Source organism: Sciurus carolinensis, chromosome 15 (genome assembly GCF_902686445.1).
Source record: "Sciurus carolinensis chromosome 15, mSciCar1.2, whole genome shotgun sequence".
NCBI lineage: Eukaryota > Metazoa > Chordata > Mammalia > Rodentia > Sciuridae > Sciurus > Sciurus carolinensis.
The window spans coordinates 15,408,154-15,552,332 of NC_062227.1; the positions used below are offsets into that span (position 1 = coordinate 15,408,154).

General features: G+C 39.7%; 2 protein-coding genes, 2 long non-coding RNA genes and 4 pseudogenes across 5 annotated transcripts; 4 read left to right on the forward strand and 4 right to left on the reverse strand.

Moving 5' to 3' along the window:
* Window positions 1–16,323: 16,323 nt before the first annotated feature.
* Window positions 16,324–20,637, reverse strand: LOC124965608 (uncharacterized). The gene is made up of 3 exons (XR_007105207.1): window positions 20,559–20,637; window positions 18,099–18,206; window positions 16,324–16,561 (listed from the first exon to the last, which is right to left on the reverse strand). It is a non-coding gene; the product is annotated as an uncharacterized LOC124965608 (long non-coding RNA).
* Window positions 20,638–20,657: 20 nt separating this feature from the next.
* On the reverse strand, window positions 20,658–64,382 carry LOC124965785 (60S ribosomal protein L7a-like; annotated as a pseudogene).
* Window positions 64,383–66,205: 1,823 nt separating this feature from the next.
* Window positions 66,206–66,450, reverse strand: LOC124965659 (small integral membrane protein 14-like; annotated as a pseudogene).
* Window positions 66,451–70,537: 4,087 nt separating this feature from the next.
* On the forward strand, window positions 70,538–77,140 carry LOC124965660 (uncharacterized). The gene is made up of 3 exons (XR_007105218.1): window positions 70,538–70,631; window positions 75,716–75,820; window positions 76,883–77,140. It is a non-coding gene; the product is annotated as an uncharacterized LOC124965660 (long non-coding RNA).
* On the reverse strand, window positions 76,399–76,983 carry LOC124965658 (SREBP regulating gene protein-like). Of its 2 annotated transcripts, none has more exons than XM_047526752.1 (2): window positions 76,861–76,983; window positions 76,399–76,449 (listed from the first exon to the last, which is right to left on the reverse strand). In XM_047526752.1, the coding sequence occupies exons 1-2, from the start codon at window positions 76,981–76,983 to the stop codon at window positions 76,399–76,401; spliced, it is 174 nt and encodes a 57-aa protein (XP_047382708.1). The 2 variants fall into 2 exon arrangements, with proteins under 2 accessions (XP_047382708.1, XP_047382707.1); XM_047526751.1 differs by having other exon boundaries at window positions 76,399–76,563.
* A 21,295-nt stretch (window positions 77,141–98,435) lies between the features above and the next one.
* Window positions 98,436–103,690, forward strand: LOC124965786 (deleted in azoospermia-like; annotated as a pseudogene).
* A 21,826-nt stretch (window positions 103,691–125,516) lies between these two features.
* On the forward strand, window positions 125,517–125,954 carry LOC124965278 (28S ribosomal protein S6, mitochondrial-like; annotated as a pseudogene).
* A 10,935-nt stretch (window positions 125,955–136,889) lies between these two features.
* LOC124965307 (cyclin-Y-like protein 1) lies at window positions 136,890–140,060 on the forward strand. Its single transcript, XM_047526207.1, is given in 4 exon segments — window positions 136,890–136,907; window positions 138,733–139,193; window positions 139,195–139,646; window positions 139,649–140,060. Coding segments are annotated over 4 exon segments (1,326 nt in total). The 3' UTR covers window positions 140,044–140,060.
* Window positions 140,061–144,179: the final 4,119 nt, after the last annotated feature.

A 144,179-nucleotide genomic window follows, 5' to 3' on the forward strand; every position in this document is an offset into this window, starting at 1 on the left:
AAGAACATTCCCCGAAGGCAGAAAACTCTGACTCTCACCCACCCTCATTCAAAGTTCTTGAGCTTTGCTTAACAGGGTTCTGGTACTTATAGTAGTGCCTGTGTTATGTCTCTAAAGCTCTGAATATCTGACAGTACTTTTGAGAGTCCTTGAGGAAAAAGAGGTTTGCGGTCTAATTATGTAATGAATGCTTGGGAGGATGTCGGTCTGAAAAATGGTCTTCCAAGAGCAACACCTGCACAGCTCAGGCACTAATTAAATCATTCTGATAAAATGGCCAGTTCACAAGAATCATGACAGCTACTACTCAAGCAATTTGGGAGGGAAAACTATTGGAAAGAGTCACATGGGAAAAGTGCCGAAAAATCAATCATTTATTTTATGGGAACACTGAAGTCAAATATAGACTAAAAAAAAAACACTAAAGTTATCAGACCAATGCAGTAGTCATAGCTAAAACACAAACACATAAATATAAAAAGTTTTTATTTCAGAATATATCCACTTCCTTGTTCAGAGCAGCCTACCCAGAACCCTTTAAAATGCTTAGGAGGTCAATAATATTAATGAGATCTGTGCCAACCTATAAACAAGAAACCCACCATGGAAATTAAACATCAAAATCTAAACAAAGTAAAAGCCACCAAAAACTCCATGAAATATTTACTTTCCACCAACAAAGCATGAAAAAGCATGGAAAGGAATAATTCCAGTCAGTTCTAACTACAGGCATAAGCACAAACCCACTCATTGCTCTTGAGCACAGTAACAATGGTTTTGAGCATACGGGGAGCAGGTCAGCTGCCATCCTCTGCAGAAGAGCTGCAGGATGGAGATGAAAACATTATTATACTGCCTCTGCCAGCCAGCAGTGCCATTCGCAGGAAAAATGAGCAAATTCTATGGTACTTTTTGGCAAAGAACTGTTCTATTTTCTTCAGATTATCTGTCCAGCTTCATTGTCTCTTCCTTTCTGCTCATGTTGCTTCTAAATTCTGGCTATCTGGAATTGCACATGTAACTATTTTTTTTTTTTTTTGTGGTGCTGGGTATTGAACCCAGAGCCTTGTGCATGCTAGGTAAGCACTCTACCAACTGAGCTATATTGCCAGCCATATAAATGTAACTCTTAAAAGACACGTAGGAATCCTTGGTATATGTGTCTTTATACCTAGTATTAAATTGAATTAATTCTAGATTTTTAAACTTAATTATGTGTGTTAACATTTCTATAGTGACTAGTAAAAGAAAATAGAGTACATAATCTCCAAAGCAGTAGAGTGACAAACAGAATGAGAAAAGCAAAACTCAGCCAGTAACTAGGCTAAGTGGAGGGAGAAGCATAATAAAACATAGAGCAAACACAAAATATAATAGTGTGATGGAAATGTATTCAGATACGTCAGGAATCCCCACAAACTGTACTGTAAGACTCCACTGAAATACCAGTCCAGCTACAGTAGCCCCCCCCCCCACCTCTTTACTGTGGTTTTCCTTTCTGCAGTTTCAATTATCAGCAGTCATCTGGGTCTGGAAACATTAAATGGAAAATTTCAGAAAGAGATCACACTCACCTAAATTTTATTACAGGCAATTGTTACAATTGTTATACTTCATTGTGTCATTGTTATTAATTCTTTATTGTATCTAGTTTATACAATAAATTCTATACATAAGTGTGTATGTCTAGAAAAAGCAGTTATGCATGGTGTTAGGTACTCTGTGGTTTCAGGCATCCCCTCAGGGTCTTGTACTACTCTATACACTATTTATTAGAGAAACAAGTTATAGCTAGGTTGAAAATAAAATCCATAGAAATAATAATTAGAAGGAAATTGGAAAAGTTATATTGAAATTAGACAAACTGTAAAAAAAATTACTAAAGAGTGTTATCACTATTCAATGACAAAATGTTCAATTCATTCAGAAGAGATAATGATTCTAAACTTGTATTTACCTAACAATTTAGATTCAAAATATGACTTAAGACAGCTCTTTTAGTAACTGATGGATTAAATACACAAAAGTCAGTAAGTGTACAGAAAATTTACACAAAATATTTAAGAAAACTGAGCATATAAAAAGTTCTAAATAGTGTCCATGTATTTTAATGAATATTCTATGATTATAATTCAATCAAGTTGGAAACAATAGACAAAAAAGATAGAAAAATCCTTCCCATGTTTCTAAACCATCCATGAGTCAAAGAACAGATCACAGTAAAAAAATTAATGATAATAGAAATACTGTTTATCTAAACTCTCTGGGGGTAGGATGGCTGCTACTTGGAGAAAAAAATTAATACTCATAAATACATATATTAGAAAAAATAATGAATGAAAATTAGTGTTTAGCACTGCATTTAAACATAGGAAAAGAACAAACTCAAACAACATAAAAGAAAATTAATAAAGAGCAGAAATAAAAGAAATTTTTAAAAATGAGAGATTTCACTCCATTTATATATGATCTAACAAAATGCATAAATGCATTCTATAGTCATGTACAGCTAAATAGAACAAAAAAATAAAAATTATAATAGCAAAGACAATGTCTAATAAACTGACAAACTGCTAAAAGGAATATTTAAGGAAAAAGAAGGCACAAATAAATGATATTAATGATTAAAAAGGGGAAAAGGAACATGAGTACAGACAAATTAAGAAGACCAGAAGATTATTAACAAATCCATGCTTTTAAATAAAAAAGACAAAATATACAGATTACTATGAAAATATTAACTGTGAATATAAACCCAAGAAAAACTAGAAATCAAGAATAGTACTGAAAAAATTAGTAATGAATATATTAGCAAAAGGAAAATACCACATCTAGTGAATTTTAGAAGTGACTTCTTGCATAAATTCTTTTAGAAGAATAGAAAAAATATAGAATGCAAATTCATTCATTTTAAGCAAATATTTTTATTCTAAAACTGGAAAGTGAAAATTTAAGAATGTTAATAGTTATTGTTTAGATATTAGGTGTCCCCCAAAAGCTCATGTGTGAGACAATGCAAGAATATTCAGAGAACTGATTTGATTATGAGAACCTTAACCCAATCAATGAATTAATCCCCTAATGGGAATTAACTGTGTGGTAACTGTAGGCAGGTGGAATGTGGATGAGAAGGTGGGTCATTGGGGGTATATATTTGTTGAGCTGAACTTAGTCTCTCTCTTCTTTCTGATCATCATGTGAGCTGCTTCCCTCTATCACACTCTCTGCCATAATGTTCTGCCTCACCTCCAGCCCGAGGAATGGAACTGGCTGTCTATGGACTAAGAACTCTGAAACTGCAAGTCCCCAAATAAACTTTTCCTCCTCTAAAATTTTCCTTGTCAGGTCTTTAGTCACAGCACCAAAAGTTGACTAAAACAATAATGAACAGACTAGACCCAAAAATGAACTTGAATAAAAATCATTGGCAAAATGCATTTGGCAAAGTTTTATGTAGATCATGATCATTAAATATATATATATATATATATATATATATATATATATATATATTTCTCTGAATAATTAACTCATCATGCTGAAATATTAAAGAGGATAAAACAAATAATGATTTTGTGTCTTAATAAATGCTGAAAAAGAATTCTGTGAAACACAATATCTATCCATGGTGAAAAATGTGAATAAATCAGGAATGGAAGGGAATTTTTTTACCCTAATCATAACTGATAGTTAATCAATTAAAGCCTTTCTGTTCTTAAAATCAGGACCTAGTCAAGGGTGCTTGTAAACCTAAGTATTTGGGGATGGGTTTGGTGCTGGGAATGTAACTGAAGACCTCACATGTGCTGAGCATGCACTCTGCCAATGAGATGTACCCTGAGTATTTTATTTCATACACATGCATGAACTCACCACCATGGTCAGGTTGGCTAACACATATATCACTGCAGTTATCATTGGGGGAGTAATTTAAGATCTACTCAAGTTTTAGAAAATTTTAAGCATAAAATACATATTAATAACTACAGTCATTTAATATCTCTGAGCTTTGGCTTTCTCCTCTTTCCAAACCCAGGACATTGGTTTACTTCATCTCTTAAAGTTGTGTCAGTGTCACATATATTTTTTACTCATTGGGGACCCACAGGTAGCAACTGTTGGTTCACTTCTCCAGAGGCTAGCAGTTTAGGTGGGAGGCCAAGAAGTGATCTGGTCTCCTCTAGTAGGGATGAGGGCTGAGACCAGAGCCCTGAGCAGGGGTGGCCAATACAGAGGAGAGTCAGATTTAGGCTTTGGAAAGGAGGTAACTCAGCCAAAAAACTGAATCTTGACATAGATATTGTCCGGGGAATGCATGTGATATGGGATGTGTGTGATTTGTTGTCAGGGAGGTCAGTTATGTGATAGGGAATTACAAGGAGAGGGACTGATGTTCCAAGAGGATAGCTGAGGACTGAGTAGGTGGACCTGACTTGGAAATGAGAAATGTTTCTTAATCAGAGAGGAGAGGATGGAAAAAGAGGAAAGGAAGATTGAGCTACTCTGGATGACCTTGAACTCCATACTGGTGAGTGACCTTAGGAAGGATTTGGTAAGAAGGACTACAGTCACATAGAAGAGTCTGAGAGGGCGTGGGTCACTGGGAAAGTCAATGTGGGATAGTGGCAGGAGGACAGGATTGAGGAAAAGATCCTCTTCCTTCAATTCAGTTATGATACTGCTAAACTTCAGGGCATGAAGGAGAGGGGTCTTGTACACGACATGTGATGATTTTCATTAGAAATAGGATTTACAGAAATCAAAAACAGTCCTTTATAGAAGAAGAACAGAGTTCATAGTGACTAATCAAAGCAATTAATGACAATAACAGTTTAAATTCTCATTAAAGAAAATTATAGAATACTACAAATTGAAAAATGAATTTAGCATGGAGAGACTCTGACAATTTATTAGAAATATCTAATTATATGATTTTAAATCTGTTTTCATAAGCCATACAAATGTGTGGCTTTATTAATCCCTCTTCTTCAGAAGAAGCTTCTGGATCTTTCTCTTTTCTTCTCTCTGCCTTCCCTGCACTATGTCACTCTCACCCCTTCACCCAGAGCCTATGCTGGCCACTTGTGAGATTGTTATATGTTTGGGGGTGTCTGCAGTGCCTGCCGAATGGATGTAGATAATATCTTTGTTTACTGAAACCAGAGTATGAAATGCTTCTCTGAGCTTGGAAAGGAAGGCCAGAAGTCTGCTTAGTGGGTGACTGTGGCTAATTCTTGCCTGGAGCCAGGGAAGACCCAAGTTTTTAATCATTCTGCTTTAAGTTCCTGCTATCCCCAGTGGAACCCATGTTTGTCTCTGAAAAGATAAGTGTCTGAGGTTGGAGCTACAGATTACATGAAAGCCCTTAAGTGTCATTTATAGTGGTATCTACATAAATTATCATGGCTTACTCTCCAGGGAGGGTGGGGTCAGGTCCTGCATTCCCCTCACACTGACCCAAATGCCCAGAAGCCATTCCTCAGGATGGAGGGAAAAAGACTTAAAAGTTGGTCGCATTTTCCATTGGCCCTCCTGGAGGTTACAGGCTGATTCTTCCCCCATGTGTCTGTACCTTTTCTAAATGGTAACAATGGAAGAAATTAGAAGTAGCTTCAATTATAAACCCAGAGCACTGGGACAATGTATCATCTTAGTTATGAATCTTAGAACCGCTTACAGTATTGGCTCTTGGGAACTACTGGTTCTTAATCACAACTGTTGTTTTCAAGAAGTTGAAGGGAGGCATTTCTAGGACTGTTCCAATAAGCCAGAGAGCCTTTGGGAGAGATTATCTTGGAAATTTTGACAAAGACTAAATGGCTTGGCTATATATGCCTCACTTTCATTTTTTAAAGTGTCAAAATATATGCGAGTGAAGAGTCCAAGTTTGTAGAGACTGATAAAATCATAGGGGACAGATAGTGACAGTTAGTGTGATATCCTAGACTTGCAGATCTACAGTGATCCATAGGCACACCCTGCTTTCCACTTGTCATGGTGTTCCTGGATCCTGTTTTCATTTTAGGGGAGGGGACTTAGCTATGTAATGAACTCTGCTTTTTATCATTTGCAGAGCATTTCCTCAACCAGCTCTTACAAATATATGCACCATGTAATTATTTATTATGAGAACACTAAAGTATTCTAAAATATGTCTTCAGTTTTATCCAAAACTGTTATTTTCTTATGCTTGCAATGCTTACCTGCATTGGGATTTCATCTACTTAATTAAATTAATATTCAGTTCTTCCACCTGTTAGATAGTACAGAGACTGGAAGAGGTGTTATTTTTTCCCCATATCTTCATGGGCTCTTTTGTGTTGTCCTCAGCTATATGTCCAGTTCTTACACTTCTTTATTTTTACCTACTGTTTCCTGTTCAGTATTAACAAATTTTTTGCTCAGTAAGACATAGTAACAGCTCTTTCCAATTACCAGTGTCTAGTTAAAATCCTTGCCCTTAACAATATTGGGAAATGTTACAGGAAATTTTAGGGTTGACAGCTGGCTATTGTTCACTTATTCATTCATAACAGGTGTCTTTAGATCACCAATTATACTCAAGTCTTTGTGCTAGGACTGTGACAAATGTTGTCTAGAAATGTCCAGGGTACTCTACAAACCTGTGCCAGGAGGGACTTTCTGCAAGGGAACCAGGTTTGTCTTCCTGAGAATGTGATATGGAATCTAAGACCTGAAAGAGAAGTCAGAAATGATGGGCTTCTCAGAGTCCACTAGTACCAAATGGTTTTATAATAAGATAATGTCTCCAGGCCTCAAGGACAGAGGAGTTGCAGAGTGTTTCTCAGTCATTCAAACAGAGGGCTTTATTGTCCTGAAGAGTGTGCTCACTCAAGGACTTATGCTCCTCTGTACTTTGACTTGGCCTGAACATCTAAATGAAACCACACATGAGGTGGGACTACTGTATACATGTAGTACTGAGAATATGCTGGAACCAGTTGTTGTGACACATGCCTGAAATCCCATCATATTGGAAAGATGAGGCAGGAGGATCCCAAGTTTGAGGTCAGCCTTGGAAATTTAGTGAGACCTTGTCTCAAAATGAAAAAATAAAAAGAGCTTGTGTAGCTCAGTGGTAGAGCACCCCTGGATCAATCCTCAGTATTGAAAAAAAAATGCTGGGTTCCTCCAAGTCATTTTATTTATTTTGTATTTTGTGTTTCCTAATGGAATCTTCCCTTTTCTCTTTCCTCTTCTTTCCTGCCTCCTGCCCCCAACACAGGCATACCTATACTCTCCCTACTTCTATCTGTCTCTCTCTCACTCGTTCACTTCCACCACACTCCATCATCTGGTCGAGATGACTGCTTCCTTGGGCCTTCCCTGTGCTCGCAGCCTGTCAATGCCCTCCCTGAACGCAGCTCACTTAACACACTGCTCAGTGATGTCGGCCGCACTGAGTCCTCAGCCCCTTTAGGACAAGGACTGTCCTCTGTGATTTTACTTCTGTATTTCCAATCCTGGTTCTCTGCCAAGACCTCAATAAGTACTTTTTGTTTGTTTTTATTCTTCATAAATACAATAAAACTCTAGAAGAATATTTAATGGGGAAAAATAGGACTTGATTTGCACATGAGGTAGATCACTGAGGATGAGACCCAGTAGATGGGTCTTTGTGGCTTAATTCTTAGGAGCAGTATTTTCTTTGTTATTTTTAAGTTATATTTGTTTCAAGCCAAGTACCATCACAAACCTCCTCAGTGTTTAGGCACTAATTTTGAGAACTTAGGTTAGACAAAATTGTTTCAAAGAATTGGATTATTTTAATCAAACTTTTCAGTCCTTCATTGTTGGCATTGATCTTCCTTTTCCTTCGGCCATTTTTAATTGTCCTCAGAGGATCAAGAAAGGAAGTACCAGTTCTTCTGAGATGCTTTTAAGTAGATTTTTAGCTAGTGCTTTTTATTGAAGAAATGTGCCCCATTGGAGCATCTTAAACCATTTGGCTTAAATACTCTTCTGTCTCACTTAGGAATCCTTGCTAAAATGTTCTAACCCTTGGTGAAATTGTTTCAGGAAAGGAACTCTTGACTTCGCACCTAGTTTTTTCTTTTTGCGTTGAGATATACATAGTCACAAAGATTAAAATGCCATTCAATGGTAAAACTTTAGTTTTTATATTTGGCATTACCTAGATTTATTATTACTATGGCTGAGTTTCTCCAGTGTGTATTAACAGAAAGTGCTAATTCCCCCTGACCACCTCATCTTCCACCACTTGCTTTTAGGTAAGTTTTATTGTATTAAAAAAGTAAGACACTGCATTCTTTTACTTTCAGGAAACAAAGATCATTTTCATTAATGTTGCTTCTTGAATGACAGTGTCAGTCATCTCTTTGAAAATTCATTTTGGAAAGGGAGTTTCTTCCTCAAGCACCCTTAGAAAGAAGCTGTAAAAAATGGCAGAGGAAATATAATAATAATACAGTATTTATAATAAGGCTAGAGTATTTATACAAGGAAACTTAATTTAACATTCCTTAAGCTCCATTTCAAACTTGCCTTTGTGAATGAAAATATGCTGCATTACTTTCCTTCCCCTATTTCTCAAATTTTCTTTCTTTTTTTATTGTTTTTTTATTGTAAACAAATGGGACACGTTGTTTCTGTTTCTACATGAAGTAAAGGCATACCATTTGTGTAATCATACATCTACATAGGGTAATGGTGTTTGATTCATTCTGTTATTTTTCCTTCCCCCCACCACTCCCACTCCTCTTATTCTTCTCTACAGTCCCTCCTTCCTCCATTCTTGCCCTCCCACCCCCCATTATGGGTCATCATCCGCTTATCAGCGAGATCCTTTGTCCTTTGGTTTTTTGATATTGGCTTATCTCACTTAGCATGATATTCTCCAATTTCATCCATTTGCCTACAAATGCCATAATTTTATTATTCTTTATAGCTGAGTAATATTCCATTGTATATATATACCACAGTTTATTTATCCATTCATCAATTGAAGGACATCTAGGTTGGTTCCACAATCTGACTATTGTGAATTGAGCAGCTATGAACATTGATGTGGCTGCATCTCTGTAGTATGCTGATTTTAAGTCCTTTGGGTATAGGCCAAGGAGTCGGATAGCTGGGTCAAATGGTGGTTCCATTCCAAGCTTTCTGAGGAATCTCCACACTGCTTTCCAGAGTGACTGCACTAATTTGCAACTCCACCAGCAATGTATGAGTGTGCCTTTTCCCCCACATCCTCGCCAACACCTATCGTTTATTGTATTCTTGATAATCACCATTCTAATTGGGGTGAGATGGAATCTTAGGGTACTTTTGATTTGCATTTCTCTTATTACTAGAGATGTTGAACATTTTTTCATATATGTTTATTGCTTGTAGATCTTCTTTTGTGAAGTGTCTGTTCATTTCCTTAGCCCATTTGTTGATTGGATTATTTGTATTCTTGGTGTAGAGTTTTTTGAGTTCTTTATATATTCTGGAAATTAGTGCTCTATCTGAAGTATGAGTGGCAAAGATTTTCTCCCACTCTGTAGGCTCTCTCTTCACATTGCTGACACTTTCCTTTGCTGAGAGAAAGCTTTTTAGTTTGAATCTATCCCAGTTATTGATTCTTGCTTTTATTTCCTGTGCTATGGGAGTACTGTTAAGGAAGTCTGATCCTAAACCGACATGTTGAAGATTTGGACCTACTTTTACTTCTGTAAGATGAAGGGTCTCTGGTCTGATTTCAAGGTCTTGATCCATTTTGAGTTGATTTTTGTGCAGGGTGAGAGACAGGGGTTTAGTTTCATTCTGCTGCATATGGATTTTCAGTTTTCCCAGCAACATTTGTTGAAGAGGCTCTTTTCTCCATTGCATATTTTTGGCACCTTTGTCTAGTATGAGAAAATTGTATTCATCTGGGTTTGTGTCCATGTCCTCTATTCTGTACCATTGATCTACCTGTCTATTTTGGTACCAATACCATGCTGTTATTCTTAATATTGCTTTGTAGTATAGTTGAAGTTCTGGTATTGCGATACCCCCTGTTTCACTCTTCCTGTTAAGGATTCCTTTAGCTATTCTGGGTTTCTTATTTTTCCAGATGAATTTCATGATTGCTTGCTCTATTTCTGTAAGGTAGGTCATTGGGATTTTAAGTGGAATTGCACTGAATCTGTATAGCACTTTTGGTAGTATGGCCATTTTGACAATATTAATTCTGCCTATCCAAGAACATGGGAGACCTTTCCATCTTCTAAGGTCTTCCTCAATTTCTTTTTTCAATGTTTTGTAGTTTTCATTGTAGAGACCTTTACCTCTTTGGTTGGACAGATTCCCAAGAATTTTTTTTTTTTTTGAGGCTATTGCAAATGGGGTTGTTTTCCTCATTTCCCTTTCAGATGTTTCATTGCTTGCATATAAAAATGCTTTAGATTTATGCGTGTTGATTTTACAGCCTGCTATTTTGCTGAATTCATTGATGAGGTCTAGAAGTTTTCTGGAGGAGTTTTTTGGATCCTCTAAATATAGAATCATGTCATCAGCAAATAGTGATAGCTTAAGTTCCTCTTTTCCTATTTGTATCCCTTTAATTTCTTTAGTCTGCCTAATTGCTCTGGCTAGAGTTTTGAGGACAATGTTGAATAGAAGTGGTGAAAGAGGACATCCCTGTTTTGCTCCCGTTTTTAAAGGGAATGGCTTCAGTTTTTCCCCATTAAGAATGATGTTGGCCATGGGCTTAGCATAAATAGCTTTTACAATGTTCAGGTATGTTCCTACAATCCCTATTTTTCCTAGTGTTTTGAGCATGAAAGGGTGTTGTATTTTCTCAAATGCTTTTTCTGCGTCAATTGAAATAACTGTATGATTCTTATCCTTAAGTCTATTGACATGATGGATTACATTTATTGATTTACGTATGTTAAGCCATCCTTGCATTCCAGGGATGAACCCCACTTGATCGTGGTGCACAATTTTCTTAATATGTTTTTGGATATGGTTTGCCAGTATTTTGTTAAGGATCTTTCCATCTATATTCATCAAGGATATTGGTCTAAAATTTTCTTTCCTTGATGTGTCTTTGCCTGGTTTGGGTAGGAAGGTGATATTAGCTTCATAGAATGAGTTTGGTAGGGTACCCTCCTTTTCTATTTCCTGGAATACTTTGAGAAGTATTGGAATGGGTTCTTCTCTGAAGGTCTTGTAGAACTCGGCTCAGAATCCGTCTGGTCCTGGGCTTTTCTTGGCTGGTAGGTTTCTAATGGCTTCTTCTATTTCATTGCTTGATATTGATCTGTTCAAATTGTGTATGTCCTCCTGGTTCAGTTTGGGAGGAGCATACGTCTCTAGAAATTTGTCAATGTCTTCGGTAGTTTCTATTTTGTTGGAATACAGATTTTCAAAGTAGCTTCTCATTATGTTCTGTATCTCAGTGGTGTCTGTCATGATATTTCCTTTTTCATCATGAATTTTAGTAATTTGAGTTCTTTCTCCTTCTCTTTGCTAGTGTGGCTAAGGGTTTGTCTATTTTGTTTACTTTCTCAACCAACTTTTTGTTTTGTCAATTTTTTGAATTGTTTCTTTTGTTTCAATTTCATTGATTTCAGCTCTGATTCTAATTATTTCCTGTCTCCTACTACTTTTGCTGTTATTCTGTTCTTCTTTCTCCAAGACTTTGAGCTGTAATATTAGGTCATTTAGTTGTTGACTTTTCATTCTTTTCTTGAATGCACTCCATGCAATGAGTTTTCCTCTTAGTACTGCTTTCATAGTGTCCCAGAGATTTTGATATGTTGTATCATTGTTCTCACTAAGAATTTTTTTTATCTCTTCCTTGATGTTTTCTGTTATCCATGTTTCATTCAATAGCATATTATTTAGTCTCCAAGTGTTGGAGAAATTTGTTTTTTATTTTGTCATTGATTTCTACTCTCAGTCCATTATGATCTGATAGAACACAAGGCAGTATCTCTATTTTTTTGCATTTCCTAAGGGCTGCTTTGTGGCATAACATATGGTCTATTTTTGAGAAGGTTCCATGTGCTGCTGAGAAGAAAATGAATTCGCTCATTGATGGATGGAATATTCTATATATGTCTATTAAGTCTAGGTTATTGATTGCGTTATTGAGTTCTATGGTTTCTTTATTTGGTTTTTGTTTGGAAGATCTATCCATTGGTGATAGCGGTGTGTTAAAGCCACCCAGAATTTTTGTGTTGTGGTCTATTTGATTCCTGAAATTGAAAAGGATTTGTTTAATGTACAGGGATGCACCATTGTTTGGGGCATAAATATTTACTATCGTTATGTCTTCCTGATTTACGGTTCCCTTAAGCAGTGTGAGATGTCCTTCTTTATCCCTTCTGACTATCTTTGGCTTGATGTCCACTTTATCTGATATAAGGATGGAAACCCCCGCTATTTTACTGAGTCCATTTGCATGGTAGGTTTTCTCCCATCCTTTCACCTTTAGTCTGTGGATATATTTTTCTGTGAGATGAGTCTCTTGCAGGCAGCATATTTTTGGGTCTTTCTTTTTAATCCATTCTGTCAGTCTATGTCTTTCAATTGATGAGTTTAGGCCATTAACGTTCAGAGTTATTATTGAGATATGATTTGTATTCCTATTCATTTGGGCTTATTTTCGGTTTTTAACTTGGCTTGGTTTCTCCTTTGAGTGGGTTTTTCTCTAAGGTAGTTCCTCCCTTTGCTGACCTACATTGTTGTTTTTTATCTCCTCCTCATGGAATATTTTGTTGAGAACATTCTGTAGTGCAGGCTTTCTACTTGTAAATTCTTTTAATTTTTGTTTATCATGGAAGGATTTTATTTCATCTTCAAATCTGAAGGTTCTTTTTGCTGGGTATAGGATTCTTGGTTGGCAACCATGTTCTTTCAGAGCTTGAAATATGTTGTTCCAGGCCCTTCTAGCTTTTAGAGTTTGGGTTGAGAAGTCGGCTGTTATCCATATTGGTCTCCCCCTATATGTAATCTGATGCTTTTCTCTCATGGCCTTCAAAATCCTATTTTTATTTTGAATGTTAGGCATTTTCATTATAATGTGCCTTGGTGTGGACCTGTTGTAATTTTGTGCATTTGGTGTTCTGTAAGCCTCTTGTATTTGATTTTCCATTTCATTCTTCAGGTTTGGGAAATTTTCTGATATTATTTCATTGAATAGGTTGTTCATTCCTTTGGTTTGTATCTCTGTGCCTTCCTCAATCCCAATAATTCTTAAATTTGGTCTTTTCATGATATCCCATAGTTCTTGTAGATTCTGTTCATGATTTCTTACCATCTTCTCTGTTTCTGTAACTTTATTTTCAAAATTAAATATTTTGTCTTCATTGTCTGAGGTTCTGTCTTCCAAGTGGTCTAGTCTTTTGGTGAGCTTTCCATTGAGTTTCTTATTTGGTTTATTGTTTCCTTCATTTCAAGGATTTCCATTTGTTTTTTGTTTGTTTGTTTGTTTGTTTTTGAGGATCTCTATCTCTTTGTTGAAATGATCTTTTGCTTCCTGCAGTTGCTCTTTCAAATGCTTATTGGTATTATCATTCATTGTCTGCATTTGCTCTCTTATCTCATCCTTTGCTTCATGAATCATCTTAATCATGTATAATCTGAAGTCCTTTTCTGACATTTCTTCTACCATACTGTCAATGAATTCTATTAATATAGAATCTAGATTTGTTTGGATCATTTTCTTCCCTTGTCTTTTCATGTTGCTCATGTATCTTCCCCTCTAGCAGTGCAGATCTGGGGTATTGCAGATTTCCCCATATAGGCTTATAGTGGCCCTATAGGTTTCCAAAACCTTTTCTTTAAGGGTAGATCAATATTAGCAGTGCCCACTTCAGACACTATGCAATCCTAGACCAAATAGCCCCTATGAGGACAATAATAATATTGTCATAATAAACAAAATGAGTTCAAATATCTTCAGTATAACAAACAGATTTGCAATAAGTTCTGCAGTTTCTAATGGAGAACAAAGAGGATGCAGAGGGATGTAGGATGTAGCTGTTAATGGGAAAAGAAAAGAATATACATAAGTTCTAGATAACAAAAAGGGTGAGAGTATAATCAAAAGAAATTGGATGTTAGCATGCAATATGGGAGAAAGAGACTCTGAGGGAACAGGTATACAAAAGGAAAAGACAGCAAGAAAAGTAAAGAAATAAAAACTTAAAAATTGTTCAATAAGGAGAAAAAGGAAAATCTACACTATAACAGTCATATAGTATTCAAACCTCCCAGTCTCCAGTAGCCTGATGCATAAGAGGTACCTGATAATGAGCTTCAGGTCTCCAGCAGGTGTCTCAGGATGGGATTTGCCCCACTTAAAGATTGGAGCTACGACTTCCAGGATTATCCAAGATGGCCGCTCTGGCTTCCAAATGTGTTGGCAAATGGGGAGCTGCAGCTCGGGGTGTGGACGTGGTCGGTTGGATTTCCTGGAGGTGGGGTGTGGTTGATCAGGCAGGGGTCCTGGAGGTCGGGTGTATTTGGTGTGGTTGTGGGATTCTGGAGGCCAGGTGCAATCAGTCGGTCTGGTGTCCCAGTGATAGGGCACAGTCAGTCGGTCTGGGGGGTCCTGGTGGCAGGGAGCAGTCAGTCAATGTGTGGGCCCCAGAGGCAGGGAGTGATCGGTCGGGCTGAGGGATCCTGGAGACGGGGCTCAGTCAGTCTGGCCAGGGGTCCTACTGGGCCTGGCTGTTGTCTCAAAATGGCAGCAGTCACGTGTAAGCAAACCTGCAGGTACTGTGACAGAGAACTTCCAGGCAACAGCAAGCAGCTGGTGCTCCACTGGTGGTTGGCGATCAGTTTGCTGACTGTTGTTGGATGATCGGGAGGTGAACCTCCCGAGGTGGGTGATGGATAATTGTAAGGCAGGCGATGGACAGGCGAGAGGCAGGCAAATAGCGGATGATAGGCACCTGACAGTGAGCAATCTGTACTCAAAAAAGGCTTTGATATGCTGGCAGACTGCAGGTAGTCACAGTACACAAGTGGGGTAAACAGCAGGGGATCGATAAGCAGCAAAAACTGCCTCGCCAAGAAACAGATATCCTCTGCTTGAAACCAGAGTTATGGAGCGACGTGGAAGGTTCATTCTTTTTTTTTTTTCTTCAGTCTCCTCTGAAGGGTTCTATGCATTAGATCAGAGATCCAGTCTTATTACCAGAGCTTCCTGGGCAGGCACACTGGTGAGCCCAGGTCCCTCCCATACTGGGGTCAGCAGTACAGGCCTCCTGAGGGAGAGGTAGGATGATAGTCTTTCTGGAAGCCCCCCTATATTAATTTTGGGGCCAAATTCTTCCACCCCTACCCTCAATCCCAAATCAGTAAAACACTAATATAATATTTTGAGTTGTCCTTAATAATGAAAACTGATATGCAATGAAATACCAGAATTGAGGAATTATGGATCTTGTAACCTGAGGAGTGATTACAGAGATAGAAAGAGTAGTTACAAATTGTCCTACAATCATTTAGAGAAAGGAACAGACACGAAGACCATCCAAAACCATTAAACTTATTTCCCTATCTACCCCAAATACCTCCATGCCTGTATTTCACCTCAGGCCCATGGGTGGCTTTGGGAGACAGGACTGTTCTTTAAGGAAATTGAGGGAGGAAAATGCTTAAACTCTTAGGATTATTCAGGGTAAGTCAGGGTGGGGGACTCTCAGGGAATGTCTCCAGCAGGGCCCAGCCATTACCTTCCATCTGCTGTGCTACTGACAAAGGGCTCTTGCAAGTGATTGGAGTGAAGGGTATTTGTTGGAAATCTGAATCTGAAGGCACTAGCTTTTGTTTGTTGCCATGGTGTTTGGGTTTTCCGTTTTTTGAGATAAGCATCTTCCTATGGTTGCCCAAGCTGGTCTTGAACTCCTGGACTCAAGCAGTCCTCCTGCCTCCACCTCCTGAGTTGCTGGGAATGCACCTATGCTTCATAGTGCCCTCCTATGTTGTGTTTTGTTTTCAATTTGAGAACACTGGTGACATGTGCAGTACAGAATCAGCCTCCAGGTGTTATCAGCCTGTGACAGCAATTGGGCACTAGGTCCCAACCAGAAGCCCTCAGTGCAGTAGATGCTGTGGAGATTTTGATGTAGATCGTCACTCCCTGTGGGTCCTGTAACTTTGTGTTTGTACACACCCTTCCCAGCTCCTTGTCACAACTGTTCTTCATTGGTCTGAGCTATTTCTAACACCCTTCCAATGGGCTCCTCAAGGACAGAGGCAGGCTGTGCCTGATTCTTCCCCTGTGCCTGACACAAGGCCTGATATGTGATGGATACCTTGGAAATACATAATGGAAAAAAGAAGAAGAAAATTATTTTATTCTCATTTATCGATCTCACATTTGCCCCATCTTATACTGGGAGTCATACAGTAAAAAGAGCTTGGAAGACCCTCCATGCCAGCTGATGATTCATTGGCATCTCTGGCACCTGACACCTCTGGATGGTGACTCTCACTTCAGTGTTTCCTCAGTGGCATTCCTATAGGGTGCACCTGTTCCTTTGATGGTCACATCTGTTTTCTATCTCACCTGAACTGCAGCAGTAAAGCTTTTCTGCAATGGATGGAAAGCAAGCATACAAGAACAAAGATACAAATTGATACCTAATGAGGAGTGGGATAACTGGGTCAAACGGTAGTTCCATTCCTAGTTTTTTGAGGAATTTCCATAATGCTTTCCAGGGTGGTTGCACCAAATCTGTAGTCCCACCAGCCATGTATGAGTGTACCCTATTCCCCACATCCTTGCCAACATTTATTATTACTTGTATTCTTGATAATTGCCATTTTGACTACAATGAGGTGTAATCAGACAAAGGGAAATGAAGGGAAGAAAGAGCAGATAGGATAGGAAAGACAGTGGAATGAATCTGAAATAATTTTCCTATGTACGTATATAAACACACCATAGTGAATCTTAAACTATCATTGTACATCGTTTAAGAATGGGGTCCTAACTAGACTGACATACATTCCATGCTTGCACAATTATATCAAAATTATGTATAACTAAAAAGAACTGAAAAAACAATACAAGATGAATATCCCATAGCCAAAACATTTATCACCCAAAACATTTCAGGTTTTGTTACTTTGTATTTGTATAGCCTTTGCCAGGTGAGCATCCCTAACCCAAAAATCCAAAATATTCTACAATCTAGAACTTTCTGAAAAGATTCTTGGATTAAGGATGTCCTCAATCTTTATTTGATTTGGTTTTGATTATATTCTATTTCTATTTTATTCCAATCACTAGGGCTTTTAAAGGGAACATACTTTCATATTAGTAATTGATCTTGAACTGTAATTTTTATAAATGTGTTTGTTATGAATATATATGGTTAAATTATGACAAAAAGGTGAAATAGGAAGTGCAAAGGAAAATGTCTTCATTGTCCAAAGCAGAAGAAATCCCCCTTAAAGATATTCTATCTAGGATTAATTTACTTAAAATGCGGTGCCTGTTGTGAAGATTAATGACAGGTGGCCTTTTGCAGAACTTCTCATCCTGAGTCTAATATGCTAGATTTTTTTTTTCATTCCAAATCTCCATAACTAAAGGATTTTTTCACCCTGCCCTTTGTCCACAATATGGGGCTGTAACTGAGTTTATATTTCTCATCCAACCTTTTTAGCTGTAATTAATATTTTATTATAGCAGATTTTATCACTAACTTGCAGACCACCAGAGTATTAAACTACATGCTTGCATGTGTACACATGCACATACACACACACACACACACACATCCAGAGCAATAGTAACTTACTGATGCCAGGAAAGCTCTTTGTTATGAGATAGGGCTGAGAGAACATAAAACATGCTTGTGGTGGTCTGAAAGTCTTCCACAGGAATTTATGACCAGTCTTAAGATCACAGCAGGACAAAGAGAAAGTTGCTAACACAGACTTCAACCCCACAGGTCTGTTCATGCTGGAAGTGTGCTACCAATGTCTGTGTAACACTAGTTACCAGTCTTCATTCATAATTTAATGACCATGGCAATGTTAGGTCAGCTGCTCTCAGCACCAATGCTTCATGCAGAACTCTAAGGGATGCTAAACACAATGACAGTATGTTGAATTCTCACCTGATTTTAAACTGTTGATGTACTTCTTAAAACTTAGTTAAATCTTACCAGGTTGTTTGGTGTATTTGGTATCATTTCAGTAAGTGTTGATTTAGGAAAGGGCTACACCTGAACAAAAAACAGGGGAAGCAGAAATTGTATGGTTACATGGTGATATACAATGTTTATTTTGCATGTAATTAACACCTTGATTTTCTCACATCTACAAATTATTCTTCAGAAAGATTATCAATACTCATTTCTCTTCTTTTTAATACATTATAGGTCCTTTTTAAAATTATTTATTACATATCTTTTAAAAACTCTGTATGTTTAATTATCTTTAAAAAACTCCTGAGGCTGGGTTGTTGCTCAGTGGTAGAGTGCCTACCTAGCATGTGTGAGGCACTGGGTTAGATTCTCAGCACCACATAAAAATAAATGAATAAAGGTAATGTATACATCTACAACTATTTAAAAAAAGAAAAATAAAAACTAAAAACTCATATATTATTGTTGTTGTTATTACTATTATCCAATTGTAAGAAAATAATTTATGAGATGCTGACCAGTCCATGGCTTGGTAAAGATTTTAGAGTTAAGACTTGAGAAAAATATAGGCTTTGGGATTAGAACTAGGCTCAGATCCCAATCTCAGCTTGCTCTGTTCATGTGACCTAGAGTAAATGAAGCTGTTTCCTTGTTAAAATATATGAACAAAATTGTTGTAAGGAGTAGAAATAACACAAGAAAAAGTGCCTGGTTCATAAAAAGTACCTAAAAAAAATTGGTCATTACTTAAGACAGTATAACAGTGTAATGAGCACAAAATTTGACATCAAAACCCCTGCCTAGACTCACTTTTACTGATAACTTTATCAAAAACCCTCTCTGAGTTTGTTCTTTTTGTGTTATATGGGCATAACAGCTATATTATCTAGCTCAAAATATTAGAGCATCTAATGAGGTACAGTGTTTAAAATGCATTGTGAATTATAAAAATGTATCACAATTTAAATACCAATGAATTTTACTGTGTTTTTCATGGACATCTTTAAAAAAATTGCTACCTTCTTTCTTTCCTTATTGCATATAACCTTATCTTGAGGGTTCAAGATCATACTTGTCTGTGATTATCTTTTCCGTTTTTAGTTACCTAGCCAAAGACTGCTGTTTTTTTTCTTTTTATAAGAAAAAAAAAACAAAACAGGTTTTAAGTTGTTTATCGGGGTAAGATAAACATAAAATTAAGCATTTTGACCAACTTTAAGTGTCCAATTTAGTGGCATTAGTACATTTGCTCTGCTATGTAACCATCACCATCCATCTCTAGAATTTTTAAATTACCCCTTAAACACTCCCTATTACCTGATGATTGCTTTTTCCCCTATTTCTTCTGTTTTGTTGCTTCACTCATTTTAGCAGCAAAAAGTTCATTTCTTCTCCTACCATTACATTAACAAAGTATATTTCCAAAATAAATCACTCTAATTTGGTCTCAGTTCATAAATTCAATTTACATTTTAATTACATGAACTTACAATTAAACCTCAATAATTCTTTTGAGTCTATAAAAGGCTGCAATCATCCAGGCAGTTACCATTATTCACATTCACACTTAGGGGCAAGACTGCAAAATTATCTTTTCCTTAGTTCCCTGAATTCTTACTGCATATCAGTGTAGAGAACAAGGTATAGTGTGCGTCTAGCTTTCTTCTTTAGGGACATGTATGGGAGTAAGAGCAAAAATTGCTTCGCGTTTGGGGCAGTCCTTTTTTCCTAGCACAACTCCAACAGAGGACTGCTGTTGCTTGGGTTCTCCTTGACCACGCCTCTCCCGGGTAAAAGTGGCAAGGGAAGAAATTGCAAAGGGACGCGATTTTGCAAGGGATCGTTCTACCCAGGATGCAGTACAGCACAGCCGATTTTCTAATCGGCGACGGGGACTGTATTCTCTTTTAGCCGAGAACTACAAGCAAATTTAATTGATTCCAGGTTTAAAGAAATATTAATAAATACTACGTATATTGATCTACAATCTTAGGCTTCCGGTCGCCATTTCATTCTCTTCAACCGCCCTGTGATAAGTGTTCGTTTTCATTTTAGAAAAGAGGAAAGTTCTCCACGAGCTTCAGGGCCCATTGAGTGACAGGGCTTGATACACATACCCGCAATGAGTCATCACGCGGAACTTCAAGCTTTGGGGAAGACAGCGGTCTGGCAGTACCGGCCACAACTTCCCTAGTCCGGAGTTTCCCCACATAACCCACCTGCCTTGGACTCCCAGGCAGCGTTACCTTCCGGTGCGGCCATCTGAGCAGCAAACGGCCGCCCTTCACCCGCTTTCCCCAAACCAGGAAAACCACGAGGACTCGAGTGTGTCCGGACTTACAGAGCGAGGCTGCGCAAATCCCCTCACCCTATGGGTTACCCCGAAACTCGGACTAAGCACCGTGTGGCTGACTAGATTCCCACACCCACCTGAACTCAGGGAGCCCCAAGCGTACAGCGGCTGGTTGCTCACAGGCCACTCTAGCCACGCTCAGAGCTGGCAATCTCCTCGCTCCTGGCTTGACGTCATCACTCGGCGCCGTAGGCCTTCGGTTTGCCAGAAGCGCGGATGCGGTTTACAGAGAGCTGGCTGAGGGAAGGTGCGGTCCTGATCCGACCGTGTTCTTTCTTTTCCTCTCTCTGAAATTTTTTCGAATTTTGCCCGGGGGTAAAGCGAGATAGTGGCGTGAAAGCCGCAGCGTCCACTCCTGGCCCTGCCGGGGGCTGAGAAGTAGGAAAAAGCGCGCTACCTTCCTCTCCGTGGGTCCTATGCTGTCCGCCTCTGCGTATTCGCCGGCGGGTCCGTAGACCCAGTTTTCTGGACGCCTTAATGCAGCGGAGAGCTCACCTGCACAGTGCTTGCGGTCAAGTCAAGTTTCTCTGTTCGCTTGGCCTGGAAGTGGTCTTCAGAAAGGGAGCTGCTGAAGGTGGAGTGCGGGTTTATACCCAGTGACCGGGTTCCCGCTCTGCCTCCTAAACTACCAGGTGTTCCAGCAGCCTGTTCACCACTCTTTGACACTTAGTATCTCACCCTAAGAGACGGAAAAGGAGCTCCTAAGCGGGATGAGACAAACAGATCACCTTTCCTTTGGGAAAGGTTACCAGCGGCTCTTTTATTCTTGCCCGGTGAGAAAAAGTAGTTTGAGCATTTGGAAAACATTCTGCAGAGCACTTTCATGTTACTTCATTTAACTGCTAGAATAACACTAAGATGGACTGTTTTATTATTCCTGGTATATGATATAGAGACTGAGATCCCCGCAAAACTTTAGTGACGCTCTGGTTTTCTGACTTCAGATCATGGATTCTGTTCTTTTTATGTTGCCCACCAAAGAAATATGTATTAAGAACATTGTTCCAGATCATTTACCGTATTCGTCTCCACTCCTGTATTTACACCACCCCTGTAATCCCAGGGATTCCGGAGGCGAAGGCAAGAGGATGGCAAATTCAAAGCCAATCTCAGCAACACAGCGACCATATCTCTAAATAACATATAAAAATGGCCTGGGGATACAACTCAGTGGTTTAGCAACCCTGGGTTCAATTCCCGGTACCCACCCCGCCCCCCGAAAAGAAACCTTAAATAACAAAGTACACGGTACCTAACACATAATAGGAGTTAATAATTATTGCTCTAATAGTTAAATATATTCACAAAGAAGAAATGAAAAATAGTTTTAGCATACTTTAACCAATTTAGCTAATATATTCATTTGATGTTTTCAGATAATATATGTGAATACTGAGTTTTAATATCTAGAAAGCATCATGTATTATTTTAATACCTATTTCTACAAAAACTGAAACATGCAAGATCAAAGTGGCCTTCCAGTGTTGCAGCAAGCTATTTTGTTAAGTTTGTAAGTTCTGACTTTACCTGTCAAACTTTTATACAAGCTGCCTAAAATTCACTCATTCCAGGAGTTCCAGTTTTTTTGTCATACAGTTTGTAGTGTGTGCTTAGTTTATTCATTAACCTATTGTATTACTATTAGGAGAGGTGTTGTTTTTACACTTGAAGTTGTACAATGCACTTAGAAACTTAATTGGGAAAGGTGAGGACTTATGAACTTAAACTATAGTCTTAAGTGTATTTTTATTTTATTTGAGGGGGACATTTTCTTCTTGAGAGAATATTATTTATTCATGTTACATATTTTAAGATTGTCCATAAATAAGTTTAATTCAATTCAGTGGATATTTATTGAGCTTCTAAAGTATCAGACACCTGGTAGTTCAAACATAAAAAAATGCCTACCCCTTAAAAGCTAGGTTTATTGCAAAGGTTATTAGTTAGGATATGCTACAGGAGATTTATGTACAGTATGCTTCAGAAGCATACGTGAGGTGATCTGCTTAAAGATATCAGGGAGTCTTTTAGATGAGCTGACATCTACTGCATGTTTTGAAAGGTAGAGTCAAAATTTGCTGTGTAATAAAGAGAAGAAAGATTGTTTAAGCAGAAAAAAATTATAAATGAAACAATGGAAATGTGAACATTTAGAAACTAGACAAGGGTATCTGTGCCAGAGTTAAGATAATCAGAGAGATTGGTGTGGAAGCTGGGATACAGAATTTGAAAATACTTGAAGATCATATAACCCAGTGGTTTCTGTGCCTGTCAGCTCAGAATCACCATGAGCCATCCTTTATTTTTAAGTGAAATCCCTGGACTGTTGGTTAGTTCTTTTGACTCATATTTTTTGACAGTAGAACACAGATAATTTTCCTAAATTCTATAATTATTGCATGTGTTACAGAATACACTGTGAAAAAGGGAAGAGAATATTTCTCTTGGATCTACAGGACATAGAGTATCACAGAATCTAAGTTTCATTAAGGACTCTAATGTCATCTAATTTTATCTCTGGCCCAGCCTACCTCCCTGCTACAACTTCTCTGATAGGTGGTAGTCTAGCCTCTCCTAGCCACACTCATTGATGGTGTCCTGTTAGACAATTTTTGTTATTTCAACTCTTATGATGAGTTGAAATATGCTGCCTTAAGCCACTCACTGATTCTAGGCAGTATTCCCACATTGCATTCCTGGTTCCTTACCAGTGCAGAGTAGAGCTGGAAATATTATTTCCTTTTTCTGGATATATTCTATTGATGCAATGTTGTGGGCTTACTGTGCCCCTAGATTTTTCCCCTATACCATGTGTTAGTATTACTACCTTAAAATAGAAAAAACAATGAGTAGGGATATAAAAGTATTTTTAGCTAGTCTGATCTTTAAAAAAATCTTTAATATATTACTCTTCTTTAGTAACAGTGTCTTTGGAGACAGACTAACTTTTTTAATCATTCTTTTCCCTGAAACAATACTGTTATTTTAAATGTTAAATCATAGTTGAAACCAAATCAAACCTTTTCATCTGTTTTTGAAGATTATCTTTTTAAATCAAAGATAATTTAGCAACATTACAAAACATTCAGAAATGAGAAAAAGGGGAAATCATAGTCCTAATTCTTCTACTTTTAAAAACTACCATTCATTTTGGTATGTGATTACAGTTTTTCTCATCTTTTAAAAGACATATATTGTTGAATCTTATCTTATTCATTTAACTTTATGTCATAAGCATTTTCCCAAATTATTGTAGTCATCATAACCACTGTTTTTAATTGCATATATCCTCTCAGATAGCTTAGTGGTGAGGAGAACAGACTGTGGAACCAGACTGCCTTGGTTCATATCCCAGCTCTCCCATTTATTGACTGTGTGATCCTGAACAAGTTATTTGACTTTTTTGTGTCTCTGTTTTCCCATTCTATAAAATGAAGATAATGTGATTTATCTCAGAGGGTTGTAAAAATTAAATGTTAGTATATTTAAAGCTCTTAGTGTGCCTGACATATAGTAAATCCTCTACATGTTATTAAAAACCCTGTATAACCTTTATTATTCAATCCACATATCAAAAACTACTTAAGTATGTCTACTTTGAACTTTAGGTTACTTCTATTGCTTGTCCCTATAAAATTTTGATGTGAGTGACAAAGTGTATGTTTTAAGGTATTCTTCAGAAGTATTTTTCACAGACTATTTTACTCTAAAATTTTTTAAACTTTTAAATTGGTTTGTGCTCCACTTGAAGGTATTTGTACTGCATCTACATCTTTTGTATTGCTGGGAGATGTTTTGGATTGTCTTCCTTTGGATCAACAAGACAAATATTCAGTTGTGGAAAACAGTGTTGCTACACGGAAATCAGTAAGTGCCTTAGTTTCTTTTCCTGTTAACTTTATATCTGAATAGATCCCGAGTTCTGAGAGTAGTTTTGGTTTTTTGCTTATATTTCTAATATTGCTGATTGCCAAAAGTTTGTCCCTGTGAAAGAATTATATACTATGTTCTCTTGGGAGAGCCAGTAAGAACCAGGTGGAGAAAAATTTGAGTGCAAAACTTGATTGAGAGGTAAAAATTAATTTGAAGATACATACTTTCAGATGTTTATAGCAGATACTCAGTGTTGTGTTATGTCATATTTCCTGAAAATACTTTTATTTCTTTGAAAATGTTATTAGGTTGACAAAAGTGAAAGCACAGTAGATTCTCAGTGCACTTGGTCTTCTTTAATGTTTTAATTCCTGTGACTTATTATTTTTGGGGGGGGGGGCTTTTTTTTGTAAACAAATGGGATACATGCTGTTTCTCTGCCTGTACATGGCATAAAGGCATACCATTTGTGTAATCATAAATTTACATAGGGTAATGTTTGATTCATTCTGCCATTTTTTCCCTTCTCCCCCACCCTCCCAGCCCTCCCCTCCCTCTATACAGTCCTTCCTTCCTCCATTCCTGCCCCCCCTCCCTAAACCCAACTCCAATCCCAATATTAACCCCTCCCACCCCCCATTATGTGTCATCATCCACTTATTAGCGATATCATTCGTCCTTTGGTTTTTTGAGTTGGCTTATCTCACTTAGCATGATATTCTCCAGTTTCATCCATTTGCCAGCAAAGGCCATAATTTTATCATTCTTCATGGCAGAGTAATATTCCATTGTATATATATACCACATTTTCTTTATCCATTCATCAACTGAAGGACATCTAGGTTGGTTCCACAATCTGGCTATTGTGAACTAAGCAGCTATGAACATTGGTGTGGCTGTATCTCTGTAGTATGCTGATTTTAAGTCCTTTGGGTATAGGCCAAGGAGTGGGATAGCTGGGTCAAATGGTGGTTCCATTCCAAGTTTTCTAAGGAGTCTCCATACTGCTTTCCAGAGTGGCTGCACTAATTTGCAGCCCCACCAGCAATGTATGAGTGTACCTTTCTCCCCACATCCTCGCCAACACCTGTTGTTGCTTGTATTCTTGATAATCGCCATTCTATTTGGGGTGAGATGGAATCTTAGGGTGGTTTTGATTTGCATTTCTCTTATTACTAGAGATGTTGAACTTTTTTCCATATGTTTGTTGATTGCTTGTAGATCGTCTTCTGTGAAGTGTCTATTCATTTCCTTAGCCCATTTGTCGATTGGATTATTTGCATTCTTGGTGTAGAATTTTTTGAGTTTTATAGATTCTGGAGATTAGTGCTCTATCTGAAGTATGATTGGCAAAGATTTTCTCCCACTCTGTAGGCTCTTTCTTCGCATTGCTGATAGTTTCCTTTGCTGAGAGAAAGCTTTTTAGTTTGAATCTATCCCAGTTATTAATTCTTGCTTTTATTTCTTGTGCTATGGGAGTCCTGTTGAGGAAGTCTGGTCCTAAGCCGACATCTTGAAGCTCTGGACCTACTTTTTCTTCTATAAGATGCAAGGTCTCTGGTCTGATTCCGAGATCCTTAATCCATTTTGAGTTTAGTTTCGTGCATGGTGAGAGATATGGGTTTAGTTTCATTCTGTTGCATATGGATTTCCAATTCTCCCAGCACCATTTGTTGAAGAGGCTATCTTTTCTCCATTGCATATTTTTGGCCCCTTTGTCTAGTATGAGAAAATTGTATTTATTTGGGTTTGTGTCCATGTCCTCTATTCTGTACCATTGATCCACCTTTCTATTTTGGTACCAATACCATGCCGTTTTTGTTACTATTGCTTTGTAGTAGAGTTGAAGATCTGGTATTGTGATACCCCCTGCTTCACTCTTTCTGCCAAGGATTGCTTTAGCTATTCTGGGTTTTTTATTCTTCCAGATGAATTTCATAATTGCTTGCTCTATTTCTGTAAGGTACATCATTGGGATTTTAATTGGAATTGCATTGAATCTGTATAGCACTTTTGGTAGTATGGCCATTTTGACAATATTAATTCTTCCTATCCAAGAACATGGGAGATCTTTCCATCTTCTAAGGTTTTCTTGAATTTCTTTCTTTAGTGTTCTGTAGTTCTCATTGTAGAGGTCTTTCACCTCTTTTGTGAGATTGATTCCCAAGTATTTTATTTTTTGTTGATGCTATTGTGAATGGGGTAGTTTTCCTAATTTCTCTTTCTGAAGATTCATCGCTTATGTATAAAATTGCCTTAGATTTATGTGCACTGATCTTATATCCCGCTACTTTACTGAATTCACTTATGAGATCTAAAAGTTTTCTGGTGGAATTTCCTGGTTCCTCTAAGTATACAATCATATCATCAGCAAATAGGGATAGTTTGAGTTCTTCTTTTCCTATTCGTATCCCTTTAATTTCTTTGGTCTGTCTAATTGCTCTGGCTAGAGTTTCAAGGACGATATTGAATAGAAGTGGTGAAAGAGGGCATCCCTGCCTTGTTCCAGTTTTTAGAGGGAATGCTTTCAGCTTTTCACCATTTAGAATGATATTAGCCATGGGCTTAGCATAGATGGCCTTTACAATGTTAAGGAATGTTCCCACTATCCCTATTTTTTCTAGTGTTTTGAGCATGAAGGGGTGCTGTATTTTATCAAATGCTTTTTCTGCATCTATCGAAATAATCATGTGATTCTTGACTTTAAGTCTATTGATATGGTGAATGACATTTATTGATTTCCTGATGTTGAACCACCCTTGCATCCCTGGGATGAAACCCACTTGATCATGGTGCACTATCTTTTTAATATGTTTTTGTATGCGATTTGCTAAAATTTTATTGAGAATTTTTGCATCGATGTTCATTAAGGATATTGGTCTGAAATTTTCTTTCCTTGAAGTGTCTCTGGTTTAGGTATCAGGGTAATATTGGCTTCATAGAATGAGTTTGGGAGGGTTCCCTCCTCTTCTATTTTCTGGAATACTTTGAAAAGTATTGGAATGAGCTCCTCTTTAAAGGTTTTGTAGAACTAGGCTGAGAACACATCTGGTCCTGGACTTTTCTTTGTTGGTAGGCTTTTGATGACTTCTTCTATTTCATTACTTGAAATTGGTCTATTTAAATTGTGTATGTCCTCCTCGTTCAGTTTAGGCAATTCATATGTCTCTAGAAACCTGTTGATGTCTTTGAAATTTTCTATTTTGTTGGAGTATAGGTTTTCAAAATAGCTTCTAATTATGTTTTGTATTTCAGTCATGTCTGTTGTGATATTTCCTTGTTCATTCCGAATTTTAGTGATTTGGGTTTTCTCTCGTCTTCTCTTTGTTACTGTGGCTAAAGGTTTATCAATTTTGTTTATTTTTTCGAAGAACCAACTATTTATTTTGTCAATTTTTTGTATTGTTTCTTTTGTTTCAATTTTGTTGATTTCAGCTCTCAGTTTAACTATTTCCTGTCTTCTACTACTTTTGGTGTTGGTCTGTTCTTCTTTTTCTAGGGCTTTGAGCTGTAGTGTTAGGTCATTTATTTGTTGAGTTTTACTTCTTTTATTAAATGCGCTCCATGAAATAAATCTTCCTCTAAGTACTGCTTTCATAGTGTCCCAGAGATTTTGATATGATGTTTCTTTGTTCTCGTTTACCTCTAAGAATTTTTTAATTTCCTTCCTAATATCTTCTGTTATCCATTCATCATATAATAGCATATTGTTTAATCTCCAGGTGTTGGAGTAGTTTCTGTTTTTTACTCTTTCATTTATTTCTAACTTTAATCCATTATGATCTGATAGAATACAAGGTAGTGTCTCTATCTTCTTGTATTTGCTGACCTTAGCTTTGTGGCATAATATATGGTCTATTTTAGAGAAGGATCCATGTGCTGCTGAGAAGAAAGTGTATTCGCTCTTGGTTGGATGGTATATTCTATAAATGTCTGTTAAGTCTAAATTATTGATTGCGTTATTGAGATCTGTGGTTTCTTTGTTCAATATTTGTGTGGAAGATCTGTCCAATGGTGAGAGAGGCATGTTAAAATCACCTAGTATTATTGTGTTATGGTCTATTTGGTTTCTAAAATTGAGAAGGATTTGTTCAACATACATGGATGAGCCACTGTTTGGGGCATAGATGTTTATGATTGTTATATCTTGCTGATTTATGCTTCCCTTAAGCAGTATGAAATGTCCTTCCTTATCCCTTCTGACTAACATTGGCTTGAAATCCACATTATCTGAAATGAGGATGGATACTCCAGCTTTTTTGCTGAGTCCTTGTGCATGGTATGTTTTTCCCCATCCTTTCACCTTTAGTCTATGGGTATCTCTTTCTATGAGGTGAGTCTCTTGCAGGCAACATATTGTTGGATTTTTCTTTTTAATCCAATCTGCCAGTCTCTGTCTTTTGATTGATGAATTCAGGCCATTAACATTCAGGGTTATTATTGAGATATGATTTGTATTGCCGGTCATTTGGTTCATATTTAAAATTTTTGACACATCTTGGTTCCTCCTTTCTTTGACAGTTCCTTTAGGATAATTCCTCCCTTTGCTGATTTGCTTCTTTGTTTTTTATCTCTTCCTCATGAAATATTTAGCTGAGAATGTTCTGTAATGCTGGCTTTCTTTTTGTAAATTCTTTTAGCTTTTGTTTATCATGGAATGATTTTATTTCATCGTCAAATTTGAAGGTAAGTTTTTCTGGCTATAAGATTCTTGGTTGGCATCCCTTTTCTTTCAGAGCTTGAAAAATGTTGTTCCAGGCCCTTCTAGCTTTTAGGGTCCGGACTGAAAAATCTGCTGATATCCGTATTGGTTTCCCCCTGAATGTAATTTGGTTCTTTTGGTTCTTTTCTCTCACAGCCTTTAAAATTCTGTCTTTATTTTGTATGTTAGGTATTTTCATTATAATGTGCCTTGGTGTGGGTCTGTTGTAATTTTGTGTATTTGGAGTCCTATAAACCTCTTGGACTTCATTTTCCATTTCATTCTTCAGATTTGGGAAATTTTCTGATATTATTTCATTGAATAGATTGTTCATTCCTTTGGTTTGTTTCTCTAAGCCTTCCTCAATCCCAATAATTCTCAAATTTGGCCTTTTCATGATATCCCATAGTTCTTGGAGATTCTGTTCATGATTTCTTACCATCTTCTCTGTTCAACTTTGTTTTCGAGGTTAAATATTTTGTCTTCAATTATCTGAAGTTCTGTCTTCCAGGTGTTCTATCCTATTGGTTATGCTTTCTATGGAATTCTTAATTTGGTTTATTGTTTCCTTCATTTCAAGGATTTCTGTTTGGTTTTTTTTCAATATCTCTAACTCTTTATTGAAATGATCCTTTGCTTCCTGAATTTGCTCTGTTAACTGTCGATTGGTGCGATCATTCAATGCCTGCATTTGCTCTTTCATCTCATCATTTGCTTCCCTAATCATTTTAATTATGTACATTGTGAACTCCCTTTCTGTCATTTCTTCTGCCATGCTGTCGTTGGATTTTATTGATGTAACATCTAGATTTGTTTGGGGCATTTTCTTCCCTTGTTTTCTCATATTGTTCAGGAATCAGTGGGTCATTAAGATATTGCAGGTTTCCTCTATCAACTTATAATGTCCCTGAAGACAAGCAAGTATATCCCCTCTTATCCTTCAGTAGCCTGAAGTCTTGGAGGAAGTTGATAATGCGGAGCTCCACGAAGAAGCTGCCTCTCTAGGGGTGGTGACCCTCAGGTGGTATATATTCCCTGCTAGTGGGCAGAGGTGCCTCCACTTGTTGACCAATGGTCATCCAGTGGGGAACTAGACTGTGTGCTGAGGCAAGGCCTGTTTGTGCCTGTGTCTCTGGTTTTACCATCCCTGTGGGAAAACCTCCCCCGGCAGGGAAGACTCACTCGGTGGGGACGTCTCGCTGGTCAGTTCCCATCCTAGAGGTTCCCCTCAATCTACAACTACCGCCTGGGCTGGGCTGTCTTCCTCTGCAATGTTCCCAGGGGCCCGGACCTACCTCCTGGGCCTGGGAGCCTCACCCTCCGCAGGCGAGTCTCCTTAGGCTGCCTCTCCCAGAGAATCTGCCCGCAGTCCTGGAAACTTCGCTCCGCCCCTAGGCGTGTCTCTGTGCGGCTCTTCCAGCAAGAAGCCACCTAGTTCCTGGGACCCTGCTCTGCACCTAATCGCCTGGCTATGCGGCCCCTCCTCTGAGCCGCCAACTGGAGCCCCGTACAATAGCTCCGATACCCAGAGACCCACCACACACCTCCTCCTCTGGACAGCCGCCCGGTTTCCGACACAGTCACTAGGAGTCCAAGCAACTCACTTCGCGTCTCCTCCTCCCGCCAACTGCCCGTAGCCCTAGGCAGTCACTCCAAGCCCAAGTGACCCACCGCGCTCCTCCTCCAGGCAGGCCACCGGTGTTCAGGAGTGGTCGTTTTTAGTCCAGTCAACTCACCATTCGCCTCCTCCTCTGGCAACCGCCTGTGGCTCTGATGCAGTCACTCCTAGACCAAGCAACTCACAGTGCTCCTCCTCCAGGCAGGCCACCGGTGTTCTGGAGCGGCGTTCTGAGTTCAAACAGCTCGCCACGCAGCTCCTCCTCTGGCAACCGCCTGTGGCTCTGATGCAGTCACTCCTAGACCAAGCGACCCGCCGGGCTCCTCCTCTTCCTCCGGGCAACCCCCCGGTGTTCGGAAGCGCTCGTTCTGAGTCCAGACAGCTTGCCACACAGCTCTTTTTCATGCAGCCGCCCGGAGCTCCAGTGGTTGCTCCGAGTCCAGGTACTTGCTGAGCCGCCTCCTCTATGATGATCCCAGTTGTCCGTGTTTACCGCTCCGGTGGGGGGAGGGGCGTCTCACCGAGCAACTCCACTTCACAAAGTTCCCTGCATTCTGGGGCTACCACCCCATCCGGGACGCCTCCCCAATGGGAGAGACTCACCCAGCGGCTTTGAGTTGGTCCCAAGCCTCTCACTATCTCCTCTTTTGAATCTTGCGTCCTGGAGCAACGTGAAATGCAGCCGCCCTCTAGTCCGCCATCTTGAAAACTCTTACTCTTTTTTAATGTTTAAATTTTTTTAACTAAGGCTTTTCTAAACATTTTCTTTCCCAACCTTTGCATTTCCTAAAATAATTTAGTTACCAAAAAGAAAAGAAAAGAAAAGAAAGAAATCTTAAATCATTTATGTATTTAAAAATATGTTTGGAGAACTATTAGTGAGATAAATTAAATGACTTCCAGTATGTGAACAATTGGAAGAATAAAACCCATGTTATTTTAATAAAAATGTATGTTCTTTAATTTAAATTGGATGCAAAATCAAATTTGAAAATCATTTGACTTTTTCCATTTCTGAATTCAAAATATTTCTTTTACCTGATTCCTTTAAATTTTTAATTCTTTTTTGATCACATAGCCATTTCACTTTTAGATTTTCCTTAGCAATTTATTTAACATAATTATTTCATCCAAGATAGCATCTGATTGTATAGTCCCATGGTTTGTTGGATATTTCAGGTGTATAATGGCCATAAAAATAATTAACATTAATACTTTCAACATCTAACTAGACAACTAGTTAAGGGATATTTATTCAACCAAAATAGAAGGACATCTCTTGACCTCATCAGAAATAAAAATGACCTGTAAAACTTTATCCACAAGGGTTTTTACTTAAGGTGTGCTGTCATTATGACTATCCCTTCATTTAAGTGTGTCTCTGTGGTAGAATTTCAGATAAACATGGCCTTGGATCTTTCACTTGGCAGGTGTCTCACCTGATCTTGACCAGTTTTGTCAGGTCAGGCCATAGCCATGTTTAGGATGCAAGGTTTCTTGCAAAAAAATCTTAATATGAGTGTGTTCAGGAAGAAGTGTGATCTGCATGTTCCCAAAGGAATGAAGGCCCACATGGACAGTTGTAGCTAGACACCCCCTATTTCTCAATCATGACTCACATTAGAATTTGTCCAGTTTGCTATGCACAAAGGCATTAGATGTGCTGAGAATTCAGTTGTCAGGAATAAAGAATTCCTAAGTGTAAACCCCAACAGAAGGAAAGGAAAAGCTGATTCAATCTTTTTTTTTTAATTTGTATATATTTTTACTTGTTGATGGACCTTTATCTATATATGGTGCTGAGAATCAAACCCAGTGCCTCATACATGCTAGGCAATTGTCCTACCACTGAACCACAATCCCAGTCCCTGATTCAATCTTAATCATTTTTTTTTACCAACAAAAGCCCAAAGAAAAGTCTGAGGTGAGAAGTTTGTACATGAAATACTTTTGTCTACCTGGTATGAGGTAGCATTGTAGCTCAGGCAAGAAGCACTGTCCCATCCTGGTTCAACAAGGAGAAACCCTTAAAAATGATTTCTGTTTAATAAATTGAACATTGCATTCCTAATATTTTCATTGTGAACTCACTTAGCAGAGGAAATGGATGTTTTGTTGAACATGGGTTTGACATTCCATCACATTATACCTTAAATGGGACAAATGATGTGTTGGAAATGGGAAGCCAGGAGAGCTGAGACGTGACTGCCACTCTTATGTCCCTGGTTATCTCATTTAAACAGATATTAAATGTGCATCCCAGTGGTGCAATCACCAACTGCTTCCCACTTGTGAATAAATTGCTTAGAAGGAGTCTTTTGCCTACCAGATGTTACCTAGCTTTTGATTTCCAAAGGCAAGGGGAAAAAAATTATTACTGGTAAAATGCATGGTAAATGAACTCATCTTACTTTTCCACGTGGTTGGGCTAATATGTTATGGAATTATTGCTTCATTTATAAAAAATAATTGAGGAAAATATTCCAGAAAATCAAATTTGGATAAAGACTTAGGAATAGCTATTGTGTTGTTAGCAAGTTTTTAAATGTAAAAGCAGGATCCAAGACAAATAATAAAAATATTTTAAAACTGTGTTTGAGAAAATTCTCTTATAAAAGGATCAGACATGGGTGTGCTGTGATTTAGTAAAATATTGAAGAACAATGTGAACAATTACAGTCCTTTCAGTGCATATGAAAGCTGTGTTTTTTAAAAATCAAACTCATTCCTCTGCTAGCTCTCTTATGTCTTATTACTCTGTTAAATGCAGCATCTTTATTCCCTTACCCACTCTCTCTTCTGTTTGATTTCCTTTCACATTTAGGAGCTACCACTCCAAAACCAGTCCCAGAACATGAGAAACAAATAGACCACATGGTTAAAATTGCCAGCACCTTGTTGTTACATTTCTTGGAGTTGTGTTGCTAATGAAGAAAAGGTGAGTCTCCAGATGTTGCCAAAAATGTAGTTTTCTTCCATTGTTTGCCAGGTTGCTTTATGTGGTAAAATATTCAGTTACTGAGTTGGCGTTGATGGCCAGGACACACTGTGACTCTGTGATTGCTAACATTTTTCATCATATAGTATTCAAGGTTATGGGACAGAAATTTAGGAGTAAGTGGCTCTGGTTTTGTATGAATATACAAAACATATTATGCCAAAATAGTGTAAGAATTATAGGCCTTATAATACATAAAGCTCTAAAAATCTTAGAAGTAATTTCCCTGCTGGGAAATTGGTAGTAATTACTACAACAGGGTAGTATATTTGGTGTTCTCAACGGTATAAGAAAGCACTTTCCTCATTATTTTATAAGGAAGATGAGCCCATGTTTTGTGTAGGCCTCATGATAGAGTGTTTGCTAATCAGCACAGTACCCCTTGAGAAAAGAGAATCTCAAAGAACAGCCCCAAAGAAAAACAGAAGAGCATCAACACATATAAGGACAAGTTAGAGTGTAAGTTAAATGTTCTAATATGACCCTGTCTACCCAAGGGGTCATTTGGGGGAATCGATAAATAGATCTGGCTATACTAAGCAATTCTTAACTTTCCATACTTGAAAAATTTTGTTCTGTAAAAATAAGTAAAACCATACTTAGCAACAAAATCTTCAATCTATATAAAAATGACCAACTTAAAAATACAGATGGTACAAAAATGATATGATAATCTCCAAAACAGAGGAAATACATGGGTCTTGTTACTTTTCTCTGTGGTTTTGAAACAAATACTGGCATGAAGTGGGAGTGAGATCATGGATGGTAGGCAGTGAAGGAGGAGAAATTGCCCAGTAAGGTCTTGAAAGTCATACCTTGTCATGAGGAGAGGCTGGACTGGGTCCTGAAATCTGCTGGTGTCCTTTAAGCAGGTAGGAACATGATTCAGATTTTATGGTAGGAAGTTGAGCTGAGTGAGGAGAGGAAATCCTCTAGTCAGGAAGACCAGTTGAGTGAAGAGAGGGGGAGATCTGAGAAATAGTTGAAAAGTAAATTTTATTAGCCATTTTGAGGGAGAACAAACAATACAGAGAGAGCCTGGCTCCTGGCATGGGCAAGTTAGTGGAGATAGCACCTTTCACCAAAATGTGGAGTGGAGGAGGAAATGGAGCCCATGTGAGGAGTAAAGACGGTGAGTTCAACTGTGCACATGCCAAGTTCAGGGTTCCATTGAAGGAGGTGTGCCCTGGTAGGTGGGCATGCTCCTGTGGAAGAATCTTAATTCCATAGTCCACGTGCCTTCAACACTTCTGGAACCGAAGCTGTGGGTTCAGATGAGGCCACTGGGAGTTATAGAGTGAGAAGCAGCTGCATCAAGAATGAAGATAAAACCTGGGGTGATAGCAATATAGAAGGGGTGAATTGATATCCAAATATGTGCACTTGTGCTGATTTCTTCTTCCTCCATGTATTTTTTCTTCCAGTTCAGCTCCAGAATGAAGTGTGTCCCTTTCATAACTGTATACACCACTGGTTTGGGGTCCTCATCATTTCATGTTCTTTATACCTTGTCATATGTTCTTTATCCTTTCTTTCTTTTTTTACCCTTCATTTAATTGCTCTCATCACTCTGAGTGCTCTTTTCCCTTTTATTCTAGTTCTCTGTACCTCTCTTTACTTTTTGTAAGATCCTTTTTTCTCTTTCTCCATATTTCTTATATTTTAATTTTTTCTCTCCACTTTCTCTCACCTCATAATTTTTCCCTAGATGTTCTTCATATTGATGTTTATATAGATACCTGATTTTTGGTACCAATAATCTTTTTATTGTAGTAGTTGTATAACTCAATTAAAACCTAAACCTAAGCAACAATAAGGTCTCCCATGACTGAATATTCAAACTGAAGATTTTAGAGTGATTTATTGTAAATTCTGGGAATGTATTGGATCTTTGTGTCATGTAGCAAGCTCTCTATGAGGAATTGCTTGAAGTTAGTAATCCAGTTATTTTTGTGACTTTAGTTAGATGTTAATTTATCCTCTAAGGGTCTATTTCTGATGGATTAATTCATCTTTTTTCTACTTAGGTCTCTCAGGTACTCACAGAGGTTAATAAATTATGCAGTTTAAGGGATTACCTCAGTAACATATGGCCTTGATACAACTTTAGGCTAAATATCCATAAGTGCTGTTAGATTTTACGTGATTATTTACTACACAATATTCAAAGGGCTATCTTCACGAATTGCACCACTTCTGTCTTTGCTTCTTTTGAAATATAGACTATGTTTGCCATATGGCAAATTAGCCAATATCTCTTTCTTAGAATATATAACACCTGTAAAATTTAGGCCTGAGTAATCGTGTGTTACAAACTGTCATATTTAATAGAAATTCTTAAAACTTTTAATAGTTCAGGGCTTCACACCCAAATTCAAGTCTATATTTTAAAAGTAGTGCTTTTAAACAGAATAGCTAAAACATGATACTGTTCACAGATAACTTGCTGGAGTGTCACTGATGTATAGCAAGCATGTTTCATTATTTAAGCCTGCCCAGTAGGTCTGTCAGATGCTCTCTTTTTTCAGTCATTTCAGGCCCAGAAATGTTCGTTGGTGAGTAGTTGATCTTTCAGCTGTGCCTCCCCCTGTCCCACAGGAGGCCCTCAATTTAAAAGGAGAAGCAGTGAAGAAGTAAAAAAAGGGAATGAGAGAGGGAAAGGCAAGCACAGCCTCAGGTGTGGATTTCTAGATATAATTAGTCATTTTTGCTGGTAGAACCTAATTCAACCAAACTGTGAACTCATTCCTGTATAGGCTTGTTAGCCTGCTTTTCCTCTACCCACAGCATTCTGAGTCAGCCAACTCAAATATATGCATTGGTCATACAGACCATCAAGGCCTGAGAGAGAGAGAGAGTGGTCTTCTTCAAAAATAGTTGGAGAAGGTGGAAAAGTAAAATCTGTTCAGCTCATACTAATTCCTGGAATTCTTTTGCATATAGGCAATCATGGCTAAAAACTGACATGACCTTCAGTTTTAATGTCCTATAAACCTCTTGCAAATCAATGACTAATAGTTTTTTTCTGAGTATTAAATCATTTGGCCCTTGTCTGGACTAATAAGATATGAAAACCTCTTTTCTTTAAAAAGTTTTATAGGGCCTATACATTTATTTTATTCTATAAGCAAAGCAATTTCTTATTTTCCCTATACTAAAATATGCACTCTTTTGAGAGTGAAACATTTTGATGCAGCAACTATTAAGAAAGGATGGGAGCTAAAAATCTGTAATATTAGATTTCATACAGAGCCCCATGGCAATATACTCTCAAATTAATGTATATTAACTTGAGTAGTAGATATTTCTTACCATATTATACCCATGGATAAATATATTTATATAAATGAAAATACCTGCATTTTCATCACTTCTCAAAGGAATAATTTATCTCAGTTACATGTTAGACAGAAATTAGTATATAAGCACCATCAATTTTACCATGATTAATTATATTTACTATTGTTTCTAAAATTGCTATAAATCTTCCATAAGTTTGAGAACATCTGTATCAATTATAATAATATTCCTGTCTCAGCCATTGTGATACATTGAAATTACAGAAGCTGTGATTATTGGAAAATAATTAAAGAGACATGAATAAGTGGGCAAAATAGCAAATGGTAGGTGTTCTATTATGTAAACACTGGTTATAGGAAAATATAATTGTTTTAATCCTGAAACACTGTGACCCTGTCTCTATAACTTATTTTAACTAAAATACATTTTACAAATGAAGCATAAATTATTAAATATTTTGTAACCATTCTTTTATAGTTAAACAATACTAGTATTACCAAGAAGAAAATTGTAATAAAGATGGGAAATATTTTTGAAGTTATCATGAAACAAAAAGAGGGAAAATTTGATGAAAGCCCTATTTTCAAAGAGATGCCTACAGTATGTGGCTAGAGGAAAGTTGACATTAACTCTAGTTCCCCTCCTTTGCTGTTTATGTAGGAGACAGAATTTCCCCCATTATGGCCAAGTGTGACTTGTTTGAAGAAAACATCTTAAGTTCTGAATGCATAATTCGAAGTCCTGTTTCAAAATCACAGTTCTTGAAACTACAAGGAGGAAGTCATACAGATATTTCTTCCTGAATATTATTTTAATTAAATATGTGAATTTAACATTAGTCTTATAAAAGAACTAGATCCTGACATCAACCCTGGCACATGCTCTGTCATGCTTGAAACCTGATATATATGCACACAGATGTGTAATGGGCAAGTCATTTCCACCTATCAATTAACTTCTGTCCTTCAGGTTTCTACATGATAACTGAATAGGCTGGTAGTTAAGGGTAGGTTGAACAAATAGATCTGTATAAAGGCCTCTCCTAACCTGGACTTTATGTGATTACTCTAGCTCGTGCATTAACCCCCATTTCTAATGGTTTATTTAACTGAGTCTAATGCTTTATTTGGGGATTCTTTTGGAATTCTTTATAAAAATGATTTTATTTTAGAAGAGAGTGGGGAATAAAAGTACCAAACTTCCATTTGATGGAGGAAGCTATCAGAGAATACTAAGGGACATACCTTTAGAATCTCACCTTCCAAATTTCTACTTCAAAGAAGTACAAATTTCAATAAGGTTTTTTACCTCTATGCACTAATTTGCATCTGTGAAATGGGATGATGTGGATGAAGTGTATATCATGTGGAAACAGTGAGGATTAAAGTAGTTAATGTATGTACATATTTGGTGCTTGATAAATCATACCTTAAGGATTCAGAATCTCAGGAACTGGTCCCAGGGCACATATGTAGTAGTTAGCAGAGTCTGGATCAAGTACAAATATGTCTGAGTCCTTACCACCCTGCTGCAGGGACCCGTGGGAGTAAAACTCACAGGTGCCCCTTGCTCTGTAAAACTCAGGATCTTTCTGTGCTCATTGACTGAAAGCACAGTACCATCATCAGCTTGTCACGGTTTACCATTGCTTTAAGACTGCAGTATTATAAATGCTGCCAGCATGCATAGTATTAGATTCTCAACCATCAAGATTTTTCTTTTATGATTTATTAAGGGAGGGTTCTGGTCCTGAATGTCTCAGAAATAACTGCCCACATGGGGCCCCTAAGGATGACCCAGGTCAGTACAGGTGAGTGCCTGGCACAGATCATGTGTCCAGAAGGCATTACCATTCCAGCTTCAGTCACATATAACAAGGTCATAAATCTTCCTTTCTCCACTAAAAAGAAAAAATCTTGATTTCTTTGATTAAATCTTATAATTTTATTTGTTGTAAATTAATTTTAATACAATGTTGGCCAACTAGTAGTCAGTCACCAGTTTGTGATTCTAATTCTATTTTAAGAGAAGCTGAGCCAAGACATATAAGTGACCACATTTTAAAAAATCTTTTTACCTAGGTTTCTGGCCATAGCTGGTGTCTTAAACCCTTTCCTCATCCACATTTCCTCCTTACCACACACTTGCTACTGCTCTGTAATGCCTGCAGGTAGCTCAACTGGCCTGCAAACTTCTTTGTGAATAAGTGGTCCCTACTTGGAAACACAAGGATATTTATGCTCCAGTTATGTTGTGGGTGATGTGGCCAGGTGGTTGTGAATGAGCATACCTCCCATTTACCATCAGAGTACAATCTCCTATTCTGCAGTTCAAATTGCTGTTGACTCCTGAATCTCTCTCTGGTCCAAGCTGGAATCCTTAGAACTTTTGAGCCTCAGATAGTCCTGTTACACAACTTTCTCTCAGAAGGTTAGATTTCTTAAATCCTGTTCCCTTGAATAATCTTTGTGGTCTTTGGAAATAATCCCCTAGTGAAGGATAGAGTGGTGGGCTGGCTCTCATTGTGCTAGTTTCTGTGGATGGTTCCAAGAGGGAAAGCACGCATTCAGATTCTCCTTCCTAAGGGATTATTCAGAGACCCAAGTGCCCAGGGATACCTGCTGCCTCATCAAGCCCATGTGAGAAGGCAGGAATCCTGGGACTCACATAATAGCAGGGCTGTTGCTAACACTTAGGTATGAATTTCTTCATGTACTCTTTTTTTTTCCTTGCCTTTGGTAAGGAGTAAGAGTTACCAAGCTGCTATCACCTAAGACTAAGGCAATAGTCTGTTTCCCTGTGCAGTCACCTCTTCATTTCCACAGGTTCCAAATTTATGAATTCAACCAACTAAAGACCAAAAACATTAGGAAAATATTGCATCTGTCCCAAATAAGTACAGACATTTTTCTTGTCAATATTTTCTAAACAAACTAGTAACAACTAGTCACACAGCCTTTGCATTGTATTAGGTGTTCTAAATCATCTGAGATAATTTAAAATATACCGGAAGACATATCTTATATGCAAGTACTATGTCATTTTACATAGATGACTTGAACATCCACAGAGATTTCTGGAACCAAGCCCCATAAATACCAAGGGGAAACTGTACCCAACCCCATCTTTAGGACCTGTTTTTAAAGAAAATAATTGAAACAATCTCCAGAGCTGTGAAATTTCTGAGTTGTCCAGTGTCCATCCCAACCACAGCCCTGTGACCCTACTTGGTCCTCTGCTGCTTTTGACTGAAGCACACCAGGGGCCATCACAGTACATCTAACACATGTAGTACCACAGGTCTGCCACCATCCCTCAGAAAGTTGCAGCACCTTCCAGCTGCCTGAGTACTGCCCCAGCCCACTCCTGAGACCAGGCTAACACATACCTGCTTGGAATCCTGAGGGGGACAGGCTTAGCTTCTGGATGTCTTAATTGCTTGAAGGTGCTTAGACTTCAGTGACCTTACTTTGATCGATTGTATTTCTTCTTCTGGAAATGTCTGTTAAGTTCCTTAGCCAATTCATTGATTTTTCTTTTTCTTTTTCTTTTTTTTTTTTTTTTGGTGTTAAGTTTTTTGAGTTCTTTATACATTCCAGAGATTAGTGCTCTATTTGAAGTGGGTGTAGTAAAGATTTTCTCCCATTCTGTAGGCCCTCTTTTTGCTGAGAAGAAGCTTTTTAGTTTGAATCCATCCCATTTATTGATTCTTGATTTTACGTCTTGCCATTTAGGAGTCTTGTTAAGGAGTCAGGTCCTAAGCTGATATGATAAAGATTTGGCCTACTTTTTTTTTCTAGTATGCCCAGGATCTCTGTTCTAGTGCCCAGTCTTTGATCCCCTGTTTGTTTAGCTTAAGATTTTTAAATGTTGATTTTTTTTAAATGTACCTCTCTTTGTCTTCTAAAAAAAACAAAACTTGTTTTTGTCAATTCTGACGAGTATCCAAGAGCACTCAGCAGAGGGTTACATGCCAGAAACAATGAGAAGCCTGCAGTGTGGTTCTTTTCTTTATGTGCTTTATTTTTTACACATAAAGCAAATTTGTGGGTATAAAGTTTGGTATATAAGGATTCGTGTCCATGAGAAGATTCTGTCTAGATAACTGAATCTCTGGTGTCCCCTGGATTAGCTCTTAACTATGTGAAACTGAAAGTTGTCAGTTTTCTCAAAGTACTTTTGGATAGAAGTGGTCAACCTTTCATTCAATAGCAGCAGTTGAAAGTCTTACTTATATAGCCCCATTTGGGTCCTGGGCCAACCCTTTGCAGCTTGTCATAGAAAAGAAAAGGTTTGAAAACCAAAGCAAAGTAGATAGATCCTCCTGTCAAGTTCCTAGTGAAAACCCCAGTGACTGCTCTGTGCATCTTTATTTGTGCCCATTTTATACAAGAATATTTAACTGCAAGAGAATGCTGGTGGAAGAAAAATGTTAAGATGCTTCTGAAAGAAATATTAAGCTTATCCTAGTTTGGGAGAACAGGACTTGGGCTATGTCTAGGGACCTGGTGTTTACTTCAGCAGGACCACTAAATCAGTCCTTTGGCAAGTCCCTGGATGCTCATGATTAATCAACTCAAAAGACCACTTTACATTCCATAGCACTGCTAATTTATGATTCCATCATTACCAGCTCTGATCTTTACAACAATAAGTAAGATAAACTAATGCTTTGATTCATTCTGTGAAAATTCTTATTCAGTTATTTGATTTGTTCATTTCTATGACATGCATTCCAGCCTGTCAGATAGATATTCTTAAATTAATAAAACTTATTTTTTCTTACATTGTATTGCACATGATGGCTACAAATGCAATTTGAAATCTATTCATTGTATTCTCCAAGGCATCTGACCTGGCCCTCAGCTACTCCCTTTACAGTAATAAGAGCTTAATGTTGCCCCTAGATAATGCCCATCATTTCATCACCTTAAAGAAAAAGCATGAATTAATAAATGAAGAATTGAGCAATGTATTTTTAGGCCCATACTCTCTTGTCACTAAGATTTATATGATGAATGAAAGATAACAAGTGCTATAAGTTAACATGGTTTTTCCTGTGTAACATTTCAAGTTTTGACCTATTTGCCCTATAGACTGACCCACTCCCTGCAATACATTGGAGGTGTGATCCTCCCAGCATCATTTTGTGGTCATAGTCCGTTAACAGCTGTGTACCCAATGCATTAGGAAATTCAATGTGTAGGAGAGAGCTGCTCTAAGACACAGCAGTGTATTCCTCATAGTGTTCTGGAAACTGCTGCTTCAAAATCACCTGAGGTGCTTACAATAGTGACTGTTTCTTGTTCATACCTTCAGGCACAGTGGATCAGAATGTGGGGCAGAGAAGGTTGGCACCACAATTTTCCTGTGTGATAGTGTTCCTTACAGATAGTGGTCCTTACAAAAATTTAAGAACCACTGCCCACAGGGTCAGACCAGCCACAGACATTCCCATGTATTTCAGGATCCAAGCTGTGAGGAAGCTTCAGAACCATAGAATGTTGGCTTAAACAAAAAAACAAAAATATTTTTTTACTTTGTCTCAAGAGAGAACATCTGAAGCAGAAGAAAGATTTTGAGGGAACCTAATTCTGTGGTGCTGATTCATTTCTACTAGTGCTCAGAGACCATCCCATAGCAAATATCTTTCGGTATAGTCTTAAATGGATGGTAGTTGAACTAACTAATCCAGCACTGTTATTACTTGTACCATACTGTGATGATGCATAAAACCAAGTTTGACATGCATGTGTGTACACTTATTTATGTATTCACGCACACACACCCTTTCCATTTGTGATATATTTAAGTTTTCATTCTTTTTAATAAGGAGATTTGTTCAGGTGAGGGATTAGGAGTAGAGAAATATTGATTCATTCAATGAATGTTTAAGCCCTGTGCTACAGTATGACAAATATTAGACTGAATTTCAAACGTATTATAGTGTAGTAGGACACAAGCATGTCCATAAAGATGATTTGAGGGTGAAAATGATAAAACGCTGAAGGATGTACACATAAAGGCTCTGTCAACTCAGAAGGAAAACTTGATTCTGGAAGAATCCGGAAAACCACAAGGAGGAAGTGGCAATTGTGCTGAAATTCTCAGCTATGAAAAATGCAAAATGGATGATAATGATATATGTGTTGTTCAAGTAAATATCATTATTAATAGTTAATATTTTCATGATATTTCATTACATTTGAAATAAATAGAGCTACCCCCAGCTTTGTTCATTTCCTATTAGTGCCTGTGCTGAGTGACACAAACAGGTCAGGTCAGGAAATTACTGTTTTTCAACAAAGGATATTAGTCCATTTATAAAGCAAATAAAAAGAATTAATTATGATTTTGAAAGTAAACCTAAAGACCAAAGCAAAGACAGATGGACTTTGGATCTTACAACATAGGAATAGATAGGAGTTGGACATGGTGGCACACATCTTTAATACTAGGGACTCAGAAGAGCAGCAGTAGGATCACAAGCCTGAGGTTGGCCTCAACAATTTAGCGAGATCCTGTCTAAAAGAATAAAAGAGATGGGGATGAACTCAGTGGTAGAGCACCCCTGGGTTTAAATCCCTGTGTCTCACACACACACACACACACACAAACACAATTGATCTGATATTAATTTGATGAAAGAAATTATAAATTAAGTAGTATAAGTACAATATAACAAAGTGTAGAGGAGTATTTGGCTCAGAAATCATAATGCAATAAGTAGAGAGATGAAATACCTCCAGGGAGAGGACAATTTGTTGTCTCTTATTAAAATAAAAAATGACTTGCTACCTGAGAATGAACACACTTTCTTGTTAAAAATATTTGTCTTATGATTGTCTGATACTGTTTGAATCATACCTTCTACTGCTGCTTTCATTCAAAAGAAGTCATTAAAATCGCATCCCTCCTGAATGTGCCCAGTGTAAGAAAGTTTTAATTAAATTTACAAGTACAGCCTTATAATTAATTTTAACATGGGTCATCATGCATTTGTTTCTCTTGTAGTCCCTGTGCTTTGTAGAAAAGGTCCCCTTATCTGAATTAGTGAACTCAATATCACTTTCCATTAGCATGGCCAGTTGACTCCACGTATCTTCTCTCAGACACTGTTTACATGCCAATGCCCTCACAAATAGATTCTGTTGCAACTGGTTTGCTATAGGACTCCAGAAGAGTAAATCCAGGCAGTGGAAGGCACTGTCTTCAGCTTTCTGCCTCACTGCCTTTTGTGAATTCTCTAGATTAAGCTCTGTAATTAGACTGCAGAGTAAGTAAGGAAAATTTAACACATGCAAATAGAGCAAAAGGATTTACTGCTAATTATGGTTCCTGTACCATAGTCAAGAAAAATTAATTTTTAATATTATTTGACTTTTTTCTGAATAGTCATAGGAGTCTAAAGAAATGATGTTTGTGCTTTAAAAAAGACTCCTACAACTGAAGTTAATCAATATTCTACAACCAGAAGGAATTCAAGATAAAAGCTGTATATTTGAAGCTTTGGAGAAAAATTGGGAAGGGAGACTGTCAAAGTATTATAGAAACTTTAGTGTGTAATAACTTTGTTTTTATTTTTGTTTTGTTTCCAGAAGATGCAGATGTTTAATACAACATTGCTATAGTATAATCACACTGGCAATCTATAAATAACCACTTCCCAGCTTCCAGCATTTACAACCAGGAATTCAAATAGACAGTATATAATTTCCATGTTTTAAATTTTTACCCATGAATGTCTTAGGCCAAATTTTAGTGCCATGAACTCCAACTGTTAATATTCAGCTCCAGTGAAGGAAAGTGCCTTCAGGATGGTGGCCTAACTTTGCATCCTAAGTGAGGATCTCAAATGTAACTTCGTTGGTTGCACATAGTGAAGAATTAGAATTGCAAGGATTTCTACTTTAAAACTAGTATAGGTTTTAGCAGGGAGATTGTCTCTCAGGCAAAGAATTGGGTTATCTTACTGAAGATGGAAAACAGACTTATTTGTGGGTGGTCCATGCCTTTCTCTTCTGTTTTCTTACTTGTTTCTCGTTCCTTAGATGCTGAAGACTAGAGGATAAACAAGCATTCCTATGACTATAAAAGGGGGGAGGCAGCATTTTAAACATTAAGGGCTTTGCAATTTAATTAAGAGAAGCAATATTCACAAAGTATTAAAAATTAAAGATTTAGTTCATCCAGGGGCAAATTGGGAAATATAAAAAATTTTGAGCTTTCATTGTTAAGTTTCCTGAGGGGAAATCCATTCAGTATTTTGAGCCACTAAGACTTGCTTATTATATGGAAGTATAATGAAGAGAGAAAGAAAGACTTAATCTAGACATAATCTAGAAGTTCTTTTTATAAGCAAGCTAACAAGGGAGCCTGCGTATTCTGTGTCTGTTTCATTCTCTAAAAATAGGTCGAGTAAGAATCTCTCCTCAGTGATTTCAGTGATGTGCCTGGAGGCAGGGAGTTGAATCTTTTTGGATCTGGTACTTCTGAAGTTCTTTCCACTTCTTTAATTCCCATAGTTAAACAGTAAACAAAAACTGTGACTTTTCTTTATTCAGAAGTTCACTGTTTGAAAAAAAATATGTGTCTAGGATTTAGTACTCCCATTATGTAGAACATTGCTATTGATCATTAGTTTTACCCCAAAGAGCTCTCTGTTAATAAAGGGAACCAACAGAATGATAATTTTGACTTATTTTGAATGTCCAAAAGACTGATGAAAGAAAGGTCATGTGAACATTTGCTACAGCATACCCAGTGGTTACATTAAGGATTTTGCTCTGATTTGCACAGCACCAACAACCAGACAGGGAAAACAGATTTCAAGGTCAGTCACTTTCTGAAAGGGAAGTCAGCCTTAGTAAAGAACAATTACTGCAGTAGGATGCAATTCTCTATCAGTCCTGTAAATTCATGTAGACTTGATTTATAATATTCTTCACTTGAAAGCCCTGTTGATAGTTGTACTCATAATTACTTATGGATCAGATTAAAAAGTACATCTTCTTTTTCATTTTTGGTGGTTTTTTGTTTTGTTTTTTGTTTTACTTATTTTGATTCATTGTACACAAATGGGGTACAACTTTTTTCTCTGGTTGTACATGAAGTAGAGTTACACCATTTGTGTAATCATACGTGTACATAGGGTAATGTTGTTTGTCTCATTCTGTTATTTTTCCTTCCCCCATCCCCACTCCTCTTTTTCCTCTGTTCAATCCATCCTTCCTCCATTCTTACCTCCCTCCCACCCCACGTTATGTATCATCAGCCACTTATCACAGAAATCATTTGGCCTTTGGTTTGTTGGGACTGGGTTATCTCACTTAGCAGGATATTCTCCAATTCCATCCATTTACCTGCAAATGCAACAATTTTATTCTTCTTTATGACTGAGTAATATTTCATCATGTATATATACCACATTAATTGAAGGGCATCTAGATTGGTTCCACAATCTAGCTACTGTGAATTGAGCAGCTATGACATTGATGTGGCTACATTACTGTAGTATGCTGATTTTAAGTCCTTAGGGCATAACCCGAGGAGTGGAATAGCTGAGTCAAATGGTGGTTCAATTCCAAGTTTTCTAAGGAATCTCCACACTGCTTTCCAGAGTGACTGCACTAATTTGCAACCCCACCAGCAATGTGTGAGTGTACCTTTTTCCTCACATCCTCGCCAACACCTATTGTTGCTTGTATTCTTGATAATCACCATTCTAATTGGGGTGAGATGGAATGTTAGGGTAGTTTTGATTTACATTTCTCATACTACAGAGTAATAGTAACAAAAGCAGCGTGGTATTGGCACCAAAATAGAAAGGTAGATCAATGGTATAGAATAGAGGACATGGACACAAACACAAATAAATACAATTTTCTCATACTAGACAAAGGGGCCAAAAATATGCAATGGAGAAAAGATAACCTCTTCAACAAATGGTGCTGGGAAAACTGGAAAACCATATGCAACAGAATGAAATTAAACCCCTATCTCTCACCCTGCACAAAATTCAACTCAAAATGGATCAAGGACCTCGGAATCAGACCAGAGACCCTGCATCTCATAGCAGAAAAAGTAGGTCCAAATCTTCACCTTGTTGGCTTAAGATCAGACTTCCTTAACAGGACTCCCATAGCACAAGAAATAAAAGCAAGAATCAACAACTGGGATAGATTCAAACTAAAAAGCTTTCTCTCAGCAAAGGAAACTATCAGTAATGTGAAGAGAGAGCCTACAGAGTGGGAGAATATCTTTGCCAACCATACTTCAGATAGAGCGCTAATTTCCAGAATATATAAAGAACTCAAAAAACTCTACACGAAGAATACAAATAATCCAATCAACAAATGGGCTAAGGAAATGAACAGACACTTCACAGAAGAAGATATACAAGCAATCAACAAATACATGAAAAAATGTTCAACATCTCTAGTAATAAGAGAAATGCAAAGCAAAACTACCCTAATATTTCATCTCACCCCAATTAGAATGGCAATTATCAAGAATACAAGCAACCATAGGTGTTGGCAAGGATGTGGGGAAAAAGATACACTCACACATTGCTGGTGGAGTTGCAAATTAGTGCAGGCACTCTGGAAAGCAGTGTGGAGATTCCTCAGAAAGCTTGGAATGGAAACACCATTTGACCCAGCTATCCCACTCCTTGGCCTATACCCAAAGGACTTAAAATCAGCATACTACAGAGAATCAGCCACATCAATGTTCATTGCTGCTCAATTCACCATAGCCAGATCATGGAACCAACCTAGATGCCCATCAGTTGATGAATGGATAAAGAAACTGTGGCATATATATACAATGGAATATTACTCTGCAATGAAGAATGATAAAATTATGGCATTTGCAGGCAAATGGATGAAATTGGAGAATATCATGCTAAGTGAGATAAGCCGATCTCAAAAAACTAAAGGACAAATGATCTCGCTGATAAGCGGATGAGGACATATAATGGGGGGTGGGAGGTGTTAGCGTTAGGGTTAGGCTTAGGTTTAGGGTTAGGGATAAGGAGGGTGGTAAGAATGGAGGAAGGAAGGGCTGTATAGAGGGAAAAGAGGGATGGGAGGGATGGGGGGAAGGGAAAAAATTAACAGAATGAATCAAACAGCATTACCCTATGTAAATTTATGGTTATACAAATGGTATGCCTTGACTCCATGTACAAATAGAGAAACAACATGTATCCCATTTGTGTACAATAATAAAAAAAAAGAATACAAATAACCTGATCAAAAAAAGGGCTAAGGAAATGAGCAGACACTTTACATAAGAAGATCTACAAGCAATCAACAGATATATGAAAGAATGTTCAACATCTCTAGTAATAAGAGAAATGCAAAGCAAAACTACCCTAATATTTCATCTCACCCCAATTAGAATGGCAATTATCAAGAATACAAGCAACCATAGGTGTTGGCAAGGACGTGGGGAAAAAGGTACACTCATACATTGCTGGTGGAGTTGCAAATTAGTGCAGCCACTCTGGAAAGCAGCGTGGAGATTCCTTAGAAAACTTGGAATGGAACCACCATTTGACCCAGCTATTCCACTCCTCGGTTTATGCCCTAAGGACTTAAAATCCGCATACTACAGTGATGCAGCCACATCAATGTTCATAGCTGCTCAATTCACAATAGCCGGATTGTGGAACCAACCTAGATGTCCTTCAATTGATGAATGGATAAAGAAATTGTGATATATATATATATATTTTTTTTTTTTGGTATGTGGGTTTCATTGGCTTTTCCCAAATCATAGTCTTTGGTTTCTGTAAGCTCAGCTCTGCACTCTTGGACTCTACTGTGGATGCTGTCACCAGAACACAGAGGACTCAGCAGTGTCATTTGAGCAAGAGAAGGAATGTGATATCTCTGTAGGACGAGATGTGAAATAGATTGGCCCCCAATATCCAACAAGCCAGACTCTGCTATAGAAACAGGCACACTAAGGTTTGAGTCAATATGGGGCATTGTGGTTCCATCCACCCAGCCCTTCACCCAGGCTCTCTTCTGAACATCAGCATAGCTCCCGCATGAGCTCTACAGACAACAGTGCAGGCTCTTACAGTGCACAGCAGTCTCCCCTCTATAGAAAGCTCATAAAAACTAGTGATTGGCACAGGATCTAGAGTTCTGCTCTTCTCCCAACTTTTCTGTCCTTATTTTACCAGCCTTCATCCAAATCCCAGAACCACTTCCAGCTTTTGCATGAGGAATACTTTGACTTTGATCAGAGGATTAACAGTGACTTTGAGGTAGTTCTCAGGAAAGAATATCTGGGCCCCAGGATCAGCCTGGGCAAGGAAATTGAAGACACTGGTAAAAATCACCTCTACCCAAACTCTCTTATGGCCAGGGTTGATTCCATAGGCCTTGATCTGCCTCTAATTACAATAAAGTGACATTTTCTGTGTATAGTACTTCTTAGCTAGAAAATCTAGACCATCTGGGGGCCTGTAAAAATTGGAAACATGTTTGTTGAAATAAGCATATGTACTTTGAGGGTCCTTTGATGAGTGTATGAACTTTGTTTTGTGAGGCTGTAGTTTGTCCAAGGTGCTGAGCTGGAGCTCAGAGTGTTGATTTTGAGTCCTCTCAAGGAACTTGTGATCATCTAGAGACACTGGGAGATGACACTAAGAGGGTGCAGTGGAAAAGACTACCTTGAAGGTAGGTTGGTAGGTGGAATAGGCACATGTGAGGACAAGGTCTTCTTAGGGGTATGCTCTGCTCCTGTACTTGGCAGATACCTTCATCTTTACACCTGGCCATGGGATGCTGTCCATGAGGCAGGGGAATTCATCACTCTTCCATTAGACAAAATCCTTTCTTAGGAAATAAAATCCTATTGGTCTTAGTTCTCATGTGAGCAGAATATGTATTTGTTATATGAACTGATGAATCTAAGCCTTCACCAGTAGAGAACTGCTCTAAATACTGACTTTGCCCTCAATGAACTTAACTTTTGGAAATAGGTTGGACCAGTGATTATTCAGAAGTACCTTCATGTTCTAGTGAGGGTCATCCTGGAGCTGGCTCTCAGCCTGAGAGAGCAAATGGTTAAATATGTATGAATTTTGTGAGCCAGTGGTGAGGCCTTGGTGCTTCCAGACCAGCCAGGAAGGAAGTAGTACACCAAGAAAATTCTTATACTCTGCTCTTCAGAGTTATCTTATTTCATGTGCCAGTTTACCAACACATCACTGGTTTGACCACTTCATTTCCCAAGGCTTCAGTTTTCCCATCTGCTCATCTAGATAATGACACTAGTTTCCCAGGCAGGTTGGGAGGATTAAGTGAGAAAATTCATGGCAAGTGTGTGAAAAGTGACCAGCACATGGGAAGTTCTCAATAAAAGGGAGGACACTTGGTTTGTATTTATAAAGGGAAATGCCCTTTTCCATGGTCTAAAGAAGTTTAATTCAGAGGCCAATGATTTTCAAAAGGTTCATTCTTTCCAGAAGGAAATGTACCATTATTATAGTGAATTCCTGTCATCTCCTAGAAGTTACCAAGCTCAAAATGTATTCCCATATCTCAGGAAACCACAGAGATAATTCCCATGACTGAGGCTGGCATCCTGATGGTTCCCACCAGAAGGACTGAAAGATCCAATGAGTTGCAACCACTTTGAAGACCCAGGAATCTCAGTCATTACTGAGAGACTGACTGGTCAACAGGAAAAACCTGTAATGTGCCCTTTTATACAATGTTGTCCTGGTCTCCACTCAGCTGATCCCGTCCTCAGACCAGGTGCATGTGCATGTGCCCACCACTCTCTACTCTTTGACCTCTGTGCAGCTTTTGCTGGTACAAAACTGCCATAGTTCTCTGCAGTACTGCTATTTGACCAATATTATGACAAATTTTAAGATTCTTAGAGGGGATAGTCATTTTTGTTATTGAAGTCATGTGTCCTAGACTGTTCTTATATATCAGGAAGACTTCTATTAATTTTAAGGCTAAAATTTACATTTAATTCCTCATCACTGTTGACAACTATCAATATGTGGAAGCAACCTAAGTGTCCATCAATCTATAAGTGTATCCAGAAAATGTTGTACATATATGCAATGGAATACTATAAAGCTTTAGAAAGGAAATGCTGTCATTTGCAACTGAAGAACATTATGTTAAGTGAAGTAAACCAGGAATAGAAAGACAAATATTATATGATCTCACTTATATGTGGATTCTAAAAAAGTTGAACACATAGAAGTCGAAAACAGGAAGGTGGGTCAAATGGTAGGTCCATTCCAAGTTTTCTAAGGAATCTCCACACTGCTTTCCAGAGTGGCTGCACTAATTTGCAGCCCCACCAGCAATGTATGAGTGTACCTTTTTCCCCACATCCTTGCCAACACCTGTTGTTGCTTGTATTCTTGATAATTGCCATTCTAATTGGGGTGAGATGGAATCTTAGTGTAGTTTTGATTTGCATTTCTCTTATTACTAAAGATGGTGAACATTTTTTCCTATGTTTGTTGATTGATTGTAGATCTTCTTCTGTGAAGTGTCTGTTCATATCCTTAGCCCATTTATTGATTGGGTTATTTGTATTCTTGGTGTAAAGTTTTTTGAGTTCTTTATAGATTCTGGAGATTAGTGTTCTCTCTGAAGTATGTGTGGCAAAGATTTTCTCCCACTCTTTAGGCTCTCTCTTCACATTGCTGATAGTTTCCTTTGCTGAGAAAAGGTTTTTTAGTTTGAATCTATCCCAATTATTGATTCTTGCTTTTATTTCTTGTGCTTGGGGAGTCCTGTTGAGGAAGTCTGATCCTAAGCTGACATGATGAAGATTTTGCCCTGCTTTTTCTGCTATAAGGTGCAGGGTCTCTGGTCTGATTTCAAGGTCCTTGATCCATTTTGAGTTGAGTTTTGTGCAGGGTGAGAGGTAGGGGTTTAGTTTCATTTTGCTGCATATGGATTTCCAGTTTTCCCAGCACCATTTGTTGAACAGGCTATCTTTTCTCCATTGTATATTTTTGGCACCTTTGTCTAGTATGAGAAAACTGTATTTATGTGGGTTTGTCTCTGTATCTTCTGTACCATCAGTCTTACTGTCTATTTTGGTGCCAATACCATGCCATTTTTGCTACTATTGTTCTGTAGTATAGTTGAAGGTCTGGTATTGTGATACCTCTTGCATCTCTCTTCCTGCCAAGAATTGCTTTGGCTATTCTGGGTTTCTTGTTCTTCCAAATGAATATCAAGATTGCTTTCTCTATTTCTATGAGAAAAATCATTGGGATTTTAATTGGAATTGCATTGAATCTGTATATCACCTTTGGTAGTATGACCATTTTGACAATATTAATTCTGCCTACCCAAGAACATGGGTGATCTTTCCATCTTCTAAGGTTTTCTTTAATTTCTTTCTTTAGTGTTCTTTAGTTCTCATTGTAGAGGTCTTTCACCTCTTTTGTTAAGTTGATTCCCAATATTTATTTTTTGAGGTTATTTTGAATGGAGTAGTTTTCCTAATTTCTCTTTCAGAGGATTCATCACTTATGAATAGTAATGCATTAGGTTTATTCATGTTGGTTTTAAATCCTGCTACTTTGTGTAATTTATTTATTAATTCTAGAAGTTTTCTGGTGGAGTTTTTTGGAACCTTTAAATATAGAATCATGTCGTTGGCAAGTAGTGACAGCTTGAGTTCCTCTTTTCCTATTTGTATCCCTTTAATTTCTTTAGTCTATCTAATTGCTCTGGCTAGTGTTTCAAGGATGATGTTGAATAGAAGTGGTGAAAGAGGGGATCCCTGCCATGTTCCAGTTTTTAGGGGGAATGTTTTCAGTTTTTCTCCATTTAGAATGATGGTGGCTGTGGGCTTTGCATAGCCTTTATAATGTTGAAGTATGTTCCTACTATCCCTATTTTTTTCTAGCATTTTGAGCATGAAGGGGTGCTATATTTTATCAAATGCTTTTTCTGCATCTATTGATATAATCATATGATTCTTAACTTTAACTCTATTGAGGTGATGAGTTACATTTATTGATTTCCAGATGTTAAACCAATCTTGCATCCCTGGGATGAACCCCGCTTGAACCTGGTGCACTATCATTTCAATATGTTTTTGTATGCAATTTATCAGAATTTCGTCAAGGATTTTTGTGTCTATGTTCATTGGGGATATAAGTCTGAAGTTTCTTTCCTGGATGCATCTTTGTCTGGCTTTGGTACCAGGGTGATACTAGCCTCATAGAACAAATTTCTATTTTATGAAATACTTTGAGTAGTATTGGTATTAGTTCTTCTTTGAAATTCTTATAGAACTCAACTGAGAGTCCATCTGATTCTGGGCTTTTCTTTGTTGGTAGGCTTTTGATGGCTGCTTCTATTTCACTGCTTGAAATTGATCTGTTTAAGTTGTATATGTCTTCCTGACTCAGTTTGCGAGGATCATATGTATCTAGAAATTTGTTGATGTCTTCGAGATTTTCTATTTTGTTGGAGTATAGATTTTCAAAATAGCTTCTAATTATGTTATATATTTCAATGGTGTTTGTCATGATATTTCCTTTTTCATCATGAATTTCAATAATCTGAGTTTTTTCTCTCCTCTTCATTAGTGTGACTAAGGCTTTATCAATTTTGTTTACTTTTTCAAAGAACCAACTTTTTATTTTGTCAATTTTTTGAATTCTTTTGTTTCAATTTCATTGATTTCGGCTCTGATTTTAATTATGTCCTGTCTTCTGCTGCTTTTGATTTTATCTGTTATTCTTTTACTAGGACTTTGAAATGTAATGTTAGGTCATTTATTTGTTGACTTCTTATTCTTTTACTGAATGCACTAGTACAATGAATTTTTGTCTTAGTACTACTTTCATCGTGTCCCAGAGATTTTGATAGGCTGTATCATTGTTCTTGTTTACCACTAAGAATTTTTAAATCTCCTCCCTAGTGTCTTCTGTTATCTGTGCATCATTCAATAGTGTATTGTTTAGTCCCCAGGTGTTGGTGTAGTTTCTCTTTTTTTATTTTTTCATTGATTTCTAACTTCATTCCATTATGATCTGATAGAATACAAGGTAGTATCTCTGTTTTTTTTCAATTTGCTAAAGACTGCTTTGTGGCATAACATATGGTCTATTTTAGAGAAGGATGCATGTGCTGCTGAGAAGAAAGTGTATTCACTTGTTGATGGATGGAATATTCTATATGTATCTGTTAAGTCTAAATTATTCATTGTGTTCTATGTTCTATAGTTTCTATTTTCAGTTTTTGTTTGGAAGATCTATCCAGTGGTGAAAGAGGTGTGTAAAGTTACCCAGTATTATTGTGTTGTGGTCTATGTGGTTCCTGGAATTGAGAAGGATTTGTTTGATGTACATGGATGTGCTGTTGTTTGGGGCATACATATTTATGATTGTTATGTCTTGCTAATTTATGCTTCCCTTAAGAAATATGAAATGTCCTTCTTTATCCCTTCTGCCTAACATTGGCTTGAAGTCCACTTTATTTAATATAAGGGTGGAAATTCCCACTTTTCCTGAATCCGTGTGTGTGGTATGTTTTTCCCCATCCTTTCTCTTTTAGTCTATGGGTGTCCTTTTCTATGAGATGAGTCTCTTGAAGGCAGCATATTGTTAGGTCTTGTTTTTTAATCCAATCTGCCAGTCTGTGCCTTTTGATTGATGAGTTTAGACCATTAACATTCAGGTTATTATTATTATTCAGATATGATTTGTACTTCTGGTCATTTTGGCTTATTTTTGATTTTTAACGTGACTTGATTTCTCCTTTGATTGGCTTTTCCTTAAGGGTAGTTCCTCCCATTGCTGACTTACATTGTTGTTTTTCACTTCCTCCTCATAGAGTATTTTGCTGATAATGTTCTGTGGTGCAGGCTTTCTATTTGTAAATTCTTTTAACTTTTGTTTATAATGGAAGGATTTTATTTCATCATCAAATTTGAAGGTAAGTTTTGCTGTTAAGATTCTATTAAGATTTTTGGTTGGCATTCATGTTCTTTCAGAGCTTGAAATATGTTGTTCCAGGCCCTTCTAACTTTTATGGTCTGGTCTGAGAAATCTGCTGATATCTGTATTGGTTTCCCCCATATGTAATCTGATTTTTTCTCTTGCTTCCTTTAAAATTCTATCATTATTTTGTGTTAGGCATTTTCATTATAATGTGCTTTGGTGTGGCTCTGTTGTAATTTTGTACATTTGGTGTTTTATAAGCCTCTTGTATTTGATTTTCCATTTAATTCTTCAGGTTTGGGAAATTTTGAAATTATTTTATTGAATAGATTGTTTATCCCTTTGGTCTGTATATCTGTGTCTTCCTCAATCCCAATAATTCTTAAATTTGGTTTTTTCATGATATTCCATAATTCTTGGCAGTTCTGCTCTTGATTTCTTACCATCTTCTCTGTTTGGTCAACTTTATTTTCAGAATTAAATATTTTGTCTTGGTTGTCTGAGGTTCTGCCTTCCAAATGATCTAGTCTATTAGTGATGCATTCTATTGAGTTTTTAATTTGGTAGGATTTCTGGGGGGTTTTTGCAGAATCTCTATTTCTTTATTGAAATGATCTTTTGCTTTCTGCATTTGCTCTTTTAACTGTAAACAGTTGGAGTGATCATTGCCAGCATTTGCTCTCTTTATCTCATATTTTGCTTGATCATTTTAATTATGTACATTCTGTACTCCTTTTCTAACATTTCTTCTACCATGCTATCACTGGATTCTATTAATATAGCATCTTGGTTTGTTTGGGACACTAACTTTCCTTGTTTTTTCATGTTGTTCATGTAACTTCCCCTCTAGCAGTATGGATCTGAGTATTGAATTTCCCCCCCTTTAGGCTTATAGTGACCCTGCAGGTTTTCAATACCTCACCTGTCAATGAGCTTTTACTCTCCCAGTGTCTCAGGATGGGAGCTGCCCCACCTAAAGATGGTGTCTTCCACTTCAGGGATAATAGAAGATGGTTGCACTGGCTTCCTAGTGCGTTGGTAGATGGGGAGCTGCAGTGCAGGCATCAAGCGGGACAAGGGTGCTGAGGTCCTAAAGAAGCTCCCAGGCAGTCTACAGGGCATTATAGGGTCCTGAAGCAGCTCCCCCAGATACCTTCTGGTGCCAGGTCATGGTGGCAAGAAAAGAAAGGTAGGTCCAGGTCTTGCATGACTTCTGCTGTCCCACTTACATGGAAAGGTGACCACATGCTCCTTTCCCCATATGCAAGTTCCCTTGAGGCCTGCTTCATCCTCTGCTAACTGCTGGGTTACTCCAGGACCAAGTGAACATGTGCTAGACCTCAGTGTTGTGTCAAGGGCAAAAGGTATTTTTGCCAAGAACAATCCAGTCAATGCCCACCTGAACATTGCTACATATGTTAACAGCACTGTACTAAGTTTGTTCAGGAAAATTCTGTTTTCCAACAGTGAAAACAAGAGTGCTTCCTGAGCACCTCTAAATTACCTTCACCCTTGAGATCTTGAATTAAGTGCTTTTCAATTGAATCAGTCTATAAGGAACCATGTGTTTCTTGCCCATTAATGAGACAAACCAAACCATTTTAAAATGTACAGTGAGAAATATCTTCTTTGGGATTTATAGAACAAAAATTGTTCCATGATTTAAAACATGACTTATCCCCCTCCATTTAAACAATGTTCATAAGGAAAAAATGTTGACCAGAACAGTCGTGTAAAAAATACCTGTTTGCAGATTTACTTTTATGTAATTTTGGTGTCCTATTTGTTACCATATTAAAGTCACCTAGTATTAAATTAAGAACCTATTTTTTAAAATAGCATGGAATCAGGGTGGGGGCTATTATTTCTATCAATAATGCCAAACATGGACCTGGCTGAGTCTTTCCCACTAATTCACATTTCCCCATTATTCATGGTATTTAACCACCTTTGCTGTAGCTAAAGCACCATCTTGTGGTTCTGGACAGTATTAGTTACCGAAATTGAACTGCTTTGAGCCTTCCTCAGAATATCAGCATTCAAAATCCTTCCTGATAATCAGTGAAATCCCTGTGTTTGCAAGGCATGGTATAAGTGTTTTTTAGAACTCATCTGCATAGCTGGGAGTGAAAAATACATAAATAACATAACCTGTGACCTTTGGGTTTGATGTATTTTGTTTTGAATGACAGCTGGGTTTGTTGTTTATGACTGCTGTGTACCTTGGAGGAAATCCAATAAAGATCTTTATCAAATCACTTAAAAGAAATGGTATCCTGACTTCTAGAAACACTTGGAATAAATTTGAGACCTCTAGCAGAGAATTCATACTTTAACTTGAGACCTACAATCACTCTGTAGGTAGATATAATCATTGAATTTTTTAACTAATATGTTTAAAAATTCAATAGTTGATATAGGTACTAGGAAATCAAAGTAGCTAAAAATATTAAAAGGCCCTTAGAATTCTGGGATATCTTTAAAGAGGGTGTATATTCCTGACTTGATTTTAAAGATTACAAGTTTATTGATGCTATAGGAACTTTTCTTGCAAGTATTTATTTTATCTATCACAAAAGGCAATAATTGTTCATTACATAAAATTGGAACAAAATAAATATAAAAAGGTGATACATTATTTATATTTCTACTGCTGTTAATATTTCATGAATTGTTTTCAGTTTTCTTTTTTATCATCTTACGTACCATAGTCCTCCCTTTGCCTAGATTGCTTTTCTTACAATTACCTACAGCCAACCATGGGCTAAAACTACTAAATGGAAAATTCTAGAAATAAACAATTCCTAAGTTTTAAATTGCATGCCATTCTGAATAGTGTGATGAATTCTTGCTCCAGCTGCTCCATCCCTGCTCAGGGCAAGAATCACCCTTTGTTGAGAACATCCACATTACCTGCCTGTTAATCACTTAGATGCTATATGGATGACCAGCTTAGATGTCATAGTATCAGTGTACAAGTTCATATAAACTTTTTTGACTTAATGGCCCCAAAGGGCAAGAGTAGTGATGCTAACAATTTGGATATGCTAAAAAGAAGCCATTAAGTGTATCCTTTAAGTGAAATGGTGAAATTTTAAAAAAAGATATTTTAAAGGCAAGATCACATTCATGTAACATTTATTATAGTATATTGTTATAATTGTTCTATTTTCTTATTAGTTATTACTCTAATTTGGATTTTGAATGTCTTCCAAAGGCCACCTGTTGCAGACTTAGTCACCATAGTGACACTATTTAGGTGGTAGAGCCTAGGGGAAAGAAGTTTGATTATAAGGGTATGCCCTTGAAGGGAATATTGGGGCCCTGGATCCTTCTTTTGCTTGAGGCTTTCAGTGCTGGGTAATCTCCCCAGATTATGTGGCACCACACATAGCCCCCATTTACTCATTACAGGGCCTGATTCATTTCTGTGGGCTAAAGTGTAAATGGTGTTTCTTTTTTTTTTTTTTTTTTGCGGTGCTGGGGATTGAACTCAGGGCCTTAGTGCTTGTGAGGCAAGCACTCTACCAACTGAGCTATCTCCCCAGCCCGTAAATGGTGTTTCTTGACACCTTTTAAAAAGTGAATGCTCTTGGGAAAGGAAATTCACTAAACTATTAGGAACATAAATAGCCTAATAAGAACTAATTTATCAGGTCCCTCTCTCTCCTCTTTTTCTTCCTCTTTTCTCTCTGTATTAATCAGGATTCACTAGAGCAACAGGACCATAGGATGTCTGTGTAATTATAGAAAGGGTTTATTATTGACTCACGTGGTCTGAGACTGGGTTGTTGCACAGTAGTCATCTGTAGGCAGAGAGCCAGAGAAGACTGTAGTTGCTCAGTCCAAGCCTCAGAACAAGAGGGATAATGGCACAGCCCCTGAAGGCCTTCCTAGAAGGTCCCTGGAGAGTAGTTATGAGTTCACATTAAGCATTTGAAGAAGCTGAGGCCTAATGCACCTGCTCAAGAAGAATCAGTCTTGTGCACAATGACAGGCTTCTCATTTTGCTTTTTATGACATCTGGTTCCCTAGCCTATTGGTAGGGGCTGCCCAAATTTAGGGTAGGTCTCCCTCCCATTTGACCGACCCACATACAAATCATCTCAGGCATGCCCAGATGTGTGCATTCCAAATGCTCTAGGTGTCTCTCAATCCAGTTAAATTGACAACCAAGATTATCATACCCTCTCTCCCTCCTTTTCTCTCTTCATCTCCATTCTGTTTTATGTATGTAAATACTTTCAAAAGCTGGGTGTTGTATAAGGATTATGACAAACAGTAGTAAATCATGCATCTTGTGCCAAGAACCAGGGTTATAAGAAGAAGATTCCACTCTCATGACCTAACCACTTTCCAAAGTTCTCACCTCCTAACATTATTACCTTGGGGATGAAGGAAACATTAGCAGTTGGATGGGACACAATGCTTAGAATAAATGATAGCATTTATTTTGGAGATTATGTTCCATCTCAATTTTAAAGGACTGTGCCATTGTTTTTGTAACATCAGTTATTACTATTCTAATTTTTTAAAATCCTTTTTGTTACCTGTTATTTATTTAGGGGATTTAAAAATCTATTCTTGAATTTGGGGTGCAGCTCAATGGTGAAGAATTTACTGATATGCAGTCCCTGGATTTATCCCCAGCACTCAAAAAGAAAACAAAACAAAACAAATGCCTGTTCTTTCTTTGTTTTCTCAAAGTTCATGCTCATGTGCCTTCCCAGAGCCTTTTCTCACTTATTGGATCGAACACTGAATGAGTCCTTTCCAATTGGAAACTTTCAGTCCTGTTAAATCTTGAATTGTCTGATCGTTTTCTCCCCTATATTTTCTCTACTCTAAATTTCTTAAATGTGTATTATTTTCTTATTGGACCCTCTGGAATAATCATTGAATTTTCTTACTATTTTTCTCCTACATCTTTTGTCATTGTTGTACATTTTGGGATATCATCACTTTATTGTCTGACTCTTCCATTCAACTTTTAAATTTCTGTTCTCAGTTTTAATATCTATTAGGGAAAGATAAATGTAGAGTATTCTTGTCTCATGAAACACTGAAGATATGATTTTTAAAACTTGTATTCTAGTCCCTGACTTTTCTGAGTCCCTAAATTTATTTGTCTGGTTTCTGTCTTTCAAGTAAAGGCAGATTTCCTCAAGTGTCTGGGGGTCCTTGGCTACCTTTGTTAAGAGTGAGTCTCTAAAAGAGGTTTTCGGGAGCTCTGTGCATGCAGGTGTGTGTCATGTACTGGCCAGTGGGCTTCACATTGCTGTGAGTTAGGCTGGCCACTTCACTTCTTCAGCTGACTCTCTCATGGACCTCCCAGCAATGCAGGTGAAGAGTCCCAGCCCTTGAAGCTGGTGGGTCAGGGGCCAGTCCAATTAGGTCCACTTTGGAAGTGATCAACTCCCAAAGCAGCTGACCATTTCTGTACTCTCCTAACCTGCCTTCCCCTAGTTCGCTGGTTAAAACCATAGTTAATCAAGTGCCCTGGGTTGAATCCCTGGCACCAAAACAAAACAAAACATGTCAACAAAGTCAAAAGGCAACACAAAGAACAGGGAAAATATTTGCAAATCATGTATGTGATCAAGGGATTAATATCCAGAAAATATATAGAACTCCTAAATATCAAATAGTTTTCCTTCCCTGGAAAAACAAGTGGCAGGGAAATAAGCTAGATTGAGGAGGCAGCAACACTAGAGGTTTGAACCATGGCTACACAGTGGACCCTGCAGAGGGGGCCTGGTGAGGGCTGTGGCAGGTATGAAGACCTTGCTTGCTTCCAAGTCCTGAGCCTGCCTAGGGATCCTTTTATTACTTATTTTTTGAATTTTACTTCCCAGAAAGACCCTTTCCACCTCCCACCATGGGCTGTCTAGTCAGAAGGGGAATCTTTCTTTGGTGCAGACAAAGGCCCCAAGAGGCTACTGCCATGGTGTGAGAAGTGGAAGATGGCTTACTGGTCAGAGGCACCAGTGGAGCCCAAGTCCCAGGTAAACAGACCTTTACTTTATAAATATTTTCAATTGCCACTAAAGATCAAACAAATCATTTACTGGGGCTTTGCAATAGTAATGTCCTTGGGAGCCAGAGGTGGAGGATTATGTGGGAAGTGACACCCTGATACAAGAAAGGCTTCTGTCAGGATTTGGATATGAGGTGTCCCCAAAAAAACTCATGTGATGCAAGGCAGGAGTGTTCAGAGGGGAAATGATTAGATTATAAGAGGTATAACCTCACCCATGGATTAATCCTTTTGATAGATAAATAGTTCAAAAGGATTGCTCCTACTGGGTGGTAACTGTAGGCAGGGTAGGGTGTGGCTGGAGGAATTAGGTCACTGGTGGATGCTTTTAGAGTTAGTATTTTGTGTCACTCTGCTTTCTGGCTGCCATGAGCTAAGGTACTTTTCTCTGCTACACCCTTCTCCCATAATGTGCCACCTCACCTTGGGACCAGAGCCATGGAGTCAACTGACCAGGGACTAAAACCTCTGAAACCATGAGCCAAAATAAACTTTCCCTCCTCTAAGGTGTTCTTTTCAGGTATTTTGGTCACCACAATGAACAGCTAATGAACATATTTTCCCTACCATTTACATGAATTCTCCACCTTGCATGGGGTGAAGGGGGGTCCCATAATATATGAACCACTTTCTCCTGTGACTGTGTACTTTGTGCTGATAAGAAGATGCTGAAGGGAAGGAAACACCACCTTACAACCTCCACTCTGACTCTGTCCTCAACGTCACTGCCTCTCATCTCTGATGAGCTCTCTTACTGTAGATAGTATCTGAATAGAAATAACTCATCTTCCCTGTTTACTTAGAGATCTAATATTTCAGCCTCCACAATTTACTCTTATCTGATCATTTGATGTGATGCAAAGCCAACATAAAGAAGAAGGTCCCCTGTGTGTAAGTGGATTCTCCCTTACCCAGTGAGGGAAGATTCATTTACAGATTAAACCCAAACAAACACCAAGTGGCCAGCATGAGTCTGAGCAATTAATGCAAAGAAACACCCATAGGTTATTCTTCCTTTGATTATGTGCCACAATCAAAGCACACTTGAAAGAAAAATATTAGATTCAGTTATCAGTTAATTTATATTAGCCAAGTGTGTCACCCAATAGGATACAACACATGACTAACTCAAATGCTGCATAACCTTCAGAATTTAAACTTCAGTTATTAGGAAATATCTCAGCTTCCCTCACCCACTGGATGAAGGACAATTTGTTAATTTTATATACAGAAACCCAACAGCATACATGTGAGTTTTTTAGCCTTTGCCTTTTCCAACTTGGCAATGTGAACTATGGATTTTGGATCCAGGATGCTGCCTTCCCAGTGGTGAAGGCTGTCATCACATCTGTCATTGGAGTTGGTTCTGATAGCTTCCACCAGCTTAGCCAGAGTTCCTTTGTCTTCTGAGTTACCCTGTGTGAAGGCAACAGTGATGTCTTCCAGTGAACCATACATCCCAGCCTGGCCTTCTCCTTGATGATGCAGTAAAGGGACTCCCATCTTGTGACTCAGGGCAGGCAGGAAGACAACCAGCTTGATTGGATCCATGTCATGTTCAGTCACCACCAGCTGAGACTTCTTGTTCTCCACCAAAGTGGTGACAGTATTGACCTCAGCTCGAAGGACAGTCTCTTCATGGGGACATCCCCTTTACCAGCAGCTTTCTTCTCAGCCCAGGTCAACAGCCTCTGCTTCTTGTGCTCATCTCTGGTCTGGACTTGTTGGCAAGCTTAAGCACCTGGGTGACTCTTTGGGTCAAAGGCCTGAGTGAACTAGTTAATTGTGAAGCACTTTCAGCTGCTTATAGAGAATAGCTGTTTGCTGCTGCAGCCAGATATAGCGGGGCCATTTTACAAAGGTCCCTTTGCAGCTAAATGTTCTGTCCAATGAGGATGTTCTGTGCCGTGTGTGTGTGTGTGTATGACTAACATTTTCTATGTATTCATTAATAAAAAGTGCACAGTACAAGCCCTTTATTCCAGTCCAAGTACTCAGTAAAAGATTAACAATAAACCTGGATGGCACATACATAATTTGGCATGATTTATACATTTAAAAACAACAATTTTTACTTTTGCTTTTAACAAAGTAATCATCAGACATGGTAACAAATACATATAATTTTTCATTTAGAAATATTATAAGACTAACTCTAAGATTACAATAACAAAGTTTAACCCATTAATTGTAAACTATCTTCATTTTTCCTTCTTCAAGTTGCAGTTCTGTGTCTTAAACTGAACTGGTCAAATTTGAACACATTTCCATTTAGAGTGACAGGCTTTCATTCAGAGTAATAGATTTTCAATGTTTCTTTGAAATTTTAAAACAGTAATTCCATATACAGTATCATATCACATAACACAGAGGTACTGACAGTAACCATGGAGTAAATGTCCTTCAGTACACTGACTTTTCAAGAGTGCAGAGAAATTTTAAAAGCAAAAACCTGTTATGGCAAGATCACAATAAATCACTGAGTTGATCTTAAGGCAGGAGATGGAACCATCTTTATTCACCAACTGGCAGTCTGGATTCACCAGCCGGTGGGGCAGAAGGGTAGGCTGCAAGTCTGCACCTTTTGACCCCCTCCAAGGGTTAGAGTACACCTTTAATACCATAACTAAAGCATGTCAGAACATTAATCATAAATGACTATTGCTATGACAATCAGAAAATGGTTACTAACATTTAAACTAATGTTAGGGTGCACTGCCCAAGAAAAGTGGAACCCCAGAGGGAGAATATTATTACATTGTATAAGAATTGCCATTTTGTGTTGCCAAACATGCTATGCTAGGCAACTGTTGGGGTACAGAGGTGGAGTTTTCTCATGGGAGAAGCATTTCCTACATGACATGGAGTCTTAGGGTAAAATGGAATCTGTTTGGTCATTGTTCATATAGCCTGGCCCATAACAAATCCAGGACTAAATATTTCACTAAGAACTTCTATTACTAACTTAATATAGAAAAGGCTAATGTATTTAGATACAATGCCATTTAAGTATATGTGGCAAAAATGAAAAATGAGGATTATGAATTCAAATTTTTCAAGTCTCTAATATTAGACATTTTTATCCATATTTTGGCCACTTCTTCAACAGAAGCCAATTCTTAATTGTGAGTCACAGACTCAGTGAATATACCTGCATCTCTCCCAGGATTGGTTTTCTAGCACGTTAGGGAAGAGACCTTAGGATATATGGGTGAGCCTTCAATATTCAAGGAGTATGGGCAGATAAAGGACTGCAACAGGCAGGTAGTTCATATTTGCCATTCCAGACATTTCTGCTTTAAATACTTTACTAGCTGTGGATACAGCTGTGAAGGCTTCCAGTGGGCCACTGCAAGACACATCTTTACTCTGTGGTGTTCATTTATCCAAGATTTAACTTACCTGTGTTAACATTACCCCCCTTTATCAGCACAAGTAATTAAGAGTAGGTTATATTATTTCAAGAAATTGAGCACAAAATCAAGAAGCACAGGGAGGAATGCAAGCAGTCAATATTGGATTATATAATGAGATGATGCCTTTACAATGTTTATGGCCTATAATGTCAACCTAATAAAGGGGGAAACACCCTGTGAGTGTCACACAATTGTATCAGACTATTAAATAGTACAATAATATAGTGAAGCTTATTTAGTTCACACAAATAGTTTCTCAGATCTGTACAGTGAAAAGCTAGACTGACCTAGGGGTAAAAATCCTTACACTGATAACAAGATATCTTTTACTCCCATAAATCATATGTAATCAATTATGAGGAAAAAAATTCCATAATCATGTGTGTTGTGCAGACACTATTTAATGCAATATGTATTTACTTTTTTGCCAAACTGAGCAAAAACAAAGTAAGCTTTTGCTTTTTTATGCATTTCACAATTCACTTATATCAATGTTCCTTTCCACCCCAATTCATTCCATTACCCAACAGGAATGAGATAAAGGGTAAGAAAAGCATTCTTGTTTCTCATTTTCCCCCTTTTCCCTTGGAATAAACCAAGACTTCATTAAATTTTTTTTGAAGTTAGAAGATAACAAAAGTCTCAAAATTTTCTTCAAATAAAATGAAGTAAATAAGTAAATAGGCATTCAAATGTCAGTAAACTAGTAATCCCCAATATAGATGTAAGATAGTTTCATTTTAACAGGGAAGTGTTGAAACAGAAGAGAGTCTTCCTGAGATGCAATCATTTACAAAATAAATTATATCTTCAGTTATTCCTGGATAGATTATTCCTGGCAAAAATGGAAAGAATGAACCTTTTCCCTCTTTTCATGAACCTTGTAAGACTAGGGTATAGTGACTGGCAAATGTCATATATTGGACTGTAAATCATCTACCATATTGATTAGTCATGTTTATTTAAAGTATTCTCAGCTGGGGAGATAAGTCAGCAGTAGAGCATTTGCCTAGCATGCACTAGTCCTGGGGTTCAATGCCCAGACTGTAAAAAGCAAAACATTCGTAGCATTAGACTTTTTTTTTTTTTTTTTTTTTTTTTTTTGGTGGTACTGGGGATCGAACTCAGGGCCTTGTGCTTGTGAGGCAAGCACTCTACCAGCTGAGCTATCTCCCCAGCCCAAATTAGACATTCTTAATGGAAGTAAAAAAAATTATTAAAATAACAAATTCACTTCTCCTATTCTAGCCACATAAGTTGGCTGCAATAAATGATACAGATTTCAGTTCTAATTTGTAAAATATTCCAAGACTAACTAAAGTCCCAAGAACTAGAGAAAGCTGCCACCCACTAATAAACTACCAAAGTAAATGTAAACAGAGTGTGGTTCTCATCTTCTTTCATATAATCCCAGATAACCCCAAATAACTTTATAAATATCTTATGAAGACAAAAACCTTTAAAACCTATCAAAACCATTTATAATATTTAAATGCAGAAAACTCAAATTTCTTTCAATAGGGTCACAAATCACCCAAAAATTGTGGTCACACAAACAGAATGAGTGGAATGTATAAAGTTTAGGACAACCAAAGAAGCCCCACATAACTTTTTAAATATAATCATTTACTCAAATATACTGTAAATGGGAATGGTGATAACACAGGAAGCAAAAATAAGTTTGCAAGTAAAATTTCTAGAAGTTCATGAAAACGGTACCATCCCATATTGCAGACGCAAAATGAGAAACAGTTCTAATGGGGTTAAAAGTTCTCTTGGTCTTGCAAGGTGCTAACTATTTCCACTTCCTACATCACAAAGTTAGTCCACAAGAGGAGCTGGTGGATCCTGTCCATTATGAGAACTGGCTGACTTTCCAAATAAATTTCATCCTTTTCAGTCAGGACGTCTCAACAAGAACAAGATAACCACAATAACCATTCAGGCCTTCAAGATCATAGTAATGCTGATGCCACTGTCACCAGAATCATGGTACACATTGACCTTCTCCTTGCATGTTCATGATAGCAAACACATTCACTGGGATCAAATCCACCTTCTGCCATGATTCCCCAGTTTGAGTTACTTGATTGTTTAAATCCACCCAGACAACAACCCATGGGGCTGGAGGGTGTGGGCCAGACCCAGACTCTGCAGGAGGACCGTGCTGGGCTTTCAGAATGCTGCAGCTTCTCGGGACTCAGCTGCCGCCAGTGCTCCTGGCAACCTGTGTCCTCCTCATCCTCTCTTTGGATTTGTTGGACCATGTCAGTCTTAGTCACCAGACCTGAACCGGCCGGTTCCTGTGGAGCTTGGCGCAACATGTTGCAGCCCCTTGGGACCCTGCATGCCTCAGCTGCCCAGTGCGCATGCCCCCCCCTTCCTGTGGTGGGTGGCTTTAGGCCTCTTCACCACATTAGGTGCTGGGCCACACTTGGCATTATCCTTCTGCGTTATCCCAGGGAGCTGGAGGAGAGAGAAAAGAGAAAGAATGGTGGGTAATAAGTAAGCGACCTCAGAGATCACTTTTTGTTTAATTGGGACATTACATTTATATATAATACTATAATACTGGGGTTCCTCCTTACCTACGTGTACATGTGCACAACAGAAAAACACAAAAATTTGGCAATTTTGTTTCCTAGCTCCTCCTCTTGCCCTCCCTGTCCTCCCCCTGGTGCCCAGAGTAAACACAGGATACTTCATTTTCTGATTCTGCTTTTTTTACTCAACATATGCTCTCATGTTCCATTCATTTTCCTGCAAGTGCTGTAATTTCATTCTTGATGGCTGAATAAAATTCCATTGTGTATATATACACCATATTTTCTTTAACCATTCATCTGTTCATGGACACAGATGGTTCCATAACTTAGCTATTGTGAATTGTGGTGCTAAATGTGGGTCTGCATTACTGCTGTAGTGATTTTAATTCTCTTGAATAAATACCGAGAAGTGCCTGGGTCATACTGACTTTTAAAGCTCTCAAATTTCAATTTATTATGATAATAATAATATGTTTAATGTAACTATATTAATATTATTATATCTTACTATATTATATTATACTGTATGTATGTATTATAGTATTATGAATCTCAGGTAGTGAACTCAGGTTTGTAAGCTATCTGAATGATTAGTTATCCAGGAAGCCTATGCAAGGATCCTGCAGTCATGTAAATGAGCACTGCCTAGGAATGTGGCCAGCTCTCACTATCACCTGGACAGTTACTGTATCCCACATGGTGGGCCCTTCTGCATTTCTTCTCTCCTCAGTCAGAGAAGGGTGTGATAGCCAGATGGTCACAGTGATTCAATGATTTCCATCTTCTGGAATCTGTCTCCCCTTTGTGTAATCTCCACCCTCTTTACCAAGATGGTCAGTGTGACCAATATAATATAGCATATGATAAAGTGACTATGTCATTTTCCAGATCAGCTTATAAAGGACACTATAATCCATCCCTTGCCCCACAATTTGGTCATTAGCTCTGTGTTTAACCAGTTACAGTGTCCTGAGGACACTCAGCCAACCCCATAGAGAGGCCAGTGGGCAGTGGAGACCACTCAAGGGAGGGTTCAGTTGACTGCAGCCTCATGAGAAAATCTGGGGCAGAATCAGCCAGCTACACCACCCCTATTCCTGACCCACAGGTAACTGTGAATGAACATGTTGGTTGCTTTTTGTGGTTTGGATCTGGCATGTCCCCAAAGTCTCTTGTGTTGAAGTCTTGTCCCCAGTGCAGCAGTGTTCAGAGGTGGGGTTTTTGAAAAGTGATTGAATCATGAAGGCTCCCATCTCATCAGTGGATTAATCAATCCACAGCTGAACTACTGGGAGGTGGTGGGACTTTGCTGGAGGAAGTAGGTCACTGGGGGTGAGCCATGGAAGGTATTCCTTGTCACCTCTTCCTACTTTTCTCTTTCTGTTTCCTGACAGACATGAGCTGAGCAGCTTTCCTCTGTTATGCCCTTCTATGATACTGTTTCTGCTTTGGTGCCTGCTGACCGAAGTCTTGTTCTAAGCAGTTAAGTTGGGCAGTAAATGGACACAAAGCAATAGATAACTAATACAGAGTGATGTTCATCTGTGAAAGGCTCTGCCCTTCCCTCCGTGTGCCCTCTCCACTCTGTCCACGTCACTTTGAGCATCTCAGGCACACAGCTCATAACTAAAAATGTGTCCTCTGCTCACTAAGTACTCTTCCCACTAAGGTCTCTGAGAGCTCCTAGGAGGCTGTAGCCTTCCCCTATCACCAGGCTCTCTTTCTCTACTAGCTCAAAGCCTGCCCTCAGTAAATATTTGATAAGTGTTTGCTTAGTAGATCTGGGTATTTGTTTCTTCCCCAGAGCCTGAAAAATTATGCATTGCTCATATTGAATACTCAGTAGGTCTTTGTTGATGAAGTAAACAACCTACAAAACTTATTGACAGTTCAAAATTGTCACTCACCCTTCCATACTGACATTGATCAAACATTCTTCATCTGATAATCTGAGTATAAAAGTATTTTAAAATGCACACTTGTTGTTATGCAATTTTATACTTATAGTTAATTAAAAATCAGAACAACTAACTATAGTTGGAATTCTACAACAAAGAGAACTTTTATCTATTCCAGGGAAATATGTAAATTTTAATATACTTTATAAGGCAGAGTCACCTAATCAAAGGGTGTCCAAATTACAATTATCAAGAAAGATCTGACTTCTGTCCTTTTGAGGGCAGTATGAGAAAAGATATGAGTGCCATTTCTAAAGTCTGTCACCATGAGAAGCTCAAATGATGGTCATGTGTATGTAGTGACTACAGGCATGGAAAGGGTCTAATCAACTCACTTCAGTGTCTGCTGCCTGCCTGCTATGTCAGATGCCCTGACAGGTGCTGAGGTACAGAGGAGCAGATAGCCTGACAGATTCCACAGACACACACTAAGCCTGCTTCCTGCCAGGCCCTGTGCTGGTATTTGCAGAGCTCACTATGCAGTGGGAGAAACAGACATGGATGCAAAACCATCCTGAAATCACAGCCATTTGAGTAAGGAGCCTCTTCTGTGGGACACTGAATAGTGTGACTGACCACTAAAAGAAGCACTTCCTCCAGAGGCTGACTGTGACCCCTCAACTGCTCACTCAACTGACAGTTGCTGTGCACTGGCTATTCAACACCGTCCCTGGAACACACAAAGTGAACACTCAGAGGTGGTTCAAGACAAATCTGCCCACATGGAGCCCATAGTGTAGCCAGCAAGACAATGAGTCATGTGATTGGATCTTAGAGAATAATGATGGGGTGCAAAGGTTTTCTAGATGGGGTCAAAGAGGCATTTTGGGTCTCAAGAAGAGGATCTAAACAAGCAAAGAGTGGCAAAAGACAGCAAAAAATGGCCCTGTTAAAGGAAGTGACAGCAGAGATTAGGTGAATACAGCCTGGAGCAGGCAAGTTTGAGATCACCTCTGAAGTGGTAGCAAGGCTGCCACAAGAAGGCAGCAGTGTGTTTCCAACAGGGCAGGTTCAGCACCCCTGACCCAGCAAGGAAACTGAGGCATTGCTAGAGTGCAGTGGCAGGGGTGCAGGGGCCATGCCCATGTTTTTCCTCTGAACTTAGCACTGAGCCTTGCACAAAAGGCACTCACAAACTGGACAAGCACAGGAGGTGAAGAGTTTATAGAGTGGACTGGGGCCTGTGGAGGTCCAAAGGCAGTCTAGAAATACAGATCTGGCTCTCACAATGCTGCCTGGATTCTCCTCTCTGAGCAGGACTCTGTGTTTGATATGCAATCCCTAACCAAAGTCAAGATTGTGTTTTCTATGCAGAATATCAGTCCTAATGGAGATGAAAAATATTGAGCATTAATGTCTTCATAAATAACACCTCTCTAAGGAAGAAGGCTCCCACATGCACATCACTTGGCCCAACAGTTCCGCCTGCCATCTGCTTCCATGGCAAGGACATCTCAGAGTCTTCTCATGAGGGTAGCAGGCAGTATGTTCCAGTGTTGGTCCACTGATCATTGATGTTAGGTAACCTTTCTTAGAAAGAGTTAAGCTACTTGTTTAGTTCCTTTGTTCATTTCTTCCTTCTTTTCCTAGCCCTTTCCACAAAGGATTTGAAGAGACCTAAAACATATAATCCAGTTTCATGGGATGGGCCCAAAGTTATCTCATTGTTTCTTTTCTGTTTTCTTCTAGGAACACTGGAGCCAGAAAAAGATAAAGTCCGAATATCAGAACAGGTTCCTGCAGGTAGGCAAACCAGCAGTGACAAATAGTATATTTTCCCCATGAATTTGTTCAGGTAGGTGTTCACAGGGCCTTTCTCAACCTCCATCATCTCTGTCACTACACATTGTGAACAGCCCCTCGAGGCCACCCTTGTGCAAGGGGCCTTAGTCACTGGCCCCACCCCATTTTTAGTAACAGAAAAAAACTGGAAGCTATTCCAAAGCCACAGGAAACCTGAGGCTGCCCATGGAAGGCCAGGCCAGGTGGAGAGAGGTCTTGCATGTGCTAGACTCAGGTCTGGCAGCAAAGCAGGGATCCAGAGGCAGCCCTGTCATCTGCCTGCAGGGACCTCAGAAGACCTAGCTGTGGCAGAACCAGATGGTTGCCTGGGTCACTGGGCCAACTTGCATTTTGCAGTGAGGAGGGACTCAAAGAGGGTTGATGAAGTATCTCCCTGGTACCCTAACTGAGCTCTTCCTTAGAGGAAGACCCAGGACTCACTGACACTGCCCATAGAGTCAGCTAAGGGACTCGGGAACACCAAGGAGGGTTGGTGGCATCAGTGATTCAACACAGTAACTGTGGGAGATGGAGAAAGGAAGAACCAAGAGGATGTGGTGGTCTAGCATGGAGACTGTGGAGGGACAGCCAAGGATGGCAAAAGGGCCCTGTCTCTGACCCAGGTGTCCTCATAATTATGATAGTGATTGCCTTCTGAGCATGTGTGCACTTGTCCCTTGTCCTATCCTCCAACTGAGGAGGCAGTCATCTCTCCTCCCCAGGGAAACTGAGTCCCAGTGTGTGGGCAAAGAAAAAAAGGGGTTGGGTGTGCCATGAGGAACCAGTTCTTCATTGGGGTTGAGGGGCTATAAGAAAGGGCTTCTCAGAGTAGAGAACAGTTCTCCCAGATCCTAAGCATTCCAACCTCTTTCCCACTTCTCTTTATTCCCCCTATGGAGGGTGACAAGAGGAGAACTGCCCTCAAGACCTAGGTCTTCATCTAGGTTTATCTCATGGAGCCTTGAGCAAGTCACTGAAGCTCTTGGTAGTTTCTGGATTTGTTTCCATTTCTGTAAAATGGGATAACTCCAGCCTGCTCCATGGCTGCCAGGACAGAAGCATTCAGAGGGGCTTGGCTACCCACCCATCACGCCTGACCTAGCCTAGAACTTTCAGTCTCACTACAGAGTTGAAGATGCCTGCAGGGGCCTGGCAGCCACTCTGGAAGCTATCTCTGCCTGGTCCCACCTCATTCCTCTCTGCAGTGTAGAGCTGGTGGAGGTGGAAACTCCCTGGGGTTGGTCACTGGAGTCTGTTACTACGCATCACACAGAGGCCTCTCAGAAATCCCTACAGGAAGGCATTCTATAGCACATTGGTGCTTTCAAGAGCCAATGGAATCAACATCAAGCAACTTGAGAAAGAAGAGCCCATGGTTAATAACTCTCACAAAGAGATTCATCAGATGCTCCACTGCAGAGCAGGGAGTGGGAGTGGGGGACCACCACACATACTGTTGGGTGTACTGAAGACACACAGCAGGCAACTGGGCAATCCATGAGTTAGACATAAAACAGACTTGCTTTTCCTTATGGCATGGAAAAAAAATATCAACAACACAAAGTCAGGTATGATTCAGTCTGTACCAATGGCAAATGTGTACACAAGGAACACAAAGGTGCTGGTTTCCATCCAGGAGCCACCCACAACCACCAATGGGCTCTGGCCAAGACACCCTCTCTCCATTGAGACAGCCTGTCAGATATTCCTCCCCATTGTTACCCTCTCTGGGTGTTAGAAGGCACCTCTGAGAAAACCAAGGGACCTTGTCACAGTGTCCTGTGCCACTCTAAAGGCAGAAAACACCACTGAGGAATGAAATCCCAGCAGTGCTCAAGACCACCTCAGCATGGCTTGTCCCAGTATGCCATTCCAGGTATGGAGAAGCTGCCTGTCTCCTCTAGGGCCACTTGCACTCAGAAAGGCTCCACCCTCAGTGGCCCCATAGAGCCAAACTGCAGTTCATGGCTATGTCTGGCCCATGATTGGCGCAGCACCAACCAGGTCCTCCACTGCATGAGCTGCTTTGATGCTCCATTCTAAGTCATGGTAAATGATTTTGTAGCTAAATCAAGAGAGGACTGTAATCTTCTGTTACAAAACTTAACCTGCAATTAATTTCTCAATGGTTCTGCCAGATGAACAACAGTAATAGACTTCTGCCATTGCCCTGATCAGTCTGGACCACGGCTTTAATTCAGGCATTGTGGGACCAAAGACCAGGAAAGAACACAGAATAGCACAGTTCCTGTGCCACTTGGAGCCACTGAGAAGTCAGTGGGCAATCTGGGAGCAAGGATAAGAACCTAATAAAGGCATCAGCATAAACCTGTCCTGAGGCAGGGCACATCTGGCCTGGGAAATGCTGGATTCATCCAGCCATGGTGGCTGATGACCACCTCAGGCTATCCAAGGCCTGAATAGACTCAGTGACTTTGGGTGCTACTCTCAGAAAAAGTAGTACCAGTACCAGTTGCAAATTTGGGAGAAAAAGCCAAACAAGAACAAACTGAAATCAATCCTTTTCAGTTGTGCAAAGGGACCTGTCACTAGTAGACAATATCCAAGTTAAGGGAAATATTGTTAGAGGAGTGCTGGAATTTTGAGCGGTACCCCTGATGTGCAGTCCTGCTCCTGTTTCCAAGCCTGTGAATGGTTAAGTAAGGGCTAAATCTAAAGAGTGCACATGAAAGCAGTCACTGGTATGACCCTGAGTAAATGTCAGCCGATGGAGCTAGAGACTTGGGGTACCAGTTGTGGATGGCAGCAGCAGGAGTTTCTGGCAGTGTGGGAGGGAGCTCTACCAGTGAGGTGGCCAGCAGGACAGACCAGGCCAGGAAGTATCCTGCAAGAGGGAGGTGCCTCTTTCAGCTTCTTGGCCCAGTGCTCCTTGAAGGCTCCCATCATCTGCTTGTGAAGGCCTTCTTTAGGCCAAGTCTAACCCTAACCACCCTAACCTGATTATTTCCTCCAAACTCACTAGGACAGGGTAAGCCTCTGGTCTACCCAGACCACACTAGTTTTACCCACACTGCTCACAATGCATCCTATTATTGTGCTCTGCTCACTTGCTTAACCACCCTCCCTGACAAGGATAAAAGGCAGAAGCCCAGTTCACCAGCTTGTTCCCTTAACAGTTGCTGGGAAATTTCTGAACCATGCAGATTCACATGGCAGAAGGGTGATGGTTGATGTCCTTGACACCTGATGGAGTCAAACTCTTCACCATACAAGCTCATGGGTTCTTTCTTCCTTGGAATATGCTCATCTTTTCTTTCTCCTTTCTGGTTCTGGCCCACCTGGCTCTCCCTCTGCTTTAGAGGCTTAAAAGGAAACTGAAATTTGGCTCCAGTTTCTGGGGAGTTGAAAGTAGTATCTGTGGCTCAGGTGTCAGCCAGTTCTGGCTTCTGAAAGTTGAAACCACCAGAGTCCACCAACAGTGGCTCCAGCTTCTGGAGAACTGAAAGAAATTTCTATAGTTGGGTCACCAACAACTGCTTCATGTGTGAGAGCTCTCATCTCGTCAGCAGCTATCCAGGGATGCCTGACCCTGTTCTGGCTTCTGTGGAGTTGAGAGAAACTCCCATAGCCCACTAGCAGCAATTTCCAGTAGCTCTACTGCTGTGATTCCAGCATCTAGGAAATTGAGAGAATTCCTGTAGCTGAACCACTGGATCAGGTGTACTTAGTTGGAGCCCACATGCTGTAACCTGTCTTTTTTGTCTTTTCCTTGCACTTGGGGTGTGCCATCCAGGCTCTTTACTCCAATAGGCTCATCCATTTCTTCTTATAACCTTTCCTTCTGACCCCTGCATATGTAAATTGGTATTTTGTTTGTTTGGCATATTTAATTCAGCATTTCTTGTAAACAGTTCCTGAATAACTCTTAGGCTATAATCATAGGGTTAATTGTGGAGGCAGTTAGCAGCTCTCCACCTCTTTTCCCCCACCCCCTGCTACTTTTACTAAGGTAATGCAGGGTCACTTGATAGATCCATTATCTCAAACCATCCTAGGTAGTTGTAATATTTACAAGTTAACTCATAGATTCATTTGAAACAAGAAAATATAATTTTTAAAGGTGCCTCTAAAAATAAGCCACTGTAAAACACTGTTTTAATGACCAGAGGGGAAACTTGATTAATTTCTTTCAAACCTGACACCCTGAATAGATTCCTCTGGGGCCCAGCCTCTGGTATGGCAGACTGCCCTTATCCAAAATCAGAGCCCATAGAATGAATGTTACCACTCTCTTTATATGGACACTTGTTCCAGGAATTGACACCCCTCCCCAGCACCACTCATTATGGGACACTAAATTTAGAGTGGTCTTAGATACAGGGAACACTGACAGCAATTCAAAAGAGTCCCTTTTAGGGTGTGTATTGAATAATTGGAAAAAAATCAAACTAGATTATCTAAAGAAAATATCTTTTTCTGCAACACTTCTTGGCTCTATATGTGCTGGATGGTCAACAGGGATGACTTTCTTGTTTCAACACCATTCACAACTAGATCTCTACTGCAAAAACAAAGAAAATGGATAGAAGGCCCTTATGCACAGGACTTTATGGTCCTCAGTCAGGATACATAAAAGATTACAAAAATATGTCCATCAGATTCCTATGGCCATACTGGCAATGGGAAGACTGTCCCTACTTGAGAAGACCTGGGCCCCTCTTGTACTACCTGGAAAATAATTCCTCCATGAAGTGACAGGGTACAAATGTCCACAGGGGTCCAGGAACCCAGATTGCTATCACACTGGAGGAGTCATATGTCATGTGTGGCATGGTGGGTGATTGACATGCCTACTTTAAAGCATTTCTTATAAAGAATTTTAAAATAATCCTCCACTTGCAATTACAGGGAGCACCTATGGGTTTTGGTAATTTTCTCTCTTCTGAATCTCCACTTGTACTAAAAATAAAGGTGTTTCAGAATTGTTAGCACACATTTTTACCTGGGTGGTTGGCCAACCAAGGCTATTTTTATCTTTGTTGTATGTTTGAGGGATGCAATGACTATTGTTTTCTGTATTTCAGGTATGATGACTTTTACTGTATTCTCTGACAATGAAGTAACTGAAAATGACTGATATCTTGATTTCCATGGGTTATCTACAATCAACTATTAAAAATACATTAAATGTAAGTAAGATAAATATTTGTAAAACTACTTATCATATAGTTAAAATCTGAAAATATGAGAGGTAAAACAACTGAGTCATTTGTAAGTTAAAATATGTTTTCAAAATTTCCTTGAATATATTCAACTAGAATAGTAAGGCATTTTCCTGCATACAACATTATGTTTTTTCTACTATTCCAAAGGAATCTAACAAATCATTTTACATGGAAGAGCCCAGATCAAAATAGCAGGGAACACATGGCACCTAACAAACACAAGTTCTTGGTCCTGTGGGTGCTGAGACTGAGTCTCCCAGGGACAACAACACCACTCCCAGCTCAGCTTGCAGTTCTTTCCTGCCTAGGCCTATCCAGAGGTTCCAGTCCACTTTATAGAAGAGCTCCACCAGTTGCAGCCCAGGTGGTGGGCAAAGCCAGTGGACAGCACAGAAGTGGTCACAAAGTGTCCCCAAACCACCTTGTCCAGGACTGACTTGGACCCTTAAGTCTGGTTCCAGGTGGTGCATCCTCTGGCAGTGTCTCAGTGCTCAGGCTACAGCAGGCCATCACATGGAGAAGAGATTGGGTGGGCTCTCTCCCTAGCAGAACTTGGCTATGGGGTCCTGGTAGGGGTTCTCATGCTGCATACTCTGGGAAGAGGTCCTGCACTTAGCCAAGCACAATTGGAAGTGATCTTCCACAGCCATGAAGAGGTTCAGGAATGCCACAACTGCCCTGTTGAGGAAGTGCTCCAGGAAGAGTTGCTTGTTGGGCTGCAGGCAGCAGGACACACAGTATTCATAGGTGCTGCAGCAGCCATTGGTCAGGCAGCTATTTCAGCAGTACTGCTTTGTGCTGGGAATGCTTGACATCACAGCAGCCAATGGTCAGTAGATTCTTCCTTTCACAGACAAACCCTAGGTCATCCATGATGAGGGGCTTCCCTTGAAAGGAGTTCTGGGACTGAATGCTTAGCTGGCTGTATTGCCCAAGTTAAATTGTACTTTCCATGGAATGGATTGGTTGTGGTCCTGAGCCTGGAGGAGATTTCTATCTCTCACTGTCCTCTCCTCCTGCTTCAAGGTGCTGCTGAGGATGTAGACCAGCCAGAGCCTGAAGACCAGGACCAGCATGGACCTCTTCTCCAGGAGGCAGCACCACACCATGGCAGCCAGGTTCACCATCCTGGTTGAGATGGGGGTGCTACAGCCCGAGAGTGGAGCAACACCAGAGGCTGAGACCCAGTAGCATGGCCCCTTCATGCCCAGCAGCCCCTGCAGTCTGCAGCCCAGCTTGTAAGTTAAAATATTGAAACATTAATTACTAATTATAAATTCAAGTATTCTTGGCTTCTTAAGGTCTATAAACGACATTGTATTTGGGTCTCTTAAATGTGTTTTCATAAATTGTTGTACGTAAAAAGCAGTAAAAAACTTATATGTGAAAAAGTAAAAAAGATAGTCTTCTTCCTGGGTGTTCATTCAAATATAAGATTACTAAGAATTAAAATCTTATTCACATGTAGTTTAAGACCCTAAAAAGTAACCCCTGAGGAGCCTTGACTGACCTTCACAATAGAAACGCACCATCTGCTCAGTCTTGAATGTCCAAAAGGAAAGTATACCCAAATACAAACGTACCATCATATGGGTAAATGAAAAGTCATATGTAAAAGACTGGGTTTAACTTTAGGGGTCTAAACCCCAAAAGTGGGGACCATCCCAAGACTAGTAACTCATTTCTCCAAACAGCTAGATCCTATGAGTCAGGGGTTACCAAACTGTTTATAAACAATGGCCATGACTCCTTTGGTAGTTAACAAGTCCTCCCAATTAACCTTGGGACAGCATGTGGAGGTCCAGGTCCTCCCACCAAGTTCAGTTTTAGAAGGCAAGAATCATCACTGGTTCATAATGATCACTGTTAGACACTCCTGACATCAAATATTTTCAGGGATGTCAAACTTTAAATCTAGCTACTCTATTCCTGAACTGAGCCCCTCTAAAAGACAATGTGTAGACATTATTGAACAAACTTTATAACCAGCTAAAACTAAAAGATGTGCCTGTAGATAACCCTGTGACTAAATAATTCACAGGTGGAAGCAGTTTTATAAAAAAGATACCATAAAAGCAGGTAATGCAATGGTTACTGTTATAATATCATAGAAGCAAATGTTCTCCCCACTCACACTTGTGTCTCAAAGCAAAACTCATCATTTTTATTCAGACCTTACAGTTAAAACAAGAAAAAACATACATACAGATTCCACATACGGGTTTCTATTACTTCCTGCTGCCATTCAGAAGGAAAGAAAGATATTAAAAGCTAAACATACCCTCTACATCTTCTATCACTAAATTGTTCTTTGTTTCCCAGGATCTTGCAGGGCTTTAACTTCTATCCAATGAACAAATGTGTGGGGGTTCTTCCCAGATACATAGATAGGGCTTTAGATGGTATATTAAATTTGGAGTGCATTTATAACCAAAACACTTTGGAGGGGACTGGTTTCTCTTTTGACATGTTGTCCCTGCACAAATGACAATGTATTAGAAAAACAAGGACCTCAGGACACACTGGCATAAGCATGCTAGAGGATGAATTCCCGTGGGAGTCATAGGGACAGTCACATCTCTTGTTCCCTGGATTAGTGTTTTAGTAAGATTTTCCATCACTGTGACCAAAAGAACTGACAAGAACAATTTTAGAGGAGGATCATCAAGTTTACTCGATGCTGATGGTTTTAGAGGTCTCAATTCATAGACAGCCTACTACATTAACTCAAGGCCCAAGGAGAGGCAGAACATCAGGGTGGAAAGATGTGATGGAGGAAGGCAGCTCAGATCATGACAACCAGGAAGCAGAAAGAGCTCCACTTGTCAAGGCACACCCCCAATGAACCACCTCCTCCAGCCATACCCTACCTGCCTACATTTTTAGTCCAGTTCATCCCTAGCAAGGGAATAAATCCTTGATTATCTTATAACCAATACATGTCACCTGTAAATTTTTTTGCATGATCTCACATATGAACTTTTGGGGAATACCTAATTTCTAAACCATCATAACAAACAGCTTTACCTACCTTGAGGTAACACTAATACTGTGAAAATAGAAGGGCATTTGATTTCTTATGACCTGAGCAGGGAGGAGTTTGTGCATACTTAAACTCCACCCCTTGTACTGGGGTAAACTCCTCAAGATAAGTAGTGGTTAATATTAACCCAGTATGTCAGTTGTCCTATGTATAAGTTTTTAGAGGTGCCTTATACATTAAACTGAGCAACTAATTGACCACTTGTGGTTAATTTTGAAGTAAATATTGTATTTTTAAAGTGTTATTCTTTTGAGAAAGGTGATTGTTGAGTGATGAGGTCATTTGAAATATTTAAAAATTTATTGTGAAATCGACAAACTACTGCAAAAAGTCACTTTTACTAAATGTTCAATGGAACACCAGTATGTACATAACAGGCATGTAATATAAGAAATGCATTCATGAAAGTATTTTCTTGAAGTAATTTGACATTTTATATCTAGAAATGTGCTGTATTTCAAATTATTGATGTTTGAAAATAACTGTCCTATAAACAGGACACTGGGACTACGTATACTGCTTAGAAATGTGGAGTGTGCATACTTCAGATAGAGCACTAATTTCCAGAATATATAAAGAACTCAAAAAACTCTACATGAAGAATACAAATAATCCAATCAACAAATGGGCTAAGGATATGAACAGACACTTCACAGAAGAAGATCTACAAGCAATCAACAAATATATGAAAAAATGTTCAACATCTCTAGTAATAAGAGAAATGCAAATCAAAACTACCCTAAGATTCTATCTCACCCCAAGTATAGTGGCAATTATCAAGAATACAAGCAACAATAGGTGTTGGCGAGAATGTGGGGGAAAAGGTATACTCATACATTGCTGGTGGGGTTGCAAATTAGTGCAGACACTCTGGAAAGCAGTGTGGAATGCTTGGAATGGAACCACCATTTGACCCAGCTCTCCCACTCCTTGGCCTATACCCAAAGGACTTAAAATCAGCATACTACAGAGATGCAGCCACAACAATGTTCATAGCTGCTTAATTCACAATAGCCAGATTGTGGAACCAACCTAGACCCCTCAATTGATGAATGGATAAAGAAAATGTGGTATATATATACCATGGAATATTACTCAGCCATAAAGAATAATAAAATTATGGCATTTGCAGGCAAATGGATGCAGTTGGAGAATATCATGCTAAGTGAGGTAAGCCAATCTCAAAAAACCAAAGGAAGAATAATCTCCCTGATAAGCGGATGATGACACATATAGGGGGTGGAAGGAGGCAAGGATGGAGGAAGGAGGAACTCTATAGAGAGATAAGAGGGGTGGGAGGGGTGGGGGGAGAAAAATAACAGAATGAATCAAAAACTATTACCCTGGGTAAATGTATGATTACTCAAATGGTATGCCTCTACTTCATGTACAAACAGAGAAACAAGATGTATCCCATTTGTTTACAATAAAAATGAATTCAAAGAAAAAAAAAAGAAATGTGGAGTGTGTCACACTGCTGCCTGGCCCTAACGTATTGTCCCTTGTGTTGGATTGTGGCAAAAGCACTCAAGAAAGCTCTGACAATGATCTTTAGCATGGTAAGGTAGTTCTCAAATGCTTTAAGTGGTAGAGAATCCACTGTTCACTGGTTATGACTTGTTTACATACCTTCCAGATAGTACTTTGGGAGAAGATTTTGTTCGTAAGAGACAAAAGAGGCCAAACACATATTATCTGAAATGACAATAATGATTAAAATACAAAGGCATATGATTAGATTTGATGCAAATAATGAAATTGTCTTTGTAAAATGGTAAGATTATAAATACTTTCTGGGTGCAAAAAACTATGATACAGTCAAACAACCTGGCAACATCTCAGCATGAATAAAAGGAGTTGAACTAACATGCTTCAACCAGAAGTAGTGGGTACTTGTAATAATCTTAATGATGCTATGGGTAAACATGATTGGTTGGTTTCCAAAGGGTATTAACCTTTGTTCACTCATATAACTGTCATGGTTATTGTAAATGCAGAGATTGTTCACAAACTTGGGAACAAAAACAAATATCTCATAAATTGGTAGGATTTCAAAAGAGACATCTACTTAGCCTACATGGAACAATGCAATGAGAAACCACTGGGAGGAAGAAAGTGTAATACTCCTGAACCTACTATTGTGCAAGATGATATCAGATTTGACATGAGAAATCTTACTGTTGTCAAACAGCAAGAAAGATGAAGGTGTCATAATGAGCCATTTCATGTAAAACACACAACATTTGGCCTCCTTGTATGTCTCCTTAACCCATTAACTCTCAAGTGTTCTCCTAAGAATAAGGATAAAATCTCTCGGGGGAATGAGACTGTAAGAGACCAGAACGGGGAACATGGCAGATAAACTCTAAAGGCTTACTTTATAATGTTACTATAAATCTTTTCCTACTCTTCTACCTTAACAATGCATGGAATATGCCATTTTATACCCTTCCGTTCTTCATCAGAGTAACTGTAAATAGGCGTTGATCAACTGGGTTTAGGATGACCCAGGAGATATCACAAGAGCCTTCCACATGAAGGAAACTCCTTTAAAGCATTACCATGAAAATGCCGTCCCTTCCAACGAGCCACTCACTGGAAACCTGGCTCATTCTGTCTCTCTCAATCAGGGCTGTTCCCTTTCTCATCAATGTAAACGCCCCCCCCAGTCCATTAAAACCTTGCATATATGCTTGTGTTCTTCTGAGTCAACCCATTTGGCCTGAATGAGGTAAAATTTATGGTGAATCAGAAATTCTCATCTTCACTCTCACCACAGCAAAGGCCCCTAAGCCAACCAGGTCCTTTCTGCTTACCCTGAGGTCACAGTTGAAAAATACCCTTTGCTGCTAGCTGATGTGTCTCCCTATTTTTATTACCAACAAGAACATACAAGTCAGTAAAACAGAGCTTCTATGGGTATCCAAGTCCAAGTACTAAGCAGAAAAATACCCATGCATCAAGCAGGGAAGTGCACCAGCAAAGTACAGAGCTGAGGATACCCTGGAGGGCCTCTCACACAGACAAAGGGGCCAGGGACAGCTTCTCAGACTAGGTGACATCTAAGTGAAGCTTTCTGCTTGGAGGTCATCACATGCTGAATTATTTCTTCCAAATCACTGCAATAAACACGATTTCCCCCTTTTGGTGCACCTACCATGTACCAGATCTCATACCAAGTGTCTCATACTTCCAAATATTGCCACCCACTACCTAGAAGTGATAACAGCATTTCCACAGATGAAACAAGAGGGGCTTAGAATAGTTAAGAGTCTGCCATGATCCTGCAGCCACGGTGACTGGGCTGGAGTTGAAGGCAACACAAATAGTTCCAGGTAGAAGAGTCTCAATGGCAGAGTTCAGACTATTAGCTTTATCAGGAGAGGCATAAGCATTGACTACTTGTTTGCACCATGAAAGGAGAAACTAGCTCATCTTAATGATAAACAATAAAAGGATAATTGAAAAAGTGTTAATGGTTAATCTGTGTTGAAAATCTTCCTTTGACTAATGTGAAAGTGTCCAAGGCAGTGAACACTGGAGCACACACAGGAAGTGGGTCATAAAAGGGATCTATCATATTCTCCTTGTCCTCTGTCTTCAAACTCTCAGTCAACCTCTTGCCAATAAAGGATTTTCTAACCGTCTCTACCCAGGTGATCATCTGGGATTTCCTATTTAGAGCCAACTAGAAGCTCCTTGAGAACAGATGAACTTGCACCTGCTTTGCATAAAAGGGCAAAGTCCTCTTGGTGTCATGGACTGTGCCACACCTGAGTCTCTCTTACCCTGTGCTGAGTCAGCCAGGTGAGGAGGAGCACTGTGGGGAGGCCTGACAAGAAGGCAAAGATACCAGTGGTGACACCTTAAAAAGAGACAAACACACACAGGCCCTGCAGAAGAAGGACAAGGGACAAGAGGGGGCCACAGCACCAAAGAGCTATCCCTGAGGCCAGATTTCCAGACAAGCTGAGATGACCCCCTCCTGTGGGACCCAGAATCCAACTGAAAATCTACAGACCTCTGAAGGTAATTGACCTGGCAGCCTTTTCCAAAATCTGGGTGATTTCCAGTCTGCTTACTAAATTGTGGGACAGCTCTGTAACCCTGTCAGCATTTATTTCCTCCACAGACCCACTCCATCCCAGGTGTGGCCCAGCAGGAACTCCTCAGCAAGGCTGGCAGTTCAGCAGTTCATCAGAACACAGGGGCTGAGCCTGACCTCTGCCTCTGTCCTTCAGCAGCCTTCTTTTGAAAGCCAAAGTCAGCATATTTTCAACTCATTGAAGGTGACATCATGTGTTCACTTCTATCAATGTAAATGCACACACATTAATACATCAAACATTAAGAATCTCTATTGAGAACATGACACATGACACCTTGGGTAGCTGAGAGACTGAATACTGACCCCCAGTTGACATTGTCTAAAACTGACAAAGGACCAATATCTGGGTAAAGCACATTTCACTTTGTGGCCCAGCACTACAGTGGTACAAGGATGTGCAGGCCTCGGTGGACACATTGCAAGCTGAACAGAATCAGGATGGCATGGGATGCAGCATCATGTAGATTAAACAGGGATGCCATTTACAAGGACAGGTGCCAATATAATCCAAAATATTAGAAGGGAGGAGGGGAGTAGTTATGAATGGGAAAAACAGAATGGGAATGAGGGACTTGCCTCTGCCAAGTTCTCTCTTCCAGAATTTGGAGGCCAGCCGATTGTCTCTCTTTCGGGGAATGTTGTACCCATTCATACCAGACCACCAAGGGTATTCCCCTTCAGGGGGACTGGTAGGCAGGCAAAACTTTCCCACACCCCACATGAGATCCTCCTCACACTCCATTTTGGGGGCCACTTCGGTCCGTCCAAAACAAGCTCCCATAGTCACAGCTTCCTTTGAAGCTAAATCAAACCCTCCACACTGTAGTCCTCAGCTAGACTAAAAGACTTTTGGCAACAGGTGCCACACAGTGTGTCATCATCAGCCACATCATAATAGGGCATTGCTGAGTTTTGCCAGGCAGGGTGCCTACAGCTCTACCTGTGTCACCCCATATCATATATGACAATCCCAGCCAGTGAGTAACATGAGTGCCTCTATTGTGCAAAAGAGGAAACAGGTTTGAAAATATACAGTCACCAATGACTCTGCAGCCAAAAAGACACAGAACCCCCCTGTGGTGGCCCATCAGGCCAATATAAGAGAGGATGCAGAGCTAAAACACAGTGCCCAGGCTCCATTTCTCTTTCTGCTGATGCTGACCAGGCCGATCCCAGGAACCCCAGTCCTTTACACTACCTGGACCACTTGTCACAATGCCCTAGATTTTACCCTCAGAATGGTCAGGTCCTTGAACCTTGACCCTGAAGGGAAAGGTGCCCTTTTACACCCTCCTGAGAAAAGTTCAGAGTGAGCTAGTCATGCCACAACAGCCAGCAGAAGGAATTGTTCCTGACAGTGTCCTTTCTGACAAGCCCATTCACTCAATCTAATATTTTATCCAAAGATGAAAAAGGATGCCAAGAAGGTCCAACACCTTCTCCATCAACTTGGAAGACAAGAATGAAGGATGACCCTTTTGAGATTTCTCAATTACAGTCCTGAAGATGCAATGAAATGGGCTAAATGAGATTCTGACAACCCATACCTCTGAACAAGGATGCCCACCACTGGCTCTCCAAGAGGAGCTGCACAGAAATGACTCTGAACCAAATATGTGGGACCTCATACAAGTCTCCTATCTGTACATTTCTGTCCCTTCAGCTGTAAGGTGGGGACCAAAGTAGAGAATTTAAAAGCCACATACACTGAGTATGGTGGACTTGCACTGCAGGCCAGGCCTCTTACCCATCAACAAGCTCTTGGTCGTCACTTGACAAGATCCTACATCCTGCTGGCTATTTCCTCATCTTTTCCATGCAAAGAGGGAAAGAGAGAGACTTAGAAGAATCTTCAAAGGTCCTTCACAGTTCCAGGATCTGAAACTGTGATGCCTCTGTCAGCACTGCCAGCTGGCCTGTTCCCCACTGAAACTTTCCTAGTTCTCAAATTCTGAGGGTCCAGCAACACCTTCCTACCACTGATGAACACTCAATAAACACCTGCTGTGTACCAAGGGTATGTGAGGCACAGGGACTTAATGCTGAACAAACTGATACTCCCCTCCTGGGACTTATGGCCAGGTAAGTAACACACTTATCTGGAGCTGAGAAGCCTGAGCTCCATACAATGCCTTCCCTCTGTGAAGTCTTCCCATGCAGTCCATCCCACCCTGGTCACCTCGAGAGGAATCTGTTGTAGCACAATAAAATGTTCCAATATAATAGATTTTGAGGCTGAGAATTGTGCCTTTTATTCTTTGCTATTCTCCATCCTATAACACACAGAGAACTTCAGAACATCCACCCAGATCCCAAATGTGCTGGGAGCTGGGATTCCTACTCCACATGAAAAGGAGGGGACTGAAGAATTGCTGAGAGTCCAGAGGCACAGACAACAAAATAACTCGTGGTCTTTATTTTTCAAGTTTTTTATCCAGTGAGTCACACCTACTGATCCCACAAATAGTTCCAAAGAACCAACTTTCCGTATATCCTCACATAGTGATTCCATGGCTGGCAGATGAGCAACTCTCTCCCCTTCTATCACATGACTGGTGCAGAGAATTAGTACAGACCAGTGGGAACTCTTTATCCCCTAGCTGCAGCCTACAAAACTTCTGGTGAAGTTCAGGCCTGAGTTAGTTTATCCTCAAGTCTACCCATGTCCCAGACAGGCCAGGAGGACACAGGACTGAGTCTCTTCTCAGAATGTGCCCTGCAGCACAACTACCTCTCACAATGGTATCCTCTGTGCACCTGGAGAATGTCCCCTGCTATAAGCACAGGGTACCCACCTCAGGCAACTTTCTTACCACCCATCCCCACCCCTATTATAAATATTCCTTTCCAAACAAGGGTGACCACTGATCTTGGGGTGTGAAGTCTGTCATGTGTATGTAAAGACAGCAAAGCATAAGGGGCCCCTGGAGGGTCAGAGGCTGGCATTCCTCACCTGCTACTACTGCCATTGTTTTACCTACAGCCTCAGTTTCCAGCCTCCTGGAGTTCACTGCAAGTTCTGGGCTAGCCTAACCCAGCACAATGCCTGCCACTTCTCAGGATCTCACCCAGTTTCCAGTTCCAGTCATTCAGTTCTTGCAACACTGACTATCCCCATTCTGTCCTGGATCTGATGTTAACCAAGTAGGAAGGAGGAAGAAAATGAGACTCTCTACCCTATAAAGGCATCCCTTCTTTGATAGTGTAGTAGCACAAATCTCAGATTCAACAGCTTCAAAGTTAATTCAATTATCCATCTTTAATCAAAATGTTCAAAATGTCAAACAAAGGGCTGAGGAGATAGCTCAGTCAGTAGAGCGCTTGCCTTGCAAGCGCAAGGCCATGTTCAATCCCCAGCACTGCAAAAAAAAAAAAAAAACTGTCAAACAAAAATGAATGAAATGAAAACTCAGTTTTATGGTTTGGATGTGAAGTGTCCTCCAAAATTTTACCTGTGAGAGAATGCAAGAAGGTTCAGAGAAGAAATGATGGGATGTGAGAGTCTAAAACCAAGCACTGAATTAATCCCCTGATGGGGATAAATGAGTGGTAACTGAAGTGGTAGGGTGTGGCAGGAGGAGGTGGGAACTTGGGGTGTGACTCTGGGGTATATATTTCTATCTGGCAAGTGGAGATCTCTCTCTCTCTCTCTGCTTCCTTATCAACACATGAGCTTTCCTTCTGCCATACTCTTCTGCCATGATGTTGAGCCTCCCCTTGAGCCCCAAGCAATAGCCAGCCTTCTATGGCCAAAGACCTCTGAAACTGAGCCCTCAAATAAACTTTCTCTCCGTTGCAGTTTTTCTGGTTGGGTTCTTAAGTCACAGCAGAAAAAAAAATCTGTCTAAAACACTCAGAAACTTCAATTATTGAATTCTAGTTCAAAAGAGAACACTGAAATAAATGGCATTCAGAAGAAGGATGTGTTTAAACAAAGTTATTTTGATCTGAACTCTCCCTGAGGCTATAGGCCAGGTTTGTTTTGCCCAAGGCCCTCAGTGTATGTTTGTGTGCTATAAGCTGAGAAAGACCCAGCAATGCCCCACATGGACGCTCAAAGGCCAGGCCAGCATGCCACTGTCCCCAAGATCCCTCCAGGAGCTTCAAATCAGAAGCGCACACCTTGTACATTCTTCAGGCAACTGCCCAGCACCTGGCAGGAGCTTGACCCAGGGCTGCTGCGGGCCCTGCCCTGCCCTCACCATGCTGCTGTACTGCAGGGAGGCACCTGATGAACACCAGGCTCCTCGCTGAAAGTGGGTTGGTGAGATACTCTTCCCAAGGTTCATAAATGCTCACTGAAGACCGGCAATTCTCAGCAACAGCCCAGAGGCTCTCCCCTGACTAACAGTTAAAGGAGGCAGGAACATTTCAAGGGACATCCTAAGTCACTTCAACCCCTCAGGTACCAAACCAAAATGACCTGGTGGGGGAATCACCTGCTGGGAGAAGGGGGAGTTGCAGTTCCTCCAGGAACCCCAGTCCCTGAACCTCTCCAGGGATTTCCCCCTGACCTTGGTCTACCTCCACCCTGTCCCGGATCCCTGCATTAGAATTCCTGTTTGCTTCCTGACTTCCATTGCCATTTTCCATCCCTGCTGAACCAAATACAGCCCCTCAGTCCACCCCCACCTTTTGGTCCAAACCAACATAGTCTCATGGAGCCAGGTTGCCAGTCTCATTAGATCCTTTACTGAGCAGAAAGGAAAATGTGTCTCCAAAAGCATAAAAATTTACTCCCACATCACTGAAATCCAAGAGGAAAAAAAAATTCATCTTCAGAGGATAGGTTTCTTCACAACCCAAACCCTGAAGGGTTAAATTCTTTCTGGTCAAAAGCTGAGCTACTCTGTATCTGGCATTTAGAACCATGACCTCCAGACAGTGAAGAGGCATGCTTGAACCGAGAGGGTCTACTTCCTCCACCTTTCCTGTCCCTGTGTGTGTGAGGCTCACACATGCTCCTGAGGAACTGGTTAAGTGAAGAGTTGACACTGCAGAGACCCCTTGGGTTTGGGACACAAGTTGGGTCCTGGCCCTGCCCTGCACTGTCCTGTGACCTTGGGGACACATGTCAGTGCATTCACTCATCAGTGTCACTGGCCTAGCACCAGCATGTGTGATGGCTGGACAGTCTGCCTGTCTTATAATGATGCACCCTGAATTCTGCTTTTCCTTCCCTCCCAAGAGCATGACTTGACTGTTGCCAGCATCAGCAAAGAGTGAGTGCACAGGTTCTGGCTTGCTGAGGCAGTGACCCACTTGGGGAATAGCCTCAGCCTGACCCTAACCATCCTCATCTGTCAGGACTTCCAGTTTCTTTCCCTCACGGTTCCTTCTGGCTCCAAAGAGGTCAAGGTCCTCTGTCCTCCGCGAGACCACACACACTCCAGTCTCCAGACTTTGCTCCAGCCTGGAATGCACTCCTTTCTCCCTGTTCCATGTTCAAGGCCAAGACCAACCTCCTCCCACCCACAGGCCTCCTCTGCTAACTGGCCAGCAGCCACCTTCCCCTAAAGGACCATTCACCAAGAGGCAGAGCTGTGGCTTGGCTCCCCTACTCACTAATCCATGGGGGCCACTGTCCCTCCTCCAAGCTTCACCAAGCCACCTTCATAGGAGTAATCAGAACCCTCCTAGTCCCATTTCTCTTGCCTTTTCTAAACCCCTTACTACAGGATTGAGCAATACAGGAAGGACCCCTCTGAACACCCACTAAGTGCCTCTACTCGGTACTATGTCCCTGTGGTCAGTGTTTGTTCATTCATCTGGCAAATTCCGGGAGAGCCTAAGGGGGCACTAACACCCCTCATCCTGCACTTTCCTCAGGGAAGCCCCACTTCCCCCATGAGCCCCAGCAAATCCTTCAGCACCTTGCACAAACACCTTTCCCAGAGACTCTCTTTTCCCTCAAAGTGACACAGTCAAAGATTCCTGGAGGATAGGGCTGCATCCTTCGTATGCAGGCACATGACCAGCATGCACAAGACAGTTTATAAATACTCTTCTCCATTTAGTAACTTTGGGTGGGATAGAAAAAAATTAAGCAGAAAACTCTTTTCAACTTGGAATACACCAGGATTTGGGGGGTAGAGTAGCCTTCTGTGGGGAACTGGAACCTGCTGGGAACCTGGAGAGAAGCACAGATGACAGTCTGTACCTCAGTCACTCTGAGTCTAGCAGTCCTGACTCCTGTCTGGTCACTCCTTTGTCAAAGAACATCTGTGTTGGGAGAGGACAAAAATACTTCTGATGTCATACAATCTCAAGATAATTTCATGGACAGCATCACCACAGAGCAGAGCCCACCTGTTCAAGGCAAAGGAGGTGCTCCCATCCACTGGCATGATCACAGCTAAGAATTTAACAGGGAGCCCAGGAGGCTCAATAAATGACTGGACTTGGTAGACCCACTTGATTGCTGTATGCCAACAATATATTCTGACAATGTTTATCTAAAATTTTTTCACCAATTTTTTTTTAATAGCAAGCTGCCCAACACTTGTATGATAGCACTCTGTTTGGCCACTAAAATTTCCCAGTGGTTTCTGCCACCAAGTGGTAGCCAAAGCAACACTACCAGAGGCACTGCAGGAGTGTTGTAGCTGTGCATGTGCTGGTCCCACCAGTTCCCATGTCTCAGAAATGGAGCACTTGGCCAGGCCTGTGCTACTTCTGCAACTCTCCATGAATTCAATTTTTCACCCCTCACAGCAACCCCTGGTGCCGATGCAGGTACATTATTATCTCCATTTTACAGACTGGGAATTTAAACGAAGATAAATTGGGAGCTTGCCCAAAGCCAAACCCAGGCAAAGAGTGACAACGCCAGGCCCCTCGACTGCAAAGCAATGTCTGTCTTTCTCCTGGCTCTATCACTCACAAGGCCCTCTGGAATGGGCTCACCCTTTGATCCTGGTCATGCTGGAGGTGCATACTGACTGCTGCTACTGGCAACCTCAGTACACGTGATGGCAGAGAGTTTCCCTGTGGCTCTGGAAGTTCCTACCTTTAGTTTTGGTCAATGTCAAGAAGAGAGAGGACTTGTGTTTCTAAAGGTTAGTACACAGGAAGGCTCTGCACAGCCATCTCCGCCCCTGGAGCAGTGCTATGGTGCTGGCAAGGCCAAGCCTCCCCAGGGCCAGCATGTGGGACTGCCTGCCTGTGCACCTGAGCCAGCAGGTGGGGCTGAGGAGAGATCCTGAATCCTAGCCTTGTCCCAGTGCAATGCCAAAAGATGTTTTGTGACTGCTGCTTCTAATACATCTTTGTCAAGTTTTGCATCAAGCCTCCTACCACACTGGACAGAAGATGGAAAATCAGGTTCTATCTTATACCTATTATGAATACAATGTTACAAAAATATCAAGAGAACAAGAGTCTTTTCCTCCATAGGGTACAGGGAAAGCTGGAAAGGGGCTTATTATGGATCTGTTCAAGTGCACGGGAAGAAGAGCTTTTGTCTAAATAGTCAAATGGGTCAAGGGAGACCAGGGAAATCTCATCTGCCCCTGGAAATCCATGAGTATGATTTCAGGTAAATTACTAATCAATTTACACATGCTTTTCTTTTCTTTTGTTCTTATTTCTTTTTCTTGTTAATTTTCTTTTTTTTGTATTGATTAGCTTTTTTTTATTGTAAACAAATGGGATACATGTTATTTCTCTGTACATGGAGTAAAGGCATACCATTTGTGTAATCATAAATTTATATAGGGTAATGTTGGTTGATTCATTCTGTTATTTTTCCCTTCCCCCCACCCCTCCCACCCCTCTTTTCCCTCTATACAGTCCTTCCTTCCCCCATTCTTGCCCCCCCTCCCTAACCCTAACTCTAACCCTAAATCTAACCCCTCCCACGCCCCATTATGTGTCATCATCCACTTATCAGCGAGATTATTTGTCCTTTGGTTTTTTTGAGATTGGCTTATCTAACTTAGCATGATATTCTCCAATTTCATCCATTTGCCTGCAAATGCCATAATTTTATCATTCTTTATGGCTGAGTAATATTCCATTGTATATATATGCCACAGTTTCTTTATCCATTCATCAAATGAAGGGCATCTAGGTTGGTTCCACAATTTGGCTATGGTGAATTGAGCAGCAATGAACATTGATGTGGCTGTATCTCTGTAGTATGCTGATTTTAAGTCCTTTGAGTATAGGCCAAGGAGTGGATAGCTGGGTCAAATGGTTGTTCCATTCCAAGTTTTCTAAGGAATCTCCATACTGCATTCCAGAGTGGCTGTACTAATTTGCAACCCCACCAGCAATGTATGAGTGTACCTTTTTCCCCACATCCTCACCAACACCTGTTGTTGCTTGTATTCTTGATAATCACCATTCTAATAGGGGTGAGATGGAATCTTAGGGTGGTTTTGATTTGCATTTCTCTTATTACTAGAGATGTTGAACATTTTTCCATATGTTTGTTGATTGCTTGTAGGTCTTCTTCTGTGAAGTGTCTGTTCATTTCCTTAGACCATTTGTCGATTGGGTTATTTGTAATCTTGGTGTTGAGTTCTTTTTAATTTTTTTTTCTTTTCATTTCTCATACCACATTTTATTTTAACATAGTGTCTTATTGTTAGTTTTGTTTATAAATTTCATTAATATTCCTGTGATTTCTTTTTAAAACATTTTTATTGATGGTTAGTAATTATCCACATTAGTGAGATTTATTGTGACACATTCATAATGCACATAATATAATTTGATCAATTTCAGCTCCCAGTACCTCCTCCCACTCCTGATCTTCCTCTACATTTCTGATCTCCCTTCAATTTTCATTATTTCCCCCCTTTCTCTTTTTTCTCTCCCACTTCCAACATGACAGAAAACATGTGACCCTAGGCTTTCTGAATCCAGCTTATTTTACTTAACATGATACTTTCCAGTTCCTTGCATTTTCCTGCAGATGAGTTCATTGTTCTAACTAAATAGAACTCCACTGTGTATTTATGCATATTTTCTTTATTCATTCATCTGTTGATGGGAACCTGGGCTGCTTTCATAACTTGACTTTTCTGAATCATGCTATTATAAACATGGTATGAGTGCATTACTATGGTATGCAGACTTTAATTTTTTTTGCCTAAATATTGAGGAGTCATATAGCAAGGTCATATGGTTGATCCATCCTTAGTCTTTGGGGAACATCTATACTAATTCACATAGTGATTGTCCTAATTTGTAATTCCACCAATAGTGCTTAAGTGTTCCTTTCCCCGCATCCTTGCCAGCATTTATTATTGTTTGTATTCTTGATGATTGTCATTCTCACTAGAGTGAGATAAAATTTCAGTGTAATTTTGATTTGAATTTCCCTGTTTTCTGAAGATGTGGAACATTTTTTCATTGTATCCCATTTGTTTACAATAAAAATAAATTAATTTTCTTTTGATACTGAGGATTGAACCCAGCAGCTCTTTACCACTGAGCAATATCCCCAATCCTTTTTATTTTTTGTTTTGAGACGGTATTGCTAAGTTTCCTAGGACCTCTTTAACTTTCTGAGGATAGCCTCAAACTTTTGATCACCTGCCTGAGCCTTCTGAGTTGCTGGGATTACCAGCATGCACCACCACACCTGGCATTTTTTTTTTTCTTAATGGACTTAATGGCTAAACAAGAGTAACCAGAATTTCTGATGGAGAACTCACTGAAGGAAGTGTGGCACAGAAAGGAAGGAAGAGACAAAGGATTATCCATAGCTCCATCACCCCAAATGCTCTTCCCTTACAGTTTGGTTCCCCATGTCACTGTACTCCCTCGTTGGTGAGCAGAGTGTAGATATGGATAAACACATGGTGCCTCTTTGCACACAGATAGTTCTAAGGTAAGAGGAGGACACAGGACATAGCTCATGCTCCAAGAGAAAAATGAGCTTCTGGACAAAACTCTCCTCATGACCAGACACTGGCCTCTGTTCTAGTGTATACACTCTCATGATGCCTGTCCATCATGCTCTTCCCCTTAGCTCATAGGATTTCCCAAACATGTAAGTGCTCAACTTCTTTACTAGCCTAACAAGTATCTAAACAAGAAGGAAAAGGACAAGTCCGAGATGAATTTATGACATTGGCAGTTCCTTAGTCCAACTCCATAGATCCAAAAGGAAAGAATATTCCTAAATGTTAATACTTTTCCTTCCCAGACTCAAACCGCTGACCTTTTGAAAACAAAGTTTCCTTGGGTTTTAGGATCCTAAGGAATTCTGTGTTGACTGAGACACATGTTTCTAGGATGCTAGGGCTTCAGGGTAGGTGACAGTTGGCAAGAGTAGCCCCTGGCCCCTCTCATCCTTCCTGGAAGCCAAGGCCTTGATGGCCCCAGTTGCCTGCTCCCCTGTGTGCTGCCTATGAGCCTGCCATGCCCGGCCAGCAGCATGTGTGCCACACTGACTCCAGTCAGCTATATCCTTGAGGGCACAGGATTGCATTGGTCTTCATGAGGTTGCTGGATCTACCTAACATCTCTGCCAAATTTGGTAACATTTCTCTACTGAAATAGATGTCCTGTTTGGATTTTTTACTGGTCAACAATCTACTTGCCCAGTGTGACTCCTACCAGTACCTGCAGGATGCTCATACTGTGATCATCAGGTGGGGGGGGGACTGCCCAACACCTGCAGGGAGGGGAGGAATCACAGGATTCCATGCTCCTGAAGGCTAGTGCCCCTAGCCCTAAGCCCCACTATGTCCTGTGTAAGAACAAATATGAGAAAGGAAAGGCAGCAAAGGAGACCCAACAGTACAGGATCAACTGCCATGCAATATCTGACCAGTGCACCAATGCAATGTCTTTATACTGAGTCCACAGAGTAAAGCAAAGAGCAAAGCCATCCCAGTATTTCACAGTAGCCCACCCACACCAACTGTAAAGGAATGTGGATGTTTTAGAAGGGGTGTAGTAGAACACACTTTACAAAATGTGCAGTGAAAAAGAAAGAGGCTTCTGATACACTGGAAAGGCCCTGTCATGCTGCCCTTCCAGTTACTAATTAATATGCCTGTTGATATTGATTACCCTTTATAAATGTTAAGAAGTTATTTTGAAGCTGAAGGCTAACAAGATTAATATTGATACTAATATATAATGACAAATTCGCTTCCTGGTTATGTAAAAAAAAGTAGAAATACATTATAAGAAATAGATTCCCAACAGATGATAACAAAACAAAACAAAATCCACCTCCATTTAAAATCTCTGGCCACCAAGCAAGATGACCAAATGCTATATTCTCTTCTTCTTTTTTATTTATTTATTTTTATTTTTTAGATGTTGATAGACCTCTATTTTATTCATTTATTTTTATGTGGTGCTGAGAATCAAACCCAGTGCCTCACACATGCCAGACAAGTGCTTTACCACTGAGCCACAACCCCAGTCCCTGTGTCTTCTTTTTAGCAAGCAATTAGTTCTGAAATCCTCTCCACAAAATCTTGCTTAGGCACCACCTTTTCAGGAATACCTCTGCTTATGTGCCATCCTCACCTTCTCTGAGACAGGGTAGCAGCTGAGCATGAAGGCTCTGGAGATTAAGACAGTGATTGAGAGAGTGAAAACTTCAGCTCTACTGAGAGTGAAAACCTCAGCTGCCACTACTAGCTCTATGACCTTGGCAAAGAGACTTCACCTCTCAGTGCCTCCTTTTCCTCATCTGTGAAGTATGGATAATTATAGTATTGCTTATTTTGCTCTTACAGAAACTCCATAAGCTAATATCTGAAAAGTGCATTGAACATTGCCTGGTTCATGGTAAACATCAGCAGCTGGTCTCATTCACACCATCATCATGTATCCCTGACATGCAGGGTTGTACTGAAATTGCTCAAACAACTAAGCAGCAATCTCCAGGGAGCAGGGGTGCCTCATATTTCCCCTCATGTTCCTTAACACACGTAATAGTTATCTAAATATGGGCTGTCTTCAAATATGTCCTAAATTGAAATCCTAAGTACTCAGACTTACTCATCTGCCTTACAACTTTCAGTTTTGAACTATCTTTACAAATATTAAAACAAAGTTTTCTCTAAGCATGTCTTAGGAATGAAGGCAAAAACCAAGGATGAATTGTTTTTGAACTGAGCTGAGGGAATTCTTTGTATGGGAGCTTTGGACTTCCATATCGAAGGCTCTCATGATGACAGCTCTGAACACAGTCACAGGAGCCTTGAGAAGAAACATGAGCTCATCAGCACCTGCTCATTCCCAAGTGAGGTGATGACACCCTGTACGATCTTATCTTTAACTTAGATTAATAGAGATGTAAAAGATGAGAGTACTAAGAGAAAAGTAAAGCAGAGAAGGTAGGAAAAACTGCAGAATTAGCATCACTAGCTGCCACAAACCAACAAAGCAAACTGAGGTGACAGGTTTTTCACAACCCGAGCAATTCTTCTGAGTCAAAACACAACTTCCCTAAATATTGTATGCATTAGCTCCAATAATGGTTGCCTAAGTCAGAGATTTTTTTTGTAGGTAGAGGATAATTCTAAATAGATTTCAGAAATTAGAAAATCATAATGAGTCTTGCAAAGTCAACAAAGTTTTCATGTAATCAAAATTTAAAATGGAGTAAGCCTTTAGCACAATTAATCTGTATTTCTACTCATAGACAACTCAGGAATAGCTTCTGGGCTGCTTAATACAACAAGGTCTCAGAGAGTGTCTACACTAAAATCATGAGAAGGGTCACCTCTCATTTCCACTGAGCAGACACCCAGTCAACTCTTACCTAGTCATCACCAATGTGTTCTAGGGAACTGCCTGATGTTGGGCTTTACATGAACCCAGAAGTGAGGAGGAGCCCAGGGCTAGTGAGGGATGGCCCTCCAGCATCCAGTTCCAGCAGCCTTACCATTAACCTTTCTGAAGGCTGCCTCCTGTTCTGCCCAGGCCACCAGCCTGCCCACATGCATCACCCAAGAGGGCCTCAGGAGTTAGGTATAAGGTCCCAGACTGGAAGTTAATGAAACCCTCCACAACCTCACCCAGAATTTCCTCCTTTGATCCTTATTTCTCCTCATTTCCCTCAGCATATAAAAAGTAGCTAGGAAGTATTTCACTTTTCCTACCTCCCCATCATTACTGAAAGCCTCCGTGCTGACCACCATGTTCCCTGCCTTGTCTCCATCGCCCAATCTCACCAAACCTTTGAAGTCCATTGCAAATGTCACCTCCCTTTTTAAATGTTGACTTTCCAAGCACAAGTGGGTGCAATGTTTATTTTCCATCTCTTTTGCAGAAACTTACAGTCTATCTTCTTATGTATGGCATATTTAAGCCTGTCCCTAACCCCAACCCAACAAGATCAGTGTGGAGATGTCTTTCACATTGACAAAGCTCATGAAATACTTAAAATTGAACTTGAGTAGAAACTGAGCCTCAATCTTCATCATCCTTTAGCATTTTCTCTTGGCAAGGGGTCCTGTAAGAGGAATCCCAGGAAAGGTCAGCTTGGCTGTGAGCATCCTTGAGGTCAAGTGGTGGTGGAGTTTGTGTTCTTGTCAATTAGAAATATCAAGTGGGCAAGGTGAATTTTACCCCTGCCATGAAGATCTGCTATCTAACATGGCTAGCAAGTGCACTTGGGCAGGTGGTCCACCTTCTTTTATCCTTAACACAGTACTGCCCTTTGCCCTGATTGGAGGAGATTGGGGTTACAATCTATTCCATTTGCTAATTTTTAAATTGGGGTGAGCAAGGGAAGGAATATAATTAAAATGGCTACAATTGGATCCAATTAAATGCAAATGCTATATTCTGAAAATGGTCCACTTAACTTTCTATTTCTCACATCTACTCACTCTCTTTTTAGTACTACACCACTGAGTTCAGCTGTGCCTGGTGTCTGCAAGTCCATATTTCCTCTAGTTCCATTTATGTGAAATGTTTCCACTGAGGTTGGGGAGAGGGGGGGTCACCAGAGGGGTGCAGATGTGTGGGGCTGGGCACATCATTTCCTGCAGTGTTTCAAACAGCCCTGCTGTTGGCTCTGTTTGCACCTGTTTCCCAAGGTCCTGGTACTAACAATGTCTGAGAACTCCCTGCTGCTTCTGCACACCCCTGATGATAGCAGAGTGCTCTGTTCCCTCTGGCCTGCTATGTCTGTTACCCCTTTTCCATCTATTTCCTAACTTCTAAAATTTTTTTGTAATCTCCACTCCTGATTTCTTTTTCCTTGTAGATTTCTGGTGAGGAATACTCTGTTGTTTGCTGGTTACTTGTTCTGTTAGCCACACATATACTGGAGAGTAAGTCTTGTTCTTCATCATTCCGAAAAGTCAGAGTTTTCATGGAGGCAAGAGGAGAGGAGACACTGATATTATTTCTTGTCCACAGAAGTTGTGGGGAGGAGTGTCTGAAATCAGGGGTCCCTGATATCCAAGAAGCATCCTGAACACTCCAGTTTTACTGAGGATAAGGACTGTCAAGAGGGAAAAAACAGGCAGAGGAGGAAGGTGAGAGAGTACAAAGAGAAACTGTTACTTCAACAGACTGTGTTAGGCCAACCAGGGCCTCAGTAATGCAAGACATTAATTCACAGATGCTCTAGCCACCAGAAATGACTCTGGTTTTGAAGTGCACCAAAATACAGTCAGAGTCTTATCTAGAGTCACAGAATAACAGAGTGACAGAGCTGGAAAGGACACTGGTGGCCATCCATACCATCCTTTCAGTCCTGGGTACAGGGCTTCAGGGTTATCTGTGTTCTCAGAACTAATGAACAACCCAGTGCTGGCTGTGACCTGTGACCTAAATAAGTATAACACTTCATAATACCACAGTATTCATGCCATTTGCAGAGGGACATCACCTCCTGACCATCACTCTGACACAAGATAGCTGGTGACTTACTTGGCAGTAACTGCATCCCATCAGCTCCTTGTTGTCCATTCTTCACCACCCTAGGGTCACTTTGTTCTGCAACTCACCATCACTTATGCTATTCTGAGTCTTAAAGGTGCTTAAGTCTTATTGGGTTCCAAATTACATTTTAGTATAGTCACTGTCTTAGTCTGCTTTTGCTTGCTATCACAAAATACTTCAGACTGGGTAATTTATAAGGAATTGAGGTTTATTTAGCTCACAGTTCTAGAGTCTGGGAAGTCTAGATCATGACACCAGTATCTGGTGAAGACCTTCTTGCTGTATCATAACATGACAGAGGGCATCATGTGGTGAGACAGAGAAAGCGTGTTCACTCTAGTCTCTCTTCCTCTTCTTATAAAGCTGCTAATGCTATTATGGTGGTTCCATCCTCCTGACACTATCTAATCCTAGTTACTTCCCAAAGGTTCCACCTCTAAATGCCATTAGCATACAATTTGAGGATTAAGTTTCCTAAACATGAACATGTGGGAGAAACAGTCAAACCATAACCATTACTTCTGCAGGTTTTTAGTGAAAAAGTTAGAGCAATGCAAGACAAGTGGTCCAAGCAGTTGATGGTGGCCTGGACAAGGTAGAGAGTGTGGCCATTGAGAGAAGTGGACAAACTTAAGACATAGTTTACAAGGAGACCTGGTAGGACTTGCTGAGGAATTTACTAATGAAACTGATAAATCAAGTCTGATTTCCTACTTTCTGGCTTAAGAATAGTGGGGAAACCATGGTGTCATTTAATGTCAAAGGACAAGCTGGGGAGGAGATAACTGGCTGGGGAGAAAATGAAGAGATTTTGGGGACATGTTAATTTTGCAGTGTTTCTGACAAATGTGGTGGTGGTCTGAAAATACCAAGCAGACTTAACCCTGAACCTTTATCGGTCTCAGATTCCTCCTCTGTGAAGTGAAAAGAATTGGGCAAAAAATCTCAGTGATGCCCATCATTGTCCACGTCAGCCTTCCTTCCAACTGTTATGGTTTGGATGTGAGGTGTTCCCCAAAAGCTCACAAGTGAGACAACTGAAGAAGGCTCAGAGGAGAAATGACTGGGATCATAAGAGCCAGAGAATTAATTCCTTGATGAGATTAATTGATTAATTGAGTGGCTGGTAGGGTGTGGCTGAAGGAGATGGGTCATTGGGGGCATACCTTTGGGGTACATATTTGGTATCTGGTGATTAGAGTCTCTCTCTCTGCTTCCTTCCAGCACACTCTTCTGCATTATGTTCTGCCTCACCTCGAACCAGATGGCTGGCTATGGTATCAACCTCTGAAACAGTGAGCCCCTAAATAAACTTTTCCTCCTTTAAAATTGTTCTTGTTAGGTTTTTTTTTTTTTAATCATAGCAGGAAAAAACTGACTAAAACACCAACACACTGGTCTAGGATGGTGTCTCTATAGAAGTTGGAGCTGTTGGTTTATTTCTCAGGGGAAATATCTCAGTGAAGACATGCATTTGGGAGACAGTGCATAAAGATAATCCTTTAGGGGAACTTAGACAATCATCTGGGAAGAAGATATGGGAAGAAAAGAAAAGATGGTTTCAAACTGCCTTATCCTTGAGGAGTCCCAACATAAAGCAGTTGGGGAGAGAAGACAGACCTTGATCCTTCTGTCTTTTTAGCACTTCCCAAAGATGATGGGCAAAGGAACAGAAAACCTGTTAAGGGTTAAATGACTTAAGTTTTCCCTCTAGTTGAGAAGCATATCTGCTAGGAAAAAAAGACAACAATTATTAGCTAAAAACCAGTCTGAATTCAACGAGGCAATTATTCTGTCTGTGAGAACAGTGACCCTTTGACATCCACGGAGTCACTCTAAATCCAAAGGAAAGAGTTTTCTAAAGAAAGACACTCTCTATTTACTAGAGATTTGGAAGTGATCATTGCATGTGTGAACATGTATTGAAATATCCTACTTTACCCCATTAATATGTACAATTAAGACCTGTCAATCAAAAATATTCTTTAATTTTAAAGAACCTTTGGAAACTGAAGATATGATTTCCTATAGTTTAACAGTTGTTTTCATGGCACAGTGTGTTCACTAATAGGAATAATTAGTTCATGATGGAAAACATAATTTTTTTTGAAGGGAAGAATTGGAGGAGGCTACTTGTGGCTACGTAATTCTTCAGGTGGTCCCCAAAACAAACTCACAGCGTTTGCCCCCATACAACTTAAGTTCAGAATTTAGATCAAAGCAATGAGCCCAAACAATAGGGCTCAACACATCCAAATTAAGTAATTCATGCAAGAAGCAATTTGCTGTCATTTTTTAAAATATAAGATTAAGTAGATTCCCCAACTCTTTTTCTCAAGATAAGTAAGTTTCCGGTCCCCTTGAGTATTAGGCTAATATTCAGCTTCTTTGTATATTAAAAGGAAATTTAGAGACTACAATTGGATTAAAATGAAGACATGGTGCTTACTCATACACTTTCATCTTAAACTATTTAACTTCCAAAACTGTTACCTAAACAAAAATAAACAAGGTCATTTTTATTTTCAAATTACATGTTTCTAAAAAACACAACCCAGTAGCTTCCAGACCAGGAAAGTCCTCAAACTTTGAGACTTAACTAATCATTTGTGACTGTGAGAAATGATGCTTTAAAATTGAGATTCTTTTCAGACTCTACTAAATTCTGCTCTTATTCATTGTTCAAAAACATCTTTGGTTCCATTATGTCCATCAGAATGATACATAATCTCCATCTCCAGAATGAGGCTTATCAGACCTTCCAATAATCTATCAGAAACAAGTATATATTACAGTGTACTTTTCATGCAAATAATTGAGATTTTGAAAAGATAACATTTGATTTTCTTTGCATAGCATTTTTTCTAGCATTAGCCTACTGCAAGTTAGAATATCATGTTATACAAAAATTATTAATCTAATAGAAATACTTTAGGTAGCTTTATTGATTGGAGGTGAATATATGTTACATGCTCATTGTAAAATAAAATTTGAGCAATATGGAAATGTACAAAAAATAAGCACCATGTGAGGTTGTGTCACCATCTAGGGACAGCCGGTTGGTTAATGTTTTGTATACATACTCATGGTCTTTTTCTCTGTGGGTGCTCACATCCTCCATGCCACTTTCACACTGCATCCTAGACACACAATTGAGATTGTATTGCACTACTTTGTGATCTTTTTGTCTTTAGTATATCGTGAACAACTTCCATTATGAATTCATAATCTGCTCATGATTATTAAAGTCTATATGAAGATTTTATGGATGTATTCCATCCATCATATAACCATACCAACACTGAACATTCTCAAATTATCAAACACCAAATGTATATTAATCCAGTTGTAAATAAGGGTGCAGTGAATAATCTTCATAATGTTCCACATTATCAACTCCCCAAGCAGAGTGGTGCATTAGTTGCAATTAGTAAATCTACAATGACACATCATTACTTTCCAAAGTCTACCATTCACATAAGGGTTCCCACTGTGCATGCTGTGAGTGTGAACAGATGTGTAATGACATGTGTCCACCACACCACGCAAGTATCATCCAGGGCAGTTTCACTTCCTAAAAATCCTGGGTTATGGACGTTTTTAAGTTAGGTTGTTCACCTCCAAGGCTTCTCAGTCTTGCTGCTGCTCCTGATTTTCCTCATACCTCTGCCTTTGGCTCCTTCACTGGTGGGAGGCTGGGAAGAGGCTCCAGCAGGCTATTCAGGAGCCCAGAATTGTAGCCTCTGCTTCCCCGTGGAACCACATCGGCAGGAACTTCTGGGTATCACCATCACTTCTGCTGCAAGTTCTGACTCCAAACTCAACCATCTCCCAAGAGGCCAGCACCCAGTCCTCATCAACCACCACCAGCCAAGGCTATGTTTTACTGGAAGGCAAAATCATGCCAAACACTGTTTTTGTTGGAATTGATGTTAGAATGGATGAAACTAAAATCAGAAGTTTCTTTGCCAGATGTGGATTAGTAAAAAAAAGTGAAGATAATCATGAATCAAACTGGTGTGCCCAAAGGCTGATTTGTTTCATTTTATAATGACGTGGATGTAGAGAAGATAGTATAATCACAGATAAATTTCCATGGTAAAAAGCTGAAACTGGGCCCTGCCATCAGGAAATGAAATTTATGTGCTTATCATGAGCAACCACATCCCCTGATTAATGTTTTTTACTTTGTCAATGTTTCTTTTCTTTTATTTATCTATTTTTTTTGAAGATTAAGCTGGAATCAGGTGGAGCTCTGCTCTCTGATGGAGATGCAGATCTAAAGAGTTATGCCAGCAATCTTTATTTATATATATGTCTCATTATCAGGTTAAAGACTATGCAACCATTATTCTTTGTATTCAGGAAAGTTACAGCAACTAGGACATCCTATGTAGCTTTTTGTAGTTGTAGTCCACAGTTGCAAAGTGTAATGTTAGGAGTTTCGTGTAGCTCTCAAGAAAGTCCATTGTTTAATGTTACTGTAAGGCAGGCAGGAACTAGAGAAGCAGAGCTGGTGAAACATTGTGGTTGTCTAGCATAAGAGTTCCTTCCTTACCGGGAGCTGTGTGCCTGAGATCAAGGCCAGAGCTGATAGGGCTCTTGCACAGAGCCTCCTCTTGCAGGGCATTGCTACAGCAGCTAGGCATGCTGTGCCCTTGCACAGAAACATTCCCATGCACCCGGCATGCCACAGCCATGAAGTCATCAGAGGCCCCCAATCTCAGTCACTGCTCCCCCATCCTCTGTCACCACTATCCACAATAACCATGTGTCACCACGCTCTGCTTCCCTATGTAATTTTGTTCCTTGCAGTTATTCCCTGCTTTGGCATCTTTTTATTTTTTTAAAAACCAATGTTTGGAATTTTGCTGTACTTAGTTTATACTCTATTTTTTTTATTGTAAACAAATGGGATACATGTTGTTTCTCTGTTTGTACATGGAGTAAAGGCATACCATTTGTGTAATCATAAATTTACTTGGGGTAATGTTGTTTGATTCATTCTGTTATTTTTTCCCTTTCCCCCCACCCGTCCCACCCCTCTTTTCCCTCTATACAGTCCTTCCTTCCTCCATTCTTGCCCCCCTCCCTAACCCTAACTCTAACCCTAACACTAACCCCTCCCACCCCCCATTGTGTGTCATCATTCACTTATTAGCGATATCATTCGTCCTTTGGTTTTTTGATTGATTTATTTATTTATATGAAGTTCTGAGGATGGAACCCAGGGCCTCACTCATGCCATGCAAGTGCTTGAGCCACAAATCCAGCCCACATCTTTTGATTTTTAACCTTCCTCCTCCACCACAGTTTCAGAGTGTTAGGAGTAATCCAAACACCAAAACTTACATGCAGCCTCCAACCATGATGAATCCTATAACACAATATGTTCAGGCATATCCTCCTTATCCAAGTTCACCAGTTCAGGTTATTCCTGGATATCAGCTCCCTGTTTATAATTATCAGATGCCACCTCAGTGGTCTGCTGGGGAACAAAGGAGTAATGTCATACCTCCTGCTTATACAACTGTTAACTACCACTTGTAATGAAGTTGATCCAGAAGCTGGAGTTTTGCCAAATGAATGCTCAGTTCATGAAGTTATTCCGACTTCTGAAAATGGCCCACAAAAGAAATCTGTGGACCAAAGTATACAGACACTGGTATCTTGTCTATTTCATCCAGAGAACAGACTGAGAAACACTCTTGCTACTCAAGATGACTACTTCAAGGATTAAAGAGTGCATCCCTTTAGAAGTCAGGCAGGGCTTAAATCTCTTTCATCTTCTCTGCTAACTTTCTAGTCTCAGGAGAAGTTGCTTGTTTTGAATATTCAGAAGAGACTGAAAGTTGTTCACTACTATGGAAATTTAATTCTAAGTTTTGATATTGCACTCAGACTTTCTATATAAGTTACATTAGATTATTTAGTTTTACTCTACATTGAAACTGTTCTTTATGTTTATTTAGAAATTGGTTCCTTGTTCAATATATAGTTAAAAGTAAAAGATAATTGAAAGTAAATAAGTATAAAAACAATTTTCAAATAATAGAAAACTAGTTGGAATAACTCAAGATTTATCTGTAAGTGTTTTTTTGGAATTGGTGTTTTAAGAGCTTAGAAGCAAATGCTAATATTCAAACAATTGCTTTAAAAAAACTTATTTTGAAAGGTCATAATTGTGATAGTTTGAATACAAGCATTTCACTTCCCCAACAAGTACCTTACTTAGAACAGTACAATATTTACATTATTGTGCTTTGCATTTATTATTTGCCTAAAAATTCACCAAAAACAGCATTTTAAAATTGCATTTTTCATCAGTAGAACTCAAAATAAAGTTAGTTTTATTCAAGTTTTCTTATCTAAACCCAGTCAAACAGAGTCTAAACAAGCAGTCCAAAAGAAAAATAAATAAATAAAGGCAAGTTAAAAATTACCAAAGAAGCATGTATGAAAGTGTCTGTCTCTGAATTCTTGTAACATTAAGAATTTTAAGAAAGAAATCCTTGCCTATTTGATAGATGAAGGATGATATATGATATCACATTTTTATTTTTTTAGTGAGTTTTAGTGAGCCATATAATTATTGGTTATTTACATCCTAGTTAGTGCCTGTTTAAGCCCTTTGCCTATTTTTAAATAGTATTTATCATTTTCTTTTTGACTTATAGGAACCATTTATCATCTATTTTCAGTTATATTACCAACATTTTCCCCCAGTTTAGAGATGGCATTTTGTCTTTTTGTATTTAATGGTAGTATTTTTTTAGTTTTTTGACATATAGATGTTTAATTCTTCTATAGTTAAATGCATAGAAAATTAGTTGGTTCTGATTATTTGAAACTAGAATTTCTAAACAGTGATTTTTAAAAGTTAAGTAAGATCATCAACACACATCAAAAATGCATACCCTCACAACCAAGGAAATAAAATATAAAACAATAATGTGCCATTTTAACCTATATGTTTAGTAAACATTAAAAGGTACAATATGGCTTATCAATGAAAATAGTACTCTTACACATTGTTATAGAGGTGTAGAATCAACAACTTCTTTGAAGAACAATTTCTTGATACCCATTTTTATGTAAAATGCATATAACTTTAGAACCATTCTTCTGCTAATCATGTAACCTATAATTATTCTTGCAGAAATTCCCAATGATTTATGGTGAGAAGTTTATGACAGCATTACTTGTAACAGAAAAAAGGTTGAAACCAATCTGTATTTTATTTATTTATTTGAGATATTTGACTTAGTGCTTAGTATGTGTTAAGCATCACCCTAAGCATTTCATAACTATAAATGGATTAAATTCTAACAACATGTGTCTATTAGTATACTGAAGTTTCAGAGACTGTAATTCCAACCAGCTTTAAAAAGAAAGAAATTTTCTCATGAAATTGAAATTCCAGAGGTTGGAAGCCCAGTTGTGGCGTGAGAAACAAGTCAAAGATGTCATCAATGATCTGTCTTTCCTCACTCAGCTCTGCCATTTCTTGGATCAGCTGAGTCTTCTCACAGTTGCAAGATGACGACGTCTCCTTGAGCCTGTCCAGAGGGAAAATGAAGACAGCAGGCAGAATTTAGCTTTTCTCCACCAGGTATGAACTCCATGTCCCAACCTCCAATCTGATGGATCAGCTTAGGTTATGTGCATATTCCTGACCAACAATCATCACCTGGATAAAGTCAAGTTCTGATGGGCTTATGTGAATCAGTATTCCCTTCTGGAACCAGGGTAGAGGGCATAAATAACCGAACAGACTTGTGATTGTGTTAAGGTGAAGAGGGGAGAAATGATGTTAAGAAGGCTACCAACAGTGCCCACCAGACAAACTGAATATCCACTAATAAGAAATTGGCTAAATACATTCATGGTGCATCCTTGAAATGAAAATTTGTATGTCAACAAAAGGAACAAAGTAATCTATATGTGGTGACATGGAAAAAATCTCTAAGATATATTACATTTTTTTAAAGTAAAAGAGTAGATATCATATCATGTCTATTCGGTAGAAATAGATAAATTGGTTATCCCTGGATATACACCAGAAGAAAACTTTTAAAGAGTGAGATTAAATGGAAAAGGAAAAGGAAGATAATGATATGTAAATGCTGATTTGAGAACACTTTTGAGGTTTCTTTGGTTTTGTTTTTGTGGTGCTCAGGGTCTCACACATGTTAAGCATGCACTCTACCACTCAGTCACATTCCCAGTCCCTAAGAAAGCATTTTGGATTTCATAAAAGGTTTTCTTTGTAGCTGTGGTAGGTAGAATAATGACTAAGATATCCAGTCCTAATCCCTGGAACCTGTGAATATATTAACTTTAATGGCAAGAGGGATTTTATAAATGTGATTAAATTAAGAATCTTGAGATAGGGAGAGTATGCTGGATAACACATGTGGATCCAATAAAATCATAGGAGGTCCTTATAAAAAGGCAGGAAGACTAGGGTGATAGAAGAAGTGACAAGGAAAACAGGGGTCAGAGTCAGAAAGAGAGCCTAGAAGATGCTACACTGTTGACTTTGAAGATGGAGGAAGGGGCCTCAAGCCCCAGAATGCTGGTGTTCTCTCAAAGCTGGAAGAAAAAGGAAATGAATACTTTACCTTGATTTTATCCCAGGAAAATCCATTCTAGATTCCTGACCTCTAAACTGTAGTTATTTTAAACCACTAAGTTTGTGGTAATTTGTTATAGCAGCAATAAGAAACTGATACAGAAGGGAATATTTCATTCTTACTCTATTGAATTAATTTCAAGTTGAAGATAAAGGACTTGAGAAAATACATTACTTGCCTCTGAATTCCTGCTATCAAATACACATAAACACTTTTAATACTCACATAAAGCACATTAACCCAGTATTGCCTTGTCTTCGGTGTACAATAATGGTTGTTGAAAAGTATGGGCTTTGGAGTTAGACAAGATTCCCATTGTAAGTTCAGATGTAGTGTTCCTGTGACCATTTGAGAGCTCCTCATTCTCATTTGGGATGATGGGCAGAATAATGCTTCCTTTGCAAGACTACTATGAGAATTTAATGAACTTTTGTTTTATTCAAGTATGATAAGACCAACAGATCAGAAGACAGTCACTGAAAAGATGATTTTATTATATTTCTAAAAGGAAGGGGCACAGCACATCATTAAGGAACACATGGGGAAATACCAGCCTCAGTTGGAAGTAGGGAAAAAGAACAAGGGAACTGCTAGAAATACTTGATTGGGTTTTTGTTTTTCTGGTTTTTGTGGGTTTTTTTTGGGGGGGTGGTTTGGAAGGAATGGTATGGGGACATGGAAAGGGGGCTGCCTGTGTTAGGACTGGCTAATTTGACTTGTCTTAGTAGGCTCTAGGGTCTAGGGGTTTGCCCTGCTTCTCTGATTCAGAAGGGAATTTTTCATGTCTAGCCTTGGGATGATTAGGGTAGAATATGAGGATGGACTAGTGCATCACAAAAGTAACAGCCAGATAAGCAGGTGGGCAGGGGATATGGGCTCTGGATTAGCTGGTTTGTATATAAAGACATGTTCTTGCGCACCATTTTTGGTTGTCTCTTGAAATTGGGAGGGAAAGGCTCTTCCATCAGTAGGTCCCCAGATGTCAAAACATCAGATACAAGCTGGATGTGGTGGTGCATGCCTGTAATCTGCACAGATGAGGAGGCTGAGGCAGGAGGATTCCAAATTCAAAGCCAGTCTCAGCAACTTAGCAAAGCCCTATGCAACTTTGTGAGACCCTGGCTCAAAATAAAAAATTAAAAATGACTGCAGAGGTGGGTCAGTGGTTAAGCACCTCTGGGTTCAATCGCTGGTACCAAAAAAAAAATGGGTACAGAAATTAGAAAATGTGGTTAATACACATATGAAAACATATCTAGTACTTTTTTGGCACAGAAAAAATGTGTTTTCCCTGCCCTGTGTCCCATCAACCAATTACATTCTTAGCATATATAAAATAATATTTACAATCTACCAGTAAAACTTGAGTCATGTAATATATATTTAATATATAATAATAAAGCCCTATGTATCAAGTATCTGCCATATATAAAGCACTATATAGTCATTCCTTGATATCTCTAAATTTCAAACCTAAAGATTCAGCCAACCAAGGATTTAAAATATTTGGAAGAAAAATTTCATCTGTTCTGAACGTGTTGTGGACTTTTTTTTAGATATGATTTCTAGGGGATTCAAGATTATTAATTTATTCAAAATAATCAGATATTAAGATTATTAAATTATTAAAACTAGAAATAATTTCCCAGGGACTTAGAAAACATCCATGCTTTGAAAGGAAAAGGAGGAAGAGGTGTCATCTTGAGCTCATTCTCTAAGAAGCAGAGCCTGAGTTACATAGAGAGCATTCTCAGGAGCAAATTGGTAAGGGCAGGACAGGGAATGGTCCACATAAGAATGTAATTTCAAGTTTCAAGATGGCGGCCTAGAGGTCGGCTGCATTTCACGTTGCTCCAGGACGCAGGATTCAAAAGAGGAGATAGTGAGAGACTTGGGACCAACTCAAAGTCGCTGGGTGAGTCTCTCCCATTGGGGAGGCGTCCCGGATGGGGCGGTAGCCCCGGAACGCAGGGAATTTGTGAAGTGGAGTTGCTCGGCGAGACACCCATCCCCCCACTGGAGCGGTAAACACGGACAACTGGGATCATCGTAGAGGAGGCGACTCAGCACAGCGCTTGGACTCGGAGCAACCACTGGGGCTCTGGGTGGCTGCCTGAGGAGGAGCTGCGTGGTGAGCTGTTTAGACTCAGAGTAATCACTTCTGAACACCGGGGGGTTGCCCGGAGGAAGAGGAGAAGTGCGGCGGGTCGCTTGGTCTAGAACTGACTGCATCAGAGCCACAGGCGGTTGCCAGAGGAGGAGGCGAGTGGTGAGTTGATTGCACTCAAAGCGACCGCTCCTGAACACCGGTGGCCTGCTTGGAGGTGAAGCGCGGTGGGTCACTTGGTCTCGGAGCCACCGCCCCTGAACACCTGGGGGGCTACCCCGAGGGGGAGGAGGAGGAACAGGGCGGGTCACTTGGACTCGGAGTGACTGCCTAGGGCTACGGGAGGTTGGCGAGAGGAGGAGACGCGAAGTGAGTTGCTTGGACTCCTAGTGACTGCGTCGGAAACCGGGCGGCTGTCCGGTGGAGGAGGCGTGTGGCAGGTCTCTGGGTATCGGAGCTATTGTACAGGGCTCCAGGTGGTGGCTCAGAGGAGGGGCCGCATAGCCAGGCGATTAGGTGCAGAGTAGGGTCCCAGGAACTAGGTGGCTTCTTGCTGGAAGAGCCGCACAGAGACACGCCTAGGGGCAGAGCGAAGTTTCCAGGACTGCGGGCAGATTCTCTGGGAGAGGCAGCCTAAGGAGACTCGCCTGCGGAGGGTGAGGCTCCCAGGCCCAGGAGGTAGGTCCGGGCCCCTGGGAACGTTGCAGAGGAAGACAGCCCAGCCCAGGCGGTAGTTGTAGATTGAGGGGAACCTCTAGGAGGGGAACTGACCAGCGTGACGTCCCCACCAAGTGAGTCTTCCCTACCGGGAGAGGTTTTCCCACAGGGACGGTTAAACCAGAGACACAGGCACAAACAGGCCTTGCCTCAGCCCGCAGCCTAGTTCCCCGTTGGATGACCATTGGTCAACAAGTGGAGACACCTCTGACCACTAGCAGGGAATATACACCACCTGAGGGTCACCACCCCTAGAGAGGCAGCTTCTTCGTGGAGCTCCGCATTATCAACTTCCTCCAAGACTTCAGGCTACTGAAGGATAAGAGGGGATATACTAGCAATCTTCAGGGACATTATAAGTCAATAGAGGAAATCTGCAATATCTTAATGACCCACTGATTCCTGAACAATATGAGAAAACAAGGGAAGAAAATGCCCCAAACAAATCTAGATGTTACATCAATAGAATCCAACGACAGCATGGTAAAAGAGATGACAGAAAGGGAGTTCAGAATGTACATAATTAAAATGATTAGGGAAGCAAACGATGAGATGAAAGAGCAAATGCAGGCATTGAATGATGAGATGAAAGAGCAAATGCAGGCATTGAATGATCGCACCAATCGACAGTTAACAGAGCAAATTCAGGAAGCAAAAGATCATTTCAATAAAGAGTTAGAGATATTGAAAAAAAACCAAACAGAAATCCTTGAAATGAAGGAAACAATAAACCAAATTAAGAACTCCATAGAAAGCATAACCAATAGGATAGAACACCTGGAAGACAGAACTTCAGATATTGAAGACAAAATATTTAACCTCGAAAACAAAGTTGAACAAACAGAGAAGATGGTAAAAAATCATGAACAGAATCTGCAAGAACTATGGGATATCATGAAAAGGTCAAATTTGAGAATTATTGGGATTGAGGAAGGCTTAGAGAAACAAACCAAAGGAATGAACAATCTATTCAATGAAATAATATCAGAAAATTTCCCAAATCTGAAGAATGAAATGGAAAATCAAGTCCAAGAGGCTTATAGGACTCCAAATACACAAAATTACAACAGACCCACACCAAGGCACATTATAATGAAAATACCTAACATACAAAATAAAGACAGAATTTTAAAGGCTGTGAGAGAAAAGAACCAAATTACATTCAGGGGGAAACCAATACGGATATCAGCAGATTTTTCAATCCAGACCCTAAAAGCTAGAAGGGCCTGGAACAACATTTTTCAAGCTCTGAAAGAAAATGGATGCCAACCAAGAATCTTATACCCAGCAAAGCTTACCTTCAAATTTGACGATGAAATAAAATCTTTCCATGATAAACAAAAGCTAAAAGAATTTACAAAAAGAAAGCCAGCATTACAGAACATTCCTGGCAAAATATTTCATGAGGAAGAAATAAAAAACAAAGAAGCAAATCAGCAAAGGGAGGAATTATCCTAAAGGCACTGTCAAATAAAGGAGGAACCAAGATGTGTCAAAAAATAAATAAATAAATAAATAAATAAAATTTTAAATATAAACCAAATAACTGGGAATACAAATCATATCTCAATAATAACCCTGAATGTTAATGGCCTGAATTCATCAATCAAAAGACATAGACTGGCGGATTGGATTAAAAAGAAAGATCCAACAATATGTTGCCTGCAAGAGACTCACCTCATAGAAAGAGATACCCATAGACTAAAGATGAAAGGATGGGGAAAAACATACCATGCACATGGACTCAGCAAAAAAGCTGGAGTATCCATCCTCATTTCAGATAATGTGGACTTCAAGCCAATGTCAGTCAGAAGGGATAAGGAAGGACATTTCATACTGCTTAAGGGAAGCATAAATCAGCAAGATATAACAATCATAAACATCTATGCCCCAAACAGTGGCTCATCCATGTATGTTGAACAAATCCTTCTCAATTTTAGAAACCAAATAGACCATAACACAATAATACTAGGTGATTTTAACATGCCTCTCTCACCACTGGACAGATCTTGCAAACAAAAATTGAACAAAGAAACCATAGATCTCAATAACACAATCAATAATTTAGATTTAACAGACATTTATACAATACACTTTCTTCTCAGCAGCACATGGATCCTTCTCTAAAATAGACCATATATTATGCCACAAAGCTAAGGTCAGCAAATACAAGAAGATAGAGACACTACCTTGTATTCTATCAGATCATATTGGATTGAAGTTAGAAGTAAATGAAAGAGTTAAAAACAGAAACTACTCCAACACCTGGAGATTAAACAATATGCTATTATATGATGAATGGATAACAGAAGATATTAGGAAGGAAATTAAAAAATTCTTAGAGGTAAACGAGAACAAAGAAACATCATATCAAAATCTCTGGGACACTATGAAAGCAGTACTTAGAGGAAGATTTATTTCATGGAGCGCATTTAATAAAAGAAGTAAAACTCAAAAAATAAACGACCTAACACTACAGCTCAAAGCCCTAGAAAAAGAAGAACAGACCAACACCAAAAGTAGTAGAAGACAGGAAATAGTCAAACTCAGAGTTGAAATCAACGAAATTGAAACAAAAGAAACAATACAAAAAATTGACAAAATAAATAGTTGGTTCTTCGAAAAAATAAACAAAATTGATAAACCTTTAGCCACACTAACAAAGAGAAGATGAGAGAAAACCCAAATCACTAAAATTTGGAATGAACAAGGAAATATCACAACAGACACGACCGAAATACAAAACATAATTAGAAGCTATTTTGAAAATCTATACTCCAACAAAATAGAAAATTTCGAAGACATCAACAGGTTTCTAGAGACATATGAATTGCCTAAACTAAACGAGGAGGACATACACAATTTAAATAGACCAATTTCAAGTAATGAAATAGAAGAAGTCATCAAAAGTCTACCAACAAAGAAAAGTCTAGGACCAGATGTGTTCTCAGCCCAGTTCTACAAAACCTTTAAAGAAGAGCTCATTCCAATACTTTTCAAAGTATTCCAGAAAATAGAAGAGGAGGGAACCCTCCCAAACTCATTCTATGAAGCCAATATTACCCTGATACCTAAACCAGACAGAGACACATCGAGGAAAGAAAATTTCAGACCAATATCCTTAATGAACATCGACGCAAAAATTCTCAACAAAATTTTAGCAAATCGCATACAAAAACATATTAAAAAGATAGTGCACCATGATCAAGTGGGTTTCATCCCAGGGATGCAAGGTTGGTTCAACATCAGGAAATCAATAAATGTCATTCACCATATCAATAGACTTAAAGTCAAGAATCACATGATTATTTCGATAGATGCAGAAAAAGCATTTGATAAAATACAGCATCCCTTCATGCTCAAAACACTAGAAAAAATAGGGATAGTGGGAACATTCCTTAACATTGTAAAGGCCATCTACGCTAAGCCCATGGCTAATATTATTCTAAATGGTGAAAAACTGAAAGCATTCCCTCTAAAAACTGGAACAAGGCAGGGATGCCCTCTTTCACCACTTCTATTCAATATCGTCCTTGAAACTCTAGCCAGAGCAATTAGACAGACCAAAGAAATTAAAGGGATACGAATAGGAAAAGAAGAACTCAAACTATCCCTATTTGCTGATGATATGATTGTATACTTAGAGGAACCAGGAAATTCCACCAGAAAACTGTTAGATCTCATAAGTGAATTCAGTAAAGTAGCGGGATATAAGATCAATGCACATAAATCTAAGGCATTTCTATACATAAGCGATGAATCTTCAGAAAGAGAAATTAGGAAAACTACCCCATTCACAATAGCTTCGAAAAAAATAAAATACTTGGGAATCAATCTCACAAAAGAGGTGAAAGACCTCTACGATGAGAACTACAGAACACTAAAGAAAGAAATTCAAGAAAACCTTAGAAGATGGAAAGATCTCCCATGTTCTTGGATAGGAAGAATTAATATTGTCAAAATGGCCATACTACCAAAAGTGCTATACAGATTTAATACAATTCCAGTTAAAATCCCAATGATGTACCTTACAGAAATAGAGCAAGAAATTATGAAATTTATCTGGAAGAATAAAAAACCCAGAATAGCTAAAGAAATCCTTGGCAGAAAGAGTGAAGCAGGGGGTATTCGCAATACCAGATCTTCAACTCTACTACAAAGCAATAGTAACAAAAACGGCATGGTATTGGTACCAAAATAGAAAGGTGGATCAATGGTACAGAATAGAGGACATGGACACAAACCCAAATAAATACAATTTTCTCATACTAGACAAAGGGGCCAAAAATATGCAATGGAGAAAAGATATCCTCTTCAACAAATGGTGCTGGGAGAATTGGAAATCCATATGCAACAGAATGAAACTAAACCCATATCTCTCACCATGCACGAAACTAAACTCAAAATGGATTAAGGATCTCGGAATCAGACCAGAGACCTTGCATCATATAGAAGAAAAAGTAGGTCCAGAGCTTCAACATGTCGGCTTAGGACCAGACTTCCTCAACAGGACTCCCATAGCACAAGAAATAAAAGCAAGAATTAATAACTGGGATAGATTCAAACTAAAAAGCTTTCTCTCAGCAAAGGAAACTATCAGCAATGCGAAGAAAGAGCCTATAGAGTGGGAGAAAATCTTCGCCAATCATACTTCAGATAGAGCACTAATCTCTAGAATCTATAAAGAACTCAAAAAACTCTACACCAAGAATGCAAGTAATCCAATCGACAAATGGGCTAAGGAAATGAATAGACACTTCACAGAAGAAGATGTACAAGCAATCAACAAACATATGAAAAAATGTTCAACATCTCTAGTAATAAGAGAAATGCAAATCAAAACCACCCTAAGATTCCATCTCACCCCAATTAGAATGGCGATTATCAAGAATACAAGCAACAACAGGTGTTGGCGAGGATGTGGGGAGAAAGGTACACTCATACATTGCTGGTGGGGCTGCAAATTAGTGCAGACACTCTGGAAAGCAGTATGGAGACTCCTTAGAAAACTTGGAATGGAACCACCATTTGACCCAGCTATCCCACTCCTTGGCCTATACCCAAAGGATTTAAAATCAGCATATTACAGAGATATAGCCACATCAATGTTCATAGCTGCTCAGTTCACAATAGCCAGTTTGTGGAACCAACCTAGATGTCCTTCAATTGATGAATGGATAAAGAAAATGTGGTATATATATACAATGGAATATTACTCTGCCATAAAGAATGATAAAATTATGGCATTTGCAGGCAAATGGATGAAACTGGAGAATATCATGCTAAGTGAGATAAGCTAATCTCAAAAAACCAAAGGACGAATGATATCGCTAATAAGTGGATGAGGACACATAATGTGGGGTGTGAAGAGTTAGTGTTAGGTTTAGAGTTAGGTTTAGGGAGGGGGGCAAGAATGGAGGAAGGAAGGACTGTATAGAGGGAAAAGAGGGGTGGGAGGGGTGGGGGGAAGGGAAAAAATAACAGAATGAATCAAACATTACCCTATGTAAATTTATGATTACACAAATGGTATGCCTTTATGCCATGTACAAATAGAGAAACAACATGTATCCCATTTGTGTACAATAATAAAAAAAAAAGAATGTAATTTCAAAAAAAGACTGGTTTCATCTTGATCCTGAGGGATCTCTGGAGAGTGAGTCCCAAGAGAAGCTTAAGGCAAGTGAGTGGACCTTTTAGTTCTGAACTATGGACTGCTTCGGGGCAGAAGTGATTGCACCAAGAGAGGTGGCTTTGATTGCTAAGGGGCAAGTCTTGGAAAGGTCACAGGCAGGAGGGGACACCAATTCACTGATCAAAGAACCCCAGAGCATCTGACAGAGCACATTACCTGGTACAAGCCTTGTCCCACCCAGACCCTCTTACTTTTCATCTTAGTTTCCTTCCATCCAGCTACAACTCCAGGATGCTGATTGCACCCAGACTCACGAATCTTAAAAGATGTGAGATAAGGAGCAAGCTTGGATCCCCCATGGTGCAATTGGTCCCAGGCTATCACTGACAGTCATCATGGCTAAATTCTACTGCCCATTCTCAACTTTCCTTGTCTCTTGCCCTCATGACCACTTGTGAATCAGTTTCTCTAATCTCTTTTTCCCATCATTAACCCTGGCTGACAGCAGAAAGACCTCACTGAACTTCTCAACAGCAACAACTATCTCCTCCCCAGCACTGTCAGTATTGTATTGCTCCAAAGTTACCACAAACTTAAGAGCTTGCAACATACAGTCTTGTTTAGGAAGTCAATTCCTAAGTGGACATGATGAAGAATTGGGTCTACTTTTTCTTCTGTTTGGTGCAGGGTCTCTGGTCTAATGCCTAGGTCCTTGATCCACTTCAACTTGAGTTTTGTGCAGGGTGAGAAGCATTTGTTGAAGAGGTTATCATTTCTCCAATGATTGTTGATATGATTATTCTGAAGTTTAATTCAATCATTCCACTGCCAAAATTATATCCTATGGTAACAACAGGAAATTAAGGTAAAATGTTCAATTCAGTGGTTCATTATGAAAATTTTAGGATAACTAAAATGTTTATAATCAAATGTTCAGTGACCAAATATTTGATACCTTATTTTATTCCAAAAAGTGCATGACTAAATTCTAGTAATTTATTGGTATATTAAATGTTAATAGTAATACATGATCCTGTTATATTGCAGAGAAGTGTACTGCCTTATTTGCTTTCCATTACTGTAACAAACATCTGAAACGATCAACTTATTAAAAGGAAAGTTTATTTTGGTTCACAGTTTCAGAGATTCAGTCTGTGACTGATTCACTCATTGCTTTGGAGCCTATGGAATAGTAGCATGTCAAGGCAGGGAGCATGTGGTGCAAATGTTTGTCTTGTGTTCTGGAAAAGAAAGAGAGAAATAAGGGATTAGGATCTCAATATCACCTTTAAGGGCACTCCTGATGACCATAATATCTCTCACTATCCCCTACCACCTCCCAATGGCACCATGGACTGTGGACCAAGTCTTCAGCACATAGGCTTTCAAGGACACTTATCCAAACCATAGTAAGAACTTATCCATAAACCATGGGAGGAAAGGAGGTTAGAGATGTCCATTTCCTATATCCTTAAGTGAAATTAAATCCAAATCCAGTCTTCATCTCCCAGGATTAGTAGGAAGTTTCATCCCAGACATTTTCAATTTACCCCTCAGTTTTTCTCAGATCAGTAAATTACATGCCCACCCACACAGTTGCTTAAATCTATGCCCAAGTTATGTTCCTTGATTCCTGTCTCTTCTTAACCCTCCCACATTACATCCAAGATCATCCAGGGCCGGCCCCCAAAACCCACCACAAAGCTGTTCAGGCCCCACATGACCACCTGACCTGTGGCCATCACCCTTGACCACTGGTATCCTTGTTCCATGTATTGTCCTTCAACCCCTGCGAAGCCTTCAGAGAGCATCCAGAGCATTTTTAAAGGATAACAGTGGTTATGCCCATTTCTGTGATAATCCCTCCCATGATTTCCCATACCCTTGGGATGATATCTCGTCTCTTACCCCCAGTTTATCCTGGCTCTGGTTCTGTCACCTCTTAGCTGGCCCCTCTCACTGCCCTCTCCATGGCAGCCTCCTTTTCATCCCTGAAGCTTGGGCACATCCAAGTTTGGTCATCCTAAGGCTTGGTCCCAGGTGTTCCTCTGCCTGGGATAACCTACCTCAGGGTCATCCCCCAGCCAGCACTTGAGCATGGGAGTCATTTCTTCCAAGGCCATGCCTGTTACTTCATCTGAGTTTCATTCTTGGCAGATGAAAATCTGTCTGAGCACTTGATTGTAAGCTTGATGCATGAAGGGACTTTGTCCATCTTATTCATCCCTGGATGTCCCACATGCAGTACTGCCTCTTGAATAAATGTTTAATGTTTCCCTCTGGTGTTCTCAGGATCCCAGCCTGCTTGATTCCTTCTGACCCAGCCTCTATGCCACTTATGGGACTCAGAAGACCCAGAGGAAGCAGGGAGGGTTCTTACCATCCCCCAGTCTCCCTAAGTGCCCTGGGTGGAAAGACTCCTGCAGTACCATCATCTCACCAGGAATTGCCACTGACCAGGATGGAGTCCTCCTCTCCCCTACCCAGCAGGATTGGACTCTCCTCACTTCTAACTGAGCCTGACCCTTCAGACTGAGCAGGGTTCAGGCTGATCAGGCCCAAGGGTGGGACAGCCGGAGCCCTGCTCAGTCTTCCCTGCCTCCTTAGCATTCCCAGTGCTTTGCTGAAGCTCCTCAAAAGAGTCCACTGGGAGAGAGTTGTTTGTTTTAAATACCCAAAGCTTTTAAGTAGCTCTCTTTTTTCCTCTGGGAAAATCCTTAAGGTTGAAAATAGGAATACACAAAGAATGAGGGGAAATATTGAGCAAACATGAGTTATTGCACCAAGAAATGCTAAATGAAAACTACTGAACACAAAATTATATGAAGTGGTTGATTGTGCTTTTTAATGCATAGACAAAACACAGGAAGAAAGTGAAACATTATCAGTGGTTGTTTTAGAAGAGATGTCACTAGGTATAATCACAACTTTTTGACTTTTACATATTTTCTACATTTTATGCAATGACAGTATGACATTTTTATAATTTTTAAAGATTTTAAACTGTATTTTTTAAAATGTTTTTGTGATTAGATTTCTATACCTGGCAATTTATCATTTGAAAATATTCAAATGGGGATATAAATTTTATTACAAGAATGTTTATTAAATAATTTTTCACAATCTTGAAAAAGGAAAATCAAACTAAACATAAAGTAACCCAGGATATTACCAATAATGATGAATTATAGACATACCTTAAAAATCATGGTTTTCAAGAGTACCTCATATTATAGGCAAAAGTTCACTAAGTAGATGGCTTGAAAAAAATTTTAAAACAAAATGTGAGCACATTTATTCAACTATATAAAAATACAAAAAATAACATAAGAGAATAAAGTTAAAGTTAGTTTTAATTATTTCTCTGGTGTAACAGGCAACATTATTTTTTTTTCTTTGTATCTAACTTTAAAAATAGACATTATGTATTGCTTATACTGCAAGGAAAATTCACTATGGAAACTGAGGGAGAGTTGTACCAGGTGCCAAGTGCTGTGTGTGGATTTTAGACAGACAAGACACTGAAGAAGAGGCCCAACCCACAGGACATGGAGAGCCAGGGAGGGGTGGCAGGGCAAGCAGTCCTGTGTCAAGGTGTAGGCCAGCACAGCAGGAGAAAGCCAGGTAGACAGATCTCAAGACAGAGAGAACTAACTTCTCATCTCCATACTTGGATCTTGTATGAATGTGGGGATGAAGTAAAGCCCATGCTTCTGCCCTATCGTGTTTGGGAGGAGGTCAGAGTCCAGGTTTTGCACAGAGAGGCCAGAGTCAGCTGCACACAGCTCTGAGGCTTGGCCACGTTGCTTGATTTCTGTGCATTCTCAGTTTCTAGGGAACCAGGACATCCACTTCAGAGCTATTTCTGTTAACTGAGTAGCTCCTGGGATGTGTTGGTGGCTCTATTATTTATGGAGGGTCACAAGAGAGTGATAATGGCATAATCCTCTGGCGATATTCCCAGGGACCCTGTCCCAGCACAAGTCCATGACTGCATAAGAGTCACAACAGTTCTCAGCCCAGTCAGCTCCACCAACTGGAAACAGAAAGGACAATTTCTCCTCAGGTCTCTAAGGTCACCTTGAATGTGACATCCTGGAGAGACAGCAGATAGTGCATCAATAGAGCTACAGGGCAGCCGGACTGGTCAGGGGACAGAGCAGGAAGTCTCACCCTACCCAGGCCTGGTTGAAGCACTGATAGCATGGGTACATGATATGCTGACATTAGTCTGTGCTGCCTTCCATTCAGGCATTCTGAACTCTTCTGTGAATTATAGCCTTCTGAGTTACTGAGCCCTAGAGATAAGGCCAGCAGTTGCCTCAGCCACACCCCAGTTCACTGTGGAGATTTTCCCCAGCTCAGGTGCATCCCTGGCTCACAGGCCACCAGCTGCAGTCTTGCACGCTCTGACCTTGTCCTTATCTTTGTGTCTCAGGCTACTGACCCCTGGTCACAGTGTGTACCATGCACTGGAGGTGTGGGTATCAAGGGAATTCACATATCATTACCTGGGAGGTTTGCCAAATGGTAGTCTATGGATACCACCTTTGGCACCTCATTTTTCACTAGCTGTAATTTCTCAGGCTACACTTCACCAGATTTTCAATGTGTGGTGTCATACAATGTAGGCCTTGGGAAGGCCAAACCCAGATTTGAACTTGCACTTTGCTGTGTGACCCAAGGTGACTAGCACATTGCTTACTTCACCCCAGGGTTTCACATTCCCCAACTTCAAAGAAGCAAAAGATTTCATAAGAGAGAATTAAACGAGATGATAGGAACACACCTAGGGTGGTGACTGGCATTCAGTGGGTGTTTGAAAAGGCTTTTTACTTCCTAGTGAGCTTTGCAAGGCCCTCTAGAAGTTGTTATCTAGGATTTTACCTGGACTAGCCAGTCTGTTAAAAAAAAGTTGCCTTTTCCTAATAACTTAGATGCCCTTCAAAAAATGAATGGATAAAGAAATTGTGGTATATATACACAATGGAATATTATTCAGTCATAAGGAAAAATAAAATTATGGCATTTGCAGGTAAATGGATGAAGTTGAGAATATCATGCTAAGTGAAATAAGCCAATCCCAAAAAACCAAAGGCCGAATGATTATTCTGATAAATGGATGATGATACATAACTGGAGGGAAGAGGGGATAAGAGAAGAATGGAGGAAGGATGGATTGTATACAGGAAAATGAGAGGTGTGGAGGGGGCAAAGGGAAGGAACAATAATAGAATGTACATGTACCCTATGTACATGTATGATTATACAAATTGTGTGACTCTACTTCATGTACAACCCAAAAAATGAAAGTCGTACCCCATTTGTATACAATGAATCAAAAAATAATAATAATAAATTATAAGAAGAAAAGTTTTAATGTAACTGAAAAAGAAATGAGTGGTGGAGCCAGGCAGTACCTGGTCATGCCCAGGGCTAAGTCAGTGTCCAGCTTTCCACACCTCCCTTTGGAGAGAGGGGTCATAGTGACTCTCTGAGACCGAGGTAATCCTAGCTTTGATGGTACAGAAAAACACCATCTGGTGTGGCATTCGGGCATTCTTCACACTTGCTGAGCTGAATAATCCCCTCTGGTGACATACATGGCAATGGCAAGTAAACAACTTCAGGGAACCAGACAGAATGACTTACACATGATCCTACGCAGCTGCCTGCCCATTGAAGTGATTCCTACCAAACTTCCAATTAACATTCACTAAAGCGTGTTCAACAGAACCTGAGTTCAGAGGGATCTAAGGCACAACTTTGTGGAAGAAGGAAGGATGCCTCTTAATACACTGGGGGAACAGGCGGAAGGTTAGAATGAGCACCTTTCTTGACCCCCTGTCTTTTCAGACCTAGATGTTCTCGTGTGGCTAGTCAATCTCCCTGAAGAAGATAGACAGTGTTTCCCAAACACACTGGACCGCACAGCTCCTCTGTTGAGGAACTCCTATTAGCACATTATAGAAGTAGAATTATTCTGAGAAATATTTTTAGATAAACTGTTGGGTCTATTTTTTACAACTTTATTGAATCATATTTTCCATATCATATCCAGCTGTGTGATCATTAACATTTTAGGACTTTTCATCCAACCCATGAAATAGGACTTTTCATCCAACCCATGAAATAGATCCTCCTGCCCATTAACTGTCAATCCCTGTTTCCACCCTTCTAGGCAAGCACTAATTTATTTTCTGTTTCTATAGATTCCCTTGAGAAACATTGTTATTTGGGGGAGGGTGGTAAAAAATATATGACATCAAATTTACCATTTTAGCCATTTCAAATGTACAATTCAGTGGTGTCAATTACATTCACACTGTTGTACAAACACCACCATCATCCATCTCCAGAACATTTTCAATACCCCAAACTAAAACTATATCCACTAAAAAAAAAAAAAAAAAAAAAATCTCCCTCCCTGAGGCCCTGGTAACCTCTGTTTCACCTTTCATCTCCATAAATTGGACTATTCTGTTTACCTCACATAAGTACAATCATGTAGTATTTTTCTATTTGTTCTCTGGTTTATTCTGCTAGCCCTCAAGGTTCATTTATATTGTAGCATGTATCAGAATTTCATTCTTTTTTAAGACTGAATAACATACCATTGTATATATACATTGTGTTTTGTTGATCCATTCTTCTGTAGATGTATACTCAGATTGCATCCACTTCTTAGCTATTTTCAATAATGCTGCCATGAATATTGATGTACAAATGTCTTTTACATCCCCAAGCAGTAGAATTTCTGGGTCACATGGTAATTTCATGTTTCACTTTTTGAAGAACCACTATATTGTTTCCATAGTGGCTGCATTGTTTTACATCCTCAGAAGGAATACATAGGGTTCCAACTCCTCCTCAATACTTGGTATTTACTATTTGGTTTTTGGTTTTGTCTCTTTTTTTATGATTGCCAATCTAACCAGTAGTATCTGACTGTGGCTTGGATTTGCATTTATCTAATGACTAATTTGCTTTTTCATGTGCTTATTGGCCATCTGCTTATCTGCTTAGATAACTATTTTAATCCTTTGCCTGTTTTTTTAATCACATAGTTTTGTTGTCATTATTAAGCCATGGGTATTCCTTTATACAGTCTAAATATTCATCCCTTATCATTTACATGATTTGCAAATATTTCCTCCCATTCTATTGGTTTTCACTTTCTATATTGTGTTATTTGATGCACAAATGTTTTTAATTTTGGTGAAGTTCAATATATCAATTTTTTCTTTTGTGCTCTGTGCTTTTGGTGGGAGAAGCATTGTTTTTTGCTTTTAAAAGATCAAACAGAAGAAAAGAGCCTGCCCATGAAAACTAAAAAGAAAAACAAAATTGCCTGCTATCCTAACAGGTACTATTATTCCTCTAGAAATAGTTCCTTCTTTCTACATTAAAAACTCCCAAATATTCAAGTCTCAAATGTGTTTCTTGGCATATGTTTAAACAGTAGTTGTTGTTCCTACTGAATATTCATTATGCACATCAGAAAATCAGCGACTGAAATATCAGCCGTTGTCAGTTCCAGAGCTGCCTTTCTGAGATGAGAGGCATATTTATTATTAAAGACCAAGTTGCTAGTGACAGGAAACTGATTTGAAATGGCTTAGATGGAAAGGGAAATTTACTGACTCATGTAGCCTAAATGTCAAGGAGTATAGTGGTTTTTAACTGGGTCTAGAAAGTATATCTTAACTATTTCTCTTTTATACTTCCCTCCTTCCTTTTCTCTCTCCCTGCCTGATGTGGCAAGGGAGTATGTGAATACTTCTAGTCCCTTTGTTCAAGATCACCTTAGTGATCATCTAGTTTTGCAACCCTACTTCTCAGTGATGGTCTTCTTGCCACCTTGAGCAAGGCAAAATAGTTTGGAGAGTATATTAGTCTTTTTTCTGTTGCTATAGCAAAATACCTGAGGCTGGAAAACTTACAAAAAAGAGGCTTATTTAACTCAGTTTTAGAGTCTGAAAGTCCATATAGCATGACTTCAGTTCTGGTAAGGACTACATGGGAGATGACATCATGGCAGGGTTCATGTGAGAAAGATAACATGGTAATTCAGGAAGCTAGTGCAGGGAGTAGCCTTGCTCTTATATTACACCCTCTAAACAACTGTCATTCAAGGAGAATGATTTGAATCCCCTCTAAGGTCAGCAAGTCCAAAAACCTAAAGGCCTCCCACAAGATTCTACCTCTTAAAGGTTCTACCACCTATTAATGTCAACACACTAGGGAACTGGCTTCCAACACATGAAACCAGGGGGGACAATGTCAAACTGTATCCAAATCACAGGCAGTGCTGGAAAGACGGCTAAGGCTGAGCAAACCAGTTCCACCAGTATGGAGCCATGCTGGTGGCTCAGCCTGCTTGGCCACATCTACTATGAAGTGTCCATCCAAAATTCTCACTCTGGACCCAACCAAATGGGTCCAGATTTTTTTCAGGGATCCAGGCCTTACCTCTTCTGGATACAAACAGCCTCTCTAGGGCATAGAAGCTCCTTAGTTAGGAACTGGAGTTAGTGAAACTGTTGTAGCCACCAATATGACATCTCCAAACTGGTCTTAAGTGGACAGTAAGCCTCCACTTCTTTTCAATTTAAGAACTATGTATTTGATGCTGAAAACATATTCCTGAGCCACATGTGATCACAGGAAACCTTCCATGCACCCTTGGAACCTCACCCAATGCTGTAAGCACTCAGGTAATGGGAATTTCAGATTTGCAATGTATATTTCTACACCTCTTCAGGAAAATGTTTTGAGTTAAGCAAAATTAATATTTTTGTAAACCTAAACAATTTGCATATAACACTCTCACATCCATGACTTCATTTGGCATTCACAACTATTAATGAACAACAACAAAAATGCAAATATTCTCATTTCATTGATAAGAACAAATTGGGTTAATCAAATGTCTTGCCTGAGACTTACAGATAGGATGTGGCAGGTCAGATCTTTAGAACTCACCCACCTTACTCTCCCACCCTGGAGATTTCACTCTCCTTAAGCTGGTCTTCACTTCCCAGTGTATCCCTTCAACCTCAAATTGTATATTTTTGTTTCAATGGCTCAAGCATGAGATCATGTATCTGAATTGTAGTATCCCATGTTTTCTTATTTCCCCATTTTTTAAATGAAGTGCATGTCTTAGTTGTTACTCTTCAAAGCTTCTGCTTTTGTTTTCTTTTGCATTTTGAGATGTGGTCTCATTATGTTGTCTAGGCCAGAGTCCAACTCATGGGCTCAAGTGATCCTCCTGCCTCAGCCTTCCCAGTAGCTAGAAATATAAGTATGCACCACCATGGCTCTTTGAATTTTACTAAGGAAATTCTCATTTCTCAGCTTTTTATGGAGCCTAAATGACCATGACCAGATTCTCTTAAAACCATTGACAGTGAGCATAGTTGATTTGGTTCTAACAATTTCTTCAAAGTCATTTGTAGCACATGCTCATATATAGGAATTCCTTAAAACTGAATGTAGCTTCAGTTTTGGTTTTCTGGGATCAGTCAAGATTCCCAATATCTTGCTTTAGGGTAAATCCTTCTCCCCAGTTATGATGAGGTCTGAAGCACAGCATTGACCTCTACCTCATTACATCCTTACATGTTCTGGAAGTCTGAGTGTCTGTGTAAATCTGTATTCTTCAGACAAAATTCCAACTAATGGAATATTATGCTTCCGTTGGTCATAAAAATGATACATAATAAGTTAACCTTCCTTGTAAACATTTAAAAATTTTAAGTTTTTAATGGAAACCTAAAAAGAAAAGATGGAGACATGATGGAGAGTTGCCTACTCATCATACTATATAAATGATCAATCTCTTCATCACTTGCTCAAAACCATTTTCCATCTAGAATTCTTGAAACTTAAGAGACCATGTTGACATACTCCTAAAACCACCACCTTAGCAGTAATGCATTTTAATTTTCATCGTCAAAGAGAATCTAAGGAAGAGAAATCTCTGCAGTCACATTCACACTCTGATGGGCTCTTTGACTCCTCCATACAGTGGTGCAGATGTGCATATGTCTGCATCTTCCTGTCTCAGACTCAAGCACATCACATAACCCATCCCTGCAGGACTGTACATTTGTCCCAGTCCCTCTCTGCAACACCCCATCCTGCTCTGTGTCCACAGAGACTCAGACTGGCTTGTGAGGATGTCATTGACCTCCCTTCCTGACTGGCTTAGGTTCAACCAAGAAGCAAGTTCCTCAGAGGTCAGAGGACTTAGGAGAGGGAGAACAGATATGGATTCCCAATCAGATTGCCTTGGGTGACTGCATCCTTCTGTAGAAAGCTCCTATGTGACAGTCCTGAGTTCTGTTATCTGCTTCTCTCTGAGGCTTCAGACCAGGGAAGGGTAACTGCTCCTTATGTTGCTTCCCTCATCCTGCCCGTGTGTTTAAAAATAGTGCCTTTGTGTTTGCTGCCTGGGAGACTTTGGGCCCAAGTACCAGCCCCTCCCCACCAGGTTTCCCTCTGTCTGGGGCCCCGAACCTAGGGATTGGGCATGCCCCACTACAAGCTGGCCTTGATCCTGAAAGCCATGCAGTGGTCAGAGACTGCTGCTGCTTTGAAACAGACAATGAAAGCCCTGATGGACAGAGGAGACATAGTGAGGACCTTGGAAAACCTGGGTAAGCAAGCACTTCAGCACAGCAGAGGGGGAACTCGTCCATTTTCAATATGGTCTTTACTGCTTTCTGGGAGAATTGCACCATTCATGCCAGCACCCCCATCATGGAAGAGTTTCCCCAGACCTGCAGTATTTCTTGGTGGATTTTTATGCACCAACAACAGCGTTGAAATCATAAGGGAACACTTGTCTTGAGATGTGATCAGACCAAACGTTGTAAAACACCCTCGGACCCAAGAAGTAAAATAGTGTGAAGGTATTGTTCCAGTCCCACTTGAGGAAAATATATATTCTGCAAAGAAGAGGAAGTGAGAAGATTGACCAGATTTTTGCCTTCTACTGAATTGTCTGGGGCCTGGCAGCATGGGTGAATAGTGAGAAGCTTGGCTTTATCTGGGAGTGTATGCAGGGGCCCTGACTTTCTCTCGATTTCCTTTGCTGCAAGAGGCTGGAGAAGTGCTCCCTGAGGGCTGCTCTCTAAACTGTGGCACCCACAGTAGGTCATGCTTGACTTCATTTGCATTATGTAATTTCTTGGTCAGTGAGAACTTTCTCCTTAAAACAATAACACAACTTTGAAGAGCAAAACTTAGAACTGACTTGGACTGTGAGCTAGTAATTCCGACTGAATAACCATGCAAAAATAAAAACTGAAGACCCATGTATTATGTGGACAACCTTTGATCAGAGTAATAAACATTTTACAAACTAAAAAAGAAAATAGCACCTCTATTAGATTCTCCTTGTTATCACCCAGTTGGAGTGTGCTACTTGATTCTTCCAAGAGCTATCTCATCCTTGATTTTCTTCTCCATAGATGGAGTGTGGTTAGAGGTCCCATTACTGCTTTGAGGCCAAAGTGAGGATCAGTGAGGATTATGGATGTGAAAGTGTTGGATGAACTGTAACAAGTTTTAACTTGTTCAATTATTTGAATTGTTGTTAATCAACCCATAAAACTTCTTTCTCAAATATGTACCCTGAAACCTTTATGTCCTTTAAGAACTCCTTGTAAGGAATGCTATTTCCAGTGCTTCCATTTTACCTTTCAGCACTGTCCTCATGAAATGATATAGCAAAGGAGGGCTTGAATAATACTGTCACTAGGTTATTTAACTTTGGCATTTCATGACTTTTGTTCTTTTATTGTTTCGCGTACTACTGGGGGTTGAACCCAAGGCCTCACACATTCTAGGTAAGCACTCTACCACTGAACTATATCCCCAACACCTTTATAATTTGAAACAGAGTCTTGTTCAAGTCTCCCAAGCTGACCTATAATTCGCAATCCTTCTGACTCAGCCTCCTGAGTATCTGGATCATGAAAATTTCTCTCGGTTTACACCTTGTGATTATCTGCTACTTGTTGTGATAAGGAATCAAATATGAGTTCATTATCTGTGCTTCATTTCAAACTGACTCCATTCTCAAAGATGTCATACTAACTGTTCCCCTGTTGCTTCCCCATGACTGCCATCCCCTCTGATTTGGACTCACATGTTACTGATATTATGGGCTTTCATGACAATGAGACAAATATAGTATATGGACCACTGAAAATTAATAAGTGTGGGCCTAGCAGAGAACAAACCAGGCATAAGAAACTGCTTTCAGTTGAAGAGGAGGCAGATCTTAGCCATGCTTGGGACTGAGGAAGTAAAAAAGTTCATCACTGTGGAGACTTCCTAAGAAAGAGCAGCTTTTCTCATCCCATATACCTATCAGGCACAGTCTTTAGGAAAGATTGGTGTTTTAACTCAGTTTCTGATGTTGCTGCAGCTGTGCTGTGTGGACAGCTGTTTCCTGTGCTCCAGGGACTAAATCTCCTATGTGGAGCCATTTGCATTGTTCATAGCCAAGTGCTCCCTGGATCTGAAGAAGAAAGTGGTTTCTGCTGAAATTCAAAGTGAACTATGCAGAAATGAGGTCCTCAAGTGCCAGAATGTTACCAACAAAGTCCAAGTCAAACTTCTTCTGTTGAAAAGGAAATTTGCTGGAATTGGTTGAGAATTATGCATCAGGGAACCTGCCAAGTCACAAGATTTACATTCCACATCAGGGTGATCAATCCAGATCCTTCAATGACCAGAGAAACTTTTATGGAACTGATGATCTGACAGTTGAAAATATCCTTTTTCAGCACATTTGAAAGAATCCAGCAGAGAAGAGCAGAGGATGAAAGACATCAGGAAGGAGACCAGTGTGGCTCTCTAGGACATAGAAGAGGTCACTGAAGAGGAGTCCCTGATGCTTAGCAATTATTTGATTGTTCCCTGCTCACTGCCATGCCTTCCCAAGCCCAGAAATTTGTTTTAAAATGGAAAATGTGACCATTCATCCTGGCTCCTCTCCAAGGAACAGCAATCTGCATTCTCAGAACCCAAGTATCTTGGGGTTGCTGGGAAATGGAAGTAATGGGTCATGCGGGCTGATTAGATGATGAAATCTGAGAAAAAGAATCAGAAATGTTTAAATTACTTGTCATTTCCTTCAGTTTTACACATTTGCCAGAAGTTGTGTTAGTCAGTTTTCTGTCTCTGTGACAAAATACCTGAGAGAATCAACTTAATAAAGAGGAAAGTTTGTTTTGGCTCAGTTTCAGAGTTTGCAGTCCATGGTCATTTGGCCCCATTGTCTTTGGTCCGTGGCAACATGGCACATCATAGTGGGAAGGTGTGGTGGAGCAATCTGCTCACCTCATGTCAGTTGGGAAGCAAAGAGAGAGGGTCTGGGTCCCAATGTCCCTTTAAAGGGCACACACCCCAGTGACCCAACTTCCCCCAAAAGGCCATTACCTCCCAAAGGGTCCACCACCTCCCAATAGTCCACAGACTGTGGACCAAGACTGTAACACATGGATCATCTCTTAATGATAATAGAATTCTTCAATTATTGGGAACTATTATGTGCAGCAGTTTCATTTAGGAGACAGATGTGTGTGTGTGTAAATCGTGACCACAGTATTCTTCTTTCAATTAAAGTGAAATTACATTTATTCAGCAGAAAGGTTTATTTGTTCTAGACTTCTGGGTGATCAGACCCATGGGTGATCAGATCCACTCATCATCCCATATAACTCCAGACGTAGAATCACACTTCTCCAGTTGACCACACACTGAACACTGCCTGGTATATAGTACACACTCCACACTCAAGAAAAAAAAAAACTTAGGATGAAAGAACAAATGAATGCTTTGGTCTTCTAGCACATATGCTGGTGTCTTGTCTTCCTGCTTGCTCCTCCTCTGCTGGGGTAGAAACCCAGACAACTCTCCCCTTGCCCTTCTAATCAATCAATCACCACATCCTGCCAAGTCCTCCTCTTTTCTCCTCAGCTTTCATTTTTCTCAGTCCTCACTGTCATGCCCCTTGTTGAGCCCAACACCTTTCCCTTCTCATCTTATCCCTTAAAAATACCATTTACATTTATGGAAAACATAAATAAGACTATGCTCTCTATGGGAACAAATAAATGTATGTAAATACAGAGACATATCTGATGTGGATCAAGTAAAGAACAGTGTTGACATTTGGGTGGAATGGAGAAATAAATCAGAATTGGGGAAGGTAATCAGAAGAATTAGCTTTATCAAGAAGGTTTTCATTTTAAAACATGAATATTTACATATGAATTGTGTAATAAGTAATATAAACCCCAAGATGGCACTCCAGAACTGGGAGACCAGCAGCAGAGAAGGTCCTTGGTTGGATCTCTGGTTCCAAAGTCTTGCGAACATCTTTCAGAGTCACCTACTGACCTGTCCCACCTGTCTTCTCCAAGTATGTGCTTGTTGTTTTCCCAGAACCCGTGAGTGTTACCTTATACAGCAAGAGGGACTTTGCAGATGTGATTAAGTATCCTGAGATTTGAATATTATCCTGGATTATCTGTGTGTGCATGATTTAATCACAGCATTCTTATAAGAGAAGGCAGGGTCAGAGGAGAAGGAACATGACAATGGAAGCAGAGGCTAGAGTGATGCACTTTGGAAATGGATGAAAGGGACCAGCTAAAGAACGAAGGTGGTCATGCACAGCTGGAAAAGTCAAGGAAACTGATCCTCCCTAAGGATCTTCTGAAGGAACCAGCATGCCAATAACCTTATTTTAGGCCAATGAAACAGACTCTAGACTTCTGACTTCAAAACTGAAAGAGAATAAATTTATGTTGTTTTAATTTTTTATAGCAGCAAAAGGAAATGAATACACTTCTCTGTCCTTATGATCAATGCCTGCTAACTACAGCAAACCTTTTTTGAAGAAAGAGTTCTAAACTTTGGGGGCATATACTTTAATATGTATTTATCTTTGCTGTTAGAACAAAATACCACAGAATGGATAATTTGTAAATAATAGAAGTTTGTTTTTCACAGTTCCAGTGGTTGGGAGTTCATAATCAAAGCTCCAACAAGTAAGGCTCTGTCTCTGCTTCCAAGATGGTGTCTTGTTGCTGTGTCTTCTGGGAGGGATGAAAATTGTGTTTTCACATGGCAGAGGACAGAAAGGGCCCAGCTAGTTCCCTCCAGTCCTATAGGTTGTTCATCACTCCCAAAATCTCTACTTCTTATTACTATCACCCTGTGGATTCAGTTCTATCCTATACATTCTGGAGGGATACATCCATTCAAACCATAGCAGTATTTATCTGAACTACTGAACTGCAGCATGCTTGCTTCCAACACTGACCCTATTAGAGACAGGTTGGCTTACATAACCAGGTTTAGTCATTATTCAACTAGTGTTATGGCTTGGATGTGAGGTGTCCCCCAAAAGCTCATGTGTGAGACAATGCAAGAAGGTTCAGAGGAGAAATTATTGGGTTGTGAGAATCTAACCTAATCAGTGAGTCAATCCCTGCTGGGATTAACTGAGTGGTGACTAAGGCAGGTGGGCTGTGGCTGGAGGGAGTGGTTCATTGGGGTGTGGCTATGGGGTGTACATTTTGTATCTGGAGAGTGGAGTCTCTCTATCTCTATTTCCTGTGTATAATAACCAGGACTCTGCTCTGTCTCCCCTGACACTATCTACCTACTTTACAAACTTCTTAGAAGACAAGCTATTACCTACATAGGATAAGAGAGTCTCTGAATTTCAAAATTTTTCCTGATGATTCTTGAGATATTGGTTACAGTGAGAATAAAGACTTTCCTTCTTCTAAATTTGAGTTCTAAATGTGTTCAGCTATTTGAGCTCTGCTCTGGAAACCACAACAAGCCAAAGATGAAACTGAAATAGTCAGTTTTACCCCATGTGATATGAAAGCCAAATTAGAAATTATAAAGCCCAGCAATAATGAATGATTGCTTTAAAACTCAGACTCAAATGTCTAAGGAACTCTCTCCTCATAAACAGAAACTCCATTGTAGGTATGGCCTCCCTCATTACCAGGACATTCCACTGGATGAGAATCCTCACTGGGAGAAAAGGCGACTTCTCCTTGCAGGCTGCCCTGATGTGCTGGCTGATTAGAAGTTGGTCAAGTGCTGTCCACACGTGAAAACCCATGTCAAAGCTGCTCCCAGAATATAGAAGAAGATTCCACTGCAGAAGCAGGAAGATTATTTTGTCTTTACAAATTATTATCTTGATCCTAAAAACAACTTTCCATAGAAGACAGAGGAAGACAAAATGAAAAAAAAAATTCTCTCATCTGAAGTTCTTGCAACTTCTTGTGCAGAAATTCTATGGATTTGTTTCTCTGATGCCTTGCTGATTGTGAAAAATAGGGATATAGTAACATTGCCATTCTGGGCATCATTTTTTCCTCTAAGAATGTGTGGAAAGAAGTAAAAGATATCAAGAACTTGAATGTGATAAACCATTACCAGAATGTTTTGAAGCATTGAAACAGACAAATTTTAAGTACAAAGTACAAACTTATTTTTTGCCTGCACCAAGCAAGTATCCAGAAAAAAGTCAAAGCTTCCAGATGAACTTACAGAGGAATAATGTGCTTCAATGGAGCACCTCCTTGACCCTCTTCTCTCTCTGAGATGTTGAACATTCTGAATAAAGAGGATTCTCTCAGGTTCACCTTTACACATAGGTTGTCTTCTTGTTCAGAGAATAAAAAGGTCATCTTCAAGGCAGAGGGTGTTTTTGTTACCTTCTATTGCTTTGAGCCTACCCTCAACACATGGAATTCATAAGAAGATGTTGCTTCTCGAGGTCCAGACTGAAAACCTATTGCTGCACACTCTACTCCACCATGAGGTACAGCTTTCACTGAAGATCAGGACGCCAGCCTCATGACCCATGGAAATCATCTAGTCACTGGACAGGCTTCATTCCTGATGGGAGAACTCATAGCATTTTTCCATGTGCCTAGCCACTACTCCATTTCCTGATGCATAGAAGGTCTCAGCTCTGAGAGATGACACATGAGTTAATCAGCTTTCCCCTGCTATACGAACACCTGAAACACTCATAATTAAAAAGAGGAAGACTTATTTTCACTTACAATTTTGTAGGTTTCATTCCATGTTTGGTTGGCCTGTTGCTTTTGTGTCTGTGGCAAGGCAGTGCATCATGGTGGGAGCAAATAGCAGAGGAAACAGCTCACTCCTATAAACCAAGAATCAAAGAGAGAGGAAGGGACTGGAGTTCCAATATCCCTTTCTAGGGCATGTCTCCAATGTTCTAACTATCTCTACTTAGGTCCCACCTCTTCTAGGTTCCACCACCTCCCAATTGTGCCACAGACTGGGGACAGAGCCCTTAACACTTGGCCTTTGGGGAATATTTCAGTTACAAACCACAATAATAGAAAAAAAGGTCCAGGGCTCTTTGGTTTTTGGAGAAAAACTGAGGAGGTAGACATGTTGACCCTTCTCTGACTGACTCCTCTTGTCATCCAGCTTGACCAAGTGCATCATCATTTCCATTAGAGTTAATTCAATTGCAGGGTAAAGTGGATCATGTTAAGAACAACCTTATCTATTTGGTTTTTCCAACCACACTTTATTCCCTGTCCCCTCTCACTAGGTCAGGATGAGCAACTTTTCAAGACTACTGACTCCAGAAGGAGGAAGCACTGATTTAGATAACTCTAGAATGAGGCAAATATCCAAGAGGTAGCAACTTCTATTCTTCTAGACTGTTCCAAATGTTACACAAGTGTGTATACACACCTGTATGAAGTCTGTGAACACACATGACTGCTAACCTTTGGATGTTGGATGTCCCCCAAAGGTTTATGTGTTAAAGCCTTGCTCCCTAGAGTGGTGCTGTTTGGAGGTGGTGGAGTCTTAGGAGAAGCCCATTGGGGGTGTGCCCTCCAAAGGGCTAGTGGAACCCCAGTTGCTTCTTTATTCTTTTTGGCCTCCTGAGATGAGCTGTTTTTCTTTGACACATTTTCTTGCCACTATATGATATTTTGCCACAGGCCCAAAGCAATAGAGTCAATTAATTAATCATGAACTGGAATCTCTAAAACTTTGAAACAAAATAAACCTTTTCTCTTTGTCAGTTAATTGCTTCAGGTATTTTGTTACAGTGATGGAAAACTGACTAACACAATAACCATGCACATTTTAATCATACCTGTATCCTCAAATCAGCATATGTGTCTACATGAGCCCACTCCAAGAAAAAAAAAAAAAGTGAACAAGTATACAAACATACCTTCAGGGAGGTCAGGGATAAATGAGGAGGGAACGATTTTCACTTTGCCAAATCCTTTCTCTGCTGTAATATGCCAAAGCTACACATGTACTATACTATCATGTGCCTGTGCAAAATGCATAGGTGACACTGCCATCTGTGACAAATGTGTTTAAGATGATGTATCTAAGAGTGGAAGTGATCTACCTGAGCTGCCGTCCAGTGTCTGTGTAAAGTCAGTGATTTTTCCCCTATTGTTGCACTTGGAAGTTGTGTAACAAGTGTTCTCAGCAACTCCAGGTGTCTGAGTGCCCTCTTGTGGGAGAGGTTCAGAGGCAAGTGGAAGAAAATCTGTGACTAAAATAAGTTTAGGAGAGCAGATTGTACTTGGCCACTCCAACAGTAGATATCCAAGCATTAACAGGTATCACTGTGTCTCTTTCTTAAGTTTCTCACTTCTCTGGGATGTTGCCAAATATATATGAAAGAGGTCTTCTCCCTTGCTGAACATCATTCAGTGAGGAGCAGAGGAAATGCCACTTGTAGGTTTTTAGTACCTTTCTTTCCCCAGCCACAAGGGAGTGTTTTTGGTTTTAAATGGTAAGTCAGCATCTTCTCAAAATAGGGTCTCTGGTTGGTCTGTGCCATGGGAGAGGGAGACATGTCCCCAGGATTCCTAGCTCTTCTCAGAGTGCAATGCGTGACAATCTCCTCTATCCAGAAGACAGGAAGGGTGTTGGTGTTTGGTCTTTGAAATTAGTAACATGAGGTCTCAAGAAAACTGGTTGTCTTTTTGTATAAATGTGGTACTGGGAATTGAACGCAGGGCCTCGCACATGCTATGCAAGCTCTTTACCTCTGAGTTTCGTCCCCTCTTCTCAGTCATCCTTTTGAGTGAACATTCTCCTGGCTGAAGAGAGCACTGCATTTCTCAAATGAAGTGATTTCTCTACCATATATTTCTATTCTTTCAGTGCCTCCATCACTTATTTCAATCATTTATTTTATTGAAACCTAGTTGTGATATTTTTTAAAAAGATAACTATGTTCTGGCACTAATTTTTTAAATGTTAAATTTTGTTTGATTTTTTGCACACTTTAATATTTTCTTTTTTCTTTTAAATTTTCAAAGTAACAATACAGTAAAAACTCTTCAGCTGCTGGCCCCTTGCCATGTCCTCATCTCGTCTCTCTGCACACACATCTCCTTCTTGTGGAATCATGGGGAGGTGGGCACAGATGACAGGACAGGCCCCTGGATACAGCCCCACAACCCCTGTGCCCTGAGGAAGCCAATATGAATTCTATAATAGTTTTTTTTCCTGTTATTTCAGAAAGGAATTGAAAGTTCACACATTTGCATCTGGCTCTTATGTCTTGGTCTCCTCCCTTCCTGAGGAACAGTCCTGTCACCTCACTCTGTTCTTCATGACAAGTTTTTTGAAGAGCACTTGCAAAACATCCTACATTCTATATTTGTCTGATTATTTCCTCTTGATTTTATTTAGGTCAAAGATTCCCAGCAAGAACACTATTTGGTGAATTTATGAATTTCTCACCACTTCACCACAGGAACACACAGAACAGTAGGTGTTTAAAGTCAGAGTAACAAATCAGTAATACAGGGTTCTTCCCAACTTCCCACATGCTGTTTTCCACAGAGAAAATTCTGCCTCCCAAAACTTAAATAGTTGACCCTCCATACTTTTTGGATTCCACATTGCAAATTCGACCAACCATGGATGGAAAATATTCAGAAAACAATTGCATCTGTATTGAACTTGTACAGGTTTTTTTCTTCCCTTTATTCCCTAAACAATAGATTTTTTTTCTAAACAACTATTTACATTGTACTAGATATTAAAAATAATCTAAAAATGGTGGAAAGCATATGAAAAGAAGTACACAACTTCTATGTAAATACCATGACATTTTTTTATATAAGAGATTTGGGCATCCAAGAATTTTGATGGGGTCCTGGAATCAATCCCCCACAGCTGCCAAGGGATGACTGTATTTACTCGTGTGTTCTAATCTACAGTCCACATGCAAAGTTTTAGGCTTAAAGTATCAATACCATTAAAAAGAACACATCCAATGCCAGTTCAGAGTCCTTTGCCCTGTGTTGTATGTGTGCTTGGAATATATTCCACTGAAGTTGTGCTCTCACAGATTTGTTTTTCAAGTTACTTTATGTAATTATTTATCTTCACACTAAACACTATGGATAATGCTAAAGAACTATAAATAATTAGTACATTATTAACAGTATTCTGTTAAAACACATGTAAAAATGTTGTGATTAACTCCACTTCCTAGCAAAATAAGGAAGGAAAATAAGAAAACAAAATGCACACAGAGCCCAGCAACTTCAGAAGATTCTTAGAAGAGAAGTGGTGACTGATTTGGGAGAGAAGAGGAAGCCACAACTCTAAGTGTGTGTCCCAGAATCACAAAGTACAAAGGAAGTGGCTCACACTCCCTTCCCTGGACATAGGAGACTCTGGACCCACAGATGCAGTGGAGCACAGGGCTGAGGCATGGGGAGAACACACAGGGCAGAGGGAAAGTCTTCATATGGAAGAGTTGGCCTCACAGCTCCCCCTATTTGCACATGCCCCAGAAGACTGTCAGAGCACTCTCCTTGGGGACCCTACACTGTCCCCTAGGGAAAGACCCCTGGCCTGGACCTTTTCTCCTGAGCCCTTCAGGATCTATTCCTGATCCTTCTCTCCTGTGTTCCAGGAGGTAAGCCACACACAGAGTGTCCCTTGAACATTCTCCTTCTGGCTTTTGCGTAGGTTCTGCTGGATTGGTGATGCACTGGTGTAATCCTGGATTGCAGGGGACAGAGGCTGTCATATTTACTGCTCCTTTTCTTCATGCCAGACTGTAGTTTGACAATAATTTTATTCCCCTGCCTATGGCAATGGTTCCTGTTAAGGAGTTCCTCTCCCGGGAGCTTTTAGGAGAGTCCCAAACTTATTACCTCACAATGGGAATGAAATTTCAACTCATGAACCCGTAGGAGACACACTCCAGCCATATCCAAACCAGAGCTCTCCCAGAGCCCAGCACATCCAGTGCATAAATCCATGGCCTGTGAGCTGTGTCTCCTTTTGGTTCACAGGGAGCATCATCCAACACAGCAAGTCTTCCCCCCGCTTCACATGGTTCCTCTCCTCTTGAACCTCCCAAATAAAATGTTCCCCCCTCAATTTTTGCTGCATCTCTGCTCTCCAGAGGATCTAGTTGAGAGATCATGCTATCAAATCTCAAAACTGTTTGGGGGCTGGGGTTGTAACTCAGTGGTAGAGTGCTTGCCTAGCACATGTGAGGCACTGGATTCAAGCCTCAGCACCACATAAAATGAGTAAATAAAGGTATTGTGTCCATCTACAACTAAAACAATTTTAAAAACTGAGTATGCTGGTGCCGTGGGGCACATCCTTCTTGCCTCTCTTGCCCATGAATTCTCATCTTGGTGGGCTTCTGGGAAACAAATCTGAAATATCATTTAGTTGCTAAGCATTGTTTAATTACTGAGCACTTATAGCCCTCCCAATCCTCCTTCCCTGCCTTATTTTCTATGTGGCACTTATTACCATATAAATTATTTTGTTCATTCTCCCTGCCCCCAACCCCATGCCTTCCCAGCAGAATGTAAGCTCTTGGGTTTTGTTCACTGCTATTTCCTCAGCACAGTGAGCAGTTCCTGCCACTTTATTTGTTGAATGAATAAATGTTACACACCAAATATGAGACAATTAACAGGAAAGAAATGGGCCCAAGCCCCAGGAAACTTTCAGTCTTACAAGGAAAAATCAACAAAACAGGCCGTCCTCCTTGGACTCTTCAGCAGAAGAGCCAGTTGCCTTGTGCCATGGCCTCTACCCTGGAGCTCCCTTCAGCATCTGGCTCTGAGGCTTCTCATTCTAAATGGATTCATTCCAGAATGTTCTGCTCATGTCATCTGCTTGCACTAAGGATGGACTTTCCTGACCCTATAGCTCTCTTTAAACAACCTTTCCCCCAGCCCATGTTTGCTTCTGATTTGTCAGAAATGTGTTCTTTTCCTTCTGGAATCATGGGACAGGTGTTCCTAATCCTACTTCTGATCAGAATAGTTACTTCCTATTTGAGGCCTGTGGCTGAGACTGTTGTTTGTCTCCCCACCATTCATTCTACCCATAGTGACAAAACAGATAATATTTGCAGCCCAGTGATCCACAAGGGCCAACTGTTAGATTTTAAGGAATTTTTAAACTATTGTTAACCATTGGCAGCCTGAAATTGACCTCAGTGATAGTATTTACACCACATAAAATAGCAAATGCTACAATTGGGACCTTCCTTTCTCCCTATCTATCTATCTATCTCTATCTCTTGCAGTTGTGGGGTGGGGTAGATAAATCTGGCTGGCCAGCACACCAGGGTGAATACACTACACCCAGTTCAAAGATATTTCCCAGTCTCGTTTGCAGTAAGAAATGGCTAAAGAGTTAATGAGAGAAATGTTATACAGGATTCCAGAAGGTTTTCTTAGGAGAGTTCCCCTTTCTCAATATTATTGCCTGAAACTTGAATACAATGGAATTCCAGAAGTCATTTTGATCATAAATTCAAGGAGAACTAGATGGAGCCTAGTCCCTAATAAAAATATCTTAGTTCTCTAACTCCAGAGCACAAATAAACTACCCTTTCTAAGCCACTGTTTTTATTTGGGAGTTTTCTATTAAGTAGTGACACCAAATCCTAAAGGATACAGGTCCCAGCTGAAAGTGAATTTCTCATCAAGCAGATACCTATTTCCCATGCAATACTATTAATGCATTAGTAGTGTTAATGCAATACCATGAATGGATCACCGATTACTGTTCATGCTCTTGATCTGTGGGCTACAGTTGTCATCTACCTTACCTTCAGACTTATGCCATCTCTTGAAGTAGCCACTGCTGTCCTCTTTCTTAATTTTGACATTTGGTGTGTGATTAAAGTCTACCACAAGTCCTGAATCCTCTTAGAAATGTCTGTTTTTCAGTCCGTCACCTTTTTCACATGCTGCAGCCACTGGCTGGTGCCTTCTACCATTGTTATCCTCATGGTGGGAGCTGAGCTGAGACTGCTCCCCAGGAGTCTGCATGAATAAGAGGGAGGATTTGGCAGGGGTGATCAGCTCCAGCTAAAGATGACCAAGGAAGGACAATATTTTGTTAAATGAGTGAAAATAATCACGTGAGTGATCCACTTTTCCTATGGAATTTAAAAGCCTGTACTTTTGGGGGACCAAATATTGTACTGTGTTCCTACTTTTAAACAATAGTTTGGTGTAAAAGAAATTTAATTTATTTATAGGGTGATTGAGAGATTGATTTGTTTATCCTGAATTAAATTAATTAACCAGCTGTTTGGCATCATCTCTGTAATCTCTAAATTAACAAAATAAGTCCTACGAAACAAAATTTGTCATTTTTATTACTGAATAAAGACATACACTTGGTGGCGGCGGGGGTGCGGCCGAGGCCAGAGCCCTGCCCGGGGCCGGGCGGCGGGGCGGGGAGGCAAGCAGCGGGCGAGGCCGCGTCTGCATGTGCGGAGCAGCCCGGGCATAGCCCCGGGTTGCCGGCGCCGGCCGCGCCATTGTTGGGGGAGGGGGCGGCCACTGAGCGCGGCAGAGTCGGGGGCGAGTGAAGGCGCAGGCTGCGGCGGCGAGGAGCGGAGGTGCCCCGTGGGGAACACGCTGACCTGTTGCCTGTGCCCCAATGCCAGCCCAAAGCTGGGCCGTAGCACAGGGTCGGCGGAGCCGGACTACGAGTCTGAGCTCTGTGAGGTGGCGGCTGGGGACGCAGTGGCGGAGGCCGTAGCGCCGGCGCCCGCTGCGGTGGAGCCCGCCGAGTTGGATTTCGGAGCCAGCGAGGGCCACCACCTGCAGCACATCAGTGACCTTGAGAAGCCCTTCTGACCATCCAAGGGCAAGCACAATTTTCCTGAGCAAATCTCAGACAGATGTGCGTGAAAAGAGGAAGAGCAACAATTTAAACCATGTATCTCCAGGGCAGCTTACTAAAAAGTATAGCTCATGCTCAACAGTATTTCTAGATGACAGCACAGTTAGCCAGCCTAATCTTAGAACCACAATAAAATGTGTGACCTTAGCAATATATTACCACATAAAGAACAGAGATGCAAATAGATCCCTGGATATATTTGATGAGAGATCACATCCACTCACACGAGAAAAGGTTCCAGAGGAGTATTCTAAGCATGACCCTGAACACAAATTTATTTACAGATTTGTTCGTACTCTTTTTAGTGCTGCACAGCTAACAGCTGAATGTGCAATAGTAACTTTGGTCTACTTAGAAAGGCTTTTAACTTATGCTGAGATCGACCTTTGTCCCACTACTGGAAAAGAATTGTTTTGGGAGCCATTCTTCTTGCCTCCAAGGTTTGGGACGATCAGGCTGTATGGAATGTGGACTACTGCCAGATCCTCAAGGACATTACAGTTGAGGACATGAATGAGATAGAAAGGCACTTCTTGGAGCTACTCCAGTTTAATATTAATGTTCCTGCCATTGTTTTTGCCAAATACTACTTTGACCTTCGCTCCTTAGCCGATGACAACAACCTGAATTTTCTGTTTGCTCCTCTCAGCAAAGAAAGAGCACAAAACCTAAAGGCCATTTCAAGATTGTGTGAAGACAAATACAAAGACTTATGTAGAGCTGCTATGAGAAGGTCTTTCAGCGCTGATAATTTCATTGGTATTCAGCACTCTAATGCTATCCTCTCTTAAAAGGGAGAATTGAGGGGTAATAACATCACAAGCCTCTCATCTACAAAGACTGGATGAAATATCACTGCTCTTGCTCAAAAACCAGCAAAGTTAATATTTTCATCAGAAGGAAAGACCTCGAATTCAAGAGACTCATGGACAATGACAGTAGCACTCCATAGGAAAGAATGGGACCTTGTCAAAGCAACAAACTCACTTTCTGTCCTTTTTAATGTAAACAGAGTTAACAAAAACCACTCCAAAGCAAAAGTTCTCAATCCACATGCAGATATTTGCTTACTGTGTAGGCCAATAGCTGTGAACTATGTGAGGTTTTTTAATTAATCATTTAAATGTTTAGACTTTAAAAGACACTCACCACATAACTTTTTGTTTTTCCTGTTTTTCTTCCCCTTCCCCATTGCTGCATATGCCTTTAGAATTGATGCAGTATTACCTTTAAAACATGGTACTTTCATTTTTAAATTTTTTTTTTGTGATGTTGGGGCTCAAAGCCAGGGCCTAGCATGTGCTAAACATGAGCTGGCCCTCCCCCAGCCCACCTTAGCACTCAGCTTAGGAACAACTGTAGCATTTTTCTTCCTTCCCACTGTATCATATCATTGAAACTGCTAGTCGTTATTGGCAGTCAGTTTAAACCAAAAAGCTACTGGATAACACCTGCCATTCATATATTTTGCAGGCACTACTTATTAACATTTTGGCATGTTTTGGGTCATAAAGAGAATGTATCACCTATTGACTGCTTACTTCTGTGGGTCCACATTGCATTTTTTGTGAACTGTTAATGGTGCTTCTCACTTTCTGATAATTTTCTTCTTTTAAGTAAATTTATTAAAAGATATTTTCATAATGCTTGCCAACATGGTGGTCCAGTGATAACTGAGCAGATAAAGACCAGGTGTCCTGAAAGTTTTAGTGCAATTTTAAGTTTTGGTAACTATGCCCTGCTGTACAAGTGTAAACACTACAAACTCTTACAAAACATTTGAAAGTTAAATTATATTTCTTTAAAACTTAATAAATTCGGAATATTAAGCTTTCGGTTTTCTATTACCAGTCCCTGTTGAAGATAGCAAACATTGACTGGAATAAAAAATTGAAGTTCAACATTTTTTCAAAATTAAGTTTAAAAGAAATGTAATTTAATTTTCAAATGATGATTTGAAGTTTGTAGCATTTATACATCTACAGGTAGTAACCTTAAAATTGCACTGATATTTATGGAGATAAATTAATACTAAAGGTTAAAAAAGTTAAAAAAAAAAAAAAGCACCTTCCTCTTTTTAAAGTAGTTTTATGCAGGATTTTGTTGTATCTGCTTTGATCACCTAAATTTCTATAGATTTGGTAAAGGAAGATTATGAAAGAGGAGTGTTTATTCACATGTAATAAATGAAAAGGAATTGGACCCTAATAGCAGCAGGTGATATGAAAGTTTTTCTTTCTTTCTTTCTTTTTTTTTTTAATCATAAACGTTAACCTGATTGTAGGTATCTCATTTTAAGTCCTGCTATATAAGAGAGAACTTACATGAACTTTAGGAATCATTACTTCAGGTTTTAAAAGGCAAGGAGTAAATAATTTAAGAAATTGATAACAATGTCACCTACATTTGAAATATAAAAAGATAAGTGTTCTAAACTATGTGAAATGAATTTCTCTTATCTTAAAAGTAATCCTAGCAATCTTGCACTTATGAGTCAGGAATACTCGTTCTCAATATAGTGATGCTTCACATTATACTGAGTGCTGCAGTTTCCATCATTTTTAAAGGACAGACAAGTGATAAATAATGGTGTCTGAAATATTACAATCTACCACCTCAAGGAAAAAAGAAAACATTGTTTATGGAGTTCAGAGCTTGGAGATTCAAGTATTGATTGCAGTTTTATTTTGAAAAGAATGCTACAACTTATGTGGTTTTTATTTCTCATGTTTATATTAAAAGAAAAGCTAATAAATCTATTTTAATTAAAATATGAAAAAAAGACACACTCATGAAGCATGACAATGTGTCATTCCCAGAAATCAGTCTCTGAAAATTCATATTTAATGCCTTTGTATTAGTTATTCTGCTAGAAATAACAGGGACTCATGGCTCTTCTGTTCTTGTTGATTAGGCTAATTTAATCTTCTGTTTAGTTATACATTTTTGAATATTTTAATGAAAAGAAAATAAAGATCATCTATGTGTGTAAGTCTAAGTAGAAATGGCAATACTGTGTTTCAAATGTAGTATATTTAAAAATATGCATTTGAAACCAGAGTGGAGGATTATTATCCAAAAAAAAAAAAAAATTAACTTCACTTTGGCAGCTTTTACAGGCAACTGAAATGTCTTTTATGTGCTACTCAATTACATTCACCCCTCTTAGGTCCTGCTTTATCATGTTCATCTTATATATGCCTTGCTCTGGAGTACCCAGCTGTGTAACTTATAGTTTGATTAAGGTCAGTTCTCAGGGCACATAAATCTCCAAGAAACTGGCAAGTTCACAAATCACCACTCCCTTCTTCTCTCCAACACTATAATATAATTTACTGAGCTAAATGTGAAATGTCTTTGTAAAAAGATGTGAACAAATATATGTTCTGAAGAAACAACTGTTGTTCTATTTCTGTTTTTACCTCTTTAGCAGAATTTTGCATAGACATTTTTCTTTTTAAGCTTTCTTCTAGAAATAATAATATCTACTTGTAAATCATTATTTGGGCTCTGAAGTTTTTTTTCAAAAGTAATTAACATCTAAAACTGTATCATTAGAAACAAAATTATGAATTGTTAGTGTTCAATTTTTTTCTGTTTTTATGATTTCTTTCAATTATACTTAGGATTCCAAAAGTTCTATGGATATTGAGTTTAATATAAAGGTGTAATGGAAAAACATTTTTAGAAATGTAATAAAAATAAAGTAGCAACCTTTTGAGACAATAGCTAACTTATGCTCATACTCAACAAAACTGGAAGTTTGGCTTAGTGGATTCACTTACTGTAAGGAGTAGCAACTCATTAGCAAGATGTGTTTTTTTTTTTTTTCTTTTATTGTAAACAAATGGGATACATGTTGTTTCTCTGCCTGTACATGGCGTAAAGGCATACCATTTGTGTAATCATAAATTTACATAGGGTAATGTTGTTTGATTCATTCTGCCATTTTTTCCCTTCCCCCCCTCCCCTCCCACCCTTCCCCTCCATCTATACAGTCCTTCCTTCCTCCATTCCTGCCCCCCTCCCTAAACCCAACTCCAACCCCAACACTAACCCTTCCCACCCCCCATTATGTGTCATCATCCACTTATTAGCGATATCATTGCAAGATGTGTTTTGATCTCATTATTTTGCCCAAACTGAACAAATTCTCCCCTTATCTTTCTGGGTAATGATTCTGCAAAGGGCCACCTGGCCCTGTTGTGGGAATCAAATGAGATACTTGGAGAAGTTCAAAACAGAATTTCCAGTTTTTTTTTGTTTTTTTTTTGTTTTTTTTTTTTATTAAACCTGGTTTAAATAGGTAACTGATCCAAGAGGCTACAATCATGTGTCAGCTTGTTTATTTGATTGTTTTAAGCAGGAACTTTAAGAGGATGAAAAGGCATAGATTTAAGTGATTCTGAAAAGGCAGAATCTACATTACCTGTTGCCTTTTACTTTAAAATAAGGAAAAGGTTAGGAAGTATCCACAAGCAAGTTACCAAAAAATACAATTTAAATCTATATGAATTTTGTATATTACAACAAAATATTGAGTTTATACTGTTTACTTAAAAGAATATAGAGTTTTCCTATTTTTTTGAAACATTTGTTACAATTGTTCCTAGGACTATTAGTTAGAACATTGAGTCTAGGGTATTTGTTAGAATCATGATAGAGAAGAATGTGTTTACCTACATGAAGGTGATGATGTTTAGTAACCTGGTGCTGCTCTGCTAATGAAACCCTCACAGATCATGCCAAGATTAACACAATAGGAAATGATCATGCAAATTTTCTTAAACTCAGGAGCATATCTTTATGCCCCACAAATGTATTTTTTGAGTGAAAATAAAAGCCACACTGTATTAACACTAAAAGGTAAAACAGAAGTTCAAATTTTTTAAATTTATTTATTTGTTTTTTTTATTTTTACAGTCTG

What these genes read in the sequence shown, in the direction of transcription:
- LOC124965658 (XM_047526751.1), bottom strand. Translation starts at nt 76,983, where the DNA reads ATGGTGAACCTGGCTGCCATGGTGTGGTGCTGCCTCCTGGAGAAGAGG. An exon ending in TGAAGCAGGAGGAGAGGACA is followed by an intron (nt 76,564 to 76,860) that starts GTGAGAGATAGA and finishes CAGCCCAACAAG; the next exon opens with CAACTCTTCCTGGAGCACTT.